This window comes from Leptodactylus fuscus, chromosome 4 (assembly GCF_031893055.1).
Source record: "Leptodactylus fuscus isolate aLepFus1 chromosome 4, aLepFus1.hap2, whole genome shotgun sequence".
NCBI lineage: Eukaryota > Metazoa > Chordata > Amphibia > Anura > Leptodactylidae > Leptodactylus > Leptodactylus fuscus.
The window spans coordinates 139,374,869-139,519,047 of record NC_134268.1 but is presented as its reverse complement, the minus strand read 5'-3'; the positions used below and the strand labels follow the sequence as shown (position 1 = coordinate 139,519,047).

At 41.2% G+C, this 144,179-nt stretch overlaps 3 protein-coding genes across 3 annotated transcripts; 2 read left to right on the top strand and 1 right to left on the bottom strand.

Annotated features, from left to right (window-relative positions):
* The first annotated feature begins 17,046 nt into the window (after nt 1-17,046).
* On the top strand, nt 17,047-23,595 carry LOC142200599 (thread biopolymer filament subunit gamma-like). Its single transcript, XM_075271058.1, has 9 exons — nt 17,047-17,808; nt 18,157-18,217; nt 18,774-18,869; nt 19,395-19,571; nt 19,752-19,877; nt 20,142-20,362; nt 21,341-21,387; nt 22,326-22,361; nt 23,482-23,595. The coding sequence occupies exons 1-9, from the start codon at nt 17,102-17,104 to the stop codon at nt 23,493-23,495; spliced, it is 1,485 nt and encodes a 494-aa protein (XP_075127159.1). The 5' UTR covers nt 17,047-17,101; the 3' UTR covers nt 23,496-23,595.
* A 4,638-nt stretch (nt 23,596-28,233) lies between these two features.
* TERT (telomerase reverse transcriptase) lies at nt 28,234-83,440 on the bottom strand. Its single transcript, XM_075271080.1, has 16 exons — nt 83,230-83,440; nt 76,521-78,099; nt 72,723-72,918; nt 68,942-69,128; nt 66,203-66,385; nt 53,433-53,594; nt 48,968-49,063; nt 46,312-46,397; nt 43,750-43,863; nt 38,819-38,890; nt 36,590-36,775; nt 35,325-35,451; nt 35,176-35,237; nt 33,472-33,596; nt 28,464-28,601; nt 28,234-28,343 (listed from the first exon to the last, which is right to left on the bottom strand). The coding sequence occupies exons 1-16, from the start codon at nt 83,437-83,439 to the stop codon at nt 28,240-28,242; spliced, it is 3,627 nt and encodes a 1,208-aa protein (XP_075127181.1). The 5' UTR covers nt 83,440; the 3' UTR covers nt 28,234-28,239.
* Nucleotides 83,441-83,668: 228 nt separating this feature from the next.
* CLPTM1L (CLPTM1 like) lies at nt 83,669-129,537 on the top strand. The gene is made up of 18 exons (XM_075271139.1): nt 83,669-83,747; nt 87,748-87,975; nt 89,651-89,751; nt 93,032-93,221; nt 95,705-95,850; nt 99,091-99,169; nt 102,427-102,544; nt 102,705-102,799; nt 107,260-107,344; nt 108,044-108,147; nt 108,792-108,857; nt 114,433-114,483; nt 116,614-116,696; nt 116,892-116,926; nt 117,233-117,288; nt 117,466-117,510; nt 127,058-127,173; nt 128,690-129,537. Exons 2-18 carry the CDS (start codon nt 87,814-87,816, stop codon nt 128,772-128,774), a joined length of 1,617 nt encoding a protein of 538 aa, XP_075127240.1. The 5' UTR covers nt 83,669-83,747; nt 87,748-87,813; the 3' UTR covers nt 128,775-129,537.
* Nucleotides 129,538-144,179: the final 14,642 nt, after the last annotated feature.

The following is a 144,179-nucleotide window of genomic DNA, read 5'->3' as shown; positions in this document are numbered from 1 at the left end:
TGGGGGCAGAGATGGAGGGGACATGAATATGGGGGCAGAGATGGAGGGGACATGAATCTGGGGGCAGAGATGGAGGGCATGAATCTGGAGGTAGAGATGGGGGACATGAAACAGGACAGAGATGGAGGGGACATGAAACTGGGGGCAGAGATGGAGGGGGGGGACATGAAACTGGTGGCAGAAATGGATGGGCGGACATGAATCTGGGGGCAGAGATTGGGTGTGAGACATGAAACTGGGGGCAGATGAAGGGTGTATATGAAGCAGGGGGAGAGATAGAGGGGGACATATAATGTACGGGTGACTGTAGGAGGATTATACTGTGTGCGGGCACATGAAAAATTAATGGGAATGGGTGGAGTCAACATAACTGTGGGTGGGGCTAAATTTGCCGCAGCGCGCAAAGCGCGCCACACATTTTGTCCCTCTTTTGGTTCTTCAAAAGTTGGGAGGTATGGATACAGGGGGCAGTGGAAAGATGTTAGAAAGTGGAGGGGGGGCGGGGTGGGATTGTTGGGACATCAGGTGTGTGGCACTGTGGAGAGGGAACGTCTGGGGCAATAATATATAATATATAAGTTTTTAGCTGGAGAACTACAAAGCACACAATAGCTCCAAAGGTCTGTGTGCTTTGTATTAATAATGATGTAGGCCGCTATGGTACTAGCACAGCAGCCTGTTTGGGGGTGGGACTTTCAATATAAAGGAGTGTTCACATTGCGTTTTTGGCCTCCCTTGCTGGCATACGTTGGTAACCAGTCACAATCAGCTCCCCACTTATCCCTGCACGGAGAACTGCAGGCCCCCCTTTTTTTTTTAATGGCCAGTTCTTCGTGCAGGGATAAGTTGACAGCTGATTCTGACTTGTTACCAACGTATCCCGGCAAGGGAGGCCAAAAATGCAATGTGAATAAACCCTAAGGATTTATTAGGAGGCTCTTATAGATAGTGTTGGCTCTCTATAGGCGCAGTCACACGGAGCAGATTGTACCTGCAAATAGAATCTGATTAAGCCTTGTAATGCTGCTAAATAAAGGGAAATGTAATACAGAATGGGTATGTCGCAAATTAAAGTAGTTTTAAAATGGCGGCGGGGGGGGGGCAGACACTTAAGCTGTATGGGGCCCCAAAATTCCTGATGGCGGCCCTGGGTCCTGCTATCAGATAGGGGAGAGGAGCTGCTTTCATTTCTTCTGTTCTCCCAGTTATTATTATTATTATTATTATTTATTTATTTATATAGCACCATTAATTCCATGGGGCTTTACATTTGGGTTACATACAATACACAGAATATACAGGTAGATATAATGCTAACAATGACCGACTGGCACAGTGGGGTAGAGGGCCCTGCCCGCGAGGGCTTACAATCTATGAGGGAAGGGGGTAGAGACAGAAGGAGAGGGGGAACAGAAGGAGAGGGGGATAGCTAGCTAATTCAATTGTGTTCATTATGGCAGAGACAGGCAGTCTCTGTATGTAACACAGAATGGAGTTGCTGCTGCCTGTACTTCATAGTCCAATATGGGTGGGCGGAGCTACATGTGAATTTGGGGGCGGAGCTAAACAGCAGGTTGCATGTGAAACCCCGCCCACCAAATGATGCAAGAAACCAGGAAAAAAGAAGATTTTACAGCAATAAAGACTGATGAGTATGTGAGGTGGGAATACCCCTTTAAGATTTTTTGTTAAATAAAAATAAACTACGGATTTATAAGGATTTATATGGTCGCGGCTATTCTTTGAGTCTATTAACCCACCATTTTGTTGTTCTTGATAGACATAAACTAAAGCTGGCCATGCACATTTGATTTTATACACTATTAAGTGGATGTTTGATAAATCAGATCAGTCAAACTGTCAGGACATGCTCCAGATATAGAACATGTGCCTGGAATTTTTGCCTAACAGAAATATGTTAACAGAATTATCAACTTTTTCAGAATTTTAGTTTTGTAATGTGTACATTGTAAAAATTAGATACTGTGTAGTGCAGTGAATTTTACCCATGCCCCACTGCTAAGAGAAATACCCTATGAGGATGTTTTAACCCCTTCCAGCCTTTGCAAATGTTCAGGTTTTTTTATTTTACTTTTTATTGCCGTCTTTAAAAAGTTGAGAAAAATTTTGTTCACATAGCATTATGGGAGTTTTTACCTGGACAAAAATTAAATGTACTAGTTTGTTAATGTTAATTTCTAATGGAATGGAATTGAATTGTGCCATTTTCTTTCAGGTTTTGTTTCTACTGCCTTCACTGTGCGATAAAAATAAAAGATTACTTTTAGTCTGCGGATCAGCATGATCACGTCACTACCAAATTTAGGATGAGGCGACATGTTACAGATTGGTGGTGGGTTTTTTGAGCCAAAGTCAGGATTGAGTGGGAGTGAGAAGTGTAAGAGCTTTCTTTATTTAGTTTCCATTTTGCAGTTAAGCCACATCCTGCAAGTTAACAGCCAGCACGTCTTATCTTAGCACAGGCCAGCGACACGATGATGTCATAACATCGCGCCGCAGACGTCCTATGTGTGGCCCCTGTGCATAGAGTGCAGGTCAAGAAGAGAAGACAGCGGCAACTCCATTCTTCAGGATCACAGGTAGGTGAGTATAACTTATTTTTTTGAGGGGGTTTTTAGCGCAGTTGTGATTTTTTGTAATAGTATAAGAGGATGGTTAGGAGGTGGAATTATAAGGAAAGATTCATTAGGGGCCTTAGTATGATAGAGAGGGTTATTTATATATGGGCATTGTGAACATAAGGGGGGTCATTTATATAAGGGTTCATTAGTGGGCATTATTTATACAGGTAGTCCTCGGGTTACGACGGTCTCGGGTTACGACGTTTCGTGGTTACAACTAGAGATGAGAGCTCCCTTGTAACAGAAAACTGCCAGCACTCCCGAGTAGCAAGGACTAGCCTGCGGCAAATCAATGCTGGTTCTACAGCTGGCTTGTCCTTGCTCATCGGAAGAGAGCTGGCAGCTTGCTGTTACGAGCCGTTGCACACTAAATCACTGTGATCCGTTCCTATGCGGCGTCGGTATGCTGTTCCAGCCGTAACAATAGAGATCTGATGAAGGGGTAGTTTGTATTGTTATACTTCAAAAACCCCGAAACGCGTCATCCTTTTATGAATAAAATATTTACCTTTTTTTTTTTATTAATACTCGAGTGAGCGCGTTCACTTACCTATATTGGTTTACCAATACCCTAGTATATTTTTTAACTTTAAAAATGTATTTATTTTTTTTGCATTTATTAGATCCCCTAGGGGTCTTGAACCCCAGGGGGTCTGATCACTAATGCAATGCATTACAATGCTAATGAATTGCAATACATTGCAAAAAATCACTGCAGACTGGCTGGGGAGCCTTTACAAGGCTCCCGGCTGTCATGCCAATGTAACGTCGGCCCTGGAGCATGCTCTAGGTGCCAGCGATCACCGGCAAAATGGCGGCACCCATGTGCGGCCGGGAAAATGGCACGATCGGTGTGGGCACCGACTGGAGGCATTAGCGCTGGGTGGCTACTGTGTAAAACAGTAGACACCCGGCAGCTATGGCAGCCGCCCGACTCTCATAGTTAAACACCCGGCATCCAGATGTCGGGAAGGAGTTAATAAGGGGCATTATTTAAAGGGGGTAAACAGGGAAGTTATTAATTTAAAGATGCACTTGGGGGTATTATTTATTATGGGGGGTTATATTATATATTTTATAATTGGAGATAGCAGTAGGATGGGTGTGCAGGTGAGGACAATGTGGGTCAGGTGCTTGGAAAAGTGAGGAGCCAATGATGTCTGTGCTGCAAACTTTACACATTTATTGACCAATGTTGTACAGGTACGTCATTGTTCATTAAGGCATTAATGCATCCATTTTAATGCATTTTAAAAAAAAACATCCCCCCAGGCCAATTTTAAAAGCATAGTCTAAAGAATATTTCAAAAGTTGTTTTTATCCAAATCTACAAAAGTGACATTTACAACAAAGCCATCATGTTAATCACTGTAATGTGCTGCATGGTGGTGAGAGTTGGATAAGCTTGGATGAGGTGATAGACTCACTGTAACTATTATAAAAGAAAAGGTTGTGCAAGTTTCTAATCTACTTTCAGGTTTTAATTTCTTTCTATTTTTAAGATTTCTGCTTGCATTTGGTGAATTCACAAACCAAGCCCCAGTGGCGGATCCAGGGTTTGCGGGGCCCTGGGCAATTGACTTTGGCGGGGCCCTACGCGCAGCGCGCCACAGCAAATTAGGCCCCACCCACTTTTATGTTGACTCCGCCCATTCTCATTCATTTTTCATGTGATTCCACACAGTATAATCCTCCTACAGTCACCCGTAAATTATATGTCCCCCCTCCATCTCTCCCCATTTTCATATACACCCTTCATCTACCCCTAGTTTCATGTCCCCCCCCTCTATCTCTGTCCCCAGTTTCATGCCATTCTCCCCCTTTATCTGCCCACAGTTTCATGTCCCCCCCGTCTCTGCCCCAGTGTCATGCCGTTCTCCCCCTTCATCTGCCCCAATGTCATGCCATTCTCCCCCTTCATCTGACCAATGTCATGCCATTTTCCCCCCCCCTTCATCTGTCCCAGTGTCATGCCATTCTCCCCCCCTTCATCTGCCCCAGTGTCATGCCATTCTCCCCCCCTTCATCTGCCCAAGTGTCATGCCATCCCCCTTCATCTGCCCCAGTATCATGCCATTCTCCCCCCTTCATCTGCCTCAGTGTCATGCCGTTCTCCCCCCCTTCATTTGCCCCAGTGTCATGCCGTTCTCTCCCCTTCATTTGCCCCAGTGTCATGCCGTTCTTGCCCCTTCATCTGCCCCAGTGTCATGCTGTTCTCCCCCCTCCATCCACCCCAGTGTCATGCTATTCTCCCCCCTTCATCTGCCTCAGTGTCATGCCGTTCTCCCCCCCTTCATTTGCCACAGTGTCATGCTGTTCTCCCCCCCTCCATCTGCCCCAGTGTCATGCTGCTCTCCCCCCTCCATCTGCCCCAGTGTCATGCCGTTCTCTCCCCCTCCATCTGCCCTAGTGTCATGCTGTTCTCCCCCTCCATCTGCCCCAGTGTCATGCTGTTCTCCCCCCCTTCATCTGCCCCAGTGTCATGCTGTTCTCCCCCCTCCATCCACCCCAGTGTCATGCTATTCTCCCCCCTTCATCCTCCTCAGTGTCATGCCGTTCCCCCCCCTTCATTTGCCACAGTGTCATGCTGTTCTCCCCCCCTCCATCTGCCCCAGTGTCATGCCGTTCTCCCCCCCTCTATCTGCCCCAGTGTCATGCTGTTCCCCCCTCCCCTTCATCTGCCCCAGTGTCATGCTGTTCTCCCCCCCTCTATCTGCCCCAGTGTCATGCTGTTCTCCCCCTCCATCTGCCCCAGTTTCATGCCGTTCTCTCCCCACCCCCTTTATCTTCCCCAGTGTCATTCCATTCCCCCCCTCCACTTCATTTGCCCCCCCCCAGTTTCATAGGCCCCCTTCATTATGTTCCACCTTAATATTTAATACAAAACAAACACTTACACTCACCTTCTATCACTCACCTTCCATCGTTCCCCCGACGCTCCTCTCTCCAGCCACATACGCGATGCAGGAGCTGTGACCTCAGCTCCTGCTTAGCTGCGGCCCGGCTTGCGTGTGTAAGCGTGATGTGATGACGTCATCGCGCCTACACACGCAAGCCGGGCCGGAGCTTTAAAGCAGGAGCTGAGCTCACAGCTCCTGCTTTAATCGTGATACAGCTCATCGGCGGACGGACATCGATGAGCTGAAATCGTGACAGGCAAGTGCCGGGGGGCCCCACTTGCCCGACTATGCCGAGCTGACCGGGACCATTTTTTTAGGGCCGGGCCACAGGGGCCCCGCTAAGCGCGGGGCCCCGGGCGGTTGCCCGGCTCGCCCGGCCCTGGATCCGCCCCTGCCAAGCCCCATCCTTCTTGTCACACTGAACAAGAGCAGCAATGTAAGGATAGATACCACTGGGCATCCATGACATCTCTAAATATAAGAAGCGGGCCAGCCAACTATGGAGTGTGACTATAGGGCAGAAATCATATCTTAATTATTAAGCAAGTACAAATGAAATATGATTTTTCTTCTCATATTATATATTGTTTTACATTATAATATATATAAATATTACATTCTTAGAATATATAATGGTACTTATGCTGCTGTAGTACACGTTTTAGTATTTCTCTTAATAGATACAAGTGTGGGCAAGTACTTATATGTACTTTATGTGAACTTGCCTCTAGGATAAATATTCCATCTACTATTCATTTTTTACATTATCAAGCTGGTTGTCAGCTGTCCTTGATGGCCCAAGGGTTTGTTAAAGAATCTAAAGCATAGAAAGTCTTAGCTCAGCAGTAAGCTACTATTCATAGTATAGTGTGGCTTGCTGTTAAATTAGTAACAGCAATAATAGAAATAGCTATTTCAGTTATATACAAAGTATACTATGTACCATATATGTATTCATAAAGAAAAGTATTTATTACCTGTTAATAAGTGTAATTTAGCCTATCAGATCACAATTTACATCAATGGGATTTCTCAGATTTCTGATTTTTACAAAGTGCAAATCCAAACACAAAAATGTGATTAAAATCTATAGGGGTATATATTAAAGAGAATGTTATATAGATTATTATTTCTAAATGGTAAGGCTATATAACAAAATCAGTTAAAATATAGCTACTTGTTAGGGAGGAGTACCATGAAAGTTTGAGAATTCAAACTAGTTGAATCCTCAGTTGTGGTCCCATAAGGGGCGATTTGGGACCTGAAAGTTGCACTTGAAATTTTTTTTAAAAGTGGCCCTCTATTATAGGCAGGCTCAGTGCAAGTAAGCGGAGTCAATACAAGTAGGCAGGGCCAGAACATGCAGCTCCTCCATGTAAGGGTTGGTTTACACTAGCGCTTATATTCCGTCCGCAGCTCAGTATATACTTCTAACATACAGAGGTATTTGGGCGCTATATACCTTGCCCATCTCCAGTTATATACGTGTTTTAAGCTCAGTATTTACTTATAACATACAGAGGTATTTGGGCGCTATATATCTTGCCCATCTCCTGTTATATACTACAAATGCGTAAGGCTAGCACAAAGGGACGAGGACAGGGGCATGGAAATGCATCTGAGGGCCAAGGCCGTAGTCAAGCTACTGCGGATCCAATGCCTACTGGTGAGAGGCAGCCAGTATTGCGCTCATCCACAATCTCTGGCTTGATGGCAACATTAAGCAGGGTGCAGGGTACAACGCAGACCAGGCCCGAGCACCAGGAACAGGTGTTACAATGGCTAGTGGATAATGCTTCCAGCTGCATTTCCACCAACCAGTCAGCCACTACCTCCAGTCATGTTCCTACCCAAGAGTCTGCTCCTTCTTCCTTCCAACATGCCCAATCTTCCCAGCAGAGTCATCCCAACCTTGCCCCCTCCCAGGGGCTGTTTTCGGGCCTAAAATTCTGCTGGTATAAGGCTCACCTCACCCCAAGGGCTTGAAGCTAAGTTTGGGAGGGCTCACCCCAAGGGCCTGAAAAGTAATTTTTGTATGGCTCAGCTTAAGGGCCTCTAACTTAATTTGGAAGCGCTCACCTCAAGGGCCACAAAAGTAATTTTTGGAGGTCTCGCCACATCACACACACACATACCCAATGACAGTTAATAATGGGTGCTGTTTGATTTCCCCCTTGCCTATGCCATCTGTGGTTGTCATGGGCAACATGATTTAAAGGGGTGCATGCTACTGTTTCTTTAGCTTAAAATGTGTCATTCTGTCCATACTAATGTAGAGGAAAGAAGGTTTCCAAGTATTTTTCCACTTACCATAGAGGTTATATTGAGTTTGAAGTGTCTAGTTGGTAGGCTGTGATAGTGGCGTAATACTGGGACTTGGGCGTGAGCTAAAATACAGCCTTACTTCACAAATATAAACAAGCTCCTTGTCTGTATACTAATCCGTACCTTGATTGGTGGGAGGAAATGATGGTTTTCTCTGACCAACTGGCATGATGGGCCTCAATTATAGAATTAGGGCTTAGGTACATCGATGATGTGCTGATTTTCTGGCATGGCATCATGGAAGAACTCCATGAACTTGTTAAGGGTCTTAATGTCACTAATCCTGGGCAAAGATTCACGTCAGAGATCAGTACATCATCACTGGTCTTTCTGGATTGGAAATTTACTAAACAATCACATGGGGGTTTGCACACATTGATACACCAGAAGAAAACAGCCACCATCAGCTTTTTACAATGGGCAAGTTAGCAACCACCCCCACTTAAGTACTATATCCCAACTGGACAGTTCTTACAAATATGACAGAATTATTCTAAACTATGCGATTTTGAACAACAATATCAGGAGCTATCATTCAGGTTTGAGAAATGGGATTTCCCCAGACTGGTTGTGAATAGGGCCTATAATATGACTAGATGTACTAGACCCCCTTCCCCCAGGGGGCAGAAGGGGAAGTGGAGACAGCTGTGAGCAGGAATGGGGAAAGTAAATAGGGCTCATTACCTGCTGAGGTTAATCGGCGCCCTAAGGTCACGGGCCTCGTGGCAGCCGCAACTGCTACTATGGTGGTAGTTACACCACTAGGATGACCCAATGTGGACCCCACCCCCTAAAAATTATGAATGATGAAAATATTCTTGGGTCTTGTGCTGCCTATGTTCATAGTATAAAAAAAATCAAAACTAATAAGTATTAGACAGTTTCGGAGTACAGACATTTTACATAACACTCAATCTATTGATTGAACATAACCAGGACACGTTTTTATATTATCCTGAAGATTCTGCATTATAAGAATAATGCACAATACCTGCCCAAAGATGGCCCCAACTTTCACTGCCTGTTCAAAATAATGCCAGTCGCTAACCACTTCAGCATCAAATTTTCTGAGGTGTACATCCCAGATAAGAACTTTTCTATAGATGGGTCCCCGATCAGTTTCAAATGGAAGCTTAAATTCCAATAACAATACCTGCCCAGTAAGAGAGCACAGTACAGCATTAAAATGTACAAGCTGTGCGAGAGCAGCTCCAGAGTATATTCACAAGTTTAGGATTTATAAAGGAAGGAACAACAGACCTGAGCCCCCAGAATAACCCCCTATCATAGGAGTTAGTGGAAAAATAGTGTGGAATGTGCTGTTATCACTTCCTTGTACTGACCACAATTTATAGTAACAGCAGCACCTCTATCCCTGTAAGTGGTACCAGTAAGCACTACCTCCAAGCCAGACTATATACTGCCTATTATAAGGATTAGGGGATAATATCTCTCCTTGAGGAGAGATCACCTTTGCAGGTGTATGGAGTCTTACAAAGCCTTTTTCGCTCCCCTGGGGGATTATGGGAAAAATATGCAAATCTGTTTTCCTATTTACAGCTTGGAAAACAGATTTGCATATTTTTGCCTATTATAAGTACATGGGAGGAGTTGACCTAGCTGACCAAGTCCTGAATAGTGCCTAGAGGAAAATAAGAGTGTGGAACAAAAGGCTGACGTGCACATCGTACAGATGGTACTGTATAACACTTATGTGATATCAGAATGTGCAAGCAGGACAGGAACCTTCCTTAAGTTTAAAGGGGCTCTATCATTGGGAAAAGTCATTTTTAGTTGTCTAGTTTCCCAAATGGGGTCAAATGTTGGGAGTTTTCACTGTTGTGACACCTTGGAGCTATGCAAATGAGATTTGGTTCCTGAAAACTATTACAACAAAATTTGCCCTCCAAAAGGTGTTCTGTCCTACCACCGCGTGCCCATATAGCAGTTTATATCAACAAATTGGACATTTCTGTAGTCATGAGAAAATATTTAACATACTGTGAGTACATTTTCTTTTTTAAGCCCTTGTGGAAATGCAAAAACTGAGGTTAAAGCAATTTTTTATAGGAAAAAATGTTTTCCATGCTTTCCATTTTCACAGCCCAATTTAGTGAAACACATGAAAGGTCAAAGTACTCACTATAGCCATTGATAAATTCCATGAGAGGTCTACTTTACAAAATGTCACATATTGGGAGTTTTAACTGTTTTGGCACCTTAGAGACTCTTCAAATGGGACATGGTGCCTGAAACCAATTCCAGCAAAATGTGTCCTTTAAAAGCCAAGCTTTCAAGCGCTGTCATTTACTCATAGATCAGTGTGCCACTACATATGGGGTATTGTCGTGTTCAGGAGAAATCGTGTAACAAACGGTGAGGTGCAATTTCTCATTTAACCCTCTTCTGCAGCCCCCTATCTATACATCAGCTAGAGGACTCATCACTGATAAAGGCCAGAGAGATACCCCTGCACGTCAAAACAATGTCTCACCTGCTTCTTCCTCTCCAGACTCCGCTACAAATGCTAGTCCAACCAAGCAGAGACTCTCAGAATTTTTAATAACCAGTGCCACTCAACAGGGTTGTCTACTCACCCCTTTTATTTTTATATTGTCCATGAAACCATTGGGGCAAACCCATAAAGCTCACTCCCAAATCACTGGCATGTCCTCACTATACATGGATGATATTATTCTCACAATGTATAACCCTAGAATATCCCTGAAATATACAATGCCAAATTTAGATACTTCCTCTATTATAAATTAAATGTCAAAATCTCTAGCACTTCCCTTTAACATCTCCCCCACTCCTTATGCCTCCACACACACTGAATACCCCTTTCATTGGCGACAAAATACAATATAATTTCTGGGAATACAAGTAACTCCCACTTTTACTGTCAGTATAAATATATGCCTCTCCTGCATACCATCAAAAAAAGAATCAGATATTTCATGGATTGGCATTTAAAATACTTCTTTCACTTATACTCTTATTTATTTTGAATCCTCCCTTATATCTTTCCCAAAACTTTTTTGAATTCTTTAAAAGGATTCTGTCTACTTTTATTTGGAATGGTAAGAGACTTTGCATAGCAAGAGGTCCTCTGTTTAACCATAAAGCTGTTGGAGGTTTGGGTGTACCTAACCTGTTTGATTACTATTTGGCTACTAGCCTAATTTGCATGCTAGTGGAGAGAAGACTTAGGCATGAACTGGATTCAAATAGAACAATCTCTGACTGCCCCAGATTTGCAAACATTACTGTTGATTCCATTCTGCGATCTCCTTCACCCTCCATCATAATCGCCTATAATGCAGGTATTCCTCCAAGCATGGCGACTTTTTCACATTTATTCTCAAGCAAAGGATCTTTTTTAAAGTTTGAATACACTATTAAGAATGATTGAGGGGGCAATCCCAGATACAACACTTACAGGAGGGTGTGATCATGACCATCACAAAGTCTCTCAATTATACCTATCACATGAACTAAGGGGGCATTCACACGGAGTAACGTGGCGCTGATTCTGGCACAATAACTCACATAAAAATCAGTGCTGCAAAACAGAATCCCATTGAAATCAATGGGTTCCGTTTAACGCACGTAACACATTGAAATCAATGGGTTAAAAAGCCTCCCATTGATTTCCATGTGTTACGCACGTTAATCGGAACCCATTGAACTCAATGGGATTCTGTTTTGCAGCACTGATTCTTACGCAAATTATTGTGCCAGAATCAGCACTGTCTTACTCCGTGTGAACGTACTGCGCATGCCTGCGGCCATAGTGCCGACACCGCAAGTTCGCCGAACAGAGCGTACTGCGCAGGCGTCCGACGTCCAGCCGAAGAAGGAAGGAGAGGATGCAGAAGAAGACAGAGGCGGCGCTGGAGTCGGTTTTCGAGCAGCAATGGGGACGCCCCCATCACATCTCCTGTGCTGGGGGATGCCCCCATCGCTGCGAGAGAACTAATTAGCATACCGGTACAAACCGGTATTTCGAACGGACGGCGCGGCGGAGATCACTTCCAAAGGTAGGAGACGAATAGCCTTTATAAAGGCTATTCCGACGTGTTACCTAGAAAAAAAAGTTTTTTAATGGTAGAATCCCTTGAAGCTCCTGCGAGCAGGGCCCTCAGTCCCGTTGTGTGAAATGACTATTTCTTTGTAATGTATCTCTTTGTCTGTACTTGAACTCTACAAATTGTACATTGCTGCGTAATATGTTGGCGGAATATACTGTATAAATAAAATGTATTATCATTATTATTGTATTATGATATTGTTTTTATTTAAATAGATTTGGTATTGACCATAAATTATGTACAAACAGTATACACAGTCCAGTCATATTAATGTGACCACCGCCTACCTTTGACGTCAACATTAACTAACCAATCGCAGCAGGCACGTGTCAGCCGCCATCTGGGTGCACTCATCATTGTGGAAGGCACGATGGATCAACACAAGTATGCATCTATCCTTGCGGACCATGTTCATCCTTACATGCGAATTGTTTTTCCTCAGGATGATGGCATCTACCAGCAGGAAAATGCGACGTGTCATAAAGCTCATAGTGTACATGCGTGGTTCGAGGAGCACCAGGATGAGTTTACCGTAAACCCTTAGCCAGCAAATTTCCTGGACTTTAACCCAATCGAGAATCTGTGGGACCTCCTCGATCGGGTTGTTCACACCATGGATCCTCAACCGCATAACCTAGCGCAGCTGGCCACGGCACTGGAGTTGGCATAGCTCAACATCCCAGTGAACAACATCACAACATCCCCGCTCTTCCTGCACGTCTCGCAGCGGTCCGCTCTGCGAAAGGTGGTTATTCTGGATTTTGACAGGTGGTCACATTAATATGACTGCACTGTGTATCTTTTTTGAATTTATGTGGATATCTACATCAACTATCACCATAAAAGTTTATGAAGATCGCATTTATAAGTTGAATCTAACCATCTCTTTTGAGTAACTGGAGCAATGATGTACCCGTGTTATTGTTCTCCTGGTTTTCCTTTTTAATATATATATATATATATATATATATATATATATATAAATATATATATATATTACTCATGTTTGTTTTATTTTGAAAACCTAAATTCTTTGAGAGGTCTAGTTTCCAAAACGGGGTCACTTTTTGGGGATTTGTACTGTTCTCTTACCTCAGAGACTCTGAAAATGCAGCACCTAAAAATGATAACAGGAAAATCTTCCCTCAAAAGTTCTAATAGCACTCCTTTTTTGAATCCTACTGTGTGTCCATACATCAGTTTACATCCACATGTAGGATAATGTCATGCTTGGGAGAAATTGCATAACAGATTGCTAGATCCCTTTTCTCCTTTAACCCCTTGTGAATGTTCAACTTCTAGGGCCTAATAAATATATTAGAAAATAAATAGAAATATGTAAATTTCACCTCCATTTTGTTTTAATTCCTGAGAAATACTGAAAGGGTTAAAAAAAAAAAAACCTTAGCTGGAGTGTAGCTTTGAGGATGAAGTGATTTATGACTATTTCTATTACAGGAGCCTTTCAAAGCCCCTTCAGAACTGAACTGGTGTCTTGAAAAATGGGACTTGGAAATTTTATTGAAAATTTAGAAAGTTGCTGTTTGACCTGTACAGTTTGATACCAACATAAAGCAGATATATAGCAAATTACATCACGGCCATAAGTGTTATCACCCCTGAAATGTTTTCCCAAAAATTGCTTCTCCAAGAAAATTATTGCAATCTTTTGCTATACACATTTATTTCCTTTGTGTATATTGGAACAACACAAAAAAACAAGCCAAAAATTATATAATTTCACACAAACTTTATATTTGGTTGCACACCCTTTGGAAAAAATAACTGAAATCACTTCCTATAACCATCAACAAGCTTCTTACACCTCTCAGTATGCTCAGTTCCCCTTAGAACTACGCGAGCATACTGCACATGCGCAGCACAGTCGCGAATTTCCATTCACAAAAATGGCGCCGGAAGAAACGAAGATGTAGGCAGGGAAGGACGTCATAGATGGAAGACACCAGAGGAAGGCGTGACCGAAAGATGACGTCGAGCAGTGCACGAACCGCCCACCGTGCACGGTAAGTATGATTTACATATTGGTTTTTAGGGTTTTAGTTTAAAATGGGGGGAGGTGTCTTTTATAATATGATTAGCGGTCCCCTTTAAATGTCAATATGTTCCCCATGCTTAGAGTGCTACACATACAATGCAAAGATTGAATCAACTTCTTTTCTTTTTATCTGGTTTCAGGTGTGATTTTTATATAGTCCACACCTGTTACTTACCACAGGTGAGTTTGAACAAGCATCACATGCTTGAAACAAAGTTATTTCACACAATTTTGAAAAAGCACCAACAATTTTGTCCAACCCAATGGAGTTTTGTGTGAAATCATGCCAAATTTACTTTTTTTTCTCAGTTTTTTTTTGCTCTTCCAATATACACAAAGGAAATAAATATGTGTATAACAAAACATGTGTGATTGCAATAACTGTCAAGTCATATACTTAATTTGCTGGAAAAATTTCTAAAGTGCCAACACTTATAGCCATGACCATATTTATGAAGTAATTTGGGTAGTGTGACTATCTACTATATACTATCTCGTATATGAAAGATATTTAAGTCAAGGGGCCACTTCTTAGGGCCTTTTTCAATTCTGTTGTAGCAATAGCCATCTACTTTGGAGTGGCCTGTTGGGGGAGTAGCATACCAGCCAGGGACAGAAATAGACTTGACAGGCTGATTAGAAGGTGATGGGTGACAGAAGGATACTGTCCAAGGTGAGCTCCATGCTTGGAGAACAACTCCCATCCCATTCATGAGACCGTGACAGCAATGGGCAGTACTGTCAGTGACCGACAGCTTCACCCTGTGTGTGAGAAGGAGCGCTATTGGAGATCCTTCCTCCCAACCGTGGTCAGGCTGTATAATCAACATCAGGCTAAGCGGAGATCACTCCGCACAGAGAACTAAATGATTCTGATTCTTCCTTTTTTCTTCCTAGTTGCTATGACTCCTACTATCTTTTTCTATCTGCTATGAGCTTGTATGTGTTCTTTCTTGAATTAGATCACTGGATTATCCATGCTGCTGTAACACACTGAATGGTGGAACTATTAAATGATTATCTTTTCTTATCTTATACAAAGCTCCGACATCAATAGATGCTAGTAGTGTACCCTCATCTGTTACGATTCCATAAAATTTTAGTAATAAAATAGAATTGTCACGTATATATGAGGGTAATGCTTCAAAAAAGGAACGGAAGAACGAATCAATATAGGCTCCGGTATTGCGTGCAAGACTACCCATCCAATGATTGGCTTTCTTTTCAACTGGTTGATGCCCCTGTGGACCTTGGGGAGCAAATAAAAAGTCACCATAACAGGAAACATAGGATAAATGAAATCAATCTAATTTTTATCAATAATTTCCTCATTAAGGATGGATTGCAAGATAGTGCTAATCTGCTATAGAAATTAGAGTTGGATAGAAGGGCAAGACACGTTTTTATATTTACGAGTTTCCACTAACCACTGTAATAAACGATGTACCCTTACTCAAAACAGTCTTCTCCATCTCTGTCAATATACACCCTGAGAGACTGATATTGAGTATTGTTCGTGTTTGTTGTTCCTGTATGCAGTTTCTTAAAAGATAGTGCACTTGTAAGGGGCCCTAGGGTAAAAAACAAAACAAGATTTTGATTAGATCGACTATGGGAGACGGGACCCTGGTATTAATCTCTTCTGAAGTTTCTGCCTCTACATCTAGAAGCCCTAGTTCTATTGCCACCCGATTCCTGGTACGTATTTTTCCTATTTCTCAGAATTTGACATCAGATGAGGACAGATGTGACTTAGTAAGAAAACTGTACATAGACAAGTTCTTTGCCAAGTAATGACCAAGGCCAACCATTTGAGTGCAGGGATTCCTTGCACTTGCGGTTAGTAATGGCCAAGTTCTCACCAGATTAACCCATTGCAGTACAAGAACTCATTTTGCTATAGAAGGAATCCCTCCATTGGTAGTTACCCACGGTCAAGTCACCACCATGGTGAACTCTGTTATAGAGCAATGAGCACTTTCATCAGTTTGATGAAAATCCTCATTGGAGGCAGGGAGCAAGCAGTTTACACTGTTCTGGCAAACCACTTGTCTCCTAGTCATGAAAATGAGGGGGGGGGGGTGTAGAATAGGGCCTGTATTTACTTAGCAAGTTTGCAAACTATTGTCTGAGTTTGGTCTTGGATCTGTATTTATAATGGAGTCTGGACTAAAGTTCGTTTTATTTTGGAGTTTGGGGGTCTGTATTTATTTTCGGGGCTTTGGCTGTAAAAACAGCATCAAAAACTGCCACAAATGGGCTGTGATACCAGGATATCACAGTCAGGATACAATTTATTTTCATTTTTTTCCGTGCAATGGTACCATTAGTATTAGTTGTAACCTGTAACTGGAGCCACATGTATCAGCTATCAGTTAGAGAGGAAATCAGCAAAAATAAATTACTGTTACATGCTCCCCCCAATTCTATTATGACCTTATTGCAGGCACAAGGTTAAAAAAAAACAAAAAAAACAGAAATGGAAATAAAATAATTTTAAAAACGGCAAAACCACTCCCCAACTACAGAAATTGGCTCGGTCCAGAAGTGGTTATTCAGCACCCTAGGAATATGATGAAATGGGAAGTTGAAACATACTGGTGCTATTTTGTCAGTATCAAATAGTATCTTAAACAGCTCCTTCTTGAATCCATGCTATAATACAACATGATCAAAATCAATTTTCTTATCAAAGCTTATTTAGTTACCGTGAACGCACTAAGAGTAAGTACACTAAATTTAGCTGCAGCAAAATTGTTGAACTTTGGGAATTTGTCAAGTTTTTTTTTTTTTCCCTACACAAGAATGAGCCTCTGGCTAAACACTATATCTTTTTTTTCTGGATAGAACGCTGCAGCATTATTTCATTTCTAATGGTGAGCTAGTTTAGCTTCAAGGCAGACGCTAAAAATTCTCTATTCTGCAGAAATTAAGACGCGGTCTTTAGGCAAAGGAGGAGTGTCAAGTGTCAAGTAAAACATATAAAAGGCATTTTGCATTTTAGCTTGTAGTTTCCACTGAAACATCTTAAACGCAATAGGGCTTTAATTACTATATTGGGTTATTTCATCCTTTTGTGCCACCATGTCAGTAACAGGTTCAAGTTCTCTTGGTTGGGCAGCTTCTTCATCCCAGAGATCAGGCTATTCTCTTAGCCAAGGTGGTGGAGCTCGTGTAAGTGCAGGAGGTCTCAGTCTTGGAATTGGTGGTGGTGGATTTGGAGGTAGTCTTAGTTTGGGTGGTGGAATCGGAGGTGGCTTAGGAGCAGGAATTGGAGGTGGTTTAGGAGCAGGATTTGGAAGTGGATTGGGAGCAGGGTTGGGAGGTGGATTGGGAGCAGGGTTGGGAGGTGGTTTTGGAGCAGGTTTAGGAGGAGGATTAGGAGGTGGATTAGGAGGTGGATTAGGAGTAGGTAGTGCAGCATTTAGTTTGGGTCGCTCATTGACTGCTGGTGGTCTGAGTTCAACTCTGAATGTAGGGGGACCACGTGTAGCACCTCAGCTTCTCTCTAGGGCCACAGAAAAGCAGACATTAGCGGGATTAAATGAGCGCTTCTATGCTTATGTAGAGAAGGTTAAGCAATTACAACTTGAAAATCAGACTTTACAAACCCAGCTGAACTTACTGACAGGAGGCACAGCCACCTCTTCCCCAGATTCCTCTTCCCCAGTGAACTATGAGCTTCAGCTTACAGAACTCAGGGGCACAGTTGAATCTCTAACTCTTGAAAATGTTCGACATGAAATTGAACTTGACAACGTCAGAGGTGCTGCAGAAGAGCTCAAGACCAAGTAAGTTGGAAAGTAATTTCAATGATTCATTGACTGACATATTGTCTACTTAAAAATAATCATGTACATAATTGTCTTTTGGTTTCGTGATGTATACGCCAGTCAATATTATTCCAACACAATGCTGCATTTCATGTAAATAAAATACATATTTTACATGAAATATAGTGGAATATTTCTTGAAGTTGTGGCATTGGACAAAATGATACTGCCCAAAATTGTATATGCGAACATATCTTTATATTTAGGTACTGTCATTGGATTTCAAGTAAATATTATCAGTTACAATTTTAAGAATATGGTTTATCGGAAATGTTATCTTTAATTGATAAAAAAAATTTCTTTTAGATACGAATTAGAATTGGGAGTGAAATTTCAACTGGAAACCGACATTGCAGCAATGAAACGGGTAATTTAAGTATTTAACATGGTGTATGTTCAGGTGTTATATATCTGTTGAGTCTGGCAATATTTTCCCTATTTTCCACTGATAATATTGTATGGTAGAAACTATGGGGCAGATATACTAATACTGTAAGTATTAGATTAGACAGTTTTAAACTGCATCCAATTCATCAAAGGGTTTGATAATTTTGGGTTATCTTTAGTTTTTCTAATCTAAGTTTATACCCAGGGTCAAAGCTATAGGGGTTTCAATGGTCATCAGAGACTGCACACTAGCATTCGATGATGCAAAACTACATTAGCAACAATCAGATATTACGAGATTAAGGGAGTAGATGGATTTTACTTTGACTTTCAACTACATTTCAAAATATTCTTCAAATCCTAATGAAAATCTTATATGATGTGAGTTGACATATTATTAAACTTAAAAGGAGCATTATGATTAGTATTGATATGGTAGAGTTTGTAATAATTATAGTTAAATTATCCTATGAACTATTCATTGACATTATACAAATACCGTATAACACTCTAAATGTTTGTTCATGTAATGACAGGACATTGAGTCTGCTTCTGAACTGCGCGCTGTACTGGAACAAAGATTCTCAGCAGCACTTGATGACCTAGACTTTTTGAAGAAGACACAAGAAGAGGTAAGACAGTATGTTTCAGGGTGATGTCTTTAGCTTTCAATATTTTCACTAAACAAAGAACTACTGTATAAGATATATATATATAAGAAATATCAGAAGGCCTCCTGTGCATAACACATAATACAGTATATGATGCTATCTGCAGTATAAGAGACATATTTGTTATAGCAAGCCAACTCAAACATGGAGTACAGCCAAAGACTCCTATTACTAAGGGATCTCAACAGATGCATTGTATAGCAAAAACCTATCCTATATTTATTTTTTGATGTTTACATAGTGCCATAATATTCTATTATAAATGCGGCAATAATCATGGTGAATGAAATATTAGGGGCATGATAGAAATAATCTCAAAATGAATGGTTATAATAGATAAAATGAATCAGAAAGCACTTAAAGAAGTGTCCATCATCACCTCAACTCTACACAGGATGTTTCCATGTGGGAGCAAGTAGAGGGCATAGAGGTGCTGAGAAGGTTGGCAGATTTGTGATTATTGTTTTTTGTCCTTTTTTCACTTAGGAACTGACCTCATTACAGAGCAAACTTGGAACTTCAGCAGATACATCTGTCTCACTGATCGAAGTTGATGCTGCTAAATCATTCGATCTCACAAGTGCTTTGAATAAACTGAGAGCAGAATATGAGAAATCCGTCCAACAACACAAAGAAGATGCAGAGACATATTTCAGAGCCAAGGTAACATATAGCATGAAAAGCCTGACAAGCATGCTGTGCTGTACATAAACAGTCTTTTATACATCAGTTATAAGGAGCAACCCTTTGAGTAAAACATTGCTCCTGCTACCAAAAGGGAAGGAAACTTAATTAATATCCCGCAAAAAATAATAACAGTCAATAATATTTTAATGTCCACAGATTGAAGAAATAAACACTGAAACAGCCAAGACATCAGAAGTTGTAGCCACAGTGAAAACAGAAATTTCTGGCACAAAGAAAGAATTACAGACATATAATGCAGAATTACAGTCTCTCCTGGCAGTGGTATGTATGTTAAGGATATTTTTCAGACTGCATTTTGCCATTCTGTAGGTTTTTTTCTTCCTTTGAATTAATTTTTATCTCACTTTCTTCATCTCTTTTCATGATCTAAATCATCTGCAGCTTCTCTTCTTTATGCATAAATCACTCATTCTTGGAGCTATTCTGCTAGAAATGTATTTGGGAGAGATCAGGGATCTGTCTCAAAGGTTAAGGGAAGAAACCAAGCAATGTATATGTAACATTTCAATTTTACTATTTTATTAGAATTACACACTTGAAAGCAATCTGGCAGAAGTAGTTGCAAGATCCAGCGTTGGAGTAGCAGAGTATCAGGCACAAATAACCAGCTACGAATCAGCCATTGAATCAGCAAAGGTCGAACTTCACAAGATAATTGTCAACTACCAGGAATTGTTAGATATAAAACAAGCTCTAGATGTAGAAATCTCCACCTACAAGAAACTGTTGGAGGGTGAAGACATCAAGTAAGTATAAGAACAATGAAATCTATTGCTGTACACCAGACAATAAAATAGTCATTAGTAAACTGTATAGATTAATTATTTTCTCAAGAAATGAGTCTAGACATAACCTGAGTATTGTATTTTATGATTGCATTATATGTAAGATTAGAAAACCTTTTATCAAATAAAGTTATTGTTTGATAAGATTTCAACATAAAAGAGCACTTAGGATCACAGAGATAATCTCCAAATGAAACAGCTTTTTAGACGGATCTTAGTTAGAAGGGGAAAGAGCTGCTTGCATTATTTGAGAGCAAATGAAAACTATCGAAGAAAAAGCAAGCATAATTTCAAATAAAACCCTATTAGGAGATTGTTTTCTAGCCATTAATACATATAATGTAATAATTAAAAAGGACTATGAAGGCGTTCATAGGCTTTAAAGAGGACCTTTCATCACCCCTACCAATTCAAGTTTTTAGAATGTGTTAATGGTTGCTGCTCCACCTGGAATTATTTCTCATCCCAACCATTCCTGAGCAACAATTGCAGTTAGTTTTGGTGCCTGATGTGCTATTTTTCTTTCTAATGTCAGAAGGGCAGTGTCAGGCAGGGGGTGAGCTCTAATTAGAGGCAGCTAGTGTCCTCTGACCTCAGAATCATACCACTTGCCTGACACCGCCTACCTGACAGAACAGACACTAACAATAACACATCAGGCACTAAAACTAACAGAACTGATTGCTTGGGAATGGTGTGGACTAGAGAAAAATGCCAAATGTACCAAAATCAGTGCAGCAGCAGCTATTCAATGATGTGAAGAACTGGACTTGATAAGAGGTGGTGAAAGGTCCTCTTTAGGTCTTAAGTGCATTTCTGATTCAAGAATAATATCCTGTTAAGGTCGCCATCACAGTCCAATTACATGTTCAGACAACTTGTGTAAGTTAAACACAATTCAGGTTTGCATTTATGGTGCAATTTCTTTCTTTCCTATAGATTTCCAGATGTAGAAGTCTTAACAGGAGGAACTTTCACATACTCATGTAAGTAGTGTTTACAATGTGTCTTAATTTAAAGAGGTAAATAGGAGTGGTGCGGCAGTGTCCCAGCACCACAGCTATACATTTCATAGGGCTGCTGTGCCACTCCTATTACTTGAATAAGAGCGATGGTGCACACACCACACTCCCCATCCAGTATTGGTTTCCAACAACCGGAGGCTGACAGGCTGATCTGTTGGAGGTATGGGTGTTAAAACCAGACAGACCACATACTGATGACCGATCCTGTGAATAGGTCATCAGTATAAAGAAAATCAATTTGGGCTCAGACAACAACAACTAATGAAAAGTGATTGAAAAATGTATTTGTGTTGTCTTCTGTGATAAGCTATCACATGCTGCAGCAGTTTAATCAATTGCAGAAATCTGATTTAACTCTGCTACTTCTTCCTGAGTTCACAGTGCTGTTGGATAGTTTTGCTGGATCAAAGTGCAGTTGTCCAGTATCTTAAGAAATTAAGCAAAAAAAAAAAAAAATCATTATAAGATGCATGACCCTCTTCATGTGACCCAGAACATATTGCATCTCTTTAAGGCCATGTCTTCATTACACTGTGACTTCTGTCAGAAGCCACATCTTTCATATGGTGGACATCACAGGTGGCCCACGAATCCCATTGACTTATAATGTGACCAAAAACACTGCCGTGAACAAATAATGTGATTCTCACTCAGACCAGGGTCAGCTATGCATCACATGGTCAGTAATTAATTCTGTAAATAGCTGGCATGTAATGCAATACATTTCCCCAGAAGATAACAGTGGTTATGGAAGCTGGATTTATGGCTACCATCTTTGTGAGACAACTCATTAATCCTGTTATTCTATCATACACATGTTTAACAGCACATAAATAATGGCATTGTAGTGAACTTTTTGCTTTCACTGAATTAACTAATTTTGCTATCTTTTTTCTCAGCTGACGCTGGCTTTCAGAAGAAAGAATCCTCTTCAGGTTAGTCTACCAAACTAAATTACTTAAACCATAGGTACCCAGATCCACAAGATAACAAACCATATGTAACCAGATCCACAAGATAACAAACCATATGTAACCAGATCCACAAGATAACAAACCATTAGTAGAGCAAGATCCAACATTTTTTTTTTAGCTAGGAGAATCAACATTTCGGGCTTTGATTAAATGTGTTTGGGTGGTAACACACGATATACCTAGATGTGGCTATAGCTATAGCTATAGCGGCATGTAGTCCATGGGCCACCAGAGATTTCTCGTCTCTATATGAAAAACACTGGTTGCTCAGCAACAGCAACAAAACAACTGCGTGAATAGCCATTATATAGCTTACATTAATGAGTGTCTCATAGAGGCTTGAAAGCACAGGAAGTCTGGGACTGGATGCAGCTATAGCCGCATTCAGTACATTGTATGGCACAACTCTTAATCTGGTATTACAAATCAAATAAAAGTTTTTGGAACCCAAACATTTGTTTTGGTTTATTTGAGAGATGCCACTGCCAGATACCTCTTCCTATTGAAATGAACCTTCAAACTTGGCAACTCCACAGAAGATCCAAAGTTATGTTGTGCAATCTGCATTACAAATTGGATCAGACTGTGTTAATGTAATTGAAATCCAGTCCAATCTCCTTACAGAGGATTACTCGGCTCTCCTGAAATGTACTGACAGATACTTGTTGTTTATAGTTAACAAAAGGGCATGCTCAGTGACCTCTCAGGTGAAAGTAGATAAACTGTGAAATCAAGGATTGTGGCTTGTGGATTCTGTGTCATATCTAAACATACATAAAAGCTAAGCTCATCAGTGATCTGATAAGTTGGAACAGCAGCAATTTTAGGAATTTTTAAAGTATCGATAATAACATGGAAATTTACCTCAACAAAAAAAACCTTTAAAATGTGTTTAACATAAAAGGTGATTAAAAATCAAATTTTCTGATCATATAAAGTGGTTATTAACTTCATATAGTGAATGAAATCATATTCTCTATAACAACTAGCCTTTGTGGTAAATTACCAGAAACTGCATTACATGCAAGTACCTTTACTGTTAATATAATCATTTAAGTGTTACTTCTTCTTTAATTTCTAGTGGACTTACTTTGAAATGAAGAGGTGACCATATTTTCTGGAAATGCAAGATGACGACTCCTAAAAGATGCTGATATATCTCTTTTGTGCTTGGGAAACCTTATGTTAGAGCAACTGCAATTTCTTTCTTTTTTAAAAAATAGATCTGATATCTGCTCTAAAAATTCTATGCATTTTCTAAGAATAAATGCATTTTGTCTCTTTATGCATTTTTCAGAGTCATTCCTGACGCCAATATTTACATCAATATAAGTGTAGAATATGGTTTATATCTACATGGGTTTTGTACTACATCATACATAAAATAGCAATGTATAGAACCTACAAAAATTCATATACATGCTGTAGAAAGAACCTAATCCAGACGATTTACTCAGAGAGTAAAATAGGAGAATTAGGGAGGGACCACTGTTTACAGAACTTTTCTACGAAGATTTTGCGAGATCAGCAAAATCCCCAATGTCCAACCCAAAGTGGCAAAAAAAATGTAGACGTTGAAGACCAAGTCACGGCTTTGCAGATAGACTATAGAACGGTCATCCCTCGGAGTCCAGGATGTGGCTACTGACCTACTGGTAGTTGAATGAGTCTTGAGCCCTACCGGGGAAAAAGGCCCAAAGAACAGTAAGCCAGGGAGAATGCTAGTCCCCCCAGCTAGCCAAACTACTTTTAGAGGTCGCATTCCCTTTAGGACCTGAAAAAAAAGAACAAAGAGAGAAGTAGATTTCCTCCAGGTGGAAGTAGAGGACAAATACTGGACTAGACACCACCTTACGTCCAAACAATGGTATTCTTCTCCTTTACACAGGTTAGCAAATAGGGAGGAGAGAACTATTTTCTGGGATCTATGAAATTTTGTTGCTACTTTTGGCAAAAGACAAACACACAACTGGGTCTGTTATATATATATTACTTGGTCATCTGCAATAACGATAAAGGGTGTATTAGCAGATAATGCGAGTAACTATACGTTGGGTTGAGGTAGGAGCCACTAAAAGAATCATTTTGAGTGACAGATTCTTATTGGAAATAGGAACCAAGGGTTCAACAATATGTTTAGTTAAAGCCGACAGAACTAAATTGAAATCCCAGGGAGAAACCTTAGAATGAGCTCTGGGTTTACTTCTAGAGGGAGTCCTAATTGAACCTATCAACCCAAGGATCATCAGCCAGATTATAGTTTAGAAGAACAATTAAGGCTGGGACGTGAACTTTTAAGGTGCTGGTAGAAAGTCCCTTTTCTAGTTCTTTCTGAAGGAATGGGGATTCTCCCGGGTTCAGGGAAAATAATTTTCACCCTGTTTGACTGATAGACAAATAGATGGATCTCTGGGACCCTTCAAGCCCTGGAGATCTCTGAAAAGATGGACAGATTCAGCTCACATTTGTTCTGCCTCAGGCTGTGACGGCTCAAAAAATGTGCTCTGAAATTGTTTGACCACTTGATGTGAAGAGCAGAGAGGACAACTGGCTCTGATAGCTGTAGAATCTGGGTCATGAGTTTCATAAGGGGAAGGGACCTCGTGCCCCCCACCTATTTATGTATGAAACTGTGCTCATACTGTAGAACATAATTTAGACATGGTGGTTCAGAATGCTCTGATGTACAGCCTCTGGGGATTTCAGTACCACCATTAGTTCTTTCTGGTTTGAGGAGGCCTATGTAAGATTCCTTGATCAAGGACCCTGGAACACCTGATCTCCCATGTGTCCCACTATTCCCAAGGGCTGGCATCTAGTAATAACTGGTAGGATCTGATAACTTCCACGGAATCTCTACTTCTAGGTGTTCCCATCAGGACAGGGCGGATACCCACATAAGTCTGTCCAGGGTTTTCTCATCTTGATGCCAGGCAGCTAGGATTTTCCACTGAAGGTCCCAGGAATGGCTCTGAGCCCAAGGAACTGCTGGAATAGAGACAGATAGACTCCAGAATAAACATGACTTTTCTTATTGTCCTTTTTGGAAACCGAATCAGAGCTTTTGTAAAGGGACTGAACCACCACTATTATTTCTAATGGGAGAAAGAACTTCTGAGCCGTGGAATCTATGATGATACCTAGAAATGTTTTCTGTTGGGATGGAATAAGGCTTGATTTGTCTAAATTCACTAGTCATCCTAATTTCTCTAGAATGTTCAAGTACCATCTTGACACGGTCTAAACAGGGGCTACTGGATCTTGTCATGAGAAAATCATTTAGATTTAGGATGAAAAGAAATATCCTTTTGTCTTATACTGTATGTTCTCCCATTATTTTGGTAAAAATCTTTGGGGCCATGGAGATACCGAAGGTTAGTGCCTGATACTGGTAGTGCTGAATCAAGATCCCCCCCCCCCCCCCATCTCCACTGCTACCCATAAGAAATTTTGATGATCTCTAAAAATTGGGACATAATAGTAAGCATCTTTTAGGTCTATAAATCCCAGCAGTCGAAGCAAGGATGTGGTTTGAACATGAAATTTTCTTCAAAGTTCCCCTCACATAGGATAGCTGGGGGCAGGGGCAACACGGTGGCTAAGTGGTTAGCACTGCAGCCTTGCAGCGCTGGAGTCCTGGGTTTGAATCCCGCCAGGAACAACATCTACATGGAGATTGTTTGTTCTCCCCGTGTTTGCGTGGATTTCCTCCCATTCTACAAAGACATACTGGTAGGAAAAAATGTATATTGTGATCCCTATATGGGGCTCACAATCTACATTTAAAAAAAAAAAAAAGAAAACAGATAGCTGGGAGCAAATCGTGTCCCCATAGCCATACGATGTATTTCCATATATGTTTTTTATTCAAATTTAAACACATTGTGCTCAAGAATAATGCTAATTCCCTTAACTATGAAGATCTTCTGTATGGTGGGCATATAGGGATCTTTATCTAATATTACAGATATTACTGTAAATTTTTTGTTGTGCAGGATGTTTGTATACAAAGAGGACTCATCAAGGGTAGCCCATATATTTTTGTGATACCATGAGTAAGGGGGGGTCGCTCCCGAAATGCGTAGGCTTCCTTTTCTACTCCATACCTATGAACACGTGGTGTATTTTTAACTTTTGCTATTAAAAGCTATGTTTTATTATATTCATTTGTAGTTCTGAGAGATGCTGAAAAGTTCGTTTTTTGTGGATGTGTAGCCCATATATATAGGTGGGTTCCCAAGTGAGGGCTAATAGGTCAATTAAAAGGCTTGTAGGATCTTGCAAGTAAGATGAAATTTTTATTACCAGTTATTGTGATAAATTGCAAGTTAGTGAATTCATTTCTGAGATGATGGGTATGCCAGGAGGATTTGTGAGGTCTTGTTTTATTAAACAAGCCTATTGCTGAAGACTAGGTAGAAAAACTAATTAAAGGGGTTGGCCACTTCGAGACCAACATTGAGAAACAAATGTTATTGTTTGTACAATAAAAATATATACCATTTTGCAATATACTTTCTGTATCAATTCCTCACAGATTTCTAGATCTCTGCTTGTTCTCATTCATTCTGTTACTGCAAGTGGATAAAAGTCTGACCATGGTCATGTGATTTACGGTCCATGGTCATGTGATCAGCACACAGGTGCACAGCTGATTACCAGGCAGATGTCTGATTAAAGTGGTGTGACTGTAATGAGTGACACCTGTGTGCTCAAATGACCATGGACCGTAAATCACATGACCATGGTCAGAGTTTTATCCCCTCCCAGTACCCGCCCACACTCTCCTAAGCCACAAGCCCCGCCTTCTTCCTAGCTCTTTAACACTAACCTGGGAGGCGAGGGCAGCAAGGCGAAGAAGAACGAGAACAACGGGCACCGAACCAGCCATCACTGCAGGTAAGTACCTAATAGAGATGTTAGCTAGTCTCCCATTAGAATGAATGGACGCAGCCAGCGTGCAGGGGGTTAAGGCTGTGTGCCAGCTGCTTCCATTCATTCCTATGGAACTGCAGCGGAGCCTTTACACTGAGTATACACTACGCTCAGAATGAGCGGAGCGTATACTCAGTGTAAAGGCTAACATTGTTAGCTTTTCCTACAATGCTTGGCCAGTAGCCAAGCATTGTGGGAAATAATCACTGATCTCGATCCCACCTAAAAAGATCGTGTTCGGAATTCTGATTGCAATCGTGAAATTTTCTCGATCGCCGATCGGAATCCGATCTTTTCAGAAAACGATCGTTCAACCCTACCGTCCACCTAAACTAACCGATCGAGAAAGGAGAGCACTGGTCAGAGAAGCAGCCAAGAGGCCCATGGTCACTCTGGAAGAGTAGCAGAAATCCACAACTCAGGCTGGAGAATCTGTCCATAGGACAACTATGAGTCGTGCACTCCACAAATCTGGTCTTTATGGAACAGTGGCAAGAAGAAAACCATTGTTGAAAGAAAGGCATAAGAAGTGCCGTTCGCAGTTTGCCACAAGCCATATAGGGGCTATCTATTTATATGTACAAGTGAGTAGAATATGCTTTGGGTATATTAGAATTGAGGCTTTTTTTGTATGCTAGAACTGTTGAAAATTTCAGGAAAACCCTAACAGACAAAGAGATAAATACTCTACATTCCTCTAACATTACTACCATTTCAAATATGATTATATAGTTTCACTTTGCAGGGTTTTCAGATAAGGAACTGTAGCTAGTTACTAAACAAGTATTTCATACATCAACATATAGTAAGCACATCTTAAGAGGAAAAACATTTATTTGGGACACAATTCATCTGGGCAAAATAAATCAATACATATATAACATAATATACACTTGCTGTCAAGTTAGTCCATTATTGTTGAAAAATCTTTGTGAAGAGATGCATCAGTCACTTCTTGAAGAAGGTTAAACGTTTCACGTGGCAGACATCGAGAAAGCTGGTTTTTGCCTAAAGAAAAGGAAATATATAACTCAATTTTACAACGTATGAATGCGATCCTCATACCATTAACAAAAGTCGCATACCAGAGGTAAAGAAAATAGACTATATAGCATGTCACCTACTTACAATTGTGAAGCGGGACAAGCAAGGGCTTGTACAATGATTTGTGATTAGACAGCTTTGTAATAAACGCATGACAATTAAGCCATTGGGCTGATTCAAAAGGAAATGGTCCAGATGCACCTTTGGTTCCAAGAGTAAAATCTGCAGACACAATAATAATAATAATAATAATAATAATAATAATAATAAATAATAATAATGTGCAATATAAAACACATGTTAAAGAGCAAATAGTGTCAAAATATTTTATTAGCAATCCCTGCCAAAAAGAACTGATCTGTTACTAAGATGTTCTGAAAGTACTGGCAGCTTCCTATCCAAGGGTTAAAGATGTTGTGAGACGATTATGGGGAAAGACATACAATTATGATGTGAACATTATAAAAAATACAGGACTTGTATTTACAGGTTTAGATTTTGAGCCCTAATGGGGATAAGCAGTAATGTGAATGATAATCTGTACAGTATTGCAATATATGTTGCTGAAATAAATATTGGTTAGTCTGTGAGTGAGTTAACAAGGGTTGGACCTTGATTGTGATTGACTTATAATGTAATTGTATAAAAGTTGATGCATTCTCAAATAAAACTGTTAAAATCTTAATTTATGTGTCTGAGCTGTATGTGAACACTTAAAGGCGCTCTATCAGCAAAATTTTGCTGTATGAGGCCCACATATGCATGAATAGCCTTTAAAAAGATTAAATTTTAAATGGCTTTAAAAAGTAATCTTATTTTAAACCCTGCTCCCGTTTTAAAATAAAACTATAAAAACATATATGTAAATTATACCTTTGCATGCACAGGGGGCGGTCGTGCACGATCCGACATCATCTTTGGTCCCGCCTTCCTCTTCTTTCTTCTTCCAGCGACGTCCTCCTGTCCTGGCTCTTCTCCGCCTTCACCTTCTGTTCTTCCGGAGTGAAGACGATCGCGAGTGTACTGCGCATGCTCGTGTAGTTCTAAGAGATACTTAGAACTACAAAGAAAATGGCGCCAGAGGGAGCACTACTGCGTGTGCACGGGATATGAACACAACCCGCCGGAAGAACAAAAGCTGAAGGCGGTGAAGAGCCAGGACAGGAGGACGACACAGGAAGAAGAAAGAAGAGGAAGGCGGGACCGAAGATGACGTGGGATCGTGCATGACCGCCCCCTGTGTATGCAAAGGTATGATTTACATATATGTTTTTATAGTTTTACTTTAAAACGGGAGCGGGGTTTAAAATAATACTTTGCTGACAGAGCCCCTTTAATGTAGCTTGAATTAACACTACACTGAATCTACACCTACAGTGCCATGCGAAAGTATTCGGCCCCCTTGAACTTTTCAACCTTTTGCCACATTTCAGACTTCAAACATAAAAGATATCAAATTTAAATTTTTGGTGGAAGAATCAACAAGTGGGATACAATTGTGAAGTAGAACGAAATTTATTGGATATTTTAAACTTTTTTTACAAATAAAAAAGTGAAACGTGTGTGTTTTCTATATAGGTATAAGGGAGCATTCACACGATGTTATGCTCTGCTCATTCTGAACGTAAAATTTGTTTAGAATGAGTGCGTAACAAGCAGCTCCCATTGATTTGAATGGGTGCCGGCATACGCGCCCTACCCATTGAAATCAATGGGAGTCTTTTTTCCCTATTGCTTTCAATGTAATACGCATGTTGCGCGCTCATTCTGAACGAATTTTACGTTCAGAATGAGCGGAGTGTAATATCGTGTGAATGCTCCCTAATAGCGGCAGAGAGTCTGCATAGGGTAAACTCTGTGGACTTTCTGAGAAAAACATTGAGGAAGAAACAATGCGTTTCTGCCGAAGTCTTTTCGACAATGCATTTTTGCTACGATTTGCTGCATGGGGCCTTAGCATGGGGCCTCAGTGTTTACATATTGAATTAGTTCCTGTGTCATGAACCACAATAGATCAACGGGAACTAAGAATTTTTTTATGAAGTCTCTGTAATATACGATTTATACAAACTAAACAATTTAGAATTTAAAGAGGACGTCACCAAGGGTGTCAGTTTAAGGTCGGAGGAAGTCCAATAGCTCATGCAGTGCTCATTTCCCATACTTTTAATAACAGCCATAGGGAGTACTGCAATGGTTGCCCCATAAGCATTTATGCGACAACTGCTGCAGTACTCACTTTGGCTGCTATTAGAAGTATGGTGAGTGGGCACTGCAGCTTGCGCAAGCACAGGGAAACAGCTGATCTATGGGGTTCCTGACAGTCAAACCTCTGCCAATCTAAAACTGATGCCCTATTCTAAGTATACAATACCAATCTTTAAAAGCTAAATAATCCATTTAATAAATGGAAAATTTACCTACAAATTTTATACAAGAAGGGGCCACACGGTGGCTCAGTGGTTAGCACTGCAGCCTTGCAGCGCTGGAGTCCTGGTGTTCAAATCCCACCAAGGGCAAAAAAAAACATCTGCAAGGAGTTTGTATGTTCTCCCCGTGTTTGCATGGATTTCCATCCCATATTCCAAAGACATACTGATAGGGGAAAAATGTACATTGTGAGCTCTATGTGGGGCTCACAATCTACATAAAAAAAAAAAAAAATTTATACAAGATCTTCACACAGCATTTTTATTTACCACATTCAGTACGAAAAGACAACCTTAAGGTTTGTTCACATGACAAAAATAAAATAAACATGCAACAACATTTTAACATTTGATGTTTTTTTTTTTTTTTTGCTGTGTCAAAATTCAACTCTAAGCCTTGGGTTTCTGCTACAAATTAATGGAGATGAGCGAATAGTATTTGATCGAATACCTCCCCCTGCATAGTTATTGCTGTACTCGGTCGAATACTACGCGGTAAATATTCGATTTCCCTCCCACCTTCCCTGGCACTTTTTTTTACAACAATAACTATACGGCGGAGGTATTCGATCGAATATACTCGCTCATCTCTACAAATGAATACACTGAATAATCACATTCAATGGGGGCTAATCAATGTCACCAGTCGTTACATAATTACAGTATTACCTAAAGAAGTATTTGCTAATATTTTCCCTCATCTGTGTATTGAGATCTGATTATTCTTTTAAAAATAAGAATAAAAGAAATAGAGTTGAATGGATCTCCAGAATGTGATGTTAAAAGGATGTTTTTCCTGTATGGCTAACATCTGACTATTAAAGACTAAACTCATAGGCTTCAAGCTATTCTGACTTAGATTCCCACAATTATTATATCTTGTGTTCTGAGAGTTTACCTCTGTCACCACCCATATCAATGTTTTAAACATTACAAAGGTTTATCTATTTCAGGCATTTATTTCACATGAGCCACCCACCTCTGAGGCCCACACCAATTTTAAGAATGAGGTGCAGCATGTGTAGTTTTTCTATGGAAGTTCTGAAAACAGATAAAATTCCTATGAAGAGAATGGGGAGAGTTGAGCTTATGCGGCTAGCTCTCCATAAACAAAAGTCGAAATATGGGTCCCTGTTAATTGCTCTCAAGCTAGGTACAGTAGTAGGGATGTGAACCTTGTTGTACAGTTGATTTGACACTTGACCCAATCATCTCCAGACCTAGGGCCTGTAGCTAGAATGAAACTTCCCCAAAAATAACACTCTAAAATGCAGCTTCTTTTCTAACAGTTAAGCCCAAACTGAATAGAGATGCCCATTTACAACATGTAATATGGTGAAAAGTAATTTCAAAACAAACACAACCAATTTATTACTGTTCTCGCCCCCCTTAAACTGATCATTAATCTGTAGGAACTCTAACCATATTGACATCAGATAAAGCATAAACCTTCATCCTCACCAATACTCATTTGTACGGTGGTCTTCCTCCATAACTTGCTTCCCCACCATCACAATGAAAAACTCTACTCCCTGATTTCAAAATCCAACTTCACCACCTGTGCGCTCATCCGATCCAATCACATCTCATCCGATCCAATCACATCTCATCCACAACCTCACTGAAGTTTTTACACCTGCTCTAACCCATGTCTTAAACGTTTCTCTAACCAGTGGCACTTTCCGTTCTGACCTTAAACATGCTACCTTCACACCCAGCCTTAAATAAACCTTTCCTGAACTCGTCCTCTCCAGCCAACTTTCACCCTATGTCACTGCTCCTGTTTGTCTCAAAACTCCTTGAACAATATGTCCTTTGAACTATCCTCCCAACTCTCTTACACTTTACTCTTTTACAGACTACAGTCAGGCTCTAAAACCCACCACTCCACAGAAACCACCCTAAACAAAGTCTCAAACGGCACTACTCTGTTTTCCTCCTCCTTGGCCTTTTCTCTGCCTTTGACACAGTTGACCACCTTGCTACAAACTCTCTCACTGATAGAGATGAGCGAACACTGTTCGGATCAGCCGTTCCGAACAGCACGCTCCCATAGAAATGAATGGAAGCACCTGGCGCGGCAACCGGCCGCCGGCAAAGTGTACGTGCCAGGTGCTTCCATTCATTTCTTTGGGAGTGTGCTGTTCGGAACAGCTGATCCGAACAGTGTTCGCTCATCTCTAATCACTGACTTCGTCAGCGACAATTAAATATATCTCTCTGCCCACACATTACCACTCTGTTGTCCAGAGTGTCTAGAAAACGTATGCTCCTTCCTTTCATCTCGCTTTCTCAAACTCAACTTGGAGAAAATGGAGTTTATCTCCCCGCCACTGCACGCGGCCCACCTACATGACCCATCTATCAAAGGTATTTGTGCCACACTTACCCCAGTTCTACAAGTCTGTTGCTTGAGGATAACCCTAGATTCTAACCTATCCTGAAAGCCTCACATCCTCTATCCTATGGTACCAGTTGGTCACTGGTAGTACTGTATTTGCTTTCTGTATTTTGAGTATTGTATGTAAATGTACAGCACCTTGGAATTAATGGTGCTCTAAAAGTAAATAATCATAACAACAATAGGAAGCCATAAGATTACAAAATGATCTTTCCTAGAAATAATTGAATAATGTGTTATATAATATTGTTACATAACATACCTTTATTTTTTTCTTTTAAAATCATGTAGAAAAAAGGTGCCATGTCAGCAATGACATTGAGAAAGAACAACGGATTATTCTTTATGCTCTGATTGAATGGAAGTTGTATAACACAAGCATGGAACCTACAACAGCAAACACAATACTGAGCATTTTAATTATTCTAGACAGAATGTGAATTTTAGTTTTTATTAAAATTTTAAAACAACAATGTATAGAAAGCAAGCAAAATCCAGTTCAAAAAATGACTAGCCGCAACTGGATGCCGATGCAGTACACCGTCATCCTTCTGCGGCCTTCCACTTCGAATTAGACCCAAATGAATGGACCTAGTCGGGAGGGATTATTCGCCCCGCGGACTCTGCGGCGGATTCCGCCCGAAGAAAGAGCATGTCACTGCTTTTTTTCGTGAGTGGGAACAAACCGCTCGTGGAAAAAGAAAACCATTGAATTCAATGGGATGCGGTTTTTTGAGCCGGATTTTGATGCGGACTCCGCGTCAAAATCCTGACCAACAAACTCTGTATGAACCCGGCTTTATGGCTAATGCCCCACGTAGAGAGATGCAGTAACAATAGAACGCTGCAGAAAAAAAACATGGTGGAAACACATTGAGGATTTTTCCACACCATTTTTGACAGAAAGTCTTCAAAGTTTCCATAGGTATAAATGACATGCTATAAAAACGCTCTTCCAAAGCGGATCTTGCTTTGCAATGTGTAGATGGACTTAGCCAGCATCCCATTCACTTTGCAGGTACTGTAAAATGCTGTTTTTTATGCCGCGACCAAAACGCTGTGTTTTCGTAACGTGGGGCCCCTGCCTTAATAAAAGACTCTTTTTGTTAAATAACTGTGTGTCTCCATATTCCATATCTTTTTTTTATTTATTTGGTTGGTGGAATTGTCAAGAAAGCTTAGCATCTGCTGGATGAACTGTATATTTGCTCCTTCTTGGAACATGTAACCTTTTCATCCTTTTTATTCCATTTGTATTGAGATATGAGGTCACCAAAAATCTGCAATTCCTGCAATGTTTTTTTTTTTTAATGGTGTTCACTTTGTAGCATAAATAATGTGCAATGTGGTGATAAAAATTATGTTTAATTTTCTATATGATAAACGGGAAAGAATACTATCTTTTAATATTAGATATTATTACATATATATATTATATTTTTAAAAGTTTCTCTTGGAGACTAAAAGTGATCATTTGTACAATAAATTGCAACACTTCTAAAACATGGGCTGCCATAATAATCCCTTAGCATTTTGCAGTTGCATTGAAGAGTATGGGTGGAACAGTTGGAGACGGATGGAGCCCCCTTTTTCTGTCTAGCCGCTCAGATGCCTACAAACCTAGCCATTGTAAACAGATGTCAATTGTATAAAACAGTCAAAGCCCACTCTTAACTGACAAATCAGGAAAAGTTTAAAAAAAAGTTATACATTTCAATAAACAAGGTTACATTTAGTTTTTTTTTTTTTTTTATGTACATATTGCCATTTTCCTGGTACATTTAATTTCCTATATACCAAAGTAATAGAAACACTGGATACAGAACTGTATCTGTAGAAGTTTCCAGAGAAATCAGTCCATAAAAATTTAAACTTAAGGTTATTGTATAACGTATGATTGCTATATCGCCTCCATATGTAATACATAGAATATACTAAAATATTACATTCAAATAGTGGTACATACCTGTACGCCTGAAGTAACAAGATCTTGTAGACATTAATGTGAACAGTTCGCAGACTGTTTACCTACAGATTTGAAAGAAAATATTGTCAGCCTTGTACTTCAGGTAAACAAAAATTTCACACACAAATAGTTCAAGAAACAAGACTTACCTTAAGGTCAAGAAAAAGGCTGTGGCATTTAAGTCGGAGGACATTTAATAGTTTATGTCTCAAATTTTCGCCAGCTTTAGAACTATGACAAAATGACAAACTTGCTCGAATTGAAGTGCAGGAAAAGCTGTGGACATAAATCATGTGGATGTACTTTAGAACAAGTTATTTAGGTAAGTTATATGCCTTTAAGTTGCTAAACGCACATGCCGTCAACATATAAAGTTTATCTTCCTTCAAGTGTATATTATTACATATCAGGGTCTAAATCACATTTTTCCTACCAGTTTTTTTAATGTTGGCTCACTTTGTAGAAACAAATCACTAAGACAGGGTTCACACTACCGTTGGATTCCGTTCAGAAGGTGTCCGTTTAAAAAACAAGCAAAACTGACACCTATCATAATGGACACAAATGGACAGTAACTGATGGCTAGATGGCAAGATAAAATCCCATTGAAATGAATGGAAATTTCATACAGATCAGATCTTGTACGGACAATAGCCACGGACACTGCTGATGAGTGCACACCAACGGTAGTGTGAATGCCCCCATAATAATTATTGTAAAACAATGCCTTATGTTAGCATATGACTGCATAAAATGAAAATAGTCAACTACACATCAAAGGCATATACAAATGTTTTCATGTGTTTTACCTTATTTTTCCATAATTGCCAGTAACAAGTGCTCATATAAGTGCTTGCATAATTGTCATCCCAGATCTCCTAATACTTATAAATAACAGGTGTCCACCAGGTGTATCACTGTCATTTACATGCAGTGAATCTGTGGACAAACTAGATTTCCCATGATCCATCTCCTGTTCTCACTCTCTGTGCACCCATCTCTTCTCCACTCCCCTGATATGAAATCACAAGTAATAAATCTCTCCCATACTCCCAGGTCACGTGATGTTTCATTTGCAGGATTCAATGTGGGAGAATCAATTCTTACAGCAAAGGGGGAAGATGCAGGCAGAAAGCAGGGGTCCGAGTAACAAGAGCAGTGCTCCAGGGAGCCGATAACCTGCCCCCAGTGCACCAACTTCCCATATGCATAAGACTTCAAAGTTATTCTTCTCCAAACCTACTAAAGTGACATAAATAACAAAGGAGTGTTGTTCATCACTGTATTGTGTGCTACAAGAAGGTGGTGACAGATGAACAAAATCATATACCTAAATTTACACATTTAATTTGTAATTTAAACAAAATAATAAATTCTCTTATAATCTAAAAAGGGCACCAATATTTTAGCTTACCTCGAGTAATCACAAAAAACTTCCAAAGTTTGTGTGTCAAGCAAAAGACCGCACCAACGGAACAGAGATCGGGCGGGTAACTGCTCTACTGTTGAGCACCCGGGAACGTCATCAATAGGAAAATTCACTACTGTCTTGTCCAGACTTATTGAACAGCCATATTCAGGAATTCCTTCTGCAAGAGTTCTTAAAGTACAATAGCAGAACATATGTATATTTATATTAACACCAGTTTAATGTCACAAAAGTGGCACATTTTTGATCCATGGCTAAACAATATGGCACCTTGTCCAGTTTTAATCAGCCCATCACTTATGAGAAAAGTAGGATAAGCAGGGCAGAAATACCAGGGCTCAACAGATTTAAATCATTGAGTTAGTTATAGCTGAAATCTACACCAGTATGTTTATAAGGATTTCACTTAAAAATGAGCAGGATATGGTTCCTCGGGTATCCCAGTCAGGAGGGCTCAATAAGTTGCCAAAGAGTCACCATTAGCGCCTCTTTATACAACACTCCACATCTGTAGACAGGTTTTGTCTAGGGTAAAGTCCATTGGTCCCCCCTAAGTTTTAACATTTCCTGGTACGTCTGGGATCTATATAGGTATATATACAGGTGTTGTGATACACCCCCCCCCATACTGACTCTCTTGCAGAACCCCTGAATGAGTGCATATGACAAAGGACGAAACATGCCATTCAAGGACGAAACAAGACCAGTGAGATTAACAGGGTGACTTTTTGGGTCCACCCATGTCAGGGCAGAGGTTATTTGGGGGATCAGGAAGAGTGTAGATTATGGAAAATACTGCTCCTAGCTTCATTTTCAAGTGGGGCAAGACCGCTCCTTTTAGGAGCATCATCAGTATTAACCAAATGCCTAGACACGTTTAATTGCTTATTTATTCGTATTTACTCAAACTTAATTTTTTTATGTTTAACGGTAATTATTATTTAGAGATTTGCGGAGCCCCCATGGAGGCCCGCTTCTCACTCACATTAGCCAATTTATACATGGCATGGTGGGAAGAAAATTTCATTTTTTCTCAAACAAACCCTGTACATGTGGACAGAAAAATAGATCGTGATCTACTTTCATGTCCGCATAACTCATGCGGGCAGCGCACGGAAAGCACGCGGACCCCATTATAGTCAATGGGGTCCTTGTGCTTTCACTGAACACTGCTTACCAATGCGTTCGGTAGTCCATTCGGGGGAAAGGGTCCCCATGCAGATTACCAAACGCAGATGTGAACTAAGGATCAGAAGTGGTAGTGATGGAGCTGGTTGAAAGGTTCTGCAACCCGTTTCCAGTGTATAGAGATCACTGCATACACCATAGGTTTCTTTAGCAAACACTGCAAACGTGCTTTTAATTTTCTCATTTTTCAAGACAAAAGTAGTTTTGTACATCACCACCGCCTATAAACAACCCAATGGATCATCAATGAGATCAAGCATGATGGAGACCACAGCCTTTACCAAAATCTTGCATACAATGTTTTGATCTGCATTTCTACAAGAGTATTTGTTACAATAAAACATGGCATTGTGATGTATGGAAGATGTTTGCGGCTTTCACCAGAGATGTGACAAGTAATTCTCCCCTCCTCCCTTTTTTTTTGGAGGACGCTATCTATGTGTTGCTATTAGAGATGAGACGTTCCGAACAGCACGCTCACAGCATGCTCCCATAGAAATGAATGGAAGCGGCCGGCACACGGGGGGTTAAGCGGCCGGCCGCCGGCAAAGTCTGCTTCCATTCATTTCTATGGGAGCGTGCTGTTCGGATCGGCTGATCCGAACAGTGTTCGCTCATCTCTAGTTGCTATTTGTTTGGGTGTGATCAGTAGGGCACTGTTTTAGGACCGTAATTCTTTTTGGTATTATTGTTAAGGACACTAGGGCATTTGCAGTTTTGCACATGCAATCTCTACTTTTAGCAGTTAATAGGGCGAGGACAAAGTTTTGAAAAACTGAAAGGACTTAGTGTGTTTAAAGGGGTTGTGCAGGATAAGGTGAAAAAATCCAAACATTTTGTCGCTCCAGAGTCTTGTTTTGGTGGAAGTCCCCACTGCACGTGACTGCTGGGGCCAATCAGCGATCTCAGCAGCCTAAGTAGAGGAACCCCTACTTAGGCCACTGAGTATTTATAAAGGGCCCCAATTACCATATGACAAACTTATGCATATAACTTAAAACTCTATTGATCAGCTTAACAACCTACCTTAAAAATCGTTTTGCTTGTTCCAAGTGAGGTGTTACCAGCAAGAAGTCATCAATAAGTCTCATAAAAACTCTGTAATGAGCAAAAAACTTCCATTAAATAGGTACTAAATGCCATCCAAGTTGATAGTGAGGTTCTGTGACAAATCTGTTTACTATTGATAGTAGTAAATAGTATTGAATAAAAATGGCTTTTTGTACTCACCATAAAATCTTTTTCTCGTTGTATTCATTGGGGGACACAACACCATGGGTATAGACCAGGCCACTATGAAGCTGATATTAGGATCTGTCTCTAGGAGGGTATACTCTCTCTACAGATACTATGTATCGCAGCAGTGAGAAAGAGTGAGAGAGTCACAAACAAAAAGAATAGGGAACCAACAACCACCATCATATCCTGAACCCAAAAATGAACCCTAAACAGACTGGGACAGGAAAAACAAGAAACAAGGGTGGGATCTGTCCCTCCAATGAATACAACACAAAAAGGATTGTACAGTGAGCACTAAAATCCATTTTTCTTACTTATTTGATTGGGGAACACAGCACTATGGGATGTCCTAAAGCAGTCCCAGAGGGTGGGAATTACACACCCATACGAGCAACCTAGCACACTTATGACCGAAGGTAGAATTGATAGAGGCCAAACAATGGCGTGCACAGAGGCCCAGGTGTCAGCTCTGTAGAGGTGACAAAAGCCTGGTGCCGAACAGTCCAAGAGGCTCACGAAGAGCGAACCATCCCATGTAGGGGTGGCGGCCTATCCAAGAGGCAATAGTCCTGATAGTAAACTGAATCCACCTGGAGATGGAAGCCTTGGAAGCAGCCAGGCTCTTGTGAGGGCCGAACAAACACGATGGAAGGGAAAAAAAAAAAAAAAAAGATCTGAATCACCCACACCACATCCAGGCAGAGAAGAGAGCGCTAAGGCAGGTTCTTAGGTCCGGGTAGAGAAACAGTAAGACAATCGAGGAAAGTAGCAAGGAGCACAGTGTGCCACTCGTTGAAGGAAAGTCTTCATCTGCATCTGGAAGGCCAGGGTCTTCTGAAAAAGAATGGAAAGGGCCCCTTCTGGGAAGAAAAAACAAGTCCTTGGTCAAATCGGTCTGGAGAAAAGCCAGGAAGCCTGAGAAGAGAGGATGGAAGTGACGACTCTTACACCACCACGTATGTCTCCTGCGTGCGATCTTTGACGACTGTGGATTATGGACGTGAGAATGGTCTGGATATCAGGTTCTGAAAAAAACATGAGACCTCAGGATCTCGGCTTCAACAGCCACACTGTAAATGCAGCTGAGGTAAGGTAGAGGAACAGCAGTCCTTGACACAGAAAAACGACTTGCAGAGGAAGAGACGAAGGAGCGTCTGTCAGCAGGAATATGAGTATCAGGCCTGGCGGGGCCAATCTGCAGTCATCAGGATGGCTGGAACCCCCTCGGTCTTGAATTTGAGACAACCCGAGAGAGAAGAGGAAGAATAGGATATGGGTACAGAAGATGGAAGTCCCACCAGGGAATCACAAAAGAATCGACAGTGATGACCTGGAGATCCTGAGACTTGATCACGTAGTGGGGGAGCTTGTGGATCAAGCAGGAGGAGAAAAGGTCAACATCCGGCATGACCCCTGGGAGCATAACTGGAGAAGCAACCATTTGCCAGTTGTATAATTTGTTGTGTATTTCTAGGGCGGAATGCTTGCAGGTTTGTGAGTAGCTTTGGTGAGAAAGTCAGAGGGTGGGGTAGGATAGATGGAGAGATAAAGATTTCCTTACCATGAGGCTGGTTTGGGTTGGAAAAGTGGTGTTCACAAGTATGGGAAGAACAACAGTGATTATAGTGAGAAGCATTTCTGTTAGACAATAGATAACTTTGTAGTAGTTGGTTTGTGTTACTTTCTGATGATGATAAACTCTATGGGGTCAATAGCCCTGCCACCCTCACCATGTCCCATGTTTGGGTAAGTGGCAAAGAAATAAATGTGATTTGTGACTTTTTATGACTTGAACACCAGAAAACTAGACTACAAGGCATAATAAGTCTGACCCATTATATTTCTGTCTAAGAGTCATGCACTGACATCTAGTGGCTGGATAGTAATCCTGCACTTGATTTTCTCTGCGATATAAGTTACAATGTGATACACATATGTAAAGATAAGCAAGTACTATTCGAAACGGCAGTTTCAAATAGCACACACCCATAGGAATGAGCACATACCCTTACAAGTCTAACAGCAATTTTCCAAATTTACAGGAAAATTTCCCAAACTCATTTTTTTAGAGACCACTTCAGTTCTGAGGGGGATTTTAAAAGCCTATGTACTAGCACCCTCCCCCTTAACTCTCCCCAATTTCAAAACTAAACCTCTAAAATAATTCAAAACTATACATTCAAAAGGGGTTAAACCTTATAATGCATCAAAAAACTTGTGCAATTTCTCTTGAGCATGGAAATACCTCATATGTGGATTTAAACTGCTGTTGGGTTTGCCAAATAGATTTAGCTGGAAAATAGTACACTATAGTACCTTTTTTGGAAAGTATAATAAGCATGAAAATGAAAAATTACTATAATGTCACTTTATCCACAAATTTTTCATATTTTCACAAAAGGCTACAGGAGAAAATCCACACAAAAATTTGATGCACAAATTTCTTCCGAGTACTGAACTACCCCATATGTGGATAGGAACTGCTATTTGGGCACCAAACAGCCTGTGCACAGAAGGCGAGGAGCACAATTAAGCTTTTGGAGCGCAGACTCATATTCAGGGCTCATTCACATCTGCACCCATACTCCATTCTGCAGGTTTCCGTTTTGTTTCAAGCCCATTAATTTGAATGGGCTTGAAAAGTCTCTGGCCGTGTGCGCGGGTGAGCATTTTATGCGCTCCGCGGCAAAACCGTTTTTTTTTTTTTTTTTAAACCGGACACAGAGTACTGCATGTCCGACTCTGTGTCCGGTTTAAAAAAAAAAAAAAAAAAAAAAAAAAAAAATGGAGCCATGGAGCGCATATAATGCTCACGGCCGGACTCGGCATAACAGGTTTCTGTCTTCTGCATGCAGAAGACGGAAAACCTGAAAACGGAGATCGAACGCTGGTGTGAACCCAGCGTCCGTTGTTATGATGTAAGTACAGAAACCCCATTTTGTAAACTACACAAAGGGTGCAGCATTTTCAACCCTTGATTGTTGCACCAATTTATTTTCCAGAAATGAATGTGCAGCTGATTGGACTTCGGAATAAGGATCCTGACTGATGACTGATTAAGTCTGGCAAGGTCGCCATGGCTTGGTAAAGGAAGCCGACCAATCCAGTGAGGGTCCGTAAGGGTCTTGAGCTGGCTTAGGCGGAAGGTAGAGAGAGCAGATGGGCTCAGATTGACCACATGGTAGCTTTTTATTACAGCAGTCACACAAGAAAAACATGGCAGGACTGGGAAAAGCCAAGTGCTAGTTGGCTCGTCACAGGAGGACAAAGCAGAAAGGGCCCTAAGGGGTAAATCAGTGCGAATAACCTACCAAATCACTGAAGTGCAATTGGTGACTGCTGCAGGAGCCTGCACAGAGACTATTCCCAGGTGATGCATCCCACAAGAAGTAAGAAAAGAAGATCCAGAAGAGCTGCAGTAGCCAGCAGGGCTGCAGAAAGCCAGTTAGCACAGAAAAAAACAACCTCAGAAAGAAAAATATTTCTTTGGAAAAAAAATAAAGAAACTCCCACAAAAATTCCTGCCAGTAACAACAGCCAGGAAGTAAGGAGAAAAAAAAATGGAACCTCCCCTGAGCCAATGGGAGCCTGGGATGGGGAATCAGGTCAAGCCCCAAGGAACTAAAAAAGAATCACAGCCAAGCGATTCTCTCTTGGCAGGGAGGCCTGGCTAGGAGCTCCGGAAGGCCCACTCGAGGCCTGAAAAAGGTCCCAGGGGATAGGAAAGGGGTTACCACAGCAAGGGTGGAAAAAGACAGGGGCCACTCGGACCATGACAAGAAAGGGCTAAAAGTGCCCAAGAAAAAGGGGATTATTATCTAAAATTATGGCCCAGCTCCAGGGATCCAAGTGAGGGCCCCAGTTTAAAAGAACCCTGTAATGGTTTGGGAGATCAGTTTAGAAGAATTTCTGCATAAGTATCTTATCCGTCTATGGAGAGGGTATAGTCTAATGGCAGAGCCAACAACTTTTAATATTCTTAGTGTCAGACTCATAGTGGACAGGCTTATACTCATGGTGCTGTGTCCCCCAATGAAATAAGAGAGAAAAATGATATTACCATTATAAAGATATATTAAGAAATCAGATCAGCACAAGAAACGACATGATTGGTTAATAGTGGTAAGACTGTATTCGCTGTTAGGCAGCTCTCCACTCATGTACAGGTCTTGTGTCATCGTTTGCATTAAAGTGATTCCTAGGTGGATAAGGTACAATTTATGTGACGCTGGGTTCACACCTGCGTCTGGGGTCTCCGTTCTATGGTTTCCGTCTTCTGCATGCCAGAAGACGGAAACCATAGACCGGGTCCGGCCATGCGCGGCGGTGAGCGTTTTGCGCTCTCCGCCGCGAAACCGGATTTTTTTATCCAGACACAGAGTACTGCATGTCCGACTCTGTGTCCGGATTATAAAACCCGGTTTCGCGGCGGAGAGCGCAAAACGCTCACCGCCGCGCACGGCCGGACAGCTTTCTCACCCATTCAAATGAATGGGTGAGAAAGTCTCCTGCAGGTTTCCGTATCCTGCCTGTGTTTTAGGCAGGAAACGGAAACCTAAGTACGGAGACTGGGCTGCAGATGTGAACGAGCCCTTATAAACATTTGGCAGTCAGAGCTCTTGAAATTGATTTCCTGCTAGAATCTTAGCAGCAACCACTATTACATCATAATCTTAGTCAAGTCAAGGAATAACTGTTAAATGTTACATATTACCTACCCATCCTTTTGTACTCCACAGACCAATTTATTTTCCATATCACCATAACATAAGCTACAAAGCAATGCGGACAATATGGATCCTTGAGGTATTCCACAACACTGCATATAATATCTGAAATGAAAAACAATAAGACATAAAACATATGTGTATTTTATGAGGATCCCACAGTTTTATTGTATCGCATATTCAAGAAAAGCGACAAAGATTTCTATTCTACCGGTATATTCATTATTTAAAACAAAACATATGATCATATTTGCAATATATAAAAAGTTTCCATATGCAGCACAAACGGTTTTATTCTTATTACTAAAAAAAAAAAATGTAGCTACCGTATTTTGCGGACTATAAGGCGCACCGGACTATAAGGCGCATTACCCATGAGCGCCTTATAGTCCTGCCTAGGTCCATATATAAGGCGCACCGGACTATAAGCCGCAGCACTGTCCGGTGCATCTTATATGTGATTGAAAGCGGCGGCTGGCAGACTTTGCCGGCGGCCGCTTAACCCCCCGCGTGCCAGCCGCTTCTATTCATTTCAATGGCACGCTTCCATTGAAATGAATGGAAGCGCTCGGCACGCGAGGAGTTAAAGGGATTCTACCATTAAAAGAACTTCTTCCTTCTTGATCACGTCGGAATAGTCTCTTACCTTTTTACCATAGCCAGCGCCGCCTTCTTCCGCAGCTCCGTCTCTGTCTTCTTTGGGCCTCATGGATGACGCATGCGCAGTCGGCTCTAACAGGCTCTCGCAGCCAGAGCCGACTGCGCATGCGTCATCCATGAGGCCCAAAGAAGACGAAACGGAAGGCGCGAACACAGCTCAGGGAGAAGGCGGCGCTGACTATGGAAGAGGTAAGAGACGAATAGCCTTTTTAAGGCTATTCCGACGTGGTCAGGGGGAAAAAGTTCTTTTAATGGTAGAATCTAGAGTTGAGTGAGTACTGTTCGGATCGGTTGAGAGCGCGCTATTCAAATAGTTAGAGATGAACGAATACTATTTGAATAGCGCGCTCCCATTGCAATGTATGGAAGCGGCATGGAGACTTTGCCGGCGGCCGCCGCTTAACTCCTCGCGTGCCGCCGCTTCAAGCCTTATATAAGGCGCACCGGACTATAAGGCGCACTTTCGATTTCTGAGGAAATCAAAGTATTTTATGTGCGCCTTATAGTCCAGAAAATACGGTAATAGAATTCGGTATCCATACAGCTGTTGAATTTTCACAAAAAGACTGTTGTGTGTGTCACATCATATTTATTAACTATTTTAGGCCGGAATCCCACGTGGTGTAAACACCATGGTTTTTAGAGCAGACTAGCTGTTTAATTCTACCATAGCGCTGCAATTTCCAAAACCATTGTGGTTTTGGAAATCAGAGCAAGTCAATTATACCTATCGAAATGCCGGCACTTTCCCTATAGGTATAATGTAAGAGAAATGCTTTTGGAAAAACTTCAATGCGTTGCCACCGCGGTTTTCCCTGCAGCACTTTTTTTGCTGCAGCCCGCTATGTGGGGCCTTAGCTTTAGCGATCTTCTTTGCTTTGCACAACAGGGTGGACAAGGTTTACTGATAACAGAGCAGAGCTTGCCACAAAAGGGGGTATGGCTGAAGATGTAACACACTGCACAAACTTTTGACATTTTTTTTTTGTTAGAAACGAAGCAAACTCAAATATGATGTAAACATAGACTACTATATACAGTTTAAAAATGTCCCAGATTTATTATCCAGGATCTGTCACTGAGAAATTCAGAACATTTTAAAACTGTCCTGTTTAATTTGCAAATACAAGGTTCAACCAGCACCACCTCTGCAATATGTGGATGGGAATAGCCAGAATACCAACCACATTGCAGGTATTATAAAACACAGAGGATTTTTTGCCCCGGTATTTCCCAAATCGAATTTTTTTTCAGCCCCAAATTAAATTTTCATACATGACCAAGTCACGGGATCTGTCCGTTCCAACTCCAGGATCTGACACAGATCATCAGTTCTAGCAGCCTCCGGGGTGTCAGAAGCTTCTAGTAGACAAGTCATGCATACAGCAGTGTTCCTATTTAAGTCATCGGAGTGGCGCTGCAGTTGAACAGAACCACTGCTATGCAGTGGACATGGCTGCTGCCTATTCAAGTAATAGGCTTACGATAAATGGGAACGGCTTGTAAGATATATAACAATTTTAGGAAACATTATCATCTTCATGAGAATGATCTTGTAAGAAAGTGCAAAACCTTTCCACTGTTGTATTGTGTCTGCCAGATTTACAACATATATTATGTTTATATATCTCATCTCTGATATTGATAAAGGGGTTTTCCCATGTCAGCCCTTCAGCCAGGTAGGGTGCAGTGTCTGCTTCTCACTTCCTGTATTTCTCTCCCCTCTCCGGTGTTTCCAGCCATTGATTTAATAATACTGTCTATCTGTACATTCATTTCCTGCACAGATGTACTAAATAGTTAAAGTCTGCTGTGTCAGCACATTAAAAGGTTCAGTATTACAAAACTGACATCTATTATAAATGACAAAAAAAAAAAAAGCCAAAAACTCACCGATCATTAATTTTCAGAATGTGGTTAAAGATGATTTGTTGGAAGAAAGCTAGCAATTTGCTTGAGTTTTCATTTAAAGAAAGGCTCTACATATATGAAAGCAGACAAAATTCACATGCATTGCTCAAAAGTATGAAGTACCACAAATGTAGATATCACGTGTTATATACATATGTCTCACAATGAAAAATCTATCATAATTTTGGCACATTTAACCCACACTCCTGCTTTCTAATTGGGCATTCACACTACCATTGGTGAGCAGTGTCCGTGGTTATTGTCGGTTACATGATTTTAGCAACGGACACTAGCTGGTCCGTTTGCAATTTCCATTCATTTCAATGGGATGTTCTCTTGTGTCTGCTAGTGTCCGTTTACACCCAAGTCCCTTTTTTTCCAGCGGACAAAAAAATCCTACATGCAGGATTTTCCTGTTCGTTATAAAAAAACGGATTTAATAAAACCACTCAGCTCATTCACAGCTAATCTGCACTTGAGAAAGGACCTGTGATGGTCCGAAACGCGTTGTGCTTTTAATAGTCTTTACAAGAAACAAAATCTACTTTTTACTACTACACCCACTTTTCCGGCTGTTATTCAAGACCTACCAGTGAGCGCAGACCCCTGCCTTCCAATGTTATAAAAAAACGGACGGCAAGTGTCCGTTAATTTTTTAACATGGAAATCTATGGGCAACGGACTTATAACGGACATTTGTGTCCAATAAGATAGGTGTCTGTATTTTTTTTTTTTTTTTTTTAAACAGACACTTTCATATCGGAATCCATCAGTAGTGTGAACCCTGCCTAAGAATCCATACCCACATATCTAGCAAGTCAAACAATTTAGCCCAAAGTAATGTGCCTATGTTGCTCCACAATATACCAAAGATATGACACATTTACACTAGAAAATCTGGGCTTATGGATATAACAAGTTGCCGGTTTTTACTTTGTCATTTATAGACAATGTATCACTAAGAAATCCCCTAAGGCACAAATTAAACTTGGTAGTACAGAGAATAACTAATGCAAACTGATTTTCCATTGAATAAAACCCTAAAAAAGGATATTATCTACTTACGGATCGTGCACGCTGGGTGGGCATTCAGGGTGTGTCTTCATCTTCATCCCCGCCTCTTCTTCCTCTGGCGCTCGCGAGCAGACACTGATATAAAAAAAAATGGCCTGGGCGCCTGCACAGTAGCCGCCGCATGCTACCAGGCCATTTTTTACGGTGCCTGAATAGCCTTTTTAAAGGCTATTCACGCATATGTGGGGCTCTATCAGCATGATTTTGCTGATAGAGCCCCTTTAACATTACTGTGGTCATTTTGTGGTCATAGTGTGAGAATTTTGACATATACACGCAACTGACTTATGAATACTGCCAAGTAGGAACTGGTGCGGTGGCAATCAGATGAGGTATATTTATTAAAAGACATATGCGTCTTAAGGATTTTGGTGTATCTTGGAATATATGCATGCCAGGAATTGAAATCTATACCATTAGCAACGGTCATAGATTTTAAGTGTTAATATATATGCCAGTTTTCTTTCATATGTAATGACGTGTTTGGCCACAAACATCAAGCACTTGCCAATAATGTGAGCAGCAGAATTTTTATTTCATTTTAATAATTTTTAGCATATAAAAAGTGTGCAACAAAGGTAGCTTTCTTACCCAGAAAACAGGAGTACATACAAGGTTGATCAAACCACAGGTATGTCCACCCCAATTTAACAAATGTTTGTCTGCGATAAAATGCAGATTATACTTAACTTATCTGGGCTGATTTTTCTGTTGCAGATCTTGCTGCAAATCCATGCAAAATACACAGGCATTACATGTAGATTTGCTGAAGACTCATAAATGAACATAAACATTGCAGTTAAAAGCTTTATGGTAATGTTGCAGATTTGAAATTCCATGTCATGCTTGTTTTTCAAGGAAAAAATTCAGATGCATGACAACATTAAAACTCCACCATTTGTAATAATACTGTTCGCATTCTGGAATCTGCTCAGTAAGCTGCAAATTGCTCACTTCTTAAAGGCGTTATCAAGTATTAGAAAACATGGCTATTATCCTCTTCTATAAAAGTGACCTCACATCCGTTGGTCACATGCTATTGCTACAGCTGAGAACCATTCAAATAATTGGGACTGAGCTGCAGAATTACCATAAAGGAGAAAGTAGCTATGTTTTCTAAACCTGGATGACCCTTCTGATTCACCCTAGAGTATTTGATAATGATAAGGATTCTGGTTAACAGCTGTTCATACAGAGAGCTGGTATGCTGTCATTCAACATACAACTGTGTCTTGCTGTCTATATAATTTATGCCCCTTCTAAGTATACAGTATATCCCCTGAAGACTCACTGTAATAAACTCGCAGAAACATGTAGGGATAATGAACAACAGAGACTAAAGGGCATATCACATACACATAGCAGATAGAGAGGAAAATCAGGATAGGAGGTTAGTGTGAGTCTCTACCAGTCATACTACTTGCTCCTACTTACCTGATATGAGATTTATGATTACCCATGGAAATTAACCATATAGGTTTTAATGGAATTAAGAAATTATACATTTTAAATTATCATTTCAGACTTCACAATAGTATTTCATACAAAGACAAAATAGTTATACCTGTTCCACGAGGATGGCATTGTGAACCAAATTACTTTCTTGAAAATGTGCTAAAAAACATTTCATATTAGGTATAAAATCAACCAAGCTTGTAACCTATCAAAAATCAAAACAAAAGAAAAAAAAATAGTTACACATCAGTTCACTATAACTGAAAAAGAAAATAAATGTTATCTTTAACAAAATACAGTTAAATTCATTTTATCTGTCTTGCCATAATCCGAATGTCTAATATTCAGGCACAGAACTAAATCTTGATTTAGAAAGACAGTAAACAGAAGAACATGACTTTAAAAACTGCCAGGTTGTTGTAGGGATTCTAATATTCTCGCTGAGAAAAAGGGTAAACAGTTTCCCAACGCCTACACCAAGCGCCTCTTACCTATATAACCAGTATCCCGCTCTATACATTTTTGGTGTTCTGAGAATGTTCTATAGAATTTTGGTGTTCTGTGTCTTGCTTTTCATATTTTGTGTATATATGTTTTTTAATATGAATTTTTCATGAATAAAAAAACGTTTTTCATAATTATTGTTGTATATGTTGAATATTTCAACCTTTTGGGACTGTATGTCCTTCTTTCGTCTATACCCCGCTCTATACAGCCTGTGCTTACGGATAAGACTCTGGTTTGGCTTATGTACTAATGTTGCACTGATTTATAGGATAGCAGAGCCAGTTGGTGGGCACAGAGAGCTAGCTTTCCGTTTCTGGGATGAGAGTTAGTTTGAGTACAATAATAATGTTGTAAAGTGAAAGCAAAAGGGTAAGAAAAAAAATTCAATACACATTGCATTAAAAAATGGTAATGAGAAGTGTCATTATGGTGGAATATGGTTCCTACATGTAGTGGTGACTGTATGCTGAAACATACAGTATGATACAATTGTGCAAAAGCAAATAGATTCCATATTAGTCAATTATATTAATTTTGTGACCTCTGTTAACCTTTCCCACGCCCCGGTCTCACATTCAGACTGGCCCACCAGGGTACCAGGAATTGGTCTGATGTCTTTAGAGAGCTGTACTGAACCAACACTGCTTTTTTAATAGATCGTGGGGGTCTGGTAATTAACTTATCCCTGCTCCTGCTCACTGAAGTCTTCCTGTTCAGCCTCCTGTGTACTGCACATTACGTCATCACAAAATGATGTGCAGCTAACAGGGCCATTGAAGCCTGATGAGGGAAGCGGAGGAGACCACAGACAGGAGCGGGGATTGGCACGTGAATGCAGCCAGTTCTCCTGATCTTAAAAATACAACCAGATAACAAAACCAATCTGGCTCTGCTACTGGCAGAGGCACAGACTTCCTGCTCAACCAGAATTCCAACATGAAGGCAACAGGCCACATTAAGCCTATGGCCTACAAGATAAGTACCAATATTTAGTAGAACCAGGGATCAGACAGGTAAGTAATGACCTAATACTGATATAAGGGGGACCAGTGAAGAGGCCACTGTATAGCCCATACAGTCACCCCTTCACTTATCCCCCCCCAAATAGTGACCCCTTCACTTTCCCAGTAGTGCATGAGGACCAGCGATAGGGCCATTATATTTTGAAGGGGCAGTGATGGGGGCTAATATTCTGTGGGGGGTGGGGGCATTAAAGTGTGTGGGGCATTGGGATGGAATATTAAAAGAGGTTGTCCAGGCTATTTTTTTAAAAGTAGGATAGGCCATAAATACCTAATTGGTAGGAGACAGACACCCTGGCCCCATAAGCTGTACATAGCTGCATCCAGTAACCAGCCTGTATACAATACACGGCTGGAAATAGATAGCGGTTGAACGCCTTCACCGCATTTCAGCACTTATTGAAGCCAGTGGGAGCTGAGCTACACTGACTGTGTCCGGTTGCTACACATTTGACACAGCTATCTGATTCTGGACCCGTATTATGTACAGGAAAGATGTTGAAAAAGCTGATGGGCCCAGGTGTCAGCCCCTACCAATCAGGTATTTATGGCCTATCCTGAGAATAGCAGTGGAGGTGGTTCATATGATTCTTAATAGTAAGATCACATCAATGCAAGCCCCATGTGATGCACATTACACAAGTCTGGAATGATGGCCCAATAAAAAGTAAAAAAGCCTCAACTTCAATATCGTCATTAGAAGTGTTGGCTCGAGTTTGCAAAAAAGTATGAAAATTGGACAGTAGAAGTTTGGAAACAGGAGATTTAGAGCATTCAGAGGAAAGTCAATAGATTGGGCTCTGATGCGTGCAAATGAGTCTGGAAAAAATAAGGGAAAAGGGGGGGGCTAACGGATCAAGAAATTGAAGGAACTGTCAAGTTTGGTGAGGGAAGCCTGATGACGTATGGTTGTTTCACAGCCAAAGGTGGCTACTTGACCAGGATCGATGGCAGTCTTAATGCTGAGCTATATGTGAATATCCTACAAGACAAGTACCTTCATACACTTGAGTCAGTGATGTAAGTACTACCGAAGCAGCTGCTACAGGGTCAGCAACCTTGTGCTGCTTCTCTCTTTTTTTTTTGGATTAATACCAGCAGGCAACAAGCCCTATTTTCTTACCGATTACCGCTCTTGCTCACACCCGTCTCTGCTTCCCCTTCTACCTTCTAGGGCAGCCCGTGCATCTCAGTGACATGATATGGTACATACGGGCCCCCTGGAGAACAGAAAGAGTCACAGAACAGAGGCAGCTGTGAGCAGGAATCGTTGAGTAAGGTCATGGGACAGCAGAAAGAGTATTTGTTGGGGAAAACCCAACAAATACTGCTATAATCATACTTTGGGGTCTCTTCAGACCCCAGAATAAAATGATCGCAGGCCCAATGGAGTTGACAAACCTAAAATAGTGTTACTCACCTCTCCTTGGATCCGATGCAACTCCATGCTGTCTTCGGGCCTCTATAGTGACGTCACGTGGATCAGACGGGTGTTGCGACGCATAATGAAGCTGGCATAACCCAAGTCTATGAGATCATTGTAGAGAGCTGAAAACAGCAGGGAGTTGTGCTGTAGCCCAGAAGAGGTGAGTACCACTGGTTTTTATGTTTGTCACCTCCCCTGGGCCTCCAATCATTATACTCTAGGGTCTGAAAAGGCAATACAGCCCGATTATTGTAAAAGTGGGTGTTCTACAATTACTTAACATTGGCAGGTCAAATAGAGGTGATCTGAGCTCTGGCACCCTATTAATGGTATTAGAGGAAAAACTTTATAGACATACACTCACCGGCCACTTTATTAGGTACACCATGCTAGTAACGGGTTGGACCCCCTTTTGCCTTCAGAACTGCCTCAATTCTTCGTGGCATAGATTAAACAAGGTGCTGGAAGCATTCCTCAGAGATTTTGGTCCATATTGACATGATGGCATCACACAGTTGCCGCAGATTTGTCGGCTGCACATCCATGATGCGAATCTCCCGTTCCACCACATCCCAAAGATGCTCTATTGGATTGAGATCTGGTGACTGTGGAGGCCATTGGAGTACAGTGAACTCATTGTCATGTTCAAGAAACCAGTCTGAGATGATTCCAGCTTTATGACATGGCGCATTATCCTGTTGAAAGTAGCCATCAGATGTTGGGTACATTGTGGTCATAAAGGGATGGACATGGTCAGCAACAATACTCAGGTAGGCTTTGGCGTTGCAACGATGCTCAATTGGTACCAAGGGGCCCAAAGAGTGCCAAGAAAATATTCCCCACACCATGACACCACCACCACCAGCCTGAACCGTTGATACAAGGCAGGATGGATCCATGCTTTCATGTTGTTGACGCCAAATTCTGACCCTACCATCCGAATGTCGCAGCAGAAATCGAGACTCATTAGACCAGGCAACGTTTTTCCAATCTTCAATTGTCCAATTTCGATGAGCTTGTGCAAATTGTAGCCTCAGTTTCCTGTTCTTAGCTGAAAGGAATGGCACCCGGTGTGGTCTTCTGCTGCTGTAGCCCATCTGCCTCAAAGTTCGACGTACTGTGCATTCAGAGATGCTCTTCTGGCTACCTTGGTTGTAACGGGTGGCTATTTGAGTCACTGTTGCCTTTCTATCAGCTCGAACCAGTCTGGCCATTCTCCTCTGACCTCTGGCATCAACAATGCATTTCCGCCCACAGAACTGCCGCTCACTGGATGTTTTTTCTTTTTCGGACCATTCTCTGTAAACCCTAGAGATGGTTGTGCGTGAAAATCCCAGTAGATCAGCAGTTTCTGAAATACTCAGACCAGCCCTTCTGGCACCAACAACCATGCCACGTTCAAAGGCACTCAAATCACCTTTCTTCCCCATACTGATGCTCGGTTTGAACTGCAGGAGATTGTCTTGACCATGTCTACATGCCTAAATGCACTGAGTTGCCGCCATGTGATTGGCTGATTAGAAATTAAGTGTTAACGAGCAGTTGGACAGGTGTACCTAATAAAGTGGCCAGTGAGTGTATATAACCATACAATATGCACTATATATATCAATTCTTACATGTCTCTTAAAAGATGTCCTAATCCGGCCATGTGAATCCATCCACAGCATGGAATAACGTCGTATGCAGTACACTTCTTCAATATCTGGATTTATCACTTTTGAGATTACTTGCTCAAGCTTTGTGTGAGGAATCGTGTCATATGCCTCCTTTATATCAGTCTACAAAGAAATGTAATTGACATTGTTTTTTTGACTCTTTGATAAAAAAAACCCAAAAACATAAAAACATTTATTCAACGTTTGATTATACAAAATTTATTGCCACTAATCAGAGAATCCTCAGAGCAGACATTACACGAGAAGATTGTGCTGTATAGTTTTAGGTCTGAAGGCTGCAAAACTGTTAAATGCAATGGTAATACAGGATGCAGTTTGGTACAAGATGAGTAGTGCAAGGTATTTAAACAGTAGTGATTGCAGAAGCTTAATAAATTTAATTCAGACTAATAGCCCAGCCATTAATCCTTAAATAGTTACTAAATTTTTAACAAACTTTGCATAAATCCATAGTAAAGTCAACTATAACAAACTCTGTAATGGATCTTATCAGAGAAAAATACATCTGTCACCACCATGGCTCTTTTGCATTGTCCCACACTGTTACCCCTAAACTGCCATTCACTGAAAGTTATGCCGAATTAGTCTTGGAAACCAAGGAAGACTTCAGCCCAAAGGTATAACATTACAAATGTCCATAGAACTCTAGAGAGTACATAAAGAGGGGCGGAGTATGAGAGAAGGTAAGACACGGGCAGACTAAGGGCTGTTACTGCTAATGCTAAGTGCTCTATCTCACTCCAAGTGCTTCATTTATATTATTACTGTTTAGTATATTTCTATAATGCCCTCTATTGTGCTGATATTGCTTGCTAATGAGAGAGAATTAGAAAACTGTTTCTGCTGTGGTTTATGGGAGACTTCACGATAGATCAGGAACAACTAAAAATTAATGATTTAGCCTATAGAGGGAAAAAAATACAAGAAAATCCATATACAAGGCTAAAAGGACCAAAAATAGCATTACTCATCATTTACATATATGGCAACTTATTCTGAAAAGTAAGATGAATGGTTAGGTACACTTGAGAAATCACTGTAATCATAATGACCCATACAACAAAGATAACATGTTAGTCGTGATGTATGCTACATGGCAAAAAAAAAAATCTAAATCTTAGGGCAGGTTCACACCAGCGCCCAATCTCATTTTCAGGTTTCTGTCTTCTGCCGACAGAAGATGGAAACCTGGCAGACCGTGTCCGGTCCGTGAGCGCCTGTGAGCGTTTTGTGCTCTCTGCGGCTAAGGGCTCGTTCACATCTGCGCCCGGCACTCCGTTTTGCAGGTTTCCGTTTCCTGCACAAAACAGGGCAGGAGACGGAAACCTGCCAGCATCTTTCCAAACCCATTCACTTGACTGCAGGTTTCCGTCTCCTGTCCAGTTTCGGGCAGGAAACGGAAACCTGCAAAACCAGGGCACAGATGTGAACCCACCCTAAGTGTCAAAGGTATTTATTTAAAGGCAACATAAATATAGAATAATATGCACACATGAAAACAGTTGCATAGAAAGTGCAGGGATGCAAAGAAAGGTACCGTATTTACTCGAGTATAAGCCAACTTTTTCAGCACAGTTTAAATGCTGAAAAAGCCCCCTTGGCTTATACTCGAGTCAGGCAGCACAGACTGCAAGAACCAGTATAAATCAAGTGAAGGGGGAGTGTCCTTCAGTGGTTGCAACAGTAAAGATATAGGACACTCCCTCTTCACTAAATGTATGCAGGTCCTTGCAATCCTGTGCCCGGGAGGCAGCAGGTCCCGGCTCGTGTCTGCATCGAGGAGAGTGAAGTGAAAGTAAAGTAAAGTGAAAGTAAAACACACAGTTACACACTGAGGTTACTGTTCCTAGTAATGTCAGGCATTTGGGTTATTAATTTAGTTTTAGTAAGTCCATGTGCCTCACATTAATAGCAGTTAATCCCATCATGTACCTTACATTAACCCCTGTGTGCCCCATATAAGGGTTATTAATATGTGAGACATATGAAAGTAATAATAAAGTGTCTTAATAATGTTTAATGAAATAATTATTACCTTCATGTCTCTCACATATCGTGTCCTAGAAACGAATGTACCATCAGCTGTGAAGTGAAAATGACAATTTTTCCAGTAATACTTTATTTCAGTGCACAAAATGTTGTGCCCAGCTTGTGTCAGAGACAAACGAAAACTAATGTACCAAGGATAACACCTTAATAAGTTTTGGAGTGTGTGCCTCTGCTCTCACAAGCTGGGTGTAACATATCAAGCATTGAAATGGTGGGTCTCTGGAAAAATTGCAATTTTGTCTTTTCACTGCGCATTTATTTCTGGAAATTAAAATCATGCAATACTCGAGGGATAAAAATACTCGCTATGCCCCTTGATACATTTCTTAGAGTAGGCTCACATATATCAGTTGCATCAGTGTCACTTTTTTTGTTCCTTACTCTTTACAACTAATGCCAAAACTGATGTGAAAATGCATCAGTTGTCATCAGTCTTTTTTTTTTTACAAATTTCTACTCCAAAACCATAAGTTGTCATCAGTTTTTACCATGATGGTCCACGAGACATGATGTGCTGCAGAAGGCAATAGAGTAGGGGCTATTCAACTACTTTTAGTGAAGGTCAGTTGACCGGAGTCTCCTGTCAAGTAGAGGTCTGATCTGAACATGTTCAGTATTTAAAATATTTTTCAGAAAGGAGGACATGTCTGACTATAAGACTCACCCCAGGTGTAGACATGACAAATTAGGATTAGGCGGTGGAAGACTAATGTGGCATTATACTGTGTGGGGGGGTTCTAATATTTCATTACGTGGTGTGTGGGTGGGGTGACTAATGTGACGTTACACTGCGTAGGTGGTGACTAACATGACTTTACACTGTGCAGGGGGCTAAAGTGGCATTACACTGTGTGAGGGACACTAATGTGGTGTTAAACTGTGGGTAGGAGCATTTAAGGAGCATTCTACTGTGGAGGGGCGGTAATAGTGCATCCAAACAGTATAATGCCCCATTATTGTGCGTCCTCACAGTATCCTCATAGGTTTCCCTTTCACAGTATAATTTCCCATTAGCACCCCCACTGTTCCACACATAATTAACAGTGGCTGAGAGGAACATTCATCTCCTGCCTGCTGTCCACAAGTCCTGATACGTTACACTAAGTGACAGGGATCGGCAGTCGTGCGAATGCAGCAGACATTATTACCGATCCCTGCTTCTACTAGGGTTGCATCTAGAATGGAGTTGCTCCTGGTAGGTCCTCCCTTCAGCAACTCCTATCTAGTCAGCTCACTAGTGAATAGTCTAGAATGGAGTTGCTGCAGAGAGAAACTGCTAGTTACTGCAGGTAGGTTGAAGGTCTCTGGGTATTCTGTAGTTACTGTAAGTAGGTCCTTCATACAACTCCCCTTCCTCACATTCTCCACGATACTGTACCATGTAAATTCATCATTCTCCTTCTCTTATATATACTGTCCATTGTATTAAAAAAATATATATAATAAATAATTATAATATATATATATATATATATATATATATATATATATATATATATAATAATAATAATAATAATAATAAAAGAATCACTCCTCTCCCCACTGCCCCTTCCATCTTTCAGTCTCATGTACGACTGAGGCCACAAGTTTCAGAAACCCAGCTTTTTTTGTTGTAGATTTTGCGGGGGATTTTTTAGCCATAGCCAGGAGTGAGCAGAAGGTAGAAGTATAAGAGCTTACGTTATATTTCCCATTCCAAAATCTACAACTAGAAAAGCTGTGTTTCCACAATGTGGACCTCAGTCTGAAAGCATCACTCCTCCCCTTTTGATTCTTCCATCGTGCAGTCCCATTGTAAAAGCATAACTTCTCTCTCCACTGCTCCTTCCATCACACAGTTCTATGTAAAAGCATCACTCTTCTCCCAACTGCCCCTATCATCATGCAGACCCATATAAAAACATCACTCTTGTACGGCTCTTCCTTCTCTCCGTCCTGAGGACGTGACTGTACTTGAAGCTCCCTTTACTGAAAGTGAATTAGAACTGGGTATTTCCTCCCTCCTGGGAGGCAAGAGCCTGGGTCCTGACTGTTATGTCAGTCCAGGTAGCTGCAACGGGGCTAAGGGATAGCAGTAGGGAATCTCGCCCTGCACTACTCCCACTAGCTATCCCGGTCCCTGCCTCACGGGTGTGGGTCGGCTGTACTCAGGCTAAGCCTGACCCCGACAGCTCCTCTCTCACTGATTCCGTAGGCCTAGAGGGAAGTGGGAGAAGGAATGCCCTATAAGACCTCTAGGGACTGGAGACTAAAGGGGGTCACCCCTAACGAACAAGTGAAGCTGCTACTGACAGGGACTGACAAGGGTGTGCGCTGACTAACAACACAAGCAGCACACAGGAAAAATGTGGGAAAGGATTCCCCCAAACCAATATGGGAAGGAACCATACACTAGGAAACAAACACAGGGAAACTGAGTAGAAATCAAAGGATAAGGCAATTCACTCACACAGTCAATTATACACAGAGGGAGGATTGGTGAACACAGAAGGGAAAACACACAAACCAACTCGTTCACCCAAACCTCCCAAAAATCAACCACGGAACTTCCTCTATCCCAGAACACCACCTACTCCTCCTGCTAAGGCCTAGCTCTGTAAAAGCGACACTCAGCACAGAACCATGGGAGGCATGGGTTTAAATACAGAGTAGAGACCACTCCTCCCAGGTGCAAATGGGAGGACAGACTAATCAACCAGGAGATAAAGCTGCCTACCAGCAGTGCGCGCATGCAAGTCAGAAGGTGTGCACCAATACTCACGACAGGACAACCCCGCAGCGCCAGGATGCCACCCCAGACACTGCGCAGCCAAAAACTCCCCAGGTAAGAAAAATAGAAATTAAAGAACCTAAATACTCCTAACAGGATCCTCCCCTCAAGGAGAAGACTCCGGATTCTCTAGGAGCATCCTTCTTCGGGAACTCCTTGTGGAATTTCTCCACGAGTCTGGGAGCTGAAACATCCGACTCCAGGACCCAAGAATTATCCTCAGGACCGTATCCCTTCCATGCCACCAGATACCATAGCTTCCCCCGAACATATTTGCTATCCAGAACTCGGGATATCTCATACTCCCCGGACTCAGAAACTGGTGGAACCTTAACTGGAGACGTTCCCTTCTTGGCCTTCTTTAACATGGAGACATGGAAGACCCGGTTTATCTTCCACCTTTTAGGTAGTTGCAGCTGCGCCGCCACTTCATTTACCATCTTGATGATCTTAAAAGGACCCACAAATCTGGGACCCAGCTTCTTGCTAGGAACCTTCAACCTGATATTCTTGGTGGACAACCAAACCATCTCACCAGGGAAGAACTGCAACTCTCCTCTCTTCCGATCCGCCTGGACCTTAGCCTGGTGCGACGCCCGCACCAGATTCTCTCGGATACGGGACCATACCCCTTGCAGCTTTTCAGAAAATAGCTCCTCCTCCGGAACTGGGGAAGAAATGGAAGAAAATACTCCGAAAACAGGATGTCTACCACCGGAGCAAAAAAAAGGTGTGGTACCTGTGGCATTGGAATCATGGTTGTTTAGGGAAAATTCTGCCAGGGGGAGAAAGGCAGCCCAATTATTCTGGTTCTCTCGAACAAAACACCTCAAAAACTGTTCCATATCCTGATTCTTCCTCTCTGTTTGTCCGTTAGACTCTGGGTGAAACCCGGAGGAAAACGACAGTGTAACTCCCAACCTGCTGCAAAAAGCCCGCCAGAATTTAGCCACAAATTGCGGTCCCCTGTCCAAAACGATCTCCTCAGGAAGACCATGCAACCTTACAATCTCTTTAATAAACGCCTCAGATAGTGTCTTGGCACATGGCAGCCTGGAAAACGGGATCAAATGGCACATTTTCGTGAAGCGGTCAACGACTACCCAAATGACCGTGAAACCCTTAGACACCGGAAGGCCCGTGATGAAATCCATAGACAGATGAGTCCAAGGTGCCTTAGGAGGTTCCAATGGATGTAGAAGACCGTGGGGACGGGTATGCGACGCCTTGGCTCTTGCACAGACCGAACAATTTTGAACAAACTGCAAGACCTCCTTACTCCACCCTGGCCACCAAAAATTCCTAGACACCAATCTCATGGTCTCTGAAACCCCCGGGTGACCAGCAAGAACCGACTCATGACACTCCCTCAGGAGACTTTGTCGGAGAGTAGTTGGAACAAAAAGCTTGTTTCTAGGTATCTTGGAAGGTGCAGCGTGTTGCGCTTCGATCAAGGCCTTCTCCAATTTTGCGCCCAATACTGCTACCACCACTCCATCCCCAAGAATAGTGGCAGGCGCCTCTCGTTCCTCCTCAGTCGACATATACCGGGATAAAGCATCAGCCTTAACATTCTTTGAACCCGGCACATAAGTCACGTTAAAATGGAACCGCGCAAAAAATAGAGCCCATCTGGCCTGCCGTGCATTTAATCTCTTCGCCGACCCAAGATAAATCAAATTCTTGTGGTCAGTAAATACCTGGACTGGACTTCTGGCCCCCTCCAGGAAATGACGCCAATGTTCGAACGCTAGTTTTATTGCTAGTAGTTCCCTATCTCCGATGTCATAATTCCGTTCAGAGGCAGAGAATTTCTTAGAAAAGAAGGCACAGGGATGCGTACCCTCCTCGAACTCCTGAGAAAGTACTGCTCCCACCCCCACCGAGGAGGCATCCACCTCCACTCGGAAGGCCAACCTCTCATCCGGCTGTTTCAAAATGGGAGCGGACGAGAATCGCTTCTTCAGTTCTTCAAACGCAGCTAGCGCCTCTGGCGACCACTTAGCACAGTCAGCCCCCTTCTTAGTCAAGTCCGAGATAGGTTTCACAACCTCAGAAAATCCCTTGATAAACTGGCGATAATAGTTGGAGAACCCCAAGAACCGTTGGACCGCCTTTAGGTTCTCGGGTCGCGGCCACTCCAAGACTGCCCTGACCTTCTCAGGGTCCATCTCAAACCCCTTGTCCGATAGGATATAGCCAAGGAAACATAATTTATTGACCGCGAACACACATTTCTCCAGCTTAGCACTTAATTGGTTAACCCTCAGGAGATCTAAAACCTCTCTCACTCTCTCCCAATGAGTCTCCAAATCCGGGGTGTAAATGAGTATATCATCCAGATAGACCACAACCCCCCTCCCTATGACGGCACTTAGTACATCATTAATAAAATTCTGAAAAAACGCAGGCGCATTGGTTAGACCGAAAGGCATCACAAGATTCTCAAAGTGTCCTAGGGGTGTGTTAAACGCTGTTTTCCACTCATCCCCCTTCTTGATTCTCAGCAAGTTATACGCCCCACGTAAATCTATTTTACTAAACCAGCGGGCTCCCGTAATCTGGCTGAATAGATCCGAGATCAACGGAATGGGATAGGGATTCCGCACCGTGATTTTGTTAATCTCCCTAAAATCCAAACAAGGGCGCAACCCTCCATCTTTCTTCTTTACAAAGAAAAACCCCACTGCTACTGGGGACTTAGATGGGCGAATATGCCCCACCTCTAGACTCCCCTCAATATACTCTTTGAGCGCCTCCCTCTCCGGAATAGTGAGATTGTACAACCTTGTCTTGGGTAACACTGCATTAGGTATAAATTTAATCGAGCAATCATAGGTGCGATGTGGTGGTAATGTCTTGGCTGCCCTTTCCTCAAAGACCTCCCTGAACTCACATATTTCTTGAGGCAAATTGTCTATAGACAAAGACATAACGGATATGGGCAGACATCGACCATTACACCCCTGCCCCCAAGAAACTACTGACTCGGTCTCCCAGTTGATAATAGGGTTATGCTGCTTCAGCCAGGGCCACCCCAAAACTACTTGTGCTGGTAACTTAGACAACAAGAACAAGTCAATCTCTTCCCTGTGGCCACCCACAATAAACTCCAAACCCTCCACCTGTTTGGAGATGACAGCTTGCTGTAGAGGGGTCTTATCAATAGCCCACACCGGTATCTGAGACTCCAAGACCAAAGGACTCACCCTTAATTGCTCACAAAACTCTGAGTCAATAAGGTTGACTGCCGAACCACAATCAACCAAAATCCGGCACTTCTGCCCATTTACCCATCCTTCAAGGGTCAACCCGGCAGTCTGAGTACAGGAAATATGCACACCTCCCTCCTTAGTAGGTTTTCTCCCTTTACCCTCAATAGACCTGGGGTTATTACTCTCCTTGGCGAACCATTCTCTGGAGGGGCATACCCTTGCTACATGTCCCATCCCTCCACACACAAAACAGCGTACTGTGCGGGACCCTTCACTCTTGGGTCTTGCACTTCGCACAGTGGCCCCAATCTGCATGGGTTGGTCCCCCGGGTCCTCTCTAAAAACAGAGAATTGAGGAGGGCTAAGCCCCCCAGGACTCTTGTCTCCACGCTCCCGGAGGCGCCGTCCAACTCTAATTGCCAGCTGCATGGCCTCATCTAGATCTCCCGGAACAGGGTGAGAAACTAGATGGTCTTTAACCTGGTCCGAGAGCCCTGTCTCAAACTGACTAAGTAGAGCGGGGTCATTCCAATGTACTTCTGCTGCCCACCTACGAAACTCTGTGCAATATTTCTCTATAGCGTGATCCCCTTGCACCACACGTCGTAGGTTATACTCAGCCGTGCGTACCCTGTCTGGGTCGTCATACAGTAACCCCATTGTGGAGAAAAACGCCTCTACAGTTAGTAAGCAAGCTGAGTCGGCTGGTAACGAATGTGCCCAGATGAGGGGATCATCTCTCAATAAAGTAATAATAATCCCAACTCTCTGTACCTCAGAACCGGAGGGAAACGGCCGTAGCCGGAAATACAAAAGACAGTCCTTTTGAAATCGGAAAAAATCTGACCTCTTACCTCGGAAGGGTTCAGGTAAGCTGACTTTTGGCTCCAGAGGCCGACCCACAGGGGCGCTACTCACCTGCCTCTGTATGCCCTCCACCTGAGAGGCTGTGTGTTGAGCCAACTGCTGTACTTGAGATACGCCAGAAGCTTGGATGGCATCCATTCGTAGCTTGATCCCCTCCATCTCAGTGGAAATCTGCTGCACCGCCTGGTACAACTGTTTCAGGTCCGTCATAATGCAAACGAACCTTTTTTTTTTTTTTTTTACCGGCTGAGTGTACTGTTATGTCAGTCCAGGTAGCTGCAACGGGGCTAAGGGATAGCAGTAGGGAATCTCGCCCTGCACTACTCCCACTAGCTATCCCGGTCCCTGCCTCACGGGTGTGGGTCGGCTGTACTCAGGCTGCCTGACCCCGACAGCTCCTCTCTCACTGATTCCGTAGGCCTAGAGGGAAGTGGGAGAAGGAATGCCCTATAAGACCTCTAGGGACTGGAGACTAAAGGGGGTCACCCCTAACGAACAAGTGAAGCTGCTACTGACAGGGACTGACAAGGGTGTGCGCTGACTAACAACACAAGCAGCACACAGGAAAAATGTGGGAAAGGATTCCCCCAAACCAATATGGGAAGGAACCTTACACTAGGAAACAAACACAGGGAAACTGAGTAGAAATCAAAGGATAAGGCAATTCACTCACACAGTCAATTATACACAGAGGGAGGATTGGTGAACACAGAAGGGAAAACACACAAACCAACTCGTTCACCCAAACCTCCCAAAAATCAACCACGGAACTTCCTCTATCCCAGAACACCACCTACTCCTCCTGCTAAGGCCTAGCTCTGTAAAAGCGACACTCAGCACAGAACCATGGGAGGCATGGGTTTAAATACAGAGTAGAGACCACTCCTCCCAGGTGCAAATGGGAGGACAGACTAATCAACCAGGAGATAAAGCTGCCTACCAGCAGTGCGCGCATGCAAGTCAGAAGGTGTGCATCAATACTCACGACAGGACAACCCCGCAGCGCCAGGATGCCACCCCAGACACTGCGCAGCCAAAAACTCCCCAGGTAAGAAAAATAGAAATTAAAGAACCTAAATACTCCTAACACTGACGGCTATATGGCATGTTTTTTTTAAGGTGCTTAAAGCTGATTTGCTGTCGCTGCTCTTGAGAGCATTTAACTCGATCTCCTCCGGGGTCCCCTTCCCCCAGCCTTTCTCCAAGCTCATATCACCGGTATCCCCAAAGAGGGGAGGGATCACCTTCTCTGTGCTAACTACTGACAGATTTCGCTCTTGAACAGGGACGCTAAGTTGTATGCTAAGTTGATTACCAATCGCCTGAGCTCGTTCATGGGAGAGCTTGTACATCCTGATCAAGTGGGGTTTATCCCTTGTAGGGAGGCCCAAGATAATACCCTGAGAGCCTTCTCTGCGATCCACCACGCACAGCGTTCGCAAACTCCCATGATACTGTTATCCCTGGACGCAGAGAAGGCCTTCGACAGGGTGGATTGGAAGTTCTTAAAGGCCACTCTGACCCAGATAGGACTGGGTCCCGCCATTCTTAAGCGCATTCAGGCTCTTTACAGCTCTCCTTTGGCACAGGTTCGGGTCAATGGCTCACTGTCTCCACCCTTTTCTATTTATAATGGAACTAGACAGGGTTGCCCGCTTACCCCTCTTCTATATGCTCTAGTGATGGAGCACCTCCCAGTCGCTATTAGAAACAATCCGGATATACTTGGTATACTATTGGTTTATGAAGATCACCTTTTCTGTGGCCAATCACAGTTTAGCCCGTCCTATATAAACTCACAGTTTACTCCATCCTGTGCCTGATTATTCTGGCTGTCTGCTCCTTGTTGCCCTGAACCTCACCATTACTTGCTGTTCCTGTGTAGCGAACTTTGCAAACGTCTGACTATGGCTGATCTGCTCCTCCTGTGTACCGATTCCTGCAACGTCTGAATACTGCTAATCTACTACTCCTGTGTACCGAACTTTGCAAACGTCTGACTACGGCTATTCTACTACTCCTGTGTACCGAACTTTGCAAACGTGTGACTACGGCTGATCTGCTCCTCCTGTGTACCGATTCCTGCAACGTCTGACCATGATTTCTTCTACTTCTGAGGTACTTGCTCTGCATTTGTTACTATTTAAATACTGTACCATTTGCCTCACCATTTGGACTCCAGATCTGATAACTAGCATCGTTACAAGAGCGCAGGAGACCAATTACAAGATACTCTCCAGATGGTATAGGGTCCCTGCCCTCCTTCACAACATCTATCCCTCCACTTCTGACAGATGCTGGAGATGCCAGGGTCAGACAGGTTATTCTACAAGTAACAGGGATAGATTTGGGAGATGATCCTGCTCCGCTGCTTCTTTCCATATTTCCCCGGAAGTTTCGTAAATCTACCCGTAGACTCCTCGGGTTTCTGTTAGTGGCAGCGCACTCGGTCATTCCCAGGCTGTGGAAGTCTACAATCCCCACCTCGCTCGTTTCTTGGTTGAACGAGGTTCTTGCCTTACGTACTATGGAAACCCTGGTGGCTGAGCTCCACCAGAATGATGACAAGCACCGACAGACGTGGCTCCTTTGGAATCACTTCTACTATTCCGCTGACTTCCATACCCTCTTTCCTTCTGTGTCCCCTATGTGATGTCTCCCTATTAGAGATGAGCGAGTAGCTCGCATAGAAATGAATGGACGTAGCCGGCACGCGGGGGGTTAAGCGTCCGGCCGCCGTCAAAGCAGAAGTACCAGGTGCATCCATTCATTTCTATGGAGCATGCTGTTCGGATCGGCTGATCAGAACAGTACTACTCCCTATGTGTTTTGTTTGTAAACTTTGCCTTTAATTTTACTAGACAATTGACACACGACTGTCCAAGGTTTTTGAGATGTTTTGTTTGCCAGCTCTGCTGCATCAGAGCATTTACCTATTTCTTGTTCACTCCTCATTTCCCTCCCCCCCCCCCCTTTTCTCTCCCCACGCTGTGCTTTCAATTGATAGTTCTATATGCCTTTATGGTTTCTCCCCTCCTCCCCTCTCCCCCCCCCCTTGTTTTGTACAAATAGTAAAAATTTCAATAAACTTTTAATGAAAAAACAAAACATCATTCTTGTCCCTATAGCCCCTTCCATCATGCAGTCCCATGTAAAAACAATTAGTCTTCTTCCCCACTGTCCCTTCCATCATGTGGTCCCATGTAAAAGCTTTACTCTTGTCCGCACTGTCACTTCCATAACACAGTCCCATGTAAACTACTCCTCTCTTCTTACTATTATGCAGTCCCACATTTTACTACCATTCTCTGTTCACCATCTTCATGGGCTCTGCTCTCATTACCTCCATAGTACACATTACTGTAATACAAGATTCTGCCCCCTCATCTGAGAAGCCCCCTTACTATCATATCTACACCCTAGTAGAAGGTAAAAGGGATTAGGGACAGCGGGCAGGAGATAGAGGTTTCTCCTACCCGCTGTCATAATGAAACCGCCAGGTAGACAGAGGCTTGGAGAGCAGGCAATTGCTGGCTTCACGGCTGTAAATAGATGGACTGTGGAGGAGGTATTTCGGGAACTCTCCTGCAGAACATCGGGTGCTTTTGCATCGATATTCAGGCATCCAGCACTGCTGAAATTCTAAAGGGAGCCAGATGGAATAATGCTACAGGTAGCGTTTTTCCATCAGGCTGAGGCTCATATCTGGAGCCGATAATCCAGCACCTATCAGGTACCAATCATGCTGGATTTCAAAGAATTTAGCAGTATAAAACTGCAATCACATTATATTTTATCATTGTACATACCTTGACAAAGTAAAATTTTACATCTTCTAAATTTGATTCATTAAACCTTAGCACATATTTTCTCCATTTCTTGTAGATGCCATCAAGTCCAAATACTGAAGAACCAATCAAGTTGGAAGACTTGTTTCTCTCATAATTGAGAACACTGAAAAGGTTTCTGACTTGAGCATTAAAATGCTGAATCTGTAAAAATATAGAAAATTAACATATTAACTAACAAATATATTAAAAATACATATTCATTTCTGCAGGTTTTTGCTAAAAATTTGGGTAGCACTAGTCCAAATATTGCATACTTGTCTAGAAAGAATGCAGCTTAAAGTGACCTGGCAGGCTCATCATTATTATGGTTCATTTGCCTCAGTATACAGTATGTGCATCTATTACCTGAAGATCATCTTTTTCAGGAGATTTAGTTATCTGTATTTTATAATCATTCTACCCTTGCTGTAATGCAAATCAGCTCTCTATGCACTGGCTTCCTAGACAGCCGTGCTAGACTACAGAGCAGGCAATCTGATAAAAGGGGATAGAGCAGCAGCTCAAAGGAGTTTTCCAATGAACATAACCTTATCTAAAATGGTAGACAATTAATTAAAAGTTCAACATTTCTGCAAATATAGTTAATTAAAAATTTTGCAGAGTTTTAAGGATTTTCTCCAACCATCTTATTGGTGACAATCTGTTGTCTTTATTGGTTGCCAATGGATACGACCATGAATGCAGGGATTTTCTATACTATGAAACGCAGCCTTGATGTCCCGATTGTGGCTAGTATGTATTCTCATTTATGTAGTGCCTGATAATTTGTCCACAATAAGGAAACCATGGTTGGGTCTCTTACAAGTCCCAAATTATGGAACGTTTCCTGAATTCACAGTCTTATCCATTAGCAACCAAGCAAGTCAAGAGACTATCATCACGGAGATGGTTAGAGACATTTTTTAAATCTCTGCAAAAATGTTTAACTTTTAGGGGGCACTCACATGATGTAACACAGCGCTGATTTTTACACGATAACTTGTGTAAGACTCAGTGCTGCAAAACAGAATCCAATTGACTTCAATGGGTTCCGTTTAATGCACGTAACACATGGAAAACAATGAGTTAAAAAGCCTCCCATTGATTTCAATGTGTTACGTGTATTAAACGGAACCTATTGAAGTCAATGGGATTCTGTTTTGCAGCGCTGACTCTTACGAGAGTTATCGTGCCAGAATCAGCTCTGCGTTACATCATATGAATGCCCCCTTAAATGTCAATAAATCTAAATATGGTTGTATTTGTGGGAATACCCTTTAAATCCATTAGACAGGAGTGTTTCATTCTACCACAATTGCTGTGTACTGACCCAAGTATAATACAGATATTTACAATGAAGTCTACCTAGACTAATACCCTATTTTCCTCTAATCAAAAAATAACTGGTTCTGTGTACAGCGTAAAAAATAAAACACAAATTTTTATTCCCACATTTACTATCTCTACCCCCCATTCCCAGGTTGTAAACCCTTACGGGTACAGCACTATGTCCCACTGCAGCAGTTGGTCACTATTAGTATCGTACTTGCTTTGCACAATGTATGTAAAACCTCAGTTGTACAGCACTATGGAATTAATGGTGTTCTAAAATAAATAATAATAATTAGTTTGTTGAGGTTACCATTGTTTTAGTGCTGACTATGTGAATTAGAAGTAACTTGCGTACTGTATCTGTAATGTCTTTTTCATTTAAACTGTGCAATTCTGTTATGGTGAGAGTTTAAAGGAACTCTAGAAAATCTGTGTCTGTTTAGGATTTGAGTAGATATCTGACCAGTTGTGTAGAAGCCGCGTGGTGGATCGATTGGAAGATCAAGCTACGATATGGACTGGACTGGCTTTGATTTCATATTGTATGCCCTGCCATTTCTTCTGGCTGCTGCACTGCACTGATTAAGAAAAGTGAGACTATTTTGTGTATTTACTTATATCATTCAATTGTTTGCGATTCTGGAATATATGTAGGAGCTCTAGAAAATTGAATGTTTTTGTAAGGAATATCATTGTCTTTGAAGTTGTCGGAATATTCATTGCTTATACCATGGGATTAGATGTTGTAATGTGTTGAATTCACCTTGTTGACAGTGGATTACTGGGGGAGATAACGTTTTACCTGGCCCCAGAAAAAAAACCTCATATTATCTACATTTTAAATGTTCACTATTTGTATTATTTTTGGGGTAGGGCTTAGTTTTATAGAAACGGTATATAACTCAAGAGAGTTTCCAAGTATCAGTTATAATACATTTGTTGGGCTAAGGCATCCCCGTCCTAGTGGTGCATCCTTGGTGCAAAAATTGACTATTTGCCAAAGAAGCACCACTATTCCCATCTATGCCATTATTTCTAATACCCCTCATTAAGTTCTTCCAAAGTGAATTACTGTAGTTACAAGGTATGGCTATGTTTCAGAAGGCAATGATTAAATGGGTTTCCATAATATACAATGTACATTGATTTCAGAGAAAAACAATATAAAGTTACAACCATTTGAAGCAATAACTATGGAAAACTAATATCTTATTTAAATAAATAAATAAATAATAATAATAATAATATCATAAAATAACTAAATTAGACAGCAAGTCCTTGTGTTCCTTGTGTTGTAATTCACTTTCAATAAGAGCTGATAGGAACTTTTTCACAATAATATTCCCCCCCGAGGTCATTGTAAATTGAAGCACCACTGTAATTTACCTTCCTTTGCTTGACTGCTTTACTTTGTTGTGCTCCCAATGTATTACACATTTTCACAATTGGGCGCAATCCATTTGTTTTCGGGATGAATCGTAACTTGGAGACCAAAGGGGTATGCTTTTGTTGCTGCATACTATCTATTTCATGAGTCGACATTAAACGTAGTTTTACATTTGTCATGTGTTTCCTTTTAAAAATAAAATCAAGACACAGTGAGTAAATGCCCAAAGACCACAAAACAACATTACAGGAACACTAGAAAATAAAAAAGCTTCCTAGGCAACTATTCTAAAAAGATATTTTTCATAAAGCACACAGCATGCAATCTATCAAAGAATACAGTGGGGCAAAAAAGTATTTAGTCAGTCACCAATAGTGCAAGTTCCACCACTTAAAAAGATGAGAGGCGTCTGTAATTTACATCATGGGTAGACCACAACTATGAGAGACAAAATGAGAAAACAAGTCCAGAAAATCACATTGTCTGATTTTGTAAGAATTTTTTTTCAAATTATGGTGGAAAATAAGTATTTGGTCACCTACAAACAATCAAGATTTCTGGCTCTCACAGACCTGTAACTTCTTCTTTAAGAGTCTCCTCTTTCCTCCACTCATTACCTGTAGTAATGGCACCTGTTTAAACTTGTTATCAGTATAAAAAGACACCTGTGCACACCCTCAAACAGTCAGACTCCAAACTCCACTATGGTGAAGACCAAAGAGCTGTCAAAGGACACCAGAAACAAAATTGTAGCCCTGCACCAGGCTGGGAAGACTGAATCTGCAATAGGCAACCAGCTTGGATTGAAGAAATCAACTGTGGGAGCAATAATTAGAAAATGGAAGACATACAAGACCACTGATAATCTCCCTCGATCTGGGGCTCCACGCAAAATCTCAACCCGTGGGGTCAAAATGATCACAAGAATGGTGAGCAAAAATCCCAGAAACACGCGGGGGGACCGAGTGAATGAACTGCAGAGAGCTGGGACCAATGTTACAAAGCCTACCATCAGTAACACACTACGCCACCAGGGACTCAGATCCTGCAGTGCCAGACGTGTCCCACTGCTTAAGCCAGTACATGTCCGGGCCCGTCTGAAGTTTGCTAGAGAGCATTTGGATGATCCAGAAGAGTATTGGGAGAATGTCCTATGGTCTGATGAAACCAAACTGGAACTGTTTGGTAGAAACACAACTTTTCGTGTTTGGAGGAAAAAGAATACTGAGTTGCATCCATCAAACACCATACCTACTGTAAAGCATGGGGGTGGAAACATCATGCTTTGGGGCTGTTTCTCTGCAAAGGGGCCAGGACGACTGATCCGGGTACATGAAAGAATGAATGGGGCCATGTATCGTGAGATTTTGAGTGCAAACCTCCTTCCATCAGCAAGGGCATTGAAGATGAAACGTGGCTGGGTCTTTCAACATGACAATGATCCAAAGCACACCGCCAGGGCAACGAGAGAGTGGCTTTGTAAGAAGCATTTCAAGGTCCTGGAGTGGCCTAGCCAGTCTCCAGATCTCAACCCTATAGAAAACCTTTGGAGGGAGTTGAAAGTCCGTGTTGCCAAGCGACAGCCCCAAAACATCACTGCTCTAGAGGAGATCTGCATGGAGGAATGGGCCAACATACCAACAACAGTGTGTGCCAACCTTGTGAAGACTTACAGAAAACGTTTGACCTCTGTCATTGCCAACAAAGGATATAGAACAAAGTATTGAGATGAAATTTTGTTACTGACCAAATACTTATTTTCCACCATAATTTGCAAATAAATTCTTACAAAATCAGACAATGTGATTTTCTGGATTTGTTTTCTCATTTTGTCTCTCATAGTTGAGGTCTACCTATGATGTAAATTACAGACGCCTCTCACCTTTTTAAGTGGTGGAACTTGCACTATTGGTGACTGACAATACTTTTTTGCCCCACTGTAACTAAATACAAATGATAAATGCAACATTTATTATTACAGTCTTTAATCTTTAGTCCAGGATAAAACAAACAAAAATGCAAGGTGCCAACTAAAATCTTTATACAAAAAACAAAAACAAAAGAGAAACAAACAAACAAAAAAAAAACAACAAAAAAGGGAAAAGAGCAGTATGTGTAAAATTTATCACAATATTTATTGAAAGTACAATATAAAATATTTTAAAAAATAGTCTTACAGCATAACTAAACCTGTAGCTGCCTATTCTGTTTAATTTTTTAAAGATCTGGTGAACAGTACAGCAAGTACATAACAAATGCATTAATTCCATCTTGTTCTGCACTGTGCTATTAAAGAGGACCTCTCACCACCTGGGGCACATGCGGTTTTATATCACGCTAGAAAGCCGACAGTGCCCCCAGTGAAGAGCTATCGGTGCCGGTACTGTAGCTCTTCACTGTCAGAAGGGCATTTCTGACAGTCAGGAACGCCCTTCTTCACAGTAGCGTCTATTGCGCTGTACTGTGAGACCAGTAAGGAACGCCTCCCCTCCTGATAGTACTCGCTGGGCGGTAAGCAACGCCCCCTCTCACAGTAGTTATAGTCGTTGCTGTGAGGAAGGGCCATTCTGACTGACTGTTAGAAATGCCCTTCTGACAGTGAAGAGCTATGGTAACGGCACCGATAGCTCTTCACCGGGGGCACAATACGTGAAAGCCGACAGTGCGCTGAATTCAGTACACTGTTGGTTTTCTAGTGATGTATTACACCGCATGTGCCCCAGGTGGTGAAATGTCCTCTTTAAGTGTATACTTTCTGCACCATAATAGTTCGGTGCAGATCTGTGCCTGATACATTACTTCCAGCTACATTACACAGCCAGGACCAGGGGTATTTGCAAATTACGAAAAAATATATTGGATTAATTTAACATTCCTTGGTGATGAAATGGACAGAAAAGCAGCAACGTGGAGCCTTAGCCCTATACTGACATTCAGCCTATTAGATCTCGCATCTGGTTGAGCCTAATAGGCCTTTGTACTTGGAAGAGCTGGAAGTTACTGGTAGGTCTCCAGTTACAACAGCAACCCTTTGGTACCACATAATTGCCATTCAAGGGGCTGAGTGACTGGCAGGGGGAAACCATCTCTCCCTGTTATTTGCACTTTCAGTATTATGGACACATAAAATAAGGATGAAAAAAAGTTGTTTTAGTCACATGATGCCAAGCAATTTGTGCTTATAGTTCGATAGACACTGTTGTGGTGACAGGTTTTCTTTACAGCTGCAGTGTTTTACCCAATACATTGTTTTATCAATCTTATTTAGCAGTATGTGACACATGGAATAAGTCTGGACTGCATCTGAAATTTAATAGGTTCCCGATATTTTTTTAAAGGTGTTTTCAGGATTAAAACTACAATCCAAGGATATCTCATTGATATCAGACCCGGAGAACCCAACATTCAGATTCAACTTTGAGCAACTGTTCTGAGTAGTTGATACACAGAGAATGGAGCAAGAAGCTGATGATAGCTTTGTTTCTTTGTGTAATGGTGGAATTGAGTCACTGCAGCTTAACTCTAATCTGACTGAGTGGTAACTGATCTGCAGTAACCTGGTCTGGCCACTACACTAAGTATGGAGTGATCTGCTTTCCGGTCACTATCTGTGCCTCACAAAACTAGACAGCTAGAAATTATTGCTATAAAAAGGACCCATTGATACCTCACAATGATGGGTTATCAAAATGAACAATTAAACATGAAAAATCATCAATGTCAACTACTTGTCATTTGTAACAATTTTTGGAAATGCTCCTTTTCAAAATATTCTCTTACTTTATTCCAATCTTCTGAAGTTGTCCCCAGATGCTCTTTCTATAGAAGAACAATCTGTTTTTCTGAAAGCTGGTTTCTGTTATATAATAAAATGCTTTCAATAACTGTATAACATATGTATCCATAAGCCAAAATAAGAATTTCGAAAGTATTTTCTCTCGCAGTAAGTGCTCTGATGCAGGAACAAAATGGTCATCTACAATAAAGATTTTTTTTAAAAAAAAAAAAAAAACACAAAAATAAAAATTTTAAAAATAGCATAGTGCATAACAGTATTTTCATTTTGTTCTTGTGTAAATAATTCCTAAGCAATAATTAAACTGGGAATTCTGTGACTCCTTTTTCAGTATCTTAAAAAGTGCTTTTCTGGCTGGAACTAGAGATGAGCGAGTACTATTCAAAACTCCCGTTTCGAATAGCATGCACCCATAGGAATGAATGGACGCAGCCAGCATGCAGGGGTTTAAGCGGCCGGCCGTCGGCAAAGTCTGCGTGCCAGCCGCTTCCATTTATTGCTATGGGTGCATGCTATTCGAAATGACCGTTTCAAATAGTACTCGCTCATCTCTAGCTGGAACCCAATTTTAACCCCTTCCTGCCAGAGGAATTTTTCGATTTTTGTTTTTTACTCCCCTCCTTCCAAACCCCATTACAGTTCTATTTTTCCACTCACAGAGCCATATGATGTCTTAATGTTTGCATCACAAATTGCTCTTCATGATGCCGCCATTAATTATTCTGTATGATGAACTGGGATGCTGGAAAAAAATTCAGAATGGGGTGGATTTGAAGAAAAAGAGCATTTGTATGCCTTTCTTTCAGGCTTTGTTTTTACGGCGTTGACTGTTCAGCTATAATTACATGTCACCTGTATTCTATGTTATAGCACGATTTTGAAGATACCAAATTTATATGGTTTTATTTACATTTTTAACCCCTTAACAAAAATCCAAACCTGTACAAAAAAAAAATTTTTTTTTCTAAAAGTTGCCATATTCTGACACCCGCAACCTTTTTAGACTTTTTGTTTGTGAGACCAGATATATGTTTAGTTATACAGCTTTGGGGAAATGCTATTGCTTTGATCACTTTTTACTCAAATTGTTATTAGAGGCAAAACAATGAAATAACGGTGGTTTGGCATTTTTAATTTTTTTTTCCCACTACGGCATTTACCGCACGGGGAAAATATTTTTATAGATTTGTAGAGTGGGCTTTTCGAACACAGGGATACCCAATGTGTATGTGTTTCACAGTATTTAAAGTATGATGTGTTCTAGGGGAAAGGGCGGGGATTTGAACTTTTAATATTATTAATTTATTTTTGTATGTATTAGGCCCTCTGGGGGTCTGAACACTAATGCAATGTATTACTATGCTCATGCATTGCAAAAAAACAAAAACATGGCTCTTCTATTGCAGGCTACATATGCTTGCTCCAGGTGACGGCAATCCCTGGCAAAATGGCGGCACCAGAGGGATTAATGTCCGCGGTTAGTGCTGACAACAATCACAGGCATTTGCGCCGGGTCTCTGCTGTATAGAACTAGTGCGGCCTTTTTCCTGCATCTAAAAAAAAAGGAAAACATGACTTTTTATGGTAACTGTAAAAGCTGGCAGTAGCAAGGATAGTGAGACAAAACTAATGACAGGTAGTACTTCATGTGAATTTGATACAACATATACAGTATTCTGTGATATGGAAGCATCATTATATGTGTTTATATGCTGTATTTTTCGGACTATAAGACACACCGAGGTTTTAGAGGAGGAAAATTGGAGAGAAAAAATTTTGAAGCAAAAAATGGTAAAATATTTAATAACATACCATATTTTTCAGACTATAACACGCACATTTTTCCTCGAAATATGGGAGGAAAATGGGGGTGCGTCTTATAGTCCGAAAGCAGTGCGAAGCAGAGAAAGGCTTCAGATAGAGGGTACAGGCCGCACAGGCAAGTTATAAGACAGCCTGCGGCGCCTGGACTTGTTTATCATGCCCCTACACTGAAGCCCCTTCCTGACATCTGCCGTTTCATTACGGTAGATGCTGGGTCTTAAAGATGGCGTTCGTTCCTGCAGAGAGGTTGCCATAGTTACCGAGTCTCCGCTGTACAGGAGACCCAATAGGTATGGCAATCGCTTTGCAAGAGTGACCATAAGTCTTAAGAGCTAATGCTCTATCGGTGTTAAACCCCCCCCCTTCCTCCCCAGAAAGTTAAGAGACCACCGACCTGTTCCTGTGCCACGCTGGAGCCTCCCCTGACCAGTCTCAATAGTAATATAGAGCATCTCCAATAGACTGCAATACAACTATATTGCAGTCTATGGGACTTGCAATCATATGATTGCAAGTTCAAACCCCCCTAGGAGGGGGCAAATATATATATATATATATATATATATATATATACATACATACATTTATATGTTCAAATCACTCCCATATCCTTAGTAATTATCATTACTGTGAAACACTTACACATTCGGTATCCCTGTGTCCGAAAACCCCCGATTCTATTTACATTGGTAAAATATTATATTATGTTAAATATTTTACAAATTTTTTTTCCCTATTTTCCTACTCTAAAACCTTAGTGCGTCTTATGGTCCGGTGTGTCTTATAGTCTGAAAAATACGGGAGTTGTACTTTTACAGCAGCTGTAAAAGGTATGCATAGAGCACCTTTATAAGCAGGGCCAGATGTACTTTATAGTTATACCATTTTGGGGAATGTCTATTGCTTAGATCACTTTTTATTCGAATCAGAGGCGAAACTGTGAAAAAAACAACAGTTCAGAACTTTTGATTTTCTTTCCTGCTACGACGTTCATCATACAGAAAAAATATTTCTATAAGTTTATAGACCAGATATTTTTGGAGACACAGAATGTGACCACCTTAATGTTTCCTGATTTTTCCACTGTGCTACAAAAATCTAGAGCATCATTTGATTTAAAAGGTTGTCTACAGTTACAGCAGATAACTAACTCCATGGCCTTTCCACCTCGTCTTAGAGCAGTATATGAGGACCTCAACTCACCTGGAGATGCCGATGACTGGCTCAGCTCAAGATGTCACTCGCCGAGACAACCATACTAATATTTATTCTACATCATTGCCTGCTCCGTTGAACTGATAATTAACGCATCTGCAGATTCTACACTTTTGTGACTCCTTAGTTTACAGTTCTTGATAGCGAGGTTTTCCCTTTAGCAGATAAATATATTAATATATAGGATTTGACATAGCCAGTTGCTTCCAACACATATATAACTTTGACTTCGGTTATGTTGAGATATGTATATCTTTGCTCATGTTGTTTATTTGTCAAAACACTGTGTTTTCGCAATGTGGATCCCTAGGCTAAACAGGTTTTCCAGGTAAATTAAACTTTAAAAAATAATAATAATAATATATAATTATATTAAAAAGTGATACACACTTACCCCCTGTTCTCTGTTCTGTGTCCACTCTGGCTGGGCTACTAAAGTGGCTAAGGTGACTGCTGTGGACAATCACTGTCCTCAGCAGTCACGTCAGATTGAAGAAATCCAGTATGTGACTGCTTAGGCCACTGTACTAGCCCAACCAGAGTGGACACAGAATGGAACAGAGAACGGGGGAAGGTGTGTATCACTTTTGCATGGAATAGAATGGAAGTCCAGGATTAGGTAAATATTAGTTTTTAGGGGGGGGTTTGCCCAGTTTTATTTTAGCCCACAACCACTTCAGTTTGCCGAAAACCCCTTTAATGGCCTGTCAATTTCAACCAAACAGAACCTCTTATTAACTCACGTTTCTTTAGACGCAGCCAAGTACAGTCTTCTACTCTCATCTTGCACATGAGTTCTGACAAAGAAATCTTCTCATACTTGACAGATTTTATCAATTTCTTCACATTTCTAAGGAAGCGACACTTGTTGTAACTAGAGCCCCACAAACTTTCAGGCACCACTTTATGCAGACATTCCCTTACAAATGTATAGACTTGCCAGGCACTGTTGTGCTGCTTAAGTAATACATATGGTTCATCCTCAAGAATGGTGTGCATTTTTTCAATATACACATTATTTTGGTCTGTAAGAGATTCTGCATTATTCAGTGAGTAAACAGCAGTGTTACTGGATTTACAAGCAGTTTTTGAAGCATCGCTAGTGTCACACTGTAAAGTGCTGCTTGAAGTACCATCTTCTTTGACCTTTCTTTGCATAATTTCATTTGTACTCCTTCCAATAAGTTTGATCGGACAATGTTTCCTTAACAGTGACATGTAAGGACATTGCTTGTGTTTTTCTATCAGTTCTTGGAAACTAGGTATCATTTGCCAATAACGCTTGCAAACTTTTTTCTTTCTTCTGGCCATAGAAGGAATATGTAAGTCTACATCTTGCTCAAACACAGTGCTATTCATAAATATCTTTTCAATCAAACTTTGACTGCCACAGGAATTCGCGTCCAACATATTCAGGATAAAACTTTCCAAAATCCCTTCCTTACAAACTGGATTTGTGCACATAATTTTACCAAAGTCAACAAAAATGTTAGAAGGAGAAGGACAGTCTGCAGATGCAGAGACAGAATTGTAACTGGAAGTTTTATTTTGCGGCTCAACAAAATCGGAAAGCCTAAAGTTTTTGATTGTTTGATCCAGAATCTCTTCCTGAACAGAATGCATAATGGACTCACACTGACTGGCACACGGCCACACAGCAGGATCACCGGGTATTGCCGAATGTGGTTCTGTGGCCACACTACCAGACATGTGAAAGTCAGTATGTTGCAACTTTGTTTTGCGTCTTTTGGCTGGCTTGTCACATATATCAGAATAAGGTCTTTTTGCCCGCTTGATTTCAGTGGTAATCTTTCCAACATTACCCACATGCTTTAATCGTGAATTGGTGGACCTTCTTTTATTCTTTAGTTTTTTCCCCAATGTCAGCTTCTTGAATGTGCAAGTATTATATGCAAAAGAAGATGTCTGAGTATACCGAGAGAAAATATTGCATTTGTAGACAGGATTATGTTGTTTAAGCCAAGGTGAAGGAAAGGTTTCCTCTCTGGTCAAATTGTAGATGGGTTGACCACACACTTGATAGCAACAATTAGGTGGCACCCTCATGAAAAGGGAACAGTTTTCCAATAAATGCATCATGACATCATCTCCCACTCTACTCAGCAAGGTTTCCCAGAGGACACTGGAGCTAATAGTAGCTGTTGTTGGATTTGGAAAGTAACTGCAAATATTTGGTGCGAATTTAACACGTAATGAACTCTTTTCAGCAACCAGGCCATATCCAAATGCTAGAACATTCTTCTTGTTTTTTTCACAGATCCGTTGTATTACTCGAGCAACTACTTCTCTCTGAGTTGATAACTAAAAAAAAAAAATACAAAAAAACAAACAAAGCTTATGCTTCAGATATCAACATTTTAAAGACACACAGTAATGATAAAATAGACTAATATGTAGTTTATGATTTAAACGGGCTTTTCCAGTAGGATTACCTCTGCCCACATATGCTCACAATAGTTATTTCTCATCGTAAGCAATCTGGGCTGATAAATCATCACCTAGGTTTTAATTTTATAGATCATAGAGAATTTATGCAAACAGATGATAGTCACGGAATATAACCAACTCTCGGGCACTGGTCTTACTGACATTCTCCTGGATTTACACATCTTTCCGGCTGAGACAACCAGCTTCGATATTTTCTGTTCTTATAAAGGAAATGAATATATTCAATCTAGAGATAAGGAGAGGATATTTCTCTCTATTTAACTTTCTCTCTGAAGTTGGAAGATTCTTTTGCCACTTGGAGTGCAGTGAAAAAAGTGGTGGTCCACACAAGAACCCTAGTTTCTCTTGCTGGCATCTGTACAGTAGTACAGATTGGGGACACGAGAAATGGAAACCTAATTCTCTGTGGGGAAGGTAGCTTGGAAGAAACAGTGGTGCAGACCCAACCAGTCAGACAGGGACACAAATCTTACAGCAATAACTGGTTTATTTAAAAAACAGCAAAATAAATAAACCTTAAGGTCAGGCACAGGATAAGTAAAATAAAATACAGCCTTAACTTCATGCAAAAAGGTAAAACAAAACCTGCTCGTCTAAGTGCTAACCAAACAGTAAATACAAACTGTACATGTGGCTTACTACCAGCCACACGAATCAACCAAAACTACACTGTACTGTAACACAAGGCTCTCAATGTTCGGACAGACCCAACCACTTCCTCTACTCCCAGGATCTGCCCTGAGTTGCAGGCTCTTCAGCTTTTTAACGCCCAGTAACGAACCTATGACCCACACCTGGGCTGTAGCTTATTCAAGATCATCCGTAGACCACACATATGTCATGAATCTGGGGGAGATATACCGTGACTCTAGCACTCTGCCTGTCACCTTCTTACACCCCGGAAACCCACAGACCCCATAGAGTATAATGAAAATATTGAAAAATGCGGATAGAAAAGTCCTCTCCACATTTTTCAAGCAGATTGGGGGACGGACTCCCAGAAGGGTGAGCAGGTGCAGTTGTGAACCTAGCCTTAGAAGCATGAACTACTATTTCAGGGAGGTTTTCACCTGAGGGTTTAGGTTTATCTTCTTTTCTATAGATAAGGAAAAAGAGGATCATTAAAGGGGTATTCCCACCTCACATACTCATCAGTCTTTACTGCTATAAAATCTTCTTTCTTCCTGGTTTCTTGCATCATTTGATGGGCGGGGTTTCACATGCAACCTGCTGTTTAGCTCCGCCCCCAAATTCACGTGTAGCTCCGCCCACCCCTATTGGACTATGAAGTACAGGCAGCAGCAACTCCATTCTGTGTTACATACAGACACTGCCTGTCTCTGCCATAATGAACACAATTGAATTAGCTAGCCTGATAACTGGGAGAACAGAAGAAATGAAAGCAGCTCCTCTCCCCTATCTGAGAGCAGGGAGCTAGGTCACATGGTGTAGATACAGGAATAGCTAGATACAGGAATAGCTAGATACACAGGCTCGCTCCCTGCACTTAGCCCCTCCTCCTTCCCCCCTGAGAGCAGCAGATACATCACTTGACTCATGAGCAGCTAAGTCAGGGCTGTGGCCACAAAGAATTGAATAAAGTAAGATAGTGGACAAACAAAGCAGTTTTGCTGAAGCAGTGTATTTAGGAAAAGTCTTAAATCCATATTAACAAGCAGTATAGATAGCTTCGCTTCACATAAAGAGTCAAGTATCTCTCTTAAAGAGAACCTTTCATGAGTAGGGGCAAAGGGGTTAATGTGAGGGACATGATGGGGTTAATTGCTATTAATGTGACGCACATGGAGTTACTGAAACTAAATTAATGACCCTAAATGTCTGACAGTAATAAGAATATTAAGCCCAGTGTGTACCTGTGTTTTTTGTTTTTACTTTCAATTTCCTGAACGGAGCTCTTCTGTCCTCTCCTCCTTCTGGGGGAGACTTTGCAGGGTGCAGAGCAGGAGCTGAGCTGAAGAGAGCAAGGCTTCAGATGGCACCGTAGGCCTTGCTGAACTGGAGGCGGGAGCGGGGCTACAACATCATAGAGCAGGTCTAGCCATCTATGCATAGACCTTGCCACACAAATTGGTCAATGTTAACCTGCAACAGGGCTGCGGCGCACTCCCAGGATTTCTTAAGGAGGGTGTCACCCAGGGCTGGCGTTGGGGGGGGGGGGTGGCGGGCAAACTGGGCAATTGACAGTCGGGTCACTCACTGTGCAGCGGCCACTACGGCTGTGTAGTCACTTGTAGCTGTGCAGCAGCCGTACAAGCAGGGACTCCGAGGGAAGGCTCTGTATGAGCTGCTCTATGATGTTGTAGCTCCGCTCCCGCCTACAGTTCAGCAAGGCTTACGGTGCCATCTGAAGCCTAGCTCTCTTCAGCTCAGCACCCTGCAAAGTCTCCCCCAGAAGGAGGAGAGGACAGAAGAGCTCCGTACAGGAAAGTGAAAGTAAAAAAGAAAAACACAGGTACACACTGGGGTTAACATTCTTATTACTGTCAGGCATTTAGGGTCATTAATTTAGTTTCAGTAACTCCATGTGCCTCACATTAATAGCAATTAACCCCATCATGTCCCTCACATTAACCCCTGTGTACCTCACATAAGGGTTACTAATATGTGAGACATATGGGGGTACTAATGAAGGTCCTCAATAATGAAGATACTTAATTATTACCTCCATATATCTCACATCAGTAACCCTTATGTAAAGCACAGGGGTTAATGTTAAGGGTATGATGGGATTAACTGCTATTACTATGAGGTACATGGAGTTACTAAATTGTAATGCACATGGCTGTACTTTTTATCCACAAATGAGGATAAAAGTAAGGACCTGTAGATTTCAGGAATTTTTTTGCCAAACTGAAGAGCTGCAAATTATAGAGCAGATCCTATATCTATCCTATAGCTGTCTGTAGTTCTGGCTCTGTCAATTCATTTTTAATGTATAATTCAGTGATAACCACATCCATGCCATTTGTGTGCAGGAGATCTCTTAAGGCTTTGTTCACATCAGTGTTTGTATTCCATCCGGGGGAGTCCGCATGAGGACCCCCCGAACAGAATACCGGACACAAGTGCAAACAGTGTGCCAGTGAAAGCACACGGACCCTATAGACTATAATGGGGTCCATGTGCTGGCCACCAGATCTCCGAAGGGATCATGCAGACCCGGAAAGTAGTTAATCTACTTTCCTACCCCCATGATTCGTGCGGGCAGCAGGCGGAGAGCACACGGACGTCAATATAGTCTATGGGGTCCCTGTGCTTTTACTGCACACCGCTTGCAGTTGTGTTTGGTATTCCGTTCGGAAGGGTCCTCATACGGAGGCATAAGCCTGGTTCACATCTGTGTTCGGTATTCCATTTGGGGACCTCCTGAACGTAATACCAAACGCATTGACAAGCAGTGACCCATAGACTATAATGGGCTCCGTGTGTTTTCCGCACGCTGTCTGCACAGAACATGCAGAGAGGAAAGTACTTCATTAACTACTTTCCTCTCTGCATGTTCTGTGCGGACAGCGTGCGGAAAACACACAGACCCCATTATAGTCTGTGAGTCCGTGTGCTTTCATTGCTCACCGCTTGTCAATGCATTCGGTATTACGTTCAGGAGGTCCCAAAGCGGACTCCCCGAACGGAATACCAAATGCAGATATGAACCAGGACTAAGGCTGAGGCCCCACGTTGCAGAAACAGTGTTTTTGTTGCAGTTTTTTGAGCCAAAGCCAGCGGTGGATTGAGCAGAAGGTAGAAGTATAGGAGCTTCCTTTATATTTCCCATTCCTCCAATATCCATTCTTGGCTTTGGTTGAAAAAAAAAAATGCAGCAAAGCTGCAACAAAAAAAAGCTGCATTTCTGCAACGTGAAGCCTCAGCCTTTAGGGTGTTTCTTTTCAGGTGGTAACACACTGTGTACCCAGATGTGGCTAAAGCTAAAAGCATCCAGAGGCACCATTGCTGTCACTTCGGGGTAAGTGTGACACCCATTAATTCCTGGCTGTGGTTTTGCAGTTACCACACAACCAGGAATTAAAAGTGTCTGAAATGAATCCGCATTTCACTTACAAAAAAGTACTGGAGGCCAGGGACTAGATGCAGAATCCAGGTACATTGTGTGTCACCATCATACTCACTCTGCCCCCAGTCACATACATTTACCTCTAGTTGTAGGTTACACGTGCTTCCAATGGAAAAGTACACATGTATCTAGGCAAATAGCAGTAAACATATGTGGCCGGGAGCACAGTATGACAGCACCCCTATGTTACAGTTTGTGGTATGACTTTAGTGTAGATGTCATCAATATTAAAATTAGGTTGCCTACTCCTGGTGTAACAAAAAGGGTGCACTGTGTGTGTGGGAGATGTGAGACATAGGTTGTACTATGTGTGTGGGGGAGAAATGTGGCATGCAGGTTGTACTGTGTGTGTGTGGGGGGGTGTGTGTGGGATGCAGGGTATACTGTGTGAGGGGGCGTTGTGGGGTGCAAGGTTGACTGTGGAGAGAGAAATGTGAGATACAGGGTGTACTGTGGGGTTCAAGGTTGACTGTGGGGGAGAGGTGTTGGGTGCACTGTGGGGGGGGGGTGAAATGTGGGGTGCATGGGTATACTGGGGGGAAATGTCGGTTGCATGGGTGTACTGTATGTGGGGGAGATTTGAGGCGCATGAGTGTGCTGTGAGGGGACAGATGTGGTGTGCAGGGTGTACCCAACAAGAAATGGGTGGAGTCAGTTTAGAAGTAGGTGGGGCTAAATTTACCCAGCCCGCCCAGATTTTGTCCCTCTCTCTTTCCTTTAAAAGTTGGGAAGTATGGACCCCACAGACTATAATGGGGTCCGTGTGGTTTCCGCACAAACCATGTGGAGAGTAAAGTGCTGCTTGCACACATTGGCCATCCTACTTGATGTTCAGTTTCGGTTATTTTTCGATTAATCACCAAGCCCTATTCTCAGCTGTTATGGCTTACCTGTAGGAAAGATATGGGGGAGCAGAGTTTCTTGGCTTTTTGTGGTATACAGACCAACAGCTCAGACAGGAAAGTCTTATATCTGTCAGTATCCCCCTCCTGCAGAAGAGATGCCTTGTAATCGCTGCTGGAGTGCAGGATGTGGACATAGTCACTGATACTCAACACTTTCCAGTACACAGCCTGCAGAACAGGCTCTACACAAGACATGTCAAACAGCGCGCCGAAAATAAAACACGCATGCGCAAAGGGAGCCACAGCACAAAATGACGCGCGCTCAGCTTAGATCTAGGTTTCAGTCTCACAGCCATCGTAGTGACGTCACTGACTGGTCTTCATAATCATGGCCGCCTAACCAAAGCAGCGTGCGCCTTCCAGCATCACGTGGTTTCAATATTTAAATAATTTACAAAAAAAAAAAAAAAACCTACACGTCACTTCCGGGTCCGGCAAACCTGTCTTCCCGGTTTCTGCGCTGCCCCTCTCGGTTAGAGAGAGATGCTATATACCGGCGATAGGTGAGGCTGCCCGCTTATTACAGACACGCTGTGTTGTACTGTGACTAGGACATACGGCACCGCTGTAGTATGTGGGGGCGGCGGAGAGCCGCCTGGTTACTTCATAGCATAGTCCAGTGTGTTGTGGCCAGCTGTCAGCTATGGAGAGCACTGTGGTGCCAGTAATGTGTATGTGTCCCAGGCAGTCACTGCCCTACCATATGGCCTCTGTACAGGGCTGCCCCGGCTGTCACACAGGGCCAGGTCCTTATAGATGTGCAAGGCTGACAAACGTCTTTATTCTGGTGTTTGCTTGACAGAATAAGTATTATATGTTAGGAACCAGGGAGGTCGGAAGGCAGCTGAAGATAACATAAGGAAGGATATCACATAGTGCACTTATCACAGCACTATGATGTTCTGCAGCAGCTGGGTCACACATTGCAGCTACTGAATTAGTCTGGGAGAAGGAACATGTATCTATAGCAAACATTGTCTCTAAAGGCACGGTCCGTACTCTCCCTAGCCTCCAGCCATATTGTAATGTTAGAAGCCAGGGTGCCATTTGTTTCTAGGCTGTATGGGCTGCTCTAGGCATGTTAGCTATGTGTTCTGGTGGACTGTGGTTATCACAGCTAACGCTAGGTTCACACTAGCATTCGGGTCTCTGTTCTCAGCTTTCCGTCTTCTGCATACAGGAGACGGAAAGCTGTCAGACCGGGTGCGGCGGTGAGCGTTTTATGCTCTCCGCTGTGAAACCATTTTTTTTTTTAAATCGACACAGAGTACTGCATGTCCAATTTTTTAAAAAAAAACGGTTTCGCGGCGGAGAGCATACAACACTCACTGCCGGACATCTTTCAAACCCATTCAAATGAATGGGTATGAAAGAGTCCTGCAGGTTTCCGTCTCCTGCCTCTGTTTTGTGCAGGAAACGGAAACCCGCAGAATGGAGACCAGACGCAGATGTGAACGAGCCCTAACACACATTCTGTTATTGGGAAAAGTCATTTTTAACTAAGCACATCCATACATACCTTTTGTATGTAAATCCCCACATTAGATTTTGAATTAACCTTTTTTTTATTCATATGCTAATTAGCTTCCACCGTGCACCCTGGAAGTCTCATTGTGTACGCGCTGTGCTATTTTCTCCTATGCGTGTGTACAGCACAGGCTGATGATGATGACTCCTTCCTGCTCTCACACACTATAACAGAGAGGAGTGCGACTTCCAGTGCTCGCTGGAGGCTAATTAGATTAGAATATTAATAAAAATGACTCATTCAAAAACTGAGGCGATTTAAGTACAAAAGGTATGTGTGGAATTGCCTTTCTAAAGGCTATGCAAGCATGTGCTTAGTTAAAAATGACTTTTCCCAATGATCGAGCTCCTTTAACATTTGTTGTTGCATTGTGATATGTGTCTCCTAATTGCAACCTTTAAAGGGATCCTATCCAATCACTTTTTTTTTTTTTTATCATTAACACTAAGGAATAGCCTTAAGAAAGGCTATTCTTCTCCTACCTTTCAATGTCTTTTCCGTTCCGCCATTCGTTTGAAAATCCGTTTTTGTCGGTATGCAAATGAGTTCTCTTGCAGCACTGGGGGCAGGCCCCAGCGCTCAAACATCACTGGGGGTGTCGCCAATGCTGCCAGAGAAGCCTCCAGTGCCGCCTCCATCTTCTTCTGGAACGAGTTCTTCACTGAGTCTTCTTCTGGCGGTAGTTTCTAACTTCTAGGCCTAGGGCAAAGCCGACTGTGCATGCACACCGGCCACGAGAAAATGGCCGCTTACAATACTATGTAGTACTATAGTACTGTAGTAGTACTGTAGTAATACTATGCAGCCATTTTTCACTTACATACCGACAAAAACCAAATTTTCAAGCAAACGGCGACGTGGAGAAGACAACGAAAGGTAGGAGAAGAATAGCCTTTCTTAAGGCTATTCCGATGTGTTAATGATAAAAAAATAAAATAAAAGTGATTGAATGATAGGATCCCTTTAAGCTTTATTGACATGAAAGTGAAAAATGGCCATCACATTGTTTTTTTTTTTTTTGTTTTTTTTTAAATGGTGAAGATCTATTCACACAAATGATTGGTAATATTGCTATAATAAATATTATAATAAAGGGACATATTAAAAGAACAAAAAAACAACATACTCATCTGTGTAGTGCGAGCCATCGTTAACCACTGTGATGTGTTCGGTATTGCGCCATGCCTCAATTCCTGGAAGTCATGCTGCGGCTGCTGATTGGTTTTACCGACCACATGGGGCACAGGGTTTTTGGGGACCAATGTATACTGCACCACTGAAAGAAGTGCAGCAGTGGACAATAGAGTAATGAGGACAGGATATGTTAATTTTTTTTATTTATTTATTTTTAAATATCTGACCCATTTTTCAATGTCATGCGGATAAGAAGTTAGCCGCACTGGAATCAATTCATGTGAATGGGGCGATTTATATAAAGCTAGGTTCACACCTGAGCTTTGGGGTTTGGGGACTTTTTTTTCCATTTTTTGGGGTGGAACTCTGGCAGACCCCATTATAGTCTATTGGTTCCATTTGTAACCGCTTTTTAAGCAGATTTGGGTCCACTTGGGGAAACCAGGTGCAGGTGTGAATCTAGCGAAACTTTTTTTTCAAAAAATATAAATCAAAACCTCACATTGAATTTTTGCATCCTTAGCCAGTAAGCTCACCAGATTTTAATCCATATCATAACATGTGATCAAACTTCAAAAAGTAGGACAACAAACAAAAATAGATAGTAAGTCTGCATGCACTCCAAGTGCTAGTTGTGTTTTTCACAGTTGGCACACTGACACATTAGATTTTAAAGGGAGTCTGCCAGCAGGAAAACCAGTATCAAACTAATGACAGTGCCTTTTAGGGCTGCTTCTACACTTTCCAAAGATGTCTTTCTTATTCTGCATTGCAGCTCCATTCCATTTTCATGAAATCAGTGTATTATTCGTATGCAAATTAGCTGGAAAGGGTTTTAAGGGCGCTTCTGCTTTCAGACTTCACATTTTGCTCTAGATGACCACCCCTAACTGCCACCCAGCTCTGTCCCCCTTTACTTTAGTGACACCTCCCACTGTCACACATTAGGCAAAGAACAATAAAAATATTCAGCTCAGCCCTTTATGTACTATCCAACATATGGCTTCGTGGTGCACGGAACCGGTGGACTAGACCCGGTAAGTCAAAGCAAGGAACTCGAAAGACGAAAAATCCAGCATCCGCAAGCCGAGGATAGGTAAAATCTTCAAGTTTTATTAGTCATTACTTGATAAAAACCTTCATAGGATTCGAGTGGGGATATGGTTGAGACAGGGCGTATAGCCCTCTGCTACGCGTTTCGGAACGATGTTCCTTCCTCAAGGCAAGAATCCTATGAAGGTTTTTATCAAGTGATGACTAATAAAACTTGAAGATTTTACCTATCCTCGGCTTGCGGATGCTGGATTTTTCGTCTTTCCGAGTTCCTTACTGTCACACATTGTCTGCAGTTGGTGATGGGGGGGGGGGGGGGTGAGTTCTGGTCGGAGAGCGAAGCCTTAGCAGGAGACAAAACTTCCTAACTAGGAAGCGTTTTTTTCGCAACAAAATTACTCCACATGTAATTCACATGTGAACTTAGCCTTAAACTTGGAGGGGAGCTGAGCTGACGAAACCATATCAGTCAGTGTTTTATGAACCATCCCATCTGAAGGTCATAAAAAGTCGTGAGAAAACCCCTTAAAGGACTGTGTGCTCACTGTCATTAAATGGAATATGTCACCAGGTTTGGGCCCCTAAATTCCAAATCTGGCAATCTTTTATCTGTCCCCGAAACTTTTGAGTTTATTATACTTTAATTTTCCAGAGATGAATCACAGATGTCTTTGCCAGGGATTTGTGAAGCTGGCATTGAGATGATTAGCTGATGACTGGACTGACTTGAACAATAATGATGCATAGCTTTATTATATCTGTAATTGAGTTTTTTTTTATTTCATCAGGTTTTTACTTTCTTTAACACTTTTTGGTACCAAATTGCTTTCCTGCTACATTTTTTTTCCTCTACGATGCTGAACAGAAGCTCCTTCACTACCCTAGTGGTTGGTGTGTTTATAGTATATGTAGTTCATACCTGCTGGGTAATGTATGGCATCGTCTACACAAAACCGTGTGAAAGCCACAGCGACAACTGCATCAAGCCGTACTTATCAAAAAGACCAAAGCTTCAGGTATGCATACCTTTACACACATGTATGGTGTCTTCAGGTCCTCAATATTGTAAATATATTATACAATCAAAGGTTTGTGGGGACCCCTCCTAACTATTTATCTTTGAATCACATTTATTGTTTTAGACACTTTTTGCACCTCTCTCAACAGAGACCAAAGTAAGAGCTGAACAAAGAGGGAGAAGATACTAGAGTGGTACTATGTGTAGTAAATAAAAGCTTGTCACGTCGGATTAGGACCATTGTCAGCTGTGTACAGTCCTAGGGGGAATTAATCCGAAATGAAGAGAAGAGATAAAGGGTCAGGATGCTAAATACGTGGAAGACCATAGTCTGCAGAACTTAGCATTATAATGGTGGCTATGGTCGCTTTGCGGAGTTTCCCTGTGACTTGACCTTTCATGTAGTCAGCTTTCATAGTCAGTATAAGCTTATCAGCTTAATGGGGTTTTCCCATGAAAGACAGTAATGGCATGTCTACTTCTATTGTATCAGTTTCCATCTTTTAAAGCATTCATACTTCGCAGCATTGTTTCCACACCTGTCTAAAACATTTGCACAATACTGTTCATCTTTCTATCACAAACTAAATGCTTGGGTGAGAGAATTTTATTTTTTTTTTCTTCACTAAATCAGCCCTACTCTATGAACCCAGCCCTATTTTGTACTAGTTATCATAAATGTGTTAATATATGATGCCTAATATTCTGCCTGTCCTTAATAAACTGTGCAGAAGTGTTAGGGTATGTTCACACAGAGTTTTTTGGCAGCGGATTTTGACACGGATTCCGCCTGCCATTGACATCAATGGGAGCCACACGCTTCTTTTTTTCTGCTAGCTAGTAGTGGAAAAAAGAAGCAAGATGACCTATCTTGCCTTGGATTCTGCATCTGACTCAGCCGCAGCGTCCGTAGTGTGAGACTAGCCATTCATTCAGGCCTAATCTGGAGCAGAATGCCGTGACGGGATGCCAGTGTACTGTATTGGCATTCCGTCGTGGCTAGCCATGCAGTATGTTCACACATGGAATCTATTTTCCGCCTTGTGAACATACCCTTAGTTCTTATTCTTTATTAGCTATTTACATTTTCAAACAATAAAACATACATTTAAATATGCCCAGATAATGCACACAACCTATAGCTGAAAAGAACCTGAACAGTCAGGCCTAAAGCTTAGCAACAAACAAAAAAAACATACATGAGGTGGAGTTCCTTAAGTGTGAGTTGTCACCAAACTATAGCAATGAACCCCATAAACTGAAAATGAACATAGGCAATCAATATTGGATCTGCTGTCACAATACAGCTGATCTGCAGGGGTCCTGGGTGTTAGACTCCCACGGATCCTAAGAGTATGTGTATTTAAAGCCGTATTCATGCAATCATGTCATGCTTCGGCCATTCAGTAGCTCGTTTCATAACTCACTATGAAGCAGTGAGTTCACATCACACAGCCGTATTCAGTCGAGGCTACATGACCCACACACACATTTTGTTACCTGGACTTGACACAATCTGAATATAGCCTAAATCTGTATTATAGTTATTTAAATTTCGCTCCTAAATTTTTTTATTTTTTTTTTTAAGTAGTCTTGGGCACTCTCCTCTCTTATGATTATGTTCTGTGATTTTACTTTCTATGCTAGATATAAATTTTTCTCTTTTTTTTCAGTTAAGTGTGTATACTACTACAAGGACTAGTATTAGTGCCGAGAATAATGTTGACTTGGTTTTGAATGTTGACAACTTTGATGTGGAGACAAGATTTGAAAGGTAAGTTCTTATGGCATAATTTATACACCAGTACTGTTTTTATTTTTGTAATATTTATACTTACAAAAATGTCTGAAGGAGATGTGCATATTCTAGTTATTTTCCATTGGAGAGTCCAGTTTTCAAAAGGGTCATTTTCTGGCAAATTCTACTTTATTGCCATGTCAGGGACTCTGCAAACATGACATGGTGTCCAAAAACCAAAACATGTAAATCTGCGTTTTGAAAGCCAAACGGAAAACTTCTTCCCTTCTGTGCCCTGCTGTGTGCCTCAACAGCAGTTTATGCTCACATATCCGGGACACCCCACTTAACCAATATATTTGGGTACAAACTGCTGTTTGGGCACGCAGCAGGGTGCAGAAAAGAAGCAGCGCTATTTGGGTTTTGGAAAGGTTTGGTTTTTGGAAGTCATGCCATTTTTGCAGAGTTCTTGAAATGCAAGTAAAGTGGAATACCCTGAAATGTGACCCCATTTTGGAAACTAGACCCATCAAGGATTTTATGCAGAGGAGAGCATTTTTGCTCCCCAAGTGTTACATTACCGTATTTTTCGGACTATAAGACGCACCTAGGTTTTAGAGGAGGAAAATAGGGAAAAAAAATTTTGAAGCAAAAACTGGTAAAATATTTAATATATGGGAGTTGTAGTTTTGCAACAGCTGCAAGGCCACATTGACAGGTGACCCTGCAGCTGTACGGGGATGCATAGAGCGTTTTTTTTGCGGGGCCAGCTGTACTTTTTAGTTATACCATTTTGGGGGATATCTATTGCTTAGATCACCTTGTATTGAAAAAAAAAAAGAGGAGGTGATTTAGAACTTTTATTTATTTCATATTTTTATTATATATTTTTAAAGCTTTTTTTTTTTTTTTTTTTTACTATTTTATTCCCCCCCGGGGGCTTGAACCTGCGGTCACTTGATCGCAAGTCCCATAGACGGCAATACAACTGTATTGCCGTCTATGGGACATTCTGTGTATTAGTATTACGGCTGGTCATAGACCCAGCCGCAATACTAATATATAGCAGTGACAGGCCCGGGAGCTTCATTAGGCTCCCGGCTGTCACCCGAACAGGTCGGCTCCTGCGATATCGCCGCGCAGGAGCCGGCCTGCAACTTTACAGGTACGGGGCCGGTGGGGACCGGCCCCGGGGGAGAAGGGGCCGCTGATACTGACCCGGCATCCGCTGTACTATAGAGGCGGATGCCGGGGAGGGATAGACGCCGGGGCCTGAGACATCGCTACGATCCTCTCCCCTGCATGAAGCCAGCGGCGGGGGCACGGAGGAGCCCCTGCCGCTGCTGGCTTCATGCGGGGCAGAGGAGCGCAGCGATGTCTCAGGCCCCGGCACCTGTAATGGCGTCTATCACTTACTGGCTTCCGCCTCTCTATTACAGCGGATGCCAGGCGCCACCTTCAGACTATAAGACGCACCCTTCTTTTCCCCAAAAATTTTGGGGAAAAAAAGTGCGTCTTATAGTCCGAAAAATACGGTAACTTATTCTCCAGAAATGAATGCATCATCAGATGCGCAGAGTAAAAATGTTGCAAGTTTAACATTTCACTGCACATTTATTTCTGGAAACTAAAATGCAAAGCTCGAGAGTTTAAGAGGACCTTTTAGGTCCTCGGCACATGTGGTGTAATACACCGCTAGAAAGCCGACGGTACGCTGAATTCAGCGCGTTATTGGCTTTTCTGTTATGTGCCCATGTTACACCACATGTGCCCCAGGACATGAATGGTCCTCTTTTAAAAATGCTCGCTATACCCCTTCATACTATTCCTTGAGGGGAGTAGTTTCTAAAATAGGCCTTCTGCAATTGCTCGCCAATGCCTTGCCATATTTATAGGGCCACTTGTAGGGTTTCCATAATCAGGATACAGATTACAATAACTGGAGAGCTGACATTTCACAATGCTGTGATGTGGGTAGTACCTATTGGCTACTGAAATAGCCTATCTGGGAAAATGTAAATTTTCATTTTGCACCGTCTGCTGTGTATTTCTTTTTAGAAATCATCTTTGAGGTCAAAATGAAAGGTAATATCCTTTGAGGGTTTAGGTGCAGTTTCTGAAATTGTCACTACTTGGTACTCTCCACTGCATTAGCACCTTAGGGGCAAATGTGCCATGGCACCTGAAAATGATTCTGCCCTCCAAAAGCCTAATGGCCCTCTCTGCCTTCTGTTTCGTGCCGTGTGCCAATACAGCAGTTTTCCTGCACATGTGGAATATTTCTGTAGTTAGGAGAAATAGTGTAACAAATTGCTGATATGTTTTCTCCTTTAATTCCTTGTAAAAATGAAAAAATTGTGCCTAAAGCAACATTTTAATGCAAAAAAAAATGTTTCATTTACAGTGCCCAATGTTAGTAAATCTATGAAACAGCTGTTGAATCTAAATTCTCACTATAGTTTACAAAATGCTGTCATCTTTTAGGGTTGCCATGGTACTGGTACTTTAGTGGCTCTGCGAATGAGACATGGCACTCAAAAACTATTCCAGCACAATTTGCCCTCTAAAAGCCAAATAGCGCTCTTTCCATTCCAAGCTCCGCCATGTACCCATACAGCAGGTTATGATTACACATAGGGTATTGCCGTTTTCAGAAGAAATGGTGTTACAAGCAATGGGGGGGATTTCTCCTTTAACATTTTGTGGAAATTGTACATTTTATTGGAAAAAAAGTAATTTTTAATTTTCACTTCCTATTGGTAGTAAAATTAGTGAAACAGATGTAGGTTCAAAATGCTCACTAAACCCCTCAATAAATTCCTTGAGGGGGTCTAGTTCCCAAAATGAGGTCATTTACTTGGGCTTTCCACTGCACTGGTACCTCAGGGGCTCTGCCAATGTGACGTGGTGCCTGAAACCAATTCTAGCAGAATCTGCCCTCTGAAAACCTCAATGGTTCTCCTTTCCTGCTGTTTGCTAATACAGAAATTTTATATCCACATGTGGGTCATTTCTTAAGTCCGGAGAAATTGCTTAACAAATTATGGGGTGCCTTGGTTCTTTAACCCCTTGTAAAAATGAAACATTTTGGGTTAAAGTTACATTTTATAGATAAGAATGTAATTTTCCATTTTTATGGCCAAATTCTGTGAAAGACCTGTAAGGTCAAAGTACTCACTCTGCTCCTTGATAAATTCCTTGAGGGGTCTAGTTCTACTAGCTTGACCAATAAGTAACATAACAAATTGGTAACTCTTTTGCAACAGTTGTAAAATGCCTTTCTACTCTTTAAGATTTTTCACATATTTTATTTCAGAACTGTGAATGTAACTGTTCCAAAGAAAACCAGGAATAATGGAACGTTGTATGCATATATATTTCTGCACCACTCTGGAGTTTTACCATGGCATGATGGCAAGCAGGTGCACATAGTGAGTCCATTAACTACTTACATGATTCCTAAGCCTGAAGAGGTAAATCTCATAACAGGAGAAACTGGCACCCAGGTAAGTAATTGGTTACTTTATTCTTGATTTGTTGCCCTATTGTACTACCTGCTGTATTTTCACTTAGTAAAACTGTATAAGGGCCTGCTTCACATCTGTGTTCGGTATTCCGTGTGGAGGGTCCCCAAGCAGCACTTTTCTCTCCGCATGATTCATGTGGAAACCATATGGACCCCATTATAGTCTATGGGGTCCGTGTGGTTTCTTAGCTAACCTCTTTTTAATGCATATAGGTTTCTGTTCCTCAAACAGAATACCGAACGCAGATGTGAACTGGGCCTAACATATAAAAATAAGTGTTTAGGTACCTACAGTTAGAGGAGTTCTCTGGGACTTATCAGTTCATTAACTGAATTAATTTTCCGGAACTTGGTATACTGACTAACTACCAGCTCATCCATCATTTCAGTCCATCAATTGACTTGGAGATTAGCAGGGTTCTGACATCAGGGGCTCCCGCAGATCAGCTGTTTGAAGTGCTGCAGCGGTCCCTGAGCAACACTTTTGCTTCACAGTCCATGAGAGATCGTGTTCATCAGTTACATGATGAATGGGCTGAGTTGCAATTCTATGGACAGCCGCTATACAAATGTGCTTAATAAGTAGTGAAGTGGCTGATCTGAAAGCTGCGCCCTCCTCAAACAGCTGATGTTGGGGTTTCCAGGTGTTCGACTTCCACCAATCTTCAATTGATAACCTATTCTGAGGATAGGTCATCAATTATTAAGCCTGGAAAATCCCTTAATTTCTGCCTTCTTCTTTTATTATAAAAAAATCTATTTTCTGAAATCTTAAGAAAAACTTAGTAAACTATTAGTGCATTTTTCAGGACTCCTCTTATTATCAAAGACAGAATTACAGTGACATAACACCTATGTAGAGATTATGACATGTCCACCACCTCCCCCACCCTGGCACAGCTCACACATCATTCCTAGATCACTGTCCCATAGTTGTCAGTTGGTCATCCCCAGACTTCAGTTTCATGGGCAATAGATGAAGTTTATTTAGTAAAAAAAATATTGATGATACAAAGCTCTTAAAGCAAAATATAATACGCCTGTGGAAAAATATATGCACATATCTGGTACATTTAATCAGTATATTACCGTATTTTTCGGACTATAAGACGCACTTTTTTTCCCCAAAATTTTGGGGGAAAAGAAGGGTGCGTCTTATAGGCCGAATGTGGCGCCTGGCATCCGCTGTAATAGAGAGGCGGAAGCCGGCAAGTGATAGACGCCATTACAGGTGCCGGGGCCTGAGACATCGCTGCCCTGCCCTGCATGAAGCCAGCAGCGGGAGGAGTGATGCTATTCCGCTCCTCCGTCCCCCCTGCCGCTGGCTTCATGCAGGGCAGCGATGTCTCAGGCCCCGGCGTCTGTGCTGGCTTCTATCCCTCCCTGGCATCCGCCTCTCTAGTACAGCGGATGTACTAGTAATAGTAATAGTAAAAAAAAAAAAAAAAAAGCTTTAAAAATATGAAATAAATAAAAGTTCTAAATCACCTCCTGTCCCTAGAATATATATATAAAAGTAGAAAATCATATATCATAAACCACCGTTTTTTTTTTTTTCAATAAAAGGTGATCTAAGCAATAGATATTCCCCAAAATGGTATAACTAAAAAGTACTTCTGGACCCGCAAAAAAAAAAAACGCTCTATGCATCCCCGTACAGCTGCAGGGTCACCTGTCAATGTGGCCTTGCAGCTGTTGCAAAACTACAACTCCCATACATTAAATATTTTACCAGTTTTTGCTTCAAAATTTTTTTTCCCCATTTTTCTCCTCTAAAACCTAGGTGCGTCTTATAGTCCGAAAAATACGGTACTTTTTGAGTGCCGAGCTGCGAATGTTTAAAAATTTTGTCCAGCACTTTTGAAATTATGGCTGCTTTCTCAGGAAAAGATTTAATGTCTGTTAGTCACATGGCCACTATACAATGTACTGTGGTGTGCATGGTATGTAGTCAGGGGCTGCAGTGTTGTTCCAAGTACTGCATCTCTCTAAACAGCTGATCAGCAGAAATATCCTAAAGCTAAGGCCCCATGTAGCTCGCTACAGCCAAAAATTGCAGTGGAAAACGCATCATAGTTTTTCCACAGCAGTTTTCACATGTGAACTTCAGCCTCTATTATACCTGCATGGAAAATGCCAGTGTCTCTGTAGGTATAATTAACATGCTGCAAGTTACAAAAATGTGAGCGTTTTTGAAAACCCAGCATTTCAGGTGCAATATGTCGATGGGATTAGCCAAAATTCCATCCATTATGCAGGTACTGTAATATGCAACGTCAGGCCCCGGCCTTAGGCTTCATGCGCTTCAGACTTCAGGCTTTCATTCATTTGAATGATGTTTACTGAAATCCATGCACATGCAGCACAATCCCCATTCATATGTACAATCTCTTTGCCCATTCTGTCATATGAGAATATACCTTTAAAATAATCCGTATATATATATTTTTTTTGTTTTTGCAGCAAATAGATACTGAAAAGAAAGAATCGAATGCTTTGGATGAACCTGTCTCTCATTGGAGGTCACGACTCACACTAAATGTTATGGTGGAGGATTTTATTTTTGATGGCTCTTCACTACCTGCTGATGTTCATAGATATATGAAAATGTAGGTATCAAGTCTATTACTATACAATAAATCACTCAAATTTCACTGCCCACAGGAATGCAATGAGAGGCTTAAACATTGGACATCTTTTAAAGATTTTAAATGGCTGTAACTTTTTTTTTTTTTTTGTCCACTGCAAAGTAAGGGGTCATTCAGACTTCTGATGACCGTAAGTAGTGTCAGTTGTTATTGTCCGTTACAGGATTTTAACAATGGACACTAGCAGAACCATCACAAATCTATATTAAAATTTCCATTCTTCAATGGGATTTTATCTTCTGACCATTAATGTCTGTTTTACACTAAATCTGTCATATGTTTATTTTCCACAGACAAAAAAATCTGGCTTGCTGTTTTTTGTCTGCGAAAAAAAACTGTTTCATGTCGGAAGTCAAGTGTCCATTATATTTTTATTTATTTTTTTAACATGGGTATGGGTAGCAGACAAATGTCTGTTTTTGTTTTTTTTTGTTTGTTTCTTTCTTGGTTTTTTTTGTTTTTTTTTTTTGTTTTTTTTATAATGCACCTGCTCAGAAGCAAAACAAAAAAGGGCAGTATGAAAACGGACACTAACTGATGCTAATTTGTTCGTGTGGGATTTTTTCTTCAAACTGATCCATTCAATAGATCAGTAAAAAAAAACAAAAAACATATTGGCATAATTTATCAGAACAGACATCCAACGGTATTGTGAACCCACCCTAAGCCTACGTTTATATTGGCACCAGGGTTTCCATTAGAGACTCCATAACAATGTCTAGCTAAAATGGACAGGTAAAAATTCCTGCTTTTTCATCCACTGGTTTCTGTAATGTGGTCTGTTGGGCTCCATTTGTAACCACTTTTTTAGCGGTCCAACTATCTTTTTTTTTTTTTTTTTTTTGGGGGGGGGGGGGGGGGTCATCTCTTGAACCAAAACAATGGATAGCTTAAGTAATATTAGCGTAATATTAAAATTACCTTTACGTTTGTTTTGTATAAGTATGTCCAAATTTGCCAAGATTTAAGAACTAGCGCTAACATAATATGAGATATTATTAGTTGAAAACATTTGGAAATTTGAACTTAAAGTGGTTGTCCAGGATAAAATTTTATTTTAAAATTAGGCTGGGGGAGGTGAAAATAATAAAAAAAAAAAAAAAAAAAAAAAAAAAATACTCGCCTGTCTCCTGGGGCTCCTGAGAGCCTCCCAACACATTCTGGTTCCAGCGGATGTACCCACTGCACATGGTTGCCAATCAGCAAAGGATGTCACAGCTGGTGAGAGCTTCTGCTGGGAGAACACACCAGGGTCAGATGAGTATTTATTTACCGTATTTATTGAACCTCCCTCAGCTATTTTAACATTATAATTTATCCTGGATACCTTGTTTAATATGCAGCAGTATAAAATCAACAAACTAATTATATTTCAGATTATGTTATAGCTAGTTTTTAAATCTCGAGAAAACTGAGAAACCCAGAAACATTTTTCTAGGTGTTATAAAACCGAAGGTACAGCTATTTGAAGTGACCAATCCAACCTTTGATAAATGCTTCATTTCTATGTACTACATTGTTAGAGTAGTTCAATTGATGTGTATTCTTATTGGTACACACAGCAGCCATTTTGTATCATCTACTCCATATTCAAGTTAGCTAACCCACATCTGAACCTTTGTGCTGGTTAGTTAGCCGGAACATGTAGATGTAGATGGACAGAATCTCTGGTATTGCTTAGTTAGATCATTGCTTATGGGAATTTAACAGACTATTTTCTATTAAAAAGAAACTTGATAGGTTAATAAAATATATAACGAAAATGTTCACCCCCACATCCCGATAATCGCAAAAAATTGGGGAAAAAAATTAAATGAAATGGGAGTTACATTTTAAGCTCTGTATGTCAGAAGGCGGAGAGGGTGATAAAGAGATCCAATCAGAGGCAGCCAGTGCCAAAGCTCAGAATCGGGGGCCACATGGTGGCTCAGTGGTTAGCACTGCAGCCTTGCAGCGTTAGAGTCCTGGTGTTCAAATCCCGCCAAGGGCTCTATGTGGGGCTCACAATCTACAAAAAAAAAAAAAAAGCTCAGAATCGCACCCTTTACTTGCCTGACACCGCCCTCTTGACCGTACAGAGAACAAATGTAAAACTAAGAACAATGATTGCTCTGGAATGGTGGGGGCTACAGAAAAAAATTTCAACTGTGGTGTAATCAGAGGAGCAGCACATATTAGTTGTTGTAATGTGGTGGAGGTGGTGAAAGATCTTCTCTAGGTCTTCAGGGGACTGTGCAGCCTACAGTGTGGCCCTGCAGGGTACATTATACAATGGTTATGCAAATTTAAGGGGCTCTATCATTGGTGTATGGTCATTTGAGATATTCATATGCCTAAATAGACTTTAAAAAAGATATTTAGGTGCTACTACCGATATGTAAATGATGCCCTCCGTGCACCCTGGGCGTTCCCACAAGCCTCTGTGCACTTCCCAGCATCATACCTTGCCAACGCCCCCTCTGTAGCTTGTGCTCCAAGTTAGTCATCCTCCTCTGTTCTAGTAACCGCCTCCAGCGTCTGTATTTTCCAGCATACACAATTGAAATCTTGGGCATGTGCAGTAACACTCCCTTCTGAGCGTTGCTGCGTATGCTCGAGTGCCATTTTCTTGTGGAGAATTGTGGAGTTCTCAACAAGAAAATGGCGCTTGAGCATGCTTAATGCGCATGCCTGAGATTTCAATTGTGTATGCTGAAAAATACAGATGCTGGAGGCTGTTACTAGATCAGAGGAGGACGACTAACTTGGAGCACAAGCTACAGAGGGGGCGTTAGCAACGTATGACGCTGGGGGTGCACGGAGGGCTGTGAGAACGCCCAGGGTGCACGGAGGGGCTCATTTGCATATCGATTTTACCGATATGTAATAAAAACGGCGTGGTCTTTGAAAAATCGAGTAGCAGCACCTGAATAGCCTTTTTAAAGGCTATTCAGGCATATGAAAATCTCAAATGCCCATATACCAATGATAGAACCCCTTTAAACAAAGTCTATGTTCACCTTAGTGGTGGCCAAAAGATCCCCTTGTCGGTAATGGGCTACTGTTCCAATCATCATCGTTTTCATCAGCACATTTTAACGGATTTTGCAACAGAGACACCTGGCAGAGCCACCAACATAGATGTGACCTTGTAATTTTATTTTCTGTTTATCTTTTATTGAATTGTGGGTATAATCAACTTCTATATTTTATCACTTGTAGGATACAGTTGGGAAAGTCTGTTCATTATCTTCCTATATTATTCATTGATCAGCTAAGTAATCGAGTGAAGGATTTGATGGTAAGTTACTTTTCTACATTCTGCCAAAGTTTGGCATTGTAAATTCTAGGAAGTAGTATATTTCTGATACCTCTACATTAGTTCCTTATATCTTTTTCTATCATCTAAGTCTCATTTATTCTTCATGGCATATAGTTATTTATAAAAAGCACTATTCACGTCAAATAAACATGCATTAAAGGGGTTGTCCCACGTTTCTGAAGTGGCCCTATCACATGGTATATGTGAAATAAATATTATTTGCAAATATATTGATTTACCAATATGTATGTATTGGAGAGCAGATTCACTGCTCCACACTGAAGGACCCATCACAGTGGTCCCTCAGCAACTATCCTTGCGAAAGGTTAGTACTGACTGACCTGTCACCCCATCGGAGGTAGGGATTAGGCTGCTGTGCCCCAGTAAACAAATATAAACCAGTGATGATAACTTTGGTTAACTATCATTATTCAAAGCTGAGGTTGTACCCGAAAAGACCAGCTGAACATATTTGCACATATTTCAGTCCTGCATCTCTGTAACTCATTTTTGACATTTCCATAAATGATTTGTAATCCAGGAGTTTCTCCAAATTTTTGGGAGCGTAAAAGAGAAACTGTAGTAATTGATGTAGTCCGTTATGCAGTATGTAAGGCCTTCAATGTCATTCAGATGGGAATCCTGCAGCAATTCCCATGCAGTGGTGTCAAAACAATCCCTCAGAGCCCCCATGCACTCTTCTGACCAGATCCTCACTGTACAGCTGGTTCTCTAAGTAAAAGTGGCTTGTATACAGGCCACAGATACACTAGGTTGTGATTTAATCTACCTAGGGGCGGTAGGGCTAAGGAGTTATATGCCTCCCTCACATTGGCAAAGAGCAAGTCCAGTGTCTTGTTGTCTCTTGTGTGGCAAGTTACATACTGTGTGAAGCTGGCAGTGTGGATGATGGAGAGACATGGTTGAAAACTCCAGACACAAGATGGAGGCCAGAGGGCGTAACGATTGCAACTGTCTCCCCACTGCTTGTAGCACCTCACAGGCAGAATCAGCTTTTGCAGAGGGAAGGGGGGGGACGTGCAGCTAGTACGATAACCTGCGATAATTCCCTTGGTAGGTAATAAGGTCCCGTGCTCACGGCTAATAGTTCAATATCCTTGCCGCACATCATGGTATAAGGAGTACATCATGGTATAAGGAGGGGTTATACCACGGAAAATAAAATATAAATTTTAGTAATGTATGGCTGTGTGGTAGTCTGAGGCACTCCTTTATGTACAGTCCAGGTTTTTCAGACAACTGAAAAATGGTGTCTTGTCTTATTCCCCTTTTTGGAAAACTCAGCACTTTTTTTTTTTTCTTTTTTCTTCTAACTTCGCACTTTCCCCATCTGCACAGCCAGCTTTTTGTACCAAACTCTTGTTTTTCTCATGCCGCTACTCAGTTTTAGGACTTAGTCAGAGAAATCAACCCCTCCCATATACTTTCAATAGGCCAGGATACAGTCTGTTTTGAGGGTAGTGGTACTGGCATTCTGAGGGCTCAATTCTTGTACTCTTGCACACATTGTAGATTTTAATGCAACACTCTGCCTATTAATGGGCAGGTATTGGGAGAATTTCAGCTTCTCTTTGGAACTGATCAGGAACTCCTTTATTGAAATGTTCTGATCAGAGATGTATGTCTCAGAAAATTTGGAGTGAAGTGGTCAATGACTGGGCCTGATTTTGAATAGGCAGTCAAAGTTGGGGGTATCTTGGGGCAGCCACTGTTCATTATTGTTATAATATAGAAACTTCAGGATAATTTCAAAACATGTCTCGTTGCTATTCAATAGATTGGAGTGTTATATAAAATGTCTGTACTCTAATAATGTCACTTTAATTTTTTTTTATTTATTTTTTAGACCCCCTAGGGGTCTTGAACCTCAGGGGGTCTGATCACAAATGCAACCCACCCACTGCTTTTATTAAACACATGCAACAGTGAATTCATTACAAGAAATTACAGATGTAGGGTTCAGGAACTGATGATGTGACTGCTCTGCAGGCCTTGTTATTAGAACACGTGCATTGTTTGTGGTCAGTGGCGTAACTACCACCATCGCAGCGGTAGCAGCTGCCACAGGGCCCGGGACATTAGGGGCCCGGTGACAGCTGCTATCATTATGCTCGGAGGTCTTTTCGGACCCCCGAGTATAATGATCGGGGCCCCCTGTTGGTGGAATACTTTCCACCAACAGGGGGCCCCGAAGCTGCAGCAACGGCTGAGACAGGAGCTGCAGGTCTGGCTCCTGTCAGCGCTTCAGGACGCTCTCCCTCTCTCCCCCCTCCCTTTCTCTGCTGTCCTCTGCCCACCAAAGAGAGGAGGAGGTGGGGCTTATCCCTGCCGTCCAGCACAGAAGAGAAGAGGAAGAAGCTGCTCCAGGAAAATGAAACTGAAGCTACACAGGTACGTACTGGGGTTACTATACTTATTACTATCAGGCATTTGGGGGGATTACTTGTGTTTTAGTAACTCCATGTGCCTCATAGTAATAGCAGTTAACCCCATCATCTCCCTCACATTAACCCCTGTTTGCCTCACCATAAGAGTTACTGATATGTGAGACATTTGGGGGTAATAATAATGAAGATACTTTATTATTACCTCCATGTCTCTCACATATCAGTAACTCTTATGTGAGGTACACAAGGCTTAATGTGAGGGACATGATAGGGTTAACTGCTATTAATATGAGGCACATGGAGTTACTAAATTGTAATGCACATGACCAGATTTTTTTTTATCCACAATTTGTCCTGGTATAGCGGTCAGCGGTGACAGTATTTAGTCCTGTAGGGGCCACTAAGGGACATAATACTGTGTGCAGGGGGCCACTATTGGGTATAATACTGTGTGCAGGGGCCACTAAGGGACATAATACTGTGTGCAGGGGGCCACTATTGGGTATAATACTGTGTGCAGGGGCCACTATGGGACATAATAGAGCGCGCAGGAATGCGTAGGAGGGATTCGGTCGAGATCTTCGGTGTCGGGGGGGCCCCATGTCAAAAGTTCGCCACGGGGCCCCGCCATTCCTAGTTACGCCACTGTTTGTGGTAGTCTGTAATCTGCAAATGGAATAGGTATAGAGGATATCTCAATGGTCATAGTTTGGAAACCGTTCTGCTACTTTCCTCTAATAACTGTTGCCTGCATTTTGTTGATAATGCCTGCTGGACACAGAGTAGAAATTGATTTTCTTTAATCTTAAAATTTTTCTACCTTTTTAGATGATAAATCGCTCAACAACAGAGCTTCCTCTTACTGTTTCATATGACAAAATATCTCTGGGAAAACTTCGCTTCTGGATTCATATGCAAGATGCTGTTTACTCTTTACAGCAGTTTGGTATGTTGAAAATGTGCTCTAGTTATTCCTTGACTTCACCCTTTTTACAGAGGTCTCCCTATGATGAAATTAATGTAGTAAGATTCACTTCTTGAACATGTACTGATTTTATGGATTTTTGCTTATATGTATATATGTGACATTATTATTCTTTCTTCAGGTTTTTCTGAAAAAGATGCAGATGAAGTTAAAGGGATTTTTGTGGACACCAACCTATATTTTCTAGCTCTGACCTTCTTTGTGGCTGCTTTTCATGTAAGTTGACCTTCAGAAAATAATATATTGCACAAATCCATTACCATTTAACAAGAAGCATTTATAATGCTAATAGTATTGTGTTTTAGTGAGTGCTATTGCAGCTGCTGGAGAGCACCTTCAGATTTATGTAGGCAGGGCTGGCTTCAGGTTTGTGTGGGCACTTGGGCGACAGAGCCTCAGTAAGCCCCTTTTGGAGCAACTTATTTGCAGCAGAGAGCCAAAAAATCCCAATAAGTTGTGTATTACTGAGGCAGACTTACTGGAGTGGACTGTAGTACAGTTCATTATTATTATTGTTTATTTATATAGCACCATTAATTCCATGGTGCTTTACATTTGGGGGTTACATGCAATACACAAAATATACAGGTACATATCATACTAACAGTGATCGGCTGGCACAGTGGGGTAGAGGGCCCTGCCCGCGAGGGCTTACAATCTATGAGGGAAGGGGGGTAGAGACAGAAGGAGAGGGGGAGACTGTACAGATGGCAGTGCGGTGATAGTGTTATTGGAGGTTGTAGGCCTTCCTGAATAGGTGAGTCTTCAGGGCCTTCTTGAATCCTGTGATTGTGGGGGTCAGACTTATGTGTCTTGGTAAGGAGTTCCAGAGTATGGGGGATGCACGGGAGAAGTCTTGGAGACGGTTGTGTGAGGAGCGGATGAGGGCAGAGCGGAGTAGGAGGTCGTTGGAGGATCTGAGGTTACGTGTGGGCAGGTAGCGGGAGATGTCAGAGATATATGGAGGGGACAGGTTGTGGATGGCTTTGTATGTTAGCGTTAGTAGCTTGAACTCAATTCGCTGGGCTATGGGTAACCAGTGGAGGGACTGGCAGAGGGGAGCAGCTGATGAAGATCGGGGCGTGAGGTGGATTAAGCGAGCAGCACAGTTTAAGGTGGACTGGAGGGGGGAGAGGGTATTAGCTGGGAGTCCATGAAGAAGGGTGTTGCAGTAGTCTAAGCGGGAGATTATGAGGGCCTGGACGAGCATCTTGGTAGTTTCTGGGGTGAGGAAGGAGCGGATTCGGTGGATGTTCTTGAGCTGGAGGCGACGAGGTGTTGAGGGTTTGAATATGTGGTTTGAAGGATAAGTCGGAGTCCAGGGTTACCCCAAGGCATCGGGCCTGTGGGACAGGGGTAATTGTGGTTCCATTAACTTTGATAGGTGGGTCGGGTGGAGGGGCCATACAGGATGGGATGAAGATGATAAACTCTGTTTTCTCCATGTTGAGTTTGAGAAAGCGGGAGGAGAGGAAGGAGGCTACGGCCGCTAGACAATCTGGAATTCTGGCCAGCAGGGAGGTAATGTCTGGTCCAGAGATATATATTTGGGTGTCGTCGGCATAGCAATGGTACTGAAAGCCATGAGATTCTATGAGTTGGCCCAGGCCAAGGGTGTAGATGGAGAACAGGAGGGGTCCTAGGACGGAGCCTTGGAGGACACCTACATAGAACCTGTTCAGATGTCAGAAGGTAAAGAGGAATTTGAGGCGGACATCTGCCTCCGATTCCTCTTTATTTTTTGCTTGCTCGCTCATTGTAGTGGATGCAGAACATCAGCATTATGAGTGCAGAATTTGCTGCCACAGACTCTACTGTGTGAACAAGGCCACCTGATACGGTCAACAGTGTAATGAAAGTTTTCATCCCTATTAATGTAGAAGTGCTTAATGCAGAAATTGAGTGGGGCCCTCGCAGATACTATAGATGCTATGATCGGTTAGAAGATGACCTCCACCGGAGTGTCCTACATGTTGGACTTTTCTCTCTGCTGATTTCAGTTTTGAAAACGTGTAACCGCTAAAACGGTAGTCCGGTTCTGTATCGTTCAGGTCAACCAGTGAACCCGAGAGCCCCGTGCAAATATGAACCTAGCCTAAAAGTTTTCAATTCATTTCAGGGCTAGTTCACACGGGCATAGAGGGGGCGGATTATGGCGCCCCCTCACAATGGTTGTCTATGTAGACCACCAGGCTTCTTTTTTCCGTGATTGGCGTGTTGCCGCTCACGGAAAAAAGAAGTGGGCTGCCCTTTCTTCAGGGGAAGCCACGACAGTCATGGCAGGCGGGTTTTGACCCGAGAGTGACGCAGCTCCCCACCTCACTCTCGGTGCTAAAATCCGTGCTTCCGCTCCCCGTGTGTACTTACCCTTACACATACAGTTTTTATCTGCCCTTCATTGTTCACATATATAGCAAGAGTCTGAAGAAATGTAGTGCTGATAATAAATATTATGTAAAAGTGAAGTAAATACTGACCAGCATAGCAAAGAAAAATTACATGAAACTCTGGTTCAAGTTTTGGATGCCTTAGGGAATCTGTATTAGTGAATACTGCATAAAAGTGCGCGCACACAGAAGACAAACACACATACACAAGACACACACATACAAAAGACACGCACTTACCTGGAGCCAAGTCATGGAATGATTACACTGGGCTGCAGCAGCCCAATGTAATCGATCTTCCCTTGCAGTGCAAGGCTCTGGGTGAGGATACACTTACATTTTGTAAGTTGGGGGCGAAAAAGTGGGGCAGTCAGCAACTGGCAGCCTCCTCAGATCCTGGCACTTCACAGGTTTGCTGGGTGCTGATGCCGGCTCTGATCAACATGTGGGCAACGACACCGCACTTGTGGCATTAAGAGTCACTGCACCGACCATGTGATATACCCTTAGGAGCTGCTCACTTATGATCTCCCCATTATTATTATTTTATTTTTTTTAATGGGCTCTGGTAAGTAACGGGTTATGACTAATTCAACCATCGTAGCATACACAGTGGGGCAAAAAAGTATTTAGTCAGTCACCAATAGTGCAAGTTCCACCACTTAAAAAGATGAGAGGCGTCTGTAATTTACATCATAGGTAGACCTCAACTATGAGAGACAAAATGAGAAAACAAATCCAGAAAATCACATTGTCTGATTTTGTAAGAATTTATTTGCAAATTATGGTGGAAAATAAGTATTTGGTCAGTAACAAAATTTCATCTCAATACTTTGTTATATATCCTTTGTTGGCAATGACAGAGGTCAAACGTTTTCTGTAAGTCTTCACAAGGTTGGCACACACTGTTGGTATGTTGGCCCATTCCTCCATGCAGATCTCCTCTAGAGCAGTGATGTTTTGGGGCTGTCGCTTGGCAACACAGACTTTCAACTCCCTCCAAAGGTTTTCTATAGGGTTGAGATCTGGAGACTGGCTAGGCCACTCCAGGACCTTGAAATGCTTCTTACAAAGCCACTCCTTCGTTGCCCTAGCGGTGTGCTTTGGATCATTGTCATGTTGAAAGACCCAGCCACGTTTCATCTTCAATGCCCTTGCTGATGGAAGGAGGTTTGCACTAAAAATCTCACGATACATGGCCCCATTCATTCTTTCATGTACCCGGATCAGTCGTCCTGGCCCCTTTGCAGAGAAACAGCCCCAAAGCATGATGTTTCCACCCCCATGCTTTACAGTAGGTATGGTGTTTGATGGATGCAACTCGGTATTCTTTTTCCTCCAAACACGAAAAGTTGTGTTTCTACCAAACAGTTCCAGTTTGGTTTCATCAGACCATAGGACATTCTCCCAATACTCTTCTGGATCATCCAAATGCTCTCTAGCAAACTTCAGACGGGCCCGGACGTGTACTGGCTTAAGCAGTGGGACACGTCTGGCACTGCAGGATCTGAGTCCCTGGCGGCGTAGTGTGTTACTGATGGTAGGCTTTGTTACATTGGTCCCAGCTCTCTGCAGTTCATTCACTAGGTCCCCCCGCGTGGTTCTGGGATTTTTGCTCACCGTTCTTGTGATCATTTTGACCCCACGGGGTGAGATTTTCCGTGGAGCCCCAGATCGAGGGAGATTATCAGTGGTCTTATATGTCTTCCATTTTCTAATTATTGCTCCCACAGTTGATTTCTTCAATCCAAGCTGGTTGCCTATTGCAGATTCAGTCTTCCCAGCCTGGTGCAGGGCTACAATTTTGGTTCTGGTGTCCTTTGACAGCTCTTTGGTCTTCACCATAGTGGAGTATGGAGTCTGACTGTTTGAGGGTGTGCACAGGTGTCTTTTTATACTGATAACAAATTTAAACAGGTGCCATTACTACAGGTAATGAGTGGAGGAAAGAGGAGACTCTTAAAGAAGAAGTTACAGGTCTGTGAGAGCCAGAAATCTTGATTGTTTGTAGGTGACCAAATACTTATTTTCCACCATAATTTGCAAATAAAGTCTTACAAAATCAGACAATGTGATTTTCTGGATTTGTTTTCTCATTTTGTCTCTCATAGTTGAGGTCTACCTATGATGTAAATTACAGATGCCTCTCATCTTTTTAAGTGGTGGAACTTGCACTATTGGTGACTGACTAAATACTTTTTTGCCCCACTGTAGTTAAGTAAATGTTATTGTTCAAGGAAACAGACATGCCATAATTTAACATGTACAATATCTGTTTCTACTTTGCAGCTTTTATTTGATTTTCTTGCATTTAAAAATGACATCAGTTTCTGGAAAAAGAAGAAAAACATGGTTGGGATGTCAACAAAAGCAGGTATGCTTTACTTTTATGAGAAAGTACTTCATTTGTCATAAAGTTCTATAAAAAGGGGAATTTTCATCAGAAAAGGGTTGTCTTCATTATAGAAAACACACTTGTGGCTGCAGCCAACTCCCAGCAAACAGCTGATTTTGCCAGGGGAAGTAATAGCCAGCTCTTAGTTCAGTCTGATGCCCTTTCATTGGCTGGCTAGATAGATAGATATTTCAAAGAAAAATAATTGCAGCAGCACCAGCAAATCTGGGGATTGTCCCACAAATTGCACGGCAGAAACCCCTCTCCAGGCAAAAGGGTTTGCAATAGAAAAAACAATCCGGTCTGTCAGCAACTTGTATGAATGGAAAATGTCCTTTTATTGGAAAAAGCAGTACGCCACGTATCAGTCCACACTAGGAAAGGTACCAGTGTGGACAGATACGTGGTGTCTTGCTTTTTCCAATAAAAGGCCATTTTCCATCCATACAAGTTGCTGACAGAACGGACTGGTTTTTTTTTAGATAGATAGATAGATAGATAGATGCTTCTGCATGTGGATATTTCAGAGGACACATCTGATTTATTTTGCTTTCATACAATGCCCAGTCATCAAGTCATTTGTTTAATATTTTAGATACATTTTGATATATTTATATACATTTTGCTTTAAGGTAACCAAAGAATTATTTTATTTATTTATTTATTTTTGTTTTGCAGTATTGTGGCGTTGCTTTAGTACTGTGGTAATCTTCCTTTTCCTTCTGGATGAACAAACCAGTTTATTGGTATTAATTCCTGCTGGCATTGGAGCTGTAATAGAGGTTAGCTTTAACATTTCCATTTATTTCTTCAAGTTAACAAATTGATAATTTTTGTTTAGATGTGATTAACATATCATTTAGTGAAGTTTGACAGTTTGTAAAAGGTTGGAAAATGTAGCTCAAGGACCTTTAACACATTCTTAAGGCACATTCTCCTCTTTCCTGCTGTGTGGCAACAGAAACTTCTCACTTGTAGTAAATGCAAGATTTGTCTTTCAGAACTTATCTCTGAGAATGCCTGGTATTTATTTATGTAAGGCTCTGTTCATATTAGCAGATCTTTCTTGAGTTGAGGTTCCAATATTTTTTCTGTAAGAATAGTGTAGTCTGCAACTGTGGATCTCATTTGAAGTTTAAGGATCTATAGTATTAAAATGATAAAATGAATTCATGATGGCTACATTACAAATAGAAGCAATGGCCCTATTGAGAAGAGAGTTAACTTCACTTTAGGACACACATGGCATCCTATAAAATATTTTGTTTAAATTTATTCCGTTATTTTATACGTTGCAGATGGAAACGCTGCTTAGCTGCGTTTTTTTTCCGAATGTGTATTCAATTTTGTCTATGTAAAATAGTGGATTGATTATTTAATGTTGACTGAAATAAGAGTATTAAGTTCCTTTCTTTTCTGATATCAGGTGTGGAAGGTTAAGAAAGCCTTGAAAATCACATTCCAGTGGAGAGGTCTGATGCCAGTAATCAAGGTAAACTGCTATGGCAGGATTTGGCCACATGACAGCCAGTCACTTTTACAAGATAGGGGTGGACAAGGGCTTTGTAAAATTTCCAGAGCTCTTTAGGGTGGAGCTGTTGTCAACTACAATCTCAATAGATGTTAATCTTTTTATGAGCTGTAAGCAGAGTCCATAGGCATGTGTGAAGGGCTTCCCGCGTACTATTAAGGTAAACTGTGTGCACACCATGCCTAGTGTGTGTCAGGGGATTTACTGTGTAACGTTCCCCTGACCACTGTATTTTTAGGCAAAAGATTAGTGCCGAATATAGAGTGTTTCTAAAGTCATGAAACAGAGCCTAACTGGAGAACTCTCTAAACACAGTGTCCTGAACTGGGCATGACTCGTCAGTTTTCATTTTGCACCATCTGCTGCGTGTTTCTAAGTACTCACTATACCCTTTGATAAATTCCTTGAGGGGTCCAGTTTCCAAAATGCAGTCACTGTTAGAAGATTTCCAATGTTTTGGCACCTCAAATTCTTTCCTCCAAAAACCAATTTGCGCTCTTTCCATTTCAAGAACTCCCATGTTCCCATCAGTGTAGCACCACATACAGGGTATTTTCGTTTTCAGGAGAAAATGGTAGTTGGTTATTCTTCTTTAACCCTTTGTGTAGATGAAAAATTTGGTGCTAAAGTGACATTTTAGTGGTAATTATTATTAGTTGTTAAAGAAGTTTTCCAGACAAAAAGCTGTCTAGTGCTATTAATGGGTTAATGAGTGCACCCAAATACCTTTTTAGCAGTGATTTCTGGGTTTTTCTGGGAGCTCCTGGTATCCTCTGCATTTGTTTATATGGATTGCTTCCTGATCTGTTATCCTACAAGTACCATTATGCATTGCTCTTCACTCAGAACTCCCTCTCTCTCTCCCTACCCCTCCCTCTATCACACTCACCTCTCTGATTTTTTTTTTTCCAAGAGATGGTGTCTTTTCTGGCTATCCGGCCTCTGGGTGCCATCTCCCTCCAGTATGGACATCTGACCAGCTTGAGGATTACCTTGGTCCCCTTCACTAATTTGGCTGGCACATCAGCGAGGAAAAGTCCAGTCTCATGTGTTTTCAATGCATGGAATTCCTGGCCTTGATCCTCCATACGCACCACCTTCAGAGGATCCCTCCGCTCTCTTTATGCTTCTCACTGCAAGTCCTGAACATGATAATCTTGACTTTCAAGGATCTCCTTTTGGCTCATTTCCACTGAAGCCCTTGCAATTGGCATTTCTGGCCCACTGGGACAAGTCTCCATCCAGCTTTACCACCTGTTTCTCGTGCCTCCCCAGGTTCAACGTGAGCTTCACTGATTGCTCTCCTCCCCAGAAATTTCTGAGGGGATTCCCTCCTGAACCTCAGTTACAAGGCCAGGTCCCAGGACCCTTGGGACATAATCGCAGTCGCCCACGTGATTTCCTTGTTGGACTTCCACATTTTGTAGCAGTTTCCTCCTGTTCCCACCTCAGATTTGCCCTGCCAGTCTAGGTATGCGGATCTCATGTTCTTGCTGGCAGACTCTCCTTTGTTTCTTCCTCTGCTAGTCGCCCTCTTTCTCAAGGACGATTTTCTCCTCTTTAGCTCATCTGCATTTTCTGACATTACTGATGCAACACTTTCTTTTTTTTTTTTTTCCGGAAGCCTGTTGTCCAGTCCTTGCTCACGGCCTGAAACTCCTGGTCTGCACTGATATTTCATTGCTCATGGAAGGCCTATGTACGGTGGCGTGCGGGTCCTGACTTCCATTCCCTCTTCCTCTCTCCTCTCTGGATGCTGGCTTTCTCCAGTCTGTTCTGAACCAAGGTCTTGTTTTTTTTTCTTAAGAGGCAGGTCTTTTCTGCGCTTTCTATTCTATTTTGAAAGTCTGGCCTTTCTGGTCATTACCGTGCTCAGGTAATGGCCTTCCTGCAGGGAGTGACACCCTATGCGCCTCCTTCCTATGGAACCGTGGAATCTTAATCTCGTCCTTAGGCTTCCTCAGGTTCATTTTGATCCTTTGGCGGATCGCTCTTTCCTCTCTTCTCTCCTTCCTTTCTCTTCCATCACAGGGTCTCCGGTCTGGCTTCCCCTTCTGGTTCTCCACCAGGACAGGGTTGTCCTTCGTCCGCCACCTTCTATTCCCTCAGGTGGTTTCTTCCTTCCACGTCATCCATGATATCGTTTTGCCATTTTTCTGCCTGGTCCCCAGGCACCGCTTCAGCAATCTCTTCCTTACCCGGATACGGCATTCTGGGTCTCTTTCTCTCTCTGACCCCTTCTGTCGTTCTGACGCCTTATCATTCTCCCAGAGGACCTTCGCTTTGGCCTGGCTTTTTCCATGGTTTCGGTCTGCTATTACGGATCAACTGCCGACTCTCCATGTGACAGCTCTTCGAGACTTGTACGTGCCTCCTGAGTGTTTTAGCATCATTCTTCTGCTACCCAGGTCTGCAAGGCTGCAACCCAGGCCTCTGTCCACACCTTTCCAGGTTCTACCAGATCCATTCTCTTACTTCTGTTGATACCACCTTGGGTTGTAGATTCTTCAGCGGCTGTGCGCTAGGATGGTCACATGGCTGTGTAGTTCTCACCCTCTGAGACATCCCATGGTGACGTGTACCCCAATGAAATAAGCAAGAAATCTGGATATTTGTGCTCTCTTTTTCTCAGTGTATTAACTGGGGGACACTGATCCCACCCTTGTTTTCTTGTTGATCCTGCCCTGGCCTATTTTGGTTCTCCTTCGTGCTCAGGACATTTTGGTGGTTGTTGATTATTTGTGTCACTCTCCTACTGCTGTGGTACAAGTTGACTAGCACAGGATCTGTGAACAGGGTACAGCCTGGAGGTGGAGACTATTTTTTTTTGCTATTCCTAGTATTGGCCTCCTAGTGGCCAGGTCTATACCCAAGGTGCATTTATACCCCAATGAATACAATGAGAAAAGAATTTTATGGTGAGTACAAAAATCTAGTTTTGACTTGAAGCTTTATGTCGGTACGAAATTAAGGTTTGACAACATAAAGCAGATATATATCAAATTAGATTTAGGAATTAATTTGAGTACTTAGAATATCTGTATGAAAAGCAGATAATTTCAAATTTTTTAAACTTTTCAAAATCACTTTGGTGAGTTTAGTGTTTCAATGTTGTTATTACCACATGAAAAATCAAGTTATCAGGGGCCACACGGTGGCTCAGTGGTTAGCACTGCAGCCTTGCAGCGCTGGAGTCCTGGTGTTCAAATCCCACCAAGGGCAAAAAACCATCTGCAAGGAGTTTGTATGTTCTCCCCGTGTTTGCATGGATTTCCATCCCATATTCCAAAGACATACTGATAGGGAAAAATGTACATTGTGAGCCCCTATGTGGGGCTCACAATCTATATTTAAAAAAAAACAAAAAAAAAAACAAGTTATGTCAGGCAATCAAAAATTGGCTGCGGCAAGAAGGGGTTAATGAATTAAAGGCGCTTTACTGTTTGGCTGAGCATGAATGTGGGCCACTCATGAAGGAATCTGAGACGGAGACAGTCTGGCTATGGATAAATAGTCAGTGCTTTGGTATACCTAATCCACAACCTTGATATAAATGACATTTTTGATGAAATGGAATCCAAGACCATGTCAATCAAGTGACCTTTTTTTAAGATCTAATGCCTCGTCCAAATGTCTATATTATTTATCAAGGGGTGTGTGTTGTACCCCCGTATGCCTATATTTTCACATGGAGGCAAACTGGCTTTCTTATTAATCCAACTGAAAAACACTGTGAAATTCTCCATTGCGTGCAGTGTTATGGCAGTATTGAGATGGTCAAGACCTATGGTGTGCTCCTCAATAAGCTGGACTGGGCTGATCACCTTGGTGAGCTGCACAGAAAGGGTCACAGCAGGCTTTACTTTCTCAGGAGGCTGAGTGCCTTTGAAGTCCAGGGGACACTTCTTAGGGCCCTTTTCAACTATGTGGTAGCATTAGCCATCTTCTTCGCAGTGGCCTGCTGGGGGAGTAACATACCAGTCAGGGACAGAAATAGAATTGACAGGCTGTTTAGAAGGGCCAGCTCTGTCCTGGGATGCTCCCTGGACCGAGTACAGGTGGTGGGTGACAGAAGTATACTGTGGTGAGCTCCATACTGGAGAATAACTCCCATCCCATGTATGAGACCATGACAGCCCTGGGTAGTACTGTCAGTGATTGAATGCTATAGGAAGTCCTTCCTCCCAACAGCAATCAAACTGTATAATCAACATCAGGCTAAGCGAAGATCACTCCGCACAGAGAACTAAATGGTCGTCTTTCTTTTTTTTTTTACTTTCTGTGACTCCAAGTATCTTTTCTATCTGCTATTCCGAGCTCTGTATGTGTCCTTTCTTGTAATATATTACTGTATTATCCATGCTACTCTATCACACTGAATTTCCTCATGGTGGGACTATTAAAGGATTATCTTATGCTTCCTAAAAAGCATTGCATGAAACCTAAGGTTAATTAAGTCAGTGAGACATGTTTGACAGTAAGACCTTACCTTGGGGCCTTAGTGGAGCTGAGCAATTAATTGAAAAATAATCATAATTGAAAGTCAGCTCGACTACTCATTTTGAACTTCCTCTCATCAATTACTTCAATTCTTTTGTATCCATGCCACCCTGTCTCACACTGCTAATCGCTAAAGGATATGCCACTACATGTACACTATCCAGTCAGGTTTGCTGATATGTAAATAACAAATTAAAATTCTGTGGAATGTCGTATGAATAGGGGGTGTGGCATGTAAAGAGGGAGTATACTAAAATAATTGTTCATTAATCTGAATCAAGGTAAAATGTTCAATTACCGTATATACTCGAGTATAAGCCGAATTTTTCAGCCCAGTTTTTGTGCTGAAAAAGCCCCCCTCGGCTTATACTCGAGTCAGCAAAAAAAAAAAAAAAATTATTTTTTTTTAGGTGGGGGTGTCTGACCCGCCACAATATTAATGTATAGAATCTCCCTTAAAATAGTGCCAATAAAAAATTAAAAAAAATAAAAGTTCTAAATCCCTCCTTTCCCTAGAATACATATAAAAATAGAAAATGACTGTGAAACACATACACATTAGGTATCCCTGTGTCTGAGAGTGCCCGGTCTACTGAATATAGGATATCTGCAGTACTCCTGTTTCGTTGGGAAGGGGTTAATAGGAGCACTGCAGATACCCTATATTCAGCCAGACTGAATTCCAAGTGTGGGGGGGAATAAAACCAGTCCTCAAGCTCAGGGAAGGGGCAGACAGACAACCAAAACACCCCCTCCCCTTTACCAGCACTTACTGCACCCAAGAACTCGGCCATTTTAATTTTTGAAATTTTCCAGTAGCTGCTGCATTTCCCCCCCTAGGCTTATGCTCGAGTCAATAAGTTTTCCCAGGTTTTTGTGGTAAAATTAGGGGGTCGGCTTTTATTCGGGTCGGCTTATACTCGAGTATATACAGTAATTGTGATTTTGATTTCTCTTTTACTCCATTTCAATTTTCTTTGAAGATGTTATTAATATATTAATATCGTCAGTGTGTAATTGCCGTTTTGTTTCATAGTTTGGAACCTACAGTGAATCTGAGAGGAAGACTGAAGAGTACGATACCCAGGTATGTATGTGGAATTCGTGGCTTATGGAGGTTTCAGATTACTGTATCTTGGTACAAAGTTAGTCATACACAATTGAATAAATCACTGATATATATGAATTGCTGGAAGGAATCCAGTTGTCCCAATTTCTCTTTATATTTTTATTAGTGTATGTTTTATGTTCATTTCGTAACTCCCGAATCTCTATTCACAATTTTTGATGTTTCATGCTTCTCATGTTACAAATTTATGGTATATAATTGTGATAGAAAAATGATTTGGGTACACTGAGATATACACTCACCGGCCACTTTATTAGGTACACCATGCTAGTAACGGGTTGGACCCCCTTTTGCCTTCAGAACTGCCTCAATTCTTCGTGGCATAGATTCAACAAGGTGCTGGAAGCATTCCTCAGAGATTTTGGTCCATATTGACATGATGGCATCACACAGTTGCTGCAGATTTGTCGGCTGCACATCCATGATGCGAATCTCCCGTTCCACCACATCCCAAAGATGCTCTATTGGATTGAGATCTGGTGACTGTGGAGGCCATTGGAGTACAGTGAACTCATTGTCATGTTCAAGAAACCAGTCTGAGAAGATTCCAGCTTTATGACATGGCGCATTATCCTGCTGAAAGTAGCCATCAGATGTTGGGTACATTGTGGTCATAAAGGGATGGACATGGTCCGCAACAATACTCAGGTAGGCTTTGGCGTTGCAACGATGCTCAATTGGTACCAAGGGGCCCAAAGAGTGCCAAGAAAATATTCCCCACACCATGACACCACCACCACCAGCCTGAACCGTTGATACAAGGCAGGATGGATCCATGCTTTCATGTTGTTGACGCCAAATTCTGACCCTACCATCCGAATGTCGCAGCAGAAATCGAGACTCATCAGACCAGGCAACGTTTTTCCAATCTTCAATTGTCCAATTTCGATGAGCTTGTGCAAATTGTAGCCTCAGTTTCCTGTTCTTAGCTGAAAGGAGTGGCACCCGGTGTGGTCTTCTGCTGCTGTAGCCCATCTGCCTCAAAGTTCGACGTACTGTGCGTTCAGAGATGCTCTTCTGGCTACCTTGGTTGTAACGGGTGGCTATTTGAGTCACTGTTGCCTTTCTATCAGCTCGAACCAGTCTGGCCATTCTCCTCTGACCTCTGGCATCAACAACGCATTTCCGCCCACAGAACTGCCGCTCACTGGATGTTTTTTCTTTTTCGAACCATTCTCTGTAAACCCTAGAGATGGTTGTGCGTGAAAATCCCAGTAGATCAGCAGTTTCTGAAATACTCAGACCAGCCCTTCTGGCACCAACAACCATGCCACGTTCAAAGGCACTCAAATCACCTTTCTTCCCCATACTGATGCTCGGTTTGAACTGCAGGAGATTGTCTTGACCATGTCTACATGCCTAAATGCACTGAGTTGCCGCCATGTGATTGGCTGATTAGAAATTAAGTGTTAACGAGCAGTTGGACAGGTGTACCTAATAAAGTGGCCGGTGAGTGTAGATTATAACTGGTCAACATATTTACTATTATGTATGTTAACATCACAATGGGATACACACTTTAACTTTAGTTTCGTTGTTTATGTTGTCTCCATTATAGTTGGTCTCCTCTTTTTGTAAAAGAGGAGGTTTTTGACCATGAAGGGGACATTGATCTTGATTCCAAATCAGTGGTGCTAGTGCCCTCTTTTCTGATAGTTACTTCAACTATGCTTGATAGCCACTGACAGTTTTGCTCTTTTCTTTATTGATTGTGTATATAATATACTGTGGTATTATACGAAGTATTTTGCCTCTATTCATATTGAGACATTACATTTTAAATATCAACTTTATTAAGATTAACTACTTCCTGATATCCACTGTAATAGTACAGCGTATACCGGGTCTTTAAAGATAGCAGCTACCGGGTCTCCTCTGTAATGTGCAGTGTAGATCTGGAGCTAATGCCCTCGATCAGAATCCACTCTGATCGCGGTCATTGGAGCCCAGGTTCCCCAATAAGCTGCGTAGCACTCTTGGTTATTCAGATCATTAAAGGTTTGTAAAGTGCAGTAAATGCAAGCTATTGTATGTCATATGAATTCTCTGAAATCTTTTACCAAACTGTTTTTGCTCTCCTTATTTCAGGCTATGAAATACCTGTCATACTTATTATACCCTCTGTGCGTAGGAGGAGCAGTTTACTCACTTCTAAATATAAAATACAAAAGGTAAAATTTTTGACATAATTTATTATACACTTCTATTCATAAAACATATTATAAATTGGTTGTAGAAATTGTTTTTTTATGTGTAGAATCCATACAATATTACACTTTACAAGATGAATTTAAGTACTAGTAATGTATATTGGACTATATTTCTGTAATAATATGCCTTCAACATTTAATTTATTATATTTTCAGCTGGTATTCATGGTTAATAAACAGCTTTGTGAACGGTATGTGACCTTTTTATCTTCCCTCTTTTCTGATAGAGATTATAAGGATATCTTTGCTGTTAGTTAAAAATATCAAACCAACAAAGTAAACCAGAATTCTGTCAATAGAGCCAGATTTATATTACGCATTTTGATGCATGTTGCACCTTTTGAATGGCATGCCCCTTTCCATTGAAAAATATAATACACGTGTGTACAGCCTGTCCATCTTTGACTTGTAATCCTGATGGGTTATATACCAGTTTATAAATTTTAAGTAATCTGTAATATCTTGCAGTAGTTTCAAATTGTGTCTTTTTTCCATAGGTGTTTATGCATTTGGATTCCTCTTCATGTTGCCTCAATTATTTGTAAATTATAAGGTAGTTATTGGGTGGGGGCGTGTGTATATGTACAGTTTTTATGTGTGTGTATATATATATATATATATATATATATATATATATATTATATATATAATGTGTGTGTGTATTTATACATACAGTACTTATGTAATTGTATGTTACATAAATTGTTTATCTACATATCTTGATTTGCAGATGAAATCTGTGGCACATTTACCATGGAAAGCATTCACATATAAAGTAAGTAGCACATAACTATGATCTTTTGCATGCTTAAAATTTAATCATACATGTAAACGTTTCTAGGTTTATTGAGCCCAGGCCAAGTGTGGCATCAGAAGAAATTGGTGATAGCGAAAGGAAGCACTTAAAAAACAGCAAAAATCTTCTCTATATGGACAAAAGTAGTGGAACACCTACAAATTCACACATTCAGGAGCTTTTATGAGATCGGATTCTAAATCCATAGGCTTTAATATGGAATTGAACTCCTTTTGTAACTAAAATAGCTTCCATTATTCCAAGAAGAATTTCTGCAAGATTTTGGAGTGTACCTGTGGGATATTTTACCTACTCATCCATAAGAGAATTTGTGAGGTCAGGCACTGATGTTGGAGTAGAGGACCGGCAGAGTTTGCAGTATGTTTGTTTTTCTGGACCAGTAAAAATACTCCTATCATTTTTGAGGAGTATTTTTAGCTCGGGGGTATTTTTACAGTATTCAAATACTGTAATATGTTGTCCTAATTGGCGGAGAAATAGGTTAAGCGAGGTTATTATCATTTAGGGTAGGGCAACATGGTGATCTTTGCTCAGGCAAGAGGAGTCGCAGCCAAAGTCGCCATGTCACTTAGTCTTAATGTCACTGAAGATAGATAGGACATGTGTTTGTGGAGCTATGTTGACAAAAATATAAACAAATAAGTTCTTGGATGAAAATGGATAAAACAGTAGTGTTACTGGGCTCCTTATGATGATCTTCACCAGTCTTTGCTACAGTACAAGCTGTTTGTCTTTTCCAGGTTAAAGGGGATCTATCACTGGTTGACTAAAATTACTGAGTCATTTTTAACTAAACATATACTTGCATAGCCTTTACAAAGGCTATTCCACACATACCTTTGGTATGTAAATCACCTCAGTAGTTTTTGAATACTATTTTTATTCATATGCCAATTAGCCTCCATCGAGCACAGGAAGTCTCAGCGAGCAATCCTCTCTGCTATTCTCTCCTGTGTGTGAGGGCAGGGAGAGGAGTCATCAGCACCAGCAGCTTATGTTGTACACATAGCACACAGTTCTCGTTGAGGCTTCCGGGAGGTTAATTAGCATATGAATAAAAATGGGTCCATTCAAAAACTACTGAGACAATTTACATTCAAAAGGTAGGTGTGGAATAGCCTTTCTAAAGGCTATGCAAATATATGTTTAGTTAAGAATGACTTTTCCCAATGATAGAGCCCCTTTACGTTCTCAAATTGTTGTTGATAGGGTACAGACATGGTCACATATTTTTAAGCCCTCTGCCGTTATGATGCCTCTGAAGGATGCTAGTGTGAACTGCACACTGACTGCTGTTCTATTGTTATCCTCTAAGGTAGGGAGTGTGTTATACCCGTAACAAAGCTAAGGACTCACTGATTTCAGTGCCCTTTCTGCTTTGCAGGCTTCTTCTCCCATTGCAGAGATATCAGTGCAGTTAGTTTTCACTAACGATGTTGCTGCACTGTTAGGCTGGTCTTACACGACCGTAGTTTTGCAAATGGTCCGCAATTGCGGGTTCAAAATTGCGGACCATTTACGGTCCCATAATTTTCTATGAGGCCTCTTACACGATCGTAGATTTTGTCAGTGGTGTGGCGTGCCGCAACCGTGGTCCGGACAGTATACCGCATGTCCGTAATGGCCGTGTTTTTACGGCACGTCCAATAGAAGTCTATGGGCGCGTGCATTTTTGCGGATATACACTGAACATAAATCAGTGTATATCCGCAATTGCGGATATCAACATGTGTGTTTTGTGGTGTGTTTTGTTTTTTGCGGATCCACATAATACTGATACACACGGAACGTTGCGCATGCACTTTGCTGCAGAATTAATGTCTGCGGAATTAATTTTTCAAGTGAAATTTGTGTTGCGGATCTGCAAATTGCGGGCCGCAAAAACCATTACGGTCATGTAAGACCAGCCTTAGATGGGTTGGCCTTACAGCTCAGCATCATTGCTGATGGTACACTTCTATAGACTTAGGCAGTGAGGAACCAACCCCCCCACACAGTACAACAGTGACACGCATGCCAAGAGTGACCGCATGGCAGTCCCCATGCTGCCAGTCCAGGATCACAATTATTAAATGTACACAACAGTGTGAAAGACACTCCCTTATTTCTTACCACCCTCTCCACCCCATCAATGAGAAGGGAGAGATATGTTCCTGTCCACTGAATCCCTGTAATGTTGCCCAGAGGAGAGCCCCTGCCAATAAACCCCTTATCCCCTTGACACTGTACAGGTAATGAAAGTAATAGAGATGAGTGAACAGTGTTCTATCGAACACATGTTCGATCGGATATCAGACTGTTCGATGTGTTCGAATCGAACATCACGTGGCAAACTCCAAAAAAATTCGATTCCCCTCCCACCTTCCCTGGCGCTTCTTTTGCACCAATAACAGCGCAGGGGAGGTGGGACAGGAACTACGACACCGGAGGCATCGAAAAAAATCGGAAAAAGTCATTGGCTGCCGAAATCAGGTGACCTCCATTTTAGACGAATAGTGGATTTCAAATTCGGGTCATATGAGAATGTGAACTTTGTGACTATGAGACAGGGATAGCTGTACAGGCAGGGATAGCTAGGGATAACCTTTATTTAGGTAGGAATGTTATTAAAAATAACTTTTTGGGGCTCTATCGGGTGTGTAATTGTGATTTTTGTGACATAAACTTTTTCCAATAGGAATGCATTGGACAGCGCTGATTGGCCAGAGTACGGAACTCGACCAATCAGCGCTGGCTCTGCTGGAGGAGGCGGAGTCTAAGATCGCTCCACACCAGTCTCCATTCAGGACCGACCTTAGACTCCGCCTCCTCCGGCAGAGCCAGCGCTGATTGGTCGAATTCCATACTCTGGCCAATCAGCGCTGGCCAATGCATTCTATTAGCCCGATGAAGTAGAGCTGAATGTGTGTGCTTAGCACACACATTCAGCTCTACTTCATCGGGCTAATAGAATGCATTGGCCAATCAGCGCTGGCCAATGCATTCTATTAGCGTGAGCTGAGTTTGCACAGGGGTTCTAGTGCAACCTCGGCTCTGCTACATCAGATGTACATCATCTGATGTAGCAGAGCCGAGTGTGCATCAGATGTAGCAGAGCCGAGTGTGCATCAGATCTGTAGTTGAGCAGAACTGGCTCAGCACTGCTAAGTCTCTGCATTCGCATAGGAATGCATTGGCCAGCCTTCGGCCAATCAGCGCTGGCTCTGCCGGAGGAGGCGGAGTCTAAGGTCGGACCTGAATGGAGACTGGTGTGGAGCGATCTTAGACTCCGCCTCCTCCAGCAGAGCCAGCGCTGATTGGTCGAATTCCGTACTCTGGCCAATCAGCACTGGCCAATGCATTTCTATGGGGAAAAGTTAGCTTGCGAAAATCGCAAACTGACAGGGATTTCCATGAAATAAAGTGACTTTTATGCCCCCAGACATGCTTCCCCTGCTGTCCCAGTGTCATTCCAGGGTGTTGGTATCATTTCCTGGTGTGTCATAGTGGACTTGGTGACCCTCCAGACAAGGATTTGGGTTTCCCCCTTAACGAGTATATGTTCCCCATAGACTATAATGGGGTTCGAAACCCATTCGAACACTCGAACAGTGAGCGGCTGTTTGAATCGAATTTCAAACCTCGAACATTTTAGTGTTCGCTCATCTCTAGAAAGTAATAAAAAAAAATAAATAAAAAAAAAAAAGTTACCCATTAGACTATAATGGGGTCTGTCACGTTTCTGCTGATTTCATACTGATATTGTCTGAGAAGAGAAAAGTCCTGCTTACAAGACTTTTCTCTCCTCCAATTGAAATGGAATCTCGGGCGAGTTTGCCCGAATGCTAGTGTGAACTTAGCATTAAGTACACGCTGGGGTTATTAATGTCAGGCACTGAGCATGAAAGGGATAAACAGGACCTTACATGTCTTCTAATATTTTGCATGTTATATACCACTACAAAAAAGTACTCTTCTGTAAACTTTTAACATCAGAGGATTGTTCCTCACCAACCAGCAATGATGCTGTGCTGTGAGGACAGACCCTCTGACAGTGCACGAATATCTGTACCAAAACTAATGGCACAGATACCTCTGCAGCAAGAGCAAATCCTTGGATAAATTGACAGCTTTGTAGCAGTAAATAACACAATGTTGGAGGGCATGAAAAGTCCTCTTTTAACCCCATAGAGACACAGCCCAAAAGTGACTTAAGGACCAGGCCTCTTTTTTCAAAACTGACATGTGTCACTTTAAATGTCAATAACTTTGAGACGCTTTAACTTATACAAGTGATTCTGAGATTGTTTTTTCGTAACACATTGTACTTCATGTCAGTAGTAAATTTTCGACAATATGTTTTGTCTTTAATTATGAAAAAATAGGAAATTTGGTGAAAATTTTGAAAAAAATGCAGTTTTCAAACTTTGAAATTGCAAGCCTTTCAAATAGAAAGTCATACTACCCAAATTTTTTCATAAATATAATTAACCATGTCTCATATTTATGTGGCAATCAAATTTTAAGCACCCTTTCATTTTTTTCAGAAATTATAAGGCTTACAAGTCAAGCAGTAATTTTCCAAATTTTCAAGAAAATTTCCAAAACACATTTTTCAAGGGACTAGTTCAGTTCTGAAGGGAAATTGAAAGGCCTCTCTAATAAAACCCCCCAAAAGTCACCCCATTCTAAAAACTGCACTCCTGAAAGAATCCAAAACAGCAGTTAGAAAGTTTCTTAACCCTTTCAGCATTTCACAGCAATTACAACAAAATGGAGGTCAAATTTACATTTTTCAATTTCTGTCACTAATATATTCATTTAGCCCTAGAATTTACACATTTACTAAGGGTTAAAGGAGAAACTGCACCCCACATTTTGTTACACAATTTCTCCCGAACACGACAATACCCCATATGTGCTGGTACCCTAATGTACGGGCACACAATCGCTCTCAGAACGGATGGAGCGCTAATTGGATTTTGTAGGCCAGATTTTGCTAGAATACTTTTCAGGCACCATGTCCCATTTGCAGAGCCCCCAAGGTGCCAAAACAGGGGAAACCCCCAAAATGTCACCCCATTTTGGAAACTAGACCCCTCAAGGAATTTATCAAGGGGTATAGTGAGCCCTTTGACCCTACAGGTGTTTCACAGATTTTTTTACCGTTGAGATGTGAAAATGAAAAATTACTCTTTTTATAATAAAATGTCACTGTAGCCCCAAATTTTTCATCTTCACAAGGGGTTAAAGGAAAAATTGCTCCCCAAATTTTGTTACACAGTTTCTCCCGAACACGACAATACCACATATGTTCTGTTACCCTAATGTACGGGCACACGGTCGCTCTCAGAGCGGATGGAGCGCTAATTGGATTTTGTAGGCCAGATTTTGCTAGAATACTTTTCAGGCGCCATGTCCCGTTTGCAGAGCCCCCAAGGTGCCAAAACAGTGGAAACCCCCAAAATGTCACCCCATTTTGGAAACTAGACCCCTCAAGGAATTTATCAAGGGGTATAGTGAGCCCTTTGACCCTACAGGTGTTTCACAGATTTTTTTACCGTTGAGATGTGAAAATGAAAAATTACTCTTTTTATAATAAAATGTCACTGTAGCCCCAAATTTTTCATCTTCACAAGGGGTTAAAGGAAAAATTGCTCCCCAAATTTTGTTACACAGTTTCTCCCGAACACGACAATACCACATATGTTCTGTTACCCTAATGTACGGGCACACGGTCGCTCTCAGAGCGGATGGAGCGCTAATTGGATTTTGTAGGCCAGATTTTGCTAGAATACTTTTCAGGCGCCATGTCCCGTTTGCAGAGCCCCCAAGGTGCCAAAACAGTGGAAACCCCCAAAATGTCACCCCATTTTGGAAACTAGACCCCTCAAGGAATTTATCAAGGGGTATAGTGAGCCCTTTGACCCTACAGGTGTTTCACAGATTTTTTTACCGTTGAGATGTGAAAATGAAAAATTACTCTTTTTATAATAAAATGTCACTGTAGCCCCAAATTTTTCATCTTCACAAGGGGTTAAAGGAAAAATTGCTCCCCAAATTTTGTTACAGTTTCTCCCGAACACGACAATACCACATATGTTCTGTTACCCTAATGTACGGGCACACGGTCGCTCTCAGAGCGGATGGAGCGCTAATTGGATTTTGTAGGCCAGATGTTGCTACAATACTTTTCAGGCACTATGTCCTGTTTGCAGAGCCCCCAAGGTGCCAAAACAGTGGAAACCCCCAAAATGTCACCCCATTTTGGAAACTAGACCCCTCAAGGAATTTACCAAGGGGTATAGTGAGCACTTGGACCCTACAGGAGTGTAACAGAATTGGCCCAACAAAAGGAAAAGTGACATTTTTTGCTATAAAATGTTGCTTTAACCTCAAATTTTGCATTTCCACAAGGGGTTAAAAGAGAAAATGCACCCCAAAAATTGTCAAGCATTTTCTCCCAACTACAGAAATGCCTCATATGTGGATGTAAAGTGATGTATGGGCACACTGTAGGGTCCAGAGCTGAAGGATCTCTATTGGGATTTTGGAGGGCAAATTTAGCTGAAATCTGTTTCAGGCACCATGTTGCATTTGGAGAGACCCTGAAGTGCTAGAACAGTGGAAACCCCCCCAAAATGACCCCATTTTGAAAACTAGACCCCTCAAGGAATTTATAAAGGGGTTTAGTGAGCACTTGGACCCTACAGGTGTTTCACAGATTTTTTTTACCATTGAGATGTGAAAATGAAAAATTACTTTTTTTCCAATAAATCGTCCATTTAGCGCCATATTTTTAATTTTTGCAAGTAGTTAGAGAATTAAAAGCCCCCCCAGTTTGTTACACAATTTCTCCTGAACATGGCAATACCCCATATGTGGCCATAATCTGCTGTATGGGTAAATGGTGGGGCTCAGAATGGAAAGATGGCTATTTGGCTTTTGAGGGCAGTTTTCAGGTGCCATGTCGCATTTGCTGAGCCCCTAAAGTACCAATACAATGGAAACCCCTCAAAAGTTACCCCATTTTAGAAACTACACCCGTCAAGGAATGAATCAAGGGGTATTATCATTTTGAGCCTAAAAAATGCTTCCCAAAAATTAATGTACAAAATGAAAATTTAAATTTTTAAAGAAATATGTCATTTCGGTGCCCAATACGTTGCACCCACTTTGTATTGTCAGAGACCTGCACTCCTAAAACTATTAAGTGGGCGATCCCGAGGGGCAAAAAATTATATATGTGGGTGTAAACTGCTGCTTGGGCATACAGCAGGGCTCAGAAGGGAAGGAGCACTGAGCTTTTTAGCTTTTGGGGTACAGATTTAGAGGGACTTTCTGGGTGCCATGTTGTTTTTGCAGAGCCCTGGAGGTGCCAGTGAACTGGAATTCCCCAAGAAGTGACCCCATTTTGTAAGGGCAATTTTAGGGTCTCTGCAAAAGTGTCATGGCATCCAAAAAAAAAAACCCAAACCGTCTAAGTCTGTGCTACAAAAACCAAATAACCCTTCTTCCCTTCTGTGTCCGGCTGGGCCCTAATATCAGTTTATACCCACATATGACATTACCCCGGTTACACCAGTGTCATACATGTGGCATAAACTGCAGTTTGGGCGCACAGCAGGGCGCAGAAGGGAAGGAGCGCGATGAGGCTTTTGGAGTACAGATTCAGATGTTTGGTATCTGGACGCAATGTCATGTTTGTAGAGTCTGTAAGGTACCGGAAAAGTGGATTCCACAAAGGAGTGACCCCAGTTTGAAAACTGCACCCCTCAAAGAATTTATCAGGGGGTGTAGTGAGTATTAGTATCCCAGACGTGACTGCACAGCGGATGGCGAAGAGGGAATATATAAGCAATGCGGAGTACATTGGGAACACCAAATTGCCTACTATGTCCCAGTAGCTCCTATGATTGGGGGAGTCACTCTGGGGGTCACTTTGGGGTCACTTCTGGTGTCTTTTCGTTCATAAGCTGTAAATCTAGGGTGTCCCCTGATATACGCTCGCACAGCTTATATATTCTCTACCTGATGCAGCCAGTCGTGTTCTAATAATTTGGCGGTTTTTGCGGGCTTTTGTTCTTGCATTACTAGATGCTGTATTTTCTTTATTTTTCTGGTGACGTGGCCATATAAGGGCTTGTTGTTTGCGGGATGCGATGCATTTTGTAATGACACCATTTTTGAGTGCCTACAACTTACCGAATACAATTTATTAACTCTTTTTTTTTGCTGGATTAAAAAAAAAAAAATCAATTCCGGTATTGCGTTTTACCTTTTAAATTTTTCGCCATGCAGCGTACAGTATAACTAACATATTATCTTTATTCTGCGGGTCGGTACGGTTACGGCGATACCTCATTTATATTATTTTTTTATGCAATACTAATTCTGCAGAATAAAAACACATTTGGAGACATAAATCAATGTTTTTTGCATCGCCATATTTTGAGAGGCGTAACATTTTTATTTTTTCTTTGACAGTGTTGGTTGAGGGCTTATTTTTTGCGGGACAATGTGTGCTTTTTATTGGCACTGTTGTGAGGTGCATTTGACTTTTTGATCACTTTTTATAGCACATTCTGTAAGGTGAGATGGCGAAAAATCACTACTTCCGGCGGGTTTTTTCCGTTTTTTTTTTTTCTGTGGTTCACCGTGTACATTAAATATTGTTTCAGTTTTATTGTACAGATTGTTACGGACGCGGTGATACCAAATATGTATTGTTTTTATTAATTTTTAGGGTTTTTTTCTATATAATTCATTTTCTATAGAGAAAAAGGGTTTTTGGGCTTTATAACTTTATTAATTGTTTCAAAACACTTTTATTTATTTTTTTCCACTTTTTTTTTAACTTTTTCATGTGTCCCTATGGGACACTTAGAGCAGTGATGATTGCATCACTGATTCTCTAGTTTAGAGTGAGACACAGGCTGCAGTGACAGCCTGCGTGTTATCACTCTAGAAACAGGAAGTGAGTCGTACGGACGGCACAGACTCACTTCCAGAAGACGCCGGCCAGGATACAAAGGTGAGTGGGACTCAGGGCTGGCTGGGGTCACTAAACAGACCCCTGGCCACTTAGTAGGGATACCAGCACCCCCCGATCTCGCAGCGGGGGGTGCTGGGGACCCCTACACGATCGGGCAACCCGTTGTTTGCCGTGATCATGTTTGATCACGGCAATCAACGGGTTAAAACCCAAAATCGGCACTCATGTCCGATGGAGGGTGATGGAGCAGGGTGTTAGGTGTCAGATACAACTAACACCCGCTCCTAGAACGCCCGCACTGCGCTGCGGGGATTGTTTACATCCATGTGGTACTATTACCACATCGGTCGTGAAGCACTAGACATCCATGTGGTAATAGTACCACATGGGTCGGGATTGCTACCAATTGTTTTAATTATTTGGATGCATATGAAATGGATGACATGCACTTAGTTTTTATGTCCTGGATAGTGCATTTATACAGGCTACACTTTATCTGTGTTTGTAAACTTTTTTTTTTTTTTTTAACAGGCATTTAACACGTTTATCGATGATATTTTCGCCTTTATTATAACCATGCCAACATCGCACAGACTAGCATGTTTTCGAGATGATGTGGTTTTTCTCATTTATTTGTACCAAAGATGGTAAGTTCATATGCAAAATATTTCTAAATCTACTTTCATTTAAAGGGGTTAAATAGCAATATGAATTTTATGACCTATCCTTCAGGCCATAAATATCTAATCGGTGAGGATGGGATGTTTATGGCGCCTGACCTATATAGAACAAAGGGCTTGAAGCAGTTGACTCTGTGCCCTGTGTAGTGACTGGGTGCTAGTACTACAACTCAATTGTTATTGACTTCCAGGCCTGCATTGTGTGTAGTACAGACGCTGTAAGCAGGCCCATACAGCTGACTGGTACGCCAGGCAGCGATCAGATATTTTATGGCCTTTCTTCAGAATAGGACATAAAATCCATGTTCCCTTTTAAGATTTATATTTTTATCAAGCCCTTAAGGGGATTATTCCCATAGTAGATATTTATGACATAACCATCAGAGAGCAATCTGCAAAAAAAAAGCCCTCAAATTGCTACATCCACTGAAGAAAAAATGTTTTGGAAGTCTGGAATGAATAAAACAACAACAAAAAGAAATGTATTCTGAATGCCAAAATAGGCTGCATCCTCTAAGGGGTTAAAGCTGAGGCCCCACGTTGTGGAAAAGCTGCTTTTTCTGATGCAGATGTTGCTGCGTTATTTTCAGTCAAAGCCAAGAATGACTTCAGTAGGAATGAGAAATCTATAGGAAGTTCTTATACTAATCCCTCCTTCTAAATTCACTCCAGACTTGGACTCAAAAAACCACAACAGAATCTGCAACAAAAAAATCTGCTTTTCGCGGGCCATCAGCCTAAAGAGGATTTCACCTCAAATAACACTTATTGCCTATGCACAAGATTCTTGATAAATTGGAGCCTGATACAGCTTTTTTTTTTTTTTTTTTTTATAATGTAGATTGTGAGCCCCATATAGGGATCACAATGTACATTTTTTTTAATCTATCAGTCTGTCTTTATAGAATGGGAGGAAATCCACGCAAACACTGGGAGAACATACAAACTCCTTGCAGATGTTGTTCCTGGTGGGATTCAAACCCAGGACTCCAGCGCTGCAAGGCTACAGTGCTAACCACTGAGCCACCGTGTTGCCCCCTGATACAGTTTTCAAAGTGTTTAATTCAAAGTCTGTCAGTGATAGGAATAGTAATTGTTGTGGCCCACAGTCAGCATAATTTTTATCACATAGGTTAGTTATGGGCACAAGTTTCAGAATGAATAGTTATTTAGTGACCAATTTTCATAACCAACAAGGTTCAACCAATTAAGAAAAAAAAAAAAAAAAGTTTATCACAGTATATATGTAATAAGTTTATAAATGTAGAAAATTTTACAGTTGCTTTCTACATAAGTGAAATTTGTTAATTTTACAAAAGTTTCTCTCTTGTTGTCTGTAATTTTCTTCCTGTTTAGAAAGTGTTCAATAATTCTTTACCAAGTTTTACTAAGAGATTTATATATTTTAAAGCATCGTGTTCAGTGATGTCAATCTGTATACTCAGCTATTGTTTCCATTTCTTTTTTTTTCCCTCTTATTCAGGCTTTATCCTGTGGATAAGACTAGAGTAAATGAATACGGAGAATCGTATGAAGAAAAACCAAAACGGAAGCCACATATAAACTAGATTTCATTGATATGGACTACCTTATCTCTTACTTGAAAGATATGGTGTGAAGAAAATTAAACAATGAGTATTTTGAATGCTGTGGCAAACATATCTGTACTGTCCATGTTGCCAAAATCCTAAAATGTGTTTCTGTAAAAAAGAAAAAAAAAACAAACAAAAAAAAAGTTTCCCACAGCTTTCCTTTCACTTTTTAATTTATTTTATACCAGGCAAAATGGAGTTACCATAAGAAACAGTGACACTGTTGGTTTACTTTTTAAATGGAAGAAATTCCACTGGCAAAGACTGCTTTCCATTCAGAGACTATGTGCATTCCTCAATATTTGGGACTTGGTACACTGAAGCTTTGGCTGACTGTATATACTAGTTAAAAGTAATGTTCTGCAAGGGTAAAGGGATTCTGTCAGCACAAAATTGAGATATAAATGATTCACAGTACCTTGTAAGACAGCTTACAATGATGTATTTCATAGTCAGAACCGCTTTTCCATTCTTGTAAAAATCATCCTTTTATGCCTATACAAATGAGAACTTTAGGGAATTAACTTTCCATCCGTGGGCTTCACTATCTGCTGCTCTGATCCACCCTATGCATGTCTGATGATGTCACACTGCACCTGGAAGAGAAGGAAGTTGGCTTCAGCTGCCTCCATTTCAAGTCAGTTTCCTTCACTTCCGGGCGCAGTGTGATATCATCCGAAACGCACGGTACAGTACTACTGTGTGCTAAGGCCCAGGAGAGAGATGTCCGTCAGCTATCTGGGAATAGGCTTCACTATCTGCTGCTGCTATTGATGGGAAGCTATGTCCCTAAAACCCGTTTCTGCTCATTTGCATAGGGATAAAAAGACAATTTTTAAAAGAGTGGAGAAGTGGTCCTGAACAACAAAAACATCATTGTAAGATCTACTGATAGTCCTACAAGGTACTGTGATTAGTTTACATCTCAATTTTGTACTGTCCCTTTAACATAAAGTAGCAAATCACTTCCTCCACATTCCATTGCTCTTGTCTACATGAAATATTGCTATAATAAAAATCTGAAAGAACCAATAATTACATCAAGAAATCAACAGCTGGGGCCCAAGCTTGAAGTAATATGCATTTATTATGGCACTTTGCATTACTGTTAAAATGATGTGCATCCGCTTCAGGTTTTCTTTACTACTTAAGCATGTTTTGACTGGAGCAGCATGTTTTGGAATATATGTTTTAATTAGTAATGTCAGATTTTATTAAATGTTATACTGTTCCATTCCTTTCAAAGGATCTTTTTTGTTTTTTGGGGATTGTTTGTTTCTTTTTTGTTTTTGTGTTATCTTATTTTAAACAATTTAAATTTACCAGACCAAAAAAACGCTACTTGAAATAAAAACGTAAGCTATAAGGCTACATGGCATATTTTGCCCAGTGCAGCTTGAGTGTTAATTTTAATGTGTATCTCCAACTATAAACAACTTTGCATATATTCAATAACACAAGCAAAGATAAACATTGTAATGTCTTGGGCGAAGTTCACACATGGCGCGGTAGGGCGGATTTTGGCACTGAGAGTGATGCAGGGAGCCGTGTCATTCTCGGGTCAAAACCCGCCTGCCACGACTGTCGCAGCTTCCCCCTCCGGAGTCGGCTCAAATGAATGGAATGGAATGGAATCCGCCTGAAGAAAGGGCAACCTGCAACATGCCACCCATGGTAAAAAGTAGCCTGGCGGTCTACATAGACCACCATTGTGAGGGGGCGGATTATGACGTGGATTACACGCCATAATCTACCCCCTCAGTGCCCGTGTGAACGGGCCCTTAGAGAAAAGTTCATCTTTCTCCATCAGATTAATTTCAGCCCCACATATATCCTTCACCATGCCTGCCTCCTGTAGTTTTCACTCGTTCTGAAATCCATGACACAGCTGCAGAGTGAGAGGGACACATTTATATACTGCTGAAGGCTCTAGTAAGTTTCCTATCTCACTTCAGTGCTGAATTTACAGCTGTACTGTACATTACTGATGCATAATGCTGCTTCTGAGAGTGTGTAACAGAGTGTTATAGAAGTCGAACACACTATTTTGTATTGTACATGTATATATGGGATACATCTTAGCTAGTCTCTTCCCCTCTGATATCCCCTTGCCATCTCGCTAGACTTTTCTGGTTAACTGATATTTGATCCCTAAATGAAACTAAAAAGTAGTCTGCTCTATCGAGGCATTTTTTATTTTTTTTTGCGAATTCAGGGTAAGTGAACAGTTGGAGGATTAGTGGAGAAGAGGGCATTTTCTGTCTTATGGTTATAAAAAACATTATTTTATCTTAGCTTGTTTATTTATTACTGTGAAGTTGTTTATTATCAGAGGTAGAGACATAATGGTTTTCAAAGATGTGTGTTTGGTGAAGGTACAGAAGGTTGTACAACTGGTAAACTCTACTGTGTAGCCTACAATAAAATGGTAGATGACTGCAGTTGACTTGCTCATGTTTTACATATATGTGAGCCACTACCGTATGCTGCTATGCCAATAGAAATTCCAATGAATTTCTAACCAGAATTGAAACACAGGGACATTCAACACTGTAATAAATCAAGTTGATAAATCACATTACCACTAGATATTCTGTGAAAATGCAGATATATTCCTGTTTTGTGTCAGTAAAACATTTTCTTAGGTTTTTTATGTTCTGACAGATTGTTACTATTAAACAGAAATATAAATGATATGCTTGAATATGTTGTGTTTTTATACAGAATGTGTAGCCTTCATTTTTTTTTTATTTATTTTTTTTTTTGGGGGGGGGGGAGTGATTGCTTTTATCATTAGACATTAGATCTTCCACACTGCTGTCAATTACACTAGGCAACACATTTTTACAGTTTTGCTCACTTGAAAATTGTTGGTGATTATGACAAACCCATTCAAGCTAAGCAGGAATATCATTTTGGATAGTCTGTTAAGAAATATGAGATGAAGTGTTAGTGATTATGAAGCATGTAAATGTTACCAGTTATTAGTTCAAATGCGGATTTTCCTTTGTACTCAGTGTCTGGTGCATCCCGTATTAGTGTCCAGCAATAGTCAGCTAGCATTGATGAATTTCAGTAGCCTTGATAACGGGTCATTCCGTGTCAAGTGAACCAATGATTTTTCCCTCTATATTTTTAATTCTTTTGAGATTTTGTTATTTGGTAATAGTGTGTCAGAGAATGCAAAATGTGAAGAAAAAAAAATTCTAGAAATTTATTTGGATTTTTAATTGATTTTCAAAGTTCAGAAAAAGTGCGAATTTCTGTGTTGCCTGCCTTTACATTTCTCCTCATAACTTAGACTAGAAAAAAGATAGAGAAACAAAATAAATGCCATTCTACTCAGAACTATACAGGCTTTCACCAAATATGTCACAAGAGTATCTTTGTTAATATTTTACCCATGTGAACGCAAACGCAAAATTTTAAAACGCATTTCCGAAAAAAACGTTTTATTTAAAAAATTTTAAAAAATGCACATGGGCCTGCTATGCTCCGAGCCACATCTGTACCAAAATTCAAGTTGGGATCGCGATGGGATAATATTTTAAAATATAACTATTACAGTGTCATTCTGAAAATCTTGAATTCAGATCTGTTCAGCCTGTTGTCTAAAAGTGTGGGGTCTATATGTGAGATATGTACAGAGAATGAGCCACCTCTATATGTGAGATATGTACAGAGAATGAGCCACCTCTATATGTGAGATATGTACAGAGAACGATCCACCTCACAAAATTTTAATGTTAACTAGTGTCAGACTAGCAGTATACAGGTCCTGTAATAGGACACTAGAGTGGGACCATCTCTCTCAGAGGTGTGTTTCTGGTAGGACACTTATTGTAGTTCACGGGAGACGGGAAGACGGGAGGTTCCAATCTTCATGTTTGATGCATGTCCCTTATTATTAAAGGTAGAGTAGAGTAATTAATACAGAAGTCATGTTATGTTCTCCTATTGCATTGCTCAGTATATGTTGATGCGGTCACTGATGTAAGGAATGACTGAGGACTTGATGCTAATGTACAATTACTAGGTAGTATGGAAGGACACTCTATTGTAGTGCACCTCAGATAACAAGAAGAAGGGAGGTCTCCATCTCCATGTTTGATGCATGTCCCTTATTGCAGATGAATGTTAATAAAGAATATAACCCCCCCAACCACACCCGTGTCAACTCATTAGGTGTGCAACATATAATTACCAAATAATCCATGATTTTTAGATATCACTGTATTATTTTATTATGTTGATGATAAAAGGCCAGTAGTTTAAAAATGTCCTATTAATTGTTTGATTAGTTCATATTTTATAGAATGAGGATTTATCTACTGGACTATTTTTCTTAATAAATTACATGTTTAGTGATATAATAAAAAACAATTGTTACATGTAGAAATAGGTGTTATAAATATTGGTTCTTGTACTCTTGTTAACATAATTAGGATGAGACTATTTAGAAAATCGGTTTGTTCAATGCATTCAGGTTGAAAATGCTGGACAAGTTGTGTTCTGATGATAAGATGTATTTGTTCTGGCACTTACAATATTTGTTTTTTATGTTTTTTTATTGTTGCATATAAATGTTGAGTTCAGCAAGTTGTAATTTGAAAAGAAAAAAGGAAGAAGCTCACAAAAACATAAAATCAGATGATTCAAGGCTTAAAAAAAAAAATTGATCCCAAATTGGTCCCAAGTTGAAAACCTGTACAAATATAACCAAGAACACAAGTAACACAAATACATTTTTTCACAATTTTAAAACATACGGTTTTTTCACAATTGCGCATCAAAATTTTGAATTTGATTTCTCCAAAACACAATATAAAGAAACCTCATCTTGTGACATATCAAATGAAAGCCTGTATCACTCTGAGAAAAATGATGCCTCTCCCACCTATTTATCTTAATTCTAGACCAAGATATGTTAAAAAATGTAAAGCCATACCAGGCCAAAATTCACACTTTTTCTGAACTTTAGAAGTCTATAAAAAATTAACTGATGAAGAAAAAAATTCGAAACTTTTTATTTGTAATTAACTTAAGTTGTACTTCATAAAAAATAAAAATAAAAAAAATCCAAAGACGTCAGGTAAAAAAAATATTCCTATTTGGATCACTTGATATGGAATGACCCTAACGCTTTTCCATCATTGCAATTACCTGGTGAGACCGTTCACCATATGCATCACTAACTGCACCAAAATTTACAAGGAAAAAATCCAAATGAGAATACAGAAGATTAGTCTTCAATGACATGTTGCACTTCATCACTTCAAGAAAGTTGCCAAGGAAATTCTCTGAAATATCCTTGAAAGATTTCCAAGCAATTTTTTCAGCCCCCAAGTGCTTGTCATTCATGATGTCTGATTTGTGGACCAACAAAAATACATTCCTTGATCTTGGTTTGGTTTTTGTATTATGTGTGCAGCATAGCCAAAAGGTATTGAAGAATGAACATTACCATTGTTTAACAAGACAACCTTGAGACTTAACACTGATGACTGGTTGAGCTGATGCAAACAACCCATCAATGTCTGTGCAAAAACACAGGTTGTCAACCTCTTCAAAAAGCTGTGTTAAGTCATGGCGGCATCAAAAGACAGGAACTTTTGTACCAAGTGACAGCAAACGCCATCTTTGAAGTCTTTAAGCCAGTTACTCTGCAGTTGCTTTTGACAAAGATAAGTGAAAGACCAAGTCATTCAGTTCTGGTTGTGTTCTAAGATGAGGCTTACCAGACATACAGTATGTGGATTAAAGGGGCTTTATCATTGGGAAAAGTCATTTTTAACTAATCACATCCTTGCATAGCCTTTAGAAAGGTTATTCCACACGTACCTTTTGTATGTGAATTGCCTCAGTGGTTTTTAAATGAGACTCTTTTTATTCATATGCTAATTAGCCTCAGTGCACCCTGAGATCTCATCATGCACTCCTCTTTGCTATTCTTTCCTATGGGTGTATACAGCACAGGCTGCTGCTGATGACTCAGCTTCCTGCTTGTATACACAGGAGAGAATAGCAGAGTTGAGTGCTGCTAGGAACTTCCTGTGCTGGCTGGAAGCTAATTAGCATATGAATAAAAACTGACTTATTCAAAAACCACTGAGGTTATTTACATACAAAAGGTACGTGTGAAATGGCCTTTCTAAAGATTATGCAAGGATCTGATTAGTTATAAATGACTTTTCCCAATGATAGAACCTTTTTAAGCTCCGAATCGGCATTGTTCCTCACCTCTGACATATGCACTGCAACATCTTCATCGGTTGCCTCCACTAGGTTCCATGTCTCTGGTGGCTTTGGTACTGGAAGATTATCATGTGGTACTGGCCTTATATCTGAAGGCAGATTGGGATATTCAATGTTGTTGTTTTTTTTTAATTATTATTCTCAACACAGAAACAGACATTGATTAGACATAACAGCTGGTCACATGATCCTTCAGTCCCTGCCATTTCACTGGGACACCAAACCGCATTAACTTGCAAGAACCTCTCAACCAACTTCTAAGATCAACACCACATCTTGAACAACAAATATTAGGAGTCCAGGGTTTGTCTTGATGGAATTGGATTGTTGATAATGGTGGTTTTGCCCCAAGATAGATACACACACACACATATACACACACACTGCTCAAAAAACATAAAGGGAACACTCAAATAACACATCCTAGATCTGAATGAAAGACCATGTGAGACCATGCTGGTGCAGTTGGTCCTGGGTTCCTCCTAATGCAGGATAATGCTATACCAGTAAAAAATGGTTAAGACTTAAGGCTAGTTCACACGGGGCACGGGAAGTCGCATCAGAATTGGACCAAAATGCGCCTGCGATGACTGTCGCGGCTTCCAACAGTCGCGGCTTCCCCCTCCGGAGTAGGCTCAAATGAATGGGCCTACTCCGGAATGTGTTGTCGCGAGGCGGATGCCGGGGCTGACTCAGCTGCAGAATCCGCCTGAAGAAAGGACAGCTTGGTTCTTTTTATCGTGAGCTGGAACATACCGCTCACGGAAAAAAGAAATCTAGCAGTCTACATAGACCTCTATTGTGAGGGGGCGGATTCTGAGCTGGCGTCAGAATCCGCCCCCTCTAGCCCTGTGTGAACGAGCCCTTAAACAAAAATATCTGTGGAAAGATCTGACAAATATTTTTGAACTTTTTTTTTTTTAAATTCCTTCCCAACATCTGCCATACTTGCGCCAGGTGTTTAAAGATGGCAGCTGCTCGAGAGCCAGGCGGCTGCCATAGCTGCCAGGTGTCAACTGTTTTATAAGCGGGCATTAACCTCTCTGGCGCCTCAGTCAAAGCCGACTGAGGCACCAATTTTCCCAGCGGCGTGTGGGCGCCGGCATTTTTCCAGCACCTGGAGCAAGATCTGGGGCCAGGATCCCATTGTCATGACAGCAGGCTACTCTATGTAATGCATTGCATTAGTGATCAACCCCCCTGGGGTTCAAGACCCCTAGGGGGGGACTAATAAATACATTAAAAACCTTTCCCTAAAGGGTCATTCCATGTCAAGTAAACCAATAATTTTTACCTCTATATTTTTAATTCTTTTGAGATTTTGTTATTTGGTAATAATGTGTCAGAGAATGCAAAATGTGAAGAAAATTTTTTTTTATCTTTTCAAATTGCTTTTTAAAGTTCGGATAAAGTGCGAATTTCCGTGTTGTCTGCCTCTACATTTCTCCTCATAACTCAGGCTAGAAAAAAGAGAAATAAAATCAACTTAATCCTACTCAGAATGTTACATTGTACATACTCAAAAATGGTTTGTTGCTAAGCAACAGTGCTCCAATGTCTATATTCAACAATGGTCCGTTGCTAAACAACATTTTTCCAATAGTCCATATTCAGCAATGGTCTGATGCTAAGCAACAATGTTCCATTGTCTATATTCAACGATGATCCATAGTTAATCAACAATGGTCCGTTGCTAAGCAACAGTGTTCCATTGTCCATATTCAATAATGATCCATTGTTATTTAACAATTGTCCATATTCAACAATGTCCCATTGCTAAGCAGCAATTTTCCATTGTCTATATTCAACAATGGTCTGTTGCTAAGCAACAATGGTCCATTGTTCATATTCAGCAGTGGTCTGTTGCTAAGCAACAGTGTTCCGTTGCTTATATTCAACAATGGTCCGTTGCTTAGCAACAATGAAGCAATGTCCATATTCAACAATGGTCCGTTGCTAAGCGACAGTGTTCCACTGTCCACATTCAACTATGTTCTATTGTTAATATTAACAAGCAACAGTGTTCTATTGTCTATAATCAACAATGGTCCGTTGCTTAGCAACAATGGTCTCTTGTCCATATTCAACCAGATATGTCAGAAGAGTATCTTTGTTAATATTTTACCCATGCGAACGCAAACGCAAAATTTTAAAACGCATTTCCGAAAAAAGTTTAATTTAAAAATTTCCAATCAACAATGGTCCATTGTCCATATTCAACAATGGTCCGTTGCTAAGTAACAGTGTTCCATTGTCTATTTTCAACAATGGTGCGTTGCTTAGCAACAATGGTCCATTGTCTATATTCAACAATTATTCATTGTCCATATTCAACAATACTCTGTTGCTAAGCAACAGTGTTCCATTATGTATATTCAGCAATGGTCCATTGCTTAGCAACAATAGTCCATTGTCCATATTCAACCAGATATGTCACAAGAGTATCTTTGTTAATATTTTACCATGCGAACGCAAATGCAACATTTTAAAACGAAAAAAGTTTAATTTAAAAATTTCCAGAAATGCACATGTGCCTGCTATTCTCCTAGCCACATCTGTACCAAAATTCAAGTTGGGATTGCGATGGAATCATATTTTATAATATAACTATTACAGTGCTAGACTTTTCCGAGAACTATTCCTTTGTTGTTCAGGATGAAGCACAGTCATTTCACTGGAACAATAAACAAGCAACTGGGCACCCTTTTGCGATCTATTACAATGAGAATGGAGAAATAAAGTACAAAAGTGTAGTTATGATATCTGAGTGCTTACTTCATGATTGAATAGCTGTTCATTTGTTCCAAAAAAAATTGATTTCAGTGATAAAAAACGAAGATCCTACCAAGTTTGAGCAAGGTCTACTACTTGGTGAGGAATTTGGAACCCATTGAAGTCAATGGGAGGCCACTGAAGTCAATGGGAGGTTTGTTTTTCAGCGCTGAAATTCCACACCAAATTCCTCACCATTTTCGTCCATGTGAATGGACCCTCAGTGTGACAACTACAGGGAATTTACTTTTGCTGTGTGGCTGCATGTCTCCCAGGACTAATAGAACATTATAAGCTACCGGTACTTATATCCAAGCCCACTAGTGCACTATTTTGCTTAACCCTTTCCCGACATCCGCCGTACTATTACGGCGCATGCCGGGTGTGTAACTATGGCGGCCGCCATAGCCACCGGGTGTCTACTGCTTTACGCAGTAGACAACCGGCGCTAATGTCTCCGATCGGTCCTCCAGCACCGTGGTCAAAAGCACCAGAGGCACCATTTTCCCGGCAGCGCATGGGCGCCGCCATTTTGCCAATGATCGCCAGTGCCTGGAGCATGCTCCAGGGCCAACGTCACGTTTCCATGACAGCCGGGAGCCTTGTAAAATGCTAAACCTATAATTCATATATCCTACTCCAGAATCAAAAAACAGATATAGTCCCACATGCATTGTTTCTATACAAAGCAACACAAACTAGTATATATAGAGGACAATGGATTAACTGGCCCCCTTTTATATGCATTGTGAATCACATCACAAATCCCATCAGTGTCTATAAATCATATCAGACTACAGTGGAGCTTAAAGGGATCCTATCATTCAGAAGCAATTTTTTGTCCCTAACACGTCGGAAATGCGGTATGCAAATGAGTTCTCTCACAGCACTGGGGGTGTCTCCAGCGCCGCCTCCATCTTCTTCAGGAACGTCCTCTTCCTGTGTCTTTTTCCGGCGCAGGCTTTGAAACTTGTGGGCCTTGGGCAGAGCCTACTGCGCATGCCCGTGGCCACAAGAAAAATGGCCGCTTATACAGTAAGCGGCCATTTTCTTGTGGCCTGCGGGCATGCGCAGTCGGCTCTGGTTTCGCTACGGTTAGGAGAGTGTAGTACACTCAGGACTGTTTTTGCCTCAGTGCCTGGGGATTCTAGTTGCCCAAGAGTTACAGTGATTATTGTTGCAAGTTCCTAACACCTGTTTAGGGTAGAGAAACATAAATGCATGTCACTTGATCCTATAATTTGACTGAGGCATCTGAACAGTAAATGTCCTCCATCAGAGAGGACTCTGATCATAGGCATTGCCATTGTGTAAAATAGTGGAGACTTGGCCACTATAACACCTGCTTGGATCCTGAGCAGGTACCCTGTTTAAAGTCCAAGCGATGTCAGGAAGGGGTTAAAAAAATGTTGCTCTGTTTTCAGTGAAGTAAAAAAAAAACAAAAAAACTGATGAACTTAAACAAAACACATCCATAAAGCAATAGGTCCATTTATACAGTTCATATTTATGGGAACACTGACAGCACAGATCTGTGATCAAATAACCTGTGACGGAGGCGCTGCTAATAGAGATGAGCGAGTACTGTTCGGATCAGCCGATCCGAACAGCACGCACGCATTGAAATGAATGGAAGCACCTGGTACTTCCGCTTTGACGCTGGCCGCTTAACCCCCCGCGTGCCGGCTACGTCCATTCATTTCAATGCGTGCGTGCTGTTCGGATCGGCTGATCCAAACAGTACTCGCTCATCTCTAGCTGCTAATCCACAACAGAACATTTGCTATATGCTAATGACAAAATAATAAATAAGTGACTACGCTTTTACATTATGAAATCTACCTTTATGCAAGCATTAATTAGGTAATCTACCAAGCAACAAGATATATTTCTGGTGAGGATTCTGCCTGAACTTTTTATTTTTGTATATTTTTTAGTGATAGTTGTCATTGGTTAGTCATTGCATTTGCTTCATAGCCATGCCTTTGTAATACATGTTTTGGAGTGCTTTGTTCTAGAGTGAATTATGCTAAAGTGCATAACCCGAAATTCCAGGCAAGTCTTACAAGTGCCTTTAAAGTATAGTTCGCCAAAGAGAATCTCACTAGAAAAGGGTGCTGAAAGTGACACTAACCCTGCATTCACACAACCTAGTTTCACTGTAAAACTGAGTCCATGTGTTGGTTGGATTTACCAGTCTGAACAGTATGGTGAAAGGACAACTCCTAACGATACAGTTAACTATGATGGCCATTTTTCTAAGGGCCTGTTCCCACAGAGTAATGCTGTGCTCATTCTGACACGTAAACACGTGTCAGAGTGACCACTTCAAAACAGAATCCCATTGACTTCAATGGGTTCCGTCATACGCGCGCTACACATTGAAGTCAATGGGATTCTGTTTTGAAGCGCTCACTCTGACACATATTTATGTGTCAGAATGAGCACAGCGTTACTCCGTGGGAACGAGTCCTTAAAGGGGTATTCCCATCTACATAATTATTTTTAAATTTGTAGATAATTAAAAGTTAAACATTTTTGCAAATATAAGTAATTAAAAATTCTGCAGAGTTTTAAAGATTTTCTCCAACTTTCTTAGTGGTGACAGTCTGTTATCTTGATCGGTTGTCATGGATACGACCACTAATGTAGAAACTTTCTACGGTCAGAAAATCAGCCATGAATTCTTTATTGTGGCCGGGATATCTTCTCATACATGTAGTGTCCCCGCCTGATAACTCAGCTACAATAAGAAAATCATAGCTGGGTTCCTGACAAGTCCCAGACCATAGAAAGTTACTGCATTAGTGGTCTTATCCATGGCAACCTATCAAGATAAAAAACTGTCACCACTAAGAAAGTTAGAGAAAATCTTTAAAACTCTGCAGAATTGTTAATTACTTATATTTGCAAAAAACGTTTAACTTTTAATTATCTACAAATATAGATATAATTATGTACATGGGAATACCCCTTTAAGGCTAGTTTCACACCAGCACTAGGTTCACATTCTGTTCTGGATTTCCATCCCCGAACCCGCTTAAAAACAGCAGAAATAAAAGCCCTGAAGGCATTTTTTGCCCTTTTCGGGTGGTGACTGGTAGTCTCCATTATAGTCTATGGGGTTCGTGGGTAAACGCTTTTTTAAGCGGATTAGGTTTAGGAAACCCAAATGCAGGTGTGAACCTAGCGTAAGCCCTAATAATTGTGTTGTATACCATTTTTGCCAGTTTTGGTACAAATGATACCAGAATTCAGGTTCATTTTTAACAATAAACCTACTCCATTGTTCTAAAAATGTTTTTCCATACATGCTGTGGTGTATTGGAATGAAGTATAACATGTCACTAGCTACTAGTGTAATAACACAATTCTGTGGAGACAATACTGCTATCAGAACACAAGCACATCACTATACAAAGCTGAGAATAAGAAGAATCTATTATTGAAAGGAATGGCATAGGAAGTAACAAGCTGTATGTGGGCACACAGTGAGGAAGAAGTCCTCGTCCAGGTGTGAGATAGAGGCGGGGCTCCACCTTATACTGTCACCTAGCCCTACAGCCTGAGTATCAGTATGAGGTGAGTCCTTGTGTGCTCTGACTCTCCTCTCTACCCTAAGATGGCAGCAGTGCCCTTACCTCAGGGCGCCCGGGAAGGGAGAACCTATGCTGTCCATTTCTTATTATTGCTACTCCACTTACTTCACGATGTCGTCCCACGGAGCTTCCAGACGGGTGAGTTCTGTTATGTCCTCCCTATGTGACCGGGTGTATTATATGTCTGTTTAGTGCAGTAGAGATAGATGTCTGGATGCTATCTGAGGAAATGCATGGACGTTCACCTGAGGCGATACTGCCCGTGCTTTCCAGTGGAATGGAGGTGTGAAGTGAAACCTGGCCATTGTGTGACTGACTACTGAGCAACACTTATACAACAGTGAACTCTCACAACAGTACAGAATACAGATTATTATAATAAAATAGTGATTATTAATAGTGAACATTATTGTAGAATCGTTTTTGAAGACTACATGTTATTATGACTTGGTGCAAATTATTATTAGTATTATTTTATGATACCAATTATTATGAAAGTGTGCAGATTAATAATAGTGCAAATTATTGTAAAATTGTGTGGATTATTGTAAAAGGTTGAAGACTATTATACAATGCTACAGATTATTATTATTATTGTTAAAGTAAATTTTTCAGATTATTATAAAATGCTTCAGATTATTATTATTGTTAAAGTAAATATTGCAGATTATTATAAAATGCTTCAGATTATTATTACAGTTGAAGTATATATTGCAGATTATTATAAAATGCTTCCGATTATTATTATTATTTTATTTTTATTTTTTTTAAAATGTAGATTGTAAGCCCCATATAGGGATCACAATGTACTTTTTTTTTTTTTTTCTCATTTAAGTATGTCTTTGTAGAATGGGAGGAAATCCATGCAAACACGAAGAGAACATACAAACTCCTTGCAGATGTTGCTCCTAGCTGGATTCGAACCCAGGACAAAAGTGCTGCAAGGCTGCAGTGCTAACCACTGAACCACCGTGTTGCCCCTATTATTATTATTATTATTATTATTATTATTATTATTATTATTATTGTTGAAGTATATATTGCAGATTATTATAAAATAGTGCAGAATGTTACTATATTGTGCAGATTATTAGAAAATAATCCAGAGGTCTTTAAAAATGGTGCAGATGAATATAAATGGATGCAAATATGATTACATAAATGAAACAATGAGGGGAGTTTATTATTTGTGTTACTACATTTTACAAGTGACAAGCCTTGTATAAAAGTCATGAAATGAAATCAACAGCATGCAACGTGAAAAAGGTACAAAATAAGAAGAAGCTTGATAAATTCCACAAGTGAGTTTAATGCAAGTCATATATATATTGATGGGTTAGTGTCTGACAAGGATGGCAACACATAGTGGGACTCTGAAATGCATTTATTAAGATGCTGTTGCAGATTCTGAATTACAAAATCCAGTACGTACATCCCAATCAGGGGAGTCTGACTCTTTGCATCATAGTGATCTATGAACCATTGGAGTAGGGACGGTTTTAGACAAAGTGTGGCCCCAAATACTGACATACAAACAACACCATCATATTCAGTGAATTAAGAGGCAAATTCAGCACTTCAACTGGCAACCCCTTTAATAAGGCCTCTTTTCTGCTACCCAAACAGTAATAAAAATAACAAAACATTTTGCTACACTGAATTCACTGAATTTGTACAACCTAATCGATTTTTGCACCCACTCGTCAATTATTATAGCTCCTCCTTATAAATAATAGCTCCTTCCTATAAATAATATTACACCCTTATCATTAATTGCTCTCTTATAAATAGTGCCCTGTATCAGTAATAGTCCCCCTTATCTGTAATAGTTTCCCCTTATCGTTAAGTCACCCCTTGAAAATAATACTGCTCCCTAATAAATAGTTTCTTATTATGTTTCTTATTATTATTTCTTCTTATTAGTTTCTTAGTTTATTATTATTGTTAGTTTCTTATAGCCCTTTCATAAATAATAGTTACTTTTATAAATAACTAGACAACCCCTTTAAAAGAAATTATAAAGTTACATTGTAACTATCGAGAGATTATTCGCCAAATCCTATTACTTTTGTTTATCGCAACCTTCCAACGTGCCAAATCCTACACAACATCGGCAGCCGGCGAGGACCTCTCTCCATGTATTAGGCTGCTCATTTAGTCAATAATTTGGTTTTGTTTACTGAACACAAAGCATAAAATGTAAAAAGATCAGTGCAGCATTTCAAAGAAAATTGAGGAAACAATATAAATACATAATTACTACGTTCACAAAGAAAATGTAACGCGTAGAAGGTGATCGCACCGAACGTCTATATGCATTTCATCAGTCTCGGGAGCATGTGCGGAATTTTAAGGTAGCTAATTATAATATTATGCAAATTTATTTTCCAAACCTCAATTAGCATGTTTTTTCTTTATTTATCTTTATTTAAACATTTTCATTTTTTTTACGTGCAAATAGACATTCATTTTTCACGATATTTTAACCTTGTGTATTATAGGTGAAAAATATTAAATAATAGCAGGACGACCTGGCTTCGCACGGTATATTTCATTTTTTGTTTGTGTAGTGGCTCCATAAGAATTGTCCAGTTTTGCACTGGTGTATTTTGTATATTGTTTGTGTGTTTCCATAAGCATTTCAATTCGGATATCAGTGAAAAACCTGCGATCGGTTGTTATGGAGACCTGGAGTAAAGCTGTGTGTATGTGATCTTTTGTAACAGTGTCATCCACAGTGCCCTGCCCCTTTAAA

What these genes read in the sequence shown, in the direction of transcription:
- LOC142200599 (XM_075271058.1), top strand. Translation starts at nt 17,102, where the DNA reads ATGTCAGTAACAGGTTCAAGTTCTCTTGGTTGGGCAGCTTCTTCATCC. An exon ending in ACATTGCAGCAATGAAACGG is followed by an intron (nt 18,218 to 18,773) that starts GTAATTTAAGTA and finishes ATGTAATGACAG; the next exon opens with GACATTGAGTCTGCTTCTGA. An exon ending in AGGAACTTTCACATACTCAT is followed by an intron (nt 21,388 to 22,325) that starts GTAAGTAGTGTT and finishes CTTTTTTCTCAG; the next exon opens with CTGACGCTGGCTTTCAGAAG.
- TERT (XM_075271080.1), bottom strand. Translation starts at nt 83,439, where the DNA reads ATGTCTTGTGTAGAGCCTGTTCTGCAGGCTGTGTACTGGAAAGTGTTG. An exon ending in ATGCCATCCTCGTGGAACAG is followed by an intron (nt 46,398 to 48,967) that starts GTATAACTATTT and finishes TCATATATGTAG; the next exon opens with AGCCTTTCTTTAAATGAAAA. An exon ending in GTTTTTTGTGATTACTCGAG is followed by an intron (nt 35,452 to 36,589) that starts GTAAGCTAAAAT and finishes TTATGTCCACAG; the next exon opens with CTTTTCCTGCACTTCAATTC.
- CLPTM1L (XM_075271139.1), top strand. Translation starts at nt 87,814, where the DNA reads ATGCTGAACAGAAGCTCCTTCACTACCCTAGTGGTTGGTGTGTTTATA. An exon ending in CAGGAGAAACTGGCACCCAG is followed by an intron (nt 93,222 to 95,704) that starts GTAAGTAATTGG and finishes TTGTTTTTGCAG; the next exon opens with CAAATAGATACTGAAAAGAA. An exon ending in ATCGAGTGAAGGATTTGATG is followed by an intron (nt 99,170 to 102,426) that starts GTAAGTTACTTT and finishes CTACCTTTTTAG; the next exon opens with ATGATAAATCGCTCAACAAC.